This window comes from Xenopus laevis, chromosome 4S, assembly GCF_017654675.1.
Source record: "Xenopus laevis strain J_2021 chromosome 4S, Xenopus_laevis_v10.1, whole genome shotgun sequence".
Taxonomy (NCBI): Eukaryota; Metazoa; Chordata; class Amphibia; order Anura; family Pipidae; genus Xenopus; species Xenopus laevis.
In genome coordinates, this window is record NC_054378.1 from 111,110,067 (window position 1) to 111,254,245 (window position 144,179).

Sequence of the window (144,179 nt, forward strand, 5' to 3'; positions counted from 1 at the left end):
AAGGAGCTTACACTCTATTAGGGCTCTTACACATGGCCGTTTTTGCCTCAGACGCATGTAAGCGCCAAACGCAGGTTGGGACTCAGCATGTTGCATTTTACCAGCGTTTGGCGCTTACATGCATCTGTGTGAGAACAGCCCACTTCAAAATAATTGACTGCGTCTACTCCTGCGCTCCCCTGTGGCTGAACGGAAAAAAAGCGAAACGCAGGGGAGCACAGGCCGCGTGTAAGAGCCCTAATAGAGTAGAACTCCTTGGGGCAGGGGACCTCATCCAAACTGTGTATTGAAAGCTCTTAAGCATTGATTGATCTATTGTTACTGTATAACTACAAACGAGCCGATCTTTCCCCGATATGCCACTAACGGGCATGGCTATAATCGGGGGTGATCTGAACGTTCGGCCCTATGGCCGAATGATCAGATTACAATGAGAGCGCAATGGGCTCCGGCGGGATGGTCGGGACAAAATCAAACCTGTCCGATCGACCAAATGACCGATTTCCGCCGGACGAAAAATTTCGAGACTCTCCACACACGGTCCAAAAATCGCATGAATCCTCGATTCGTATGACAGGATCTTTGCGTCTATGGCCACCTTTAGGCCTTATTATTTATGACTGCCCAGGCTGCATTCCTTAACTATGGTTCCCATCTTTCCTCCACAATAACACCAAAGAATTGGACGGCACTCCGACCAAAAGGAATACAGGTTTATTGCAGCCTGCAGGGATCCTACGCCAAAGATTTGCTTCTTTCACCTGACAGCAAGATGCTTCATATTTGTATCGTATATAGTTTCCTATATGACAAAAGTATTCTATAGGGGAAGGCATTATAGGACAAGTAATATCAAAAATAAAAGCAATATGACCTGACATTTTATTCTATACTGTAATTTCCTGGTGTTACTGGATCTTTAAGACCAACATGTGGTTCTACTTAACTTACGTTCCAATAAATATCTGATACCTGCTCTGTCACATCTGCAACTCATTAGCTTCTGCAGAACTATAACTCCGAGCCTGATAACTGCAGTTCACTTACAGAGCAGCACATAAGACTTAAAGGGATTCTGTTATTATTTTTATGATGTCGTTTTTATTTCTAAATGACACTGTTTACACTGCAATTAATTCACTCTACAATATAAAATTTCATTCCTGAACCAGCAAGTGTATTTTTTTTAGTTGTAATATTAGTGTGTAGGTGCCATCTCAGGTCATTTTGCCTGGTCATGTGCTTTCAGAAAGAGCCAGCACTTTAGGATGGAACTGCTTTCTAGCAGGCTGTTGTTTCTTCTACTCAATGTAACTGAATGTGTCTCAGTGGGACATGGCTTTTTACTATTGAGTGCTGTTCTTATATCTACCATGCTGCTGTTATCTTGTGTTAGGGTGCCCATAGACGCAAAGATCCTATCGTACGAATCGAGGATTCGTACGATTTTCGGGCCGTGTGTGGAGAGTCCCGACATTTTTAGTCCGGCGGGGATAGGTCATTTGGTCGATCGGAAAGGTTTGATTTTGTCCCGCCGGAGCCCATTACGCTCTCATCGTAATCTGATCGTTCGGCCATAAGGCCGAATGTTCAGATTACCCCCGATATAGCCATGCCCGTAAGTGGCATATCGGGGAAAGATCGGCTTCGTTTGACGATGTCACCACATGAGCGGATCTTTGCGTCTATGGCCACCTTTAGGCAGCTGCTATCTGGTTACCTTCCCACTATTCTGTTGTTAAACTGCTGGGGTGGGGAGGGAGGGGGTAATATCACTCCAACTTGCAGTATAGCAGTAAAGAGTGACTGAAGTTTATTAGAGCACAAGTCACATGACTGGGGGCAGCTAAGAAACTGACATTTTGTCTAGTCCCATGTCAGATTTCAAAATTAAATATAAAAAAATTCTGTTTGCTCTTTTGAGAAACGGATTTCAGCGCAGAATATTTTCCCCCATGACAGCATCCCTTTAAAGATGGCATCCAAATTAACACTCCCTATGCAAGAGAAAAAAAAACACACATGAAAACATAAGATTTCTCTAAAAACATGATTCTTTTTTATTCAACGAGCCCTCTCCTTTCACTCCAAATAATATTAATGAAAATATTAAACAAGGTATAACAAACCTCCAAGCAGCGCCGGCTGGAGAAAACACTTACAGTAAGGACTGTACCAAACGAGTGCTGCTTCCTAAATATCCACTCCGCATGTGCAGCGCCTCCCATGTGGATCTCAGCAGCACAAGCAGACTTTTCAAAGTGCGCCCAATCAATGCCCTTTCCTGCCAGAGATGCCTGGACGTGTGACGTGGGCCCCCTAGGCAGGTAAGGAGTAAATTGCTACTTATTTAAAAAAAAAAAAAAAAAAAGGAACCCCCCCACCTTTTCCTTAAGTGATGAGAAATACTGCACTTGCTAATTAATCATTTAATTACTCTAGGTGGGGGAGGAACGGTGATGCCGTTAAGGCTTTAAGCTGCAGAGAGATCACTGGTGGAGCAACTCCATTAAAGGAACAGACGACAGGGCGACGATCCATTGTGCGGCACTCGATGACTCCTCCCTGGCTATCTCCTATAAGGAAGGCAGGGAGGAGAAATCGAGCGCCGCACGATGGATCACCTTTTCTGAAGAGGAGAATTTTTAAATAAAAATGTTTTGATGTTACTGGTCCTTAAAGACCCAATGAAAAAATTGCAGTGATCTCCCCACCTCTTTGTTTCTCTGAGTGGCTTTCCTGATAGAGAGAACCTCATTGGCAACATAATGGATCCCTCACGCAGCAAAGGAGTGAATTTAAAGGACCATAGTAAGGAATGTGCGGCTGTAACAAATGCAGGGATCTGTTATAGGCCCCCATACAGCAGATAAATAGGTACAAATGTAGAGAGTCCAGAGTTCCAGTGTAAAGGCAGTTAGATTGCCCTTTAACCCATTCATCTCAACCCAACCTAAAAAACAAACAAAACAACCCCTATCTAAAAGGTCTGAGATGATCCCTCCCCAAAGAACGGAAGCAATAAGGCACTTGGAAGAGTAGATCTTCTCTGGGTTACAGGATGGCAGGAGAAGGTTGGAAAGTGCCTTATTGCCACAAACATGTCCGATTTGATGTTTAGGCTCTGAAGGAATCCCAGCATGCCACACTGCACTTACAGTGGACTCTGAGAACAAATCCTGAAGGCACAATTCTGGGGCTGGGGAGGTGGAATTCCTAGAAGGGAGAGAGGATTTCAAGGCTTAAGAGTAGATGAAATCCTTAACACATTTTGGGGAGAAACCTGTATTGCAGCAGCAGTCCTTCAGTAGGGGGAGAAGCCCAATAACAACATATTTTAAGTCTCCGAAATCCTTCCATACAATGTAAACAATGCACTCTGGCATCCCCTCCCCCTCCTTGCATACCTCTATGCATTCTCTTCCCAGGGGAGGGCTCAATATTACAGCTATAGGGGTGGAGTGCCATAAGGTGCTTGCCGTGTCCCTCCGTGCTTAAGATTGTAAGGCATGAGGAGGGGTTGAATAGGCAGTACCCAAACTAATAGAAAGCTCATTAAATCAGAGGAACTGCTGTCCCATGTGATGCCTATCTCTGTGGGAGACCTAAAGGCCCTTCAGTCTGGACTCCCATGTGGTTTCATATTTCACTGCAGTGCAGTCCAGTTATCTTGGAGGGGACAGTAGTTGTTCCAGGTGCCCAGAGAAAGAATCCCAGTGTTTCCAGAGTATAGCAGCCACCAGAACCAGGATCAGAGTTCCAAACGTCCGGCCACGTGTCTTCAGTAAGGGGACCACGCAGTTGGCCACAGTAGACACAAAGACAAGCACAACTGCCATAAGAGCTAATAGGATGTTGATTAGTTTGCCCAGCAAGTTTCTGGCAGTGGCATTTTCTAGACCCTCCAGCTGAACCACCTGCTGTTGCTGCTGCTGGAGTTCCATCTTGGAGATTCGCGTCTGACAGGCCTCTAGAGCTTCCTGTAGAGCAGAAGAAACACAGTGCTGTCAGGTGAAGGCCAAGGGTCAAAAATCCACTGTCTAATCTACTAGTACATTCATTATTGCTTAGAACAGTGGTTGTCAGACATTCTATAGTTCTAGCCCCTATTGAAGATCCAGTATTTGATCAGGCTCCATATTGAAGACCTAACCCTTGGGCAGGCCATCACTTGAAAATCCAACTTTTATTCAGGCCCCACAAGAAGGTCCAACCTTTAGTCAGGCCCCACAAGAAGGTCCAACCTTTAGTCAGGCCCCACAAGAAGGTCCAACCTTTAGTCAGGCACCACAAGAAGGTCCAACCTTTAGTCAGGCACCACTTTTAGTTTTGGAACCATTGTCTCACCTGAATATCTCTTGCTCTCTCGTACGACTGATAGGCAATCTTTTCTTCCATGCTAGCAAGCTCCTGCTTCAGATTAAGTATCTCGTTCTGGTGCAGCTCGGTCAGATCATTGAGCTGTTCTTCTAGTCTCTCACACCTGGATTACAGAGAGGAACAGTTTAGTATAAATAAGCAAGGAAGAGGGGCCACTTTAGAAAGATATGCACTTTGACATGGACAACTCTGTACTCATTATTTATTCTTGTAACATATCATGCCCCACATACTTAAGAGACAATGTGTAGACCACATCTTGCATCTTTTCCCAGAAGCCCTGTAATAATTATTTATCAAATGTAATTCTATCTTTTCATTTCCCTGAGCATCACAGGTTTCAATTCCCACTCAAACATACTGGGGGCCGGTTTGGACACTGGCCGACTTGCACCCACTAGCTATTGAAGGACAGCAAAACGACTGCCTTCTCAATCAGTGACTCACACCTACCACATCCAGATCTTCCAAGACCACCCCCAACACCGAATAAATGTGTTGTGCTTTGTATTGTGTACTGAGCATTGTCGTCACAAGCATCCGGACCATATTTTAGTAATATTGTATTTTTTTTATATTAAAAGCAGTTACTTGTGTATAGAGGGGATGCCGTTAGATGCCATAGACAGTCACTATTTAGTTGGCTGGTTGGGGGCTGTTTAGGCCTCAGTATATGTGAAATCCCAGAGCCTATTTTGAATCCAAGTCCGGATGTGTATCCATCCCTCTGTGTATGTGCGGTTATTTAAAAGTATAATTTCAGTGCCCAGCGCTGCTATAGTGCCAACCTATAGAAGTGCATGGCACCCTGAATACTTATCTGGCTTAATTATATTATGGGACATCCCTGTGACAAGGTGTTTTCCAAATCTGTAATTAATTATGTAGTTCCCCACTGAATCAGTAGAGGGAGTGCCTGCATCATGGAACGTGGACAATCACGTCCTCCTAAAACATTCTCTGAGCATGAGCTGTAGCAGTTTAGATAATTAAAATGCAGGACTTAATTACAAGACGTATCACGTGTCCACAAGAACTTCCAGACCAACTTCAGGCAGCACCAATACAATGTTATGAAGCACACAAGGGCACAGTTTGCCCTATTTGAGCTCTTCGGATGACCCTGGGTCAGACAGACAGTGAGGATACTGGGAGTTGTAGTTTGGTAATATATATGCTATGTCAGCTACCTCATAAGCAACAAGAAGGAGCAAGAAGCCTGACAGACCTGTTTGTGCATTTAGTCATCGCAAGCCATTCAATTTAAATGTCATATTATTAGAATCCATAAACACAATGCATTCCAGTAGGAACAGCCAACTGCTCTCAGGCTGATGTTCAGCTACAGCTGACAACACCCCCATGTTGTTACACAACAGCTGTGAGGCTGCATGTTTTGCAATCATTTCCCACACACTAACACATATATACATACCTGTACATTCTCATGCCCTGTGCCAATTCCCAATATAATGTTTACATGGCTGTAGAACGTGTAAGGGATGGCCACAAGGCTACATGTGATTCATGAACTCCATGGAAATATTACTATTCTTTTTCGGGAGCTCGTATGTTGTAAGTCAGGTACCCCCCTCCATAGACATCTACTGTACCTGCAGTGACTTACCTAAACCTCTCTTCCTGTAGGGACTGTAAGACGTAGGAATAATCACTCTGGTACTGGCTCTTGAGCCCATCCAAAGACTCTTCTAGATGGCCCTGGGCCTCCCGAATTTCCTGGATTTCTTGTAATACAACATGAAAGCCTGTCAGTGCCTGTGTATCCAAAGTGTTTGTCCGTGAGCTGCCTGCCCCGCCTCCGCCCCCACCTTGCCCCCCACTGGTGCTGTTTGCTCCAAAAGATCCTGAGGTTGCACTGGAACAGTCCTCCTCACTGCCGTATTTTGGACTAGCCTGGAGCATGTTTAAGGTCCCCAAACCCTTTCCAGGAACTAAATCATCCCCTTGTAGAGTGGTAAGAACTGAAGGATCATCCAGGGATGCAATGTTGTCACTGCTTCCGAATCGGTTGCGCAACAAAGAGGCAATTTCTCTTGGCTTGGACACCACGGCACCAGCAGCTGAATGAGTGGCCTGTGAAAAGCTGGAGAGCCCTCCCTTGACGCTGTCCACCACCCCCTCACTGAATCCTGTTACTCGCGCCCCCACATCTTTTAGCCCCTGTTGCATGTCCCGGAGCACATCCTTGGGCTGCCGTGCAATTCCATTCTGCTCCACCTCACGCAGTTTGCGCCGATAATGCTCAAGCTTCTTCTGGAGATGCAGAATGTTCTGTGAGGACTTCTGGTTCTTCTTCTCAAACACCTGAACAAGGAAAAAAGCCAGAGTGGGTCAGTAGACTAATGAAATTATCCAGGTGGGGGGAAACCTGGGTGCCATGAGCGGGGTAAAAGGCAATAGGCATGAGAGCAAGTGGGTATAAAAGGTAAAAGGGGTGAGCACATAAGTCTGCCAGGTGGAAAAAGGCCACTCTGTTCATGCCAATATGGGGCAGTATGTTGACCTGCACAGACCAAACCCCACCCAGCTCAATGCTCCACAATTCCTGATTAACCCACTTCCAATCCGACCACCTCTGATGTCATAAAAAAGGGGACCTGGAAGGGTTGACGCGAGAATATAATTGAAATGCAGCAGTCGCATTTGCATATAAAATCCATTCATATAAAGAGAGAGGATATGCACACATGTAAATGATGGACTACAACTACCAGAATTCTTTAGCATGTAATGGAAGGTTAAAGTGTACAGGAAGTTGTAGTCCAGCAACATTTACACGACCCAAGGTTAAGAAACATGTCATTAAAGGGATTCTGTCATGGTAACACTAAAAATAATTCACTCTACAACATAAAATTTCATTCCTTAACCAGCAAGTGTATTGTTTGAGTTGTAATATTGTTGTGAAGCCGCTATCTTAAGTCATTTTGCCTGGTCATGTGCTTTCAGAAAAGAGCCAGCACTTTAGGATGGAACTGCTTTCTGGCAGGCTGTTGTTTCTCTTACTCAATGCAACTGAATGTGTCGGAGTGGGACCTGGATTTTATTATTGTGTGCTGTTCTTAAGGTGGCTATACACGGGCAGATAAAGCTGCCGATATCGGTCGTTTGGACCGATTTGACAGCTTATCTGCCCGTGTATGGGGGCTTCTGACGGGTCTTCCCGATCAGTATCTGGCCACAATATCGATCGGGAAGGTTGGATTTTTACCCGACCGACCCATCGGAGCCGCTTGGCGCATCGTAATTCGATCGTTCGGCCATACGGCCGAACGTTCGAATTACCCCCGATATAGCCATGCAGTTTAGTGGCATATCGGGGAAAGATCCGCTCGTTTGGCGATGTCGCCAAACGAGCGGATCTTGGAGTCTATGGCCACCTTTAGGACTACCAGGCAGCTGTTATCTTGTGTTAGAGAGCTGCTACCTGTTATCTTCCCATTGTTCTATTGTTAGGCTACTGGGGGGAATATGATATCACTCCAACTTGTGGTACAGCAGTAAAGAGTGACTGAAATTTATCAGAGCACTAGTCACATGACTGGGGGCAGCTAGGAAAAACAATATGTCTAGCCCCAGATTTCAAAATTAAATATAAAAAAATCTGCTCTTTTAAGAAATGGATTTCAGCGCAGAAGTCTGCCAGAACAGCACTATTGACTGATGCGTTTTGGAAAAAAAAAACATTTTCCCATGACAGTATCCCTTTAAAGAAATGAAGAGCTCTTCGTCCTGCCCCTTCCAACAACTCCCCGCCAACTGCCCATTGTTGCCTTGCTTCTCACCTTCCCACAGAACAATTCCACCTCTGCCTTCTCCTTCACTCCACCAAAATGTGAATGCCACTGTTCATATCATACTATATATTATATAGTTGAACTTCCCCTTTAAAGGGGGATACCAAGAGGTAAATTGTGCAGGAAAATATAGTTCAGCAACATCAGGGATGGGTGATTAAAGCAACACTACTGGAAATTACTTTTCCCCAGTTCTCCAGCAGCAGCCGCAGACCATAAGAAGACCCCCGCCACCCCCCAGAGAGAATGGGGCTTTGTACTGTGAAGTAACCGTCTCGCATTCCAGGTGCCCAAAGAGAAAACACTTTATTCATAGAGGTGAACAAGCCTGGTGTGTTCCTTTGCTGCTCTACACTTACTCACAGTTGCTTACAGTTGTGCTTTGTTCATGTTATGGTTACACCAATCAAATTTGTATTTCTAGCGCTGAAAACTCAAACAGAACTATAACTTCCCCTGGTGTTATACTGGCAAACACAGACTGCCCACTCATCTCATCACACCACTGGGGAGGATTTTCATTGGATCATTTTGTGCCTTTAGGTTTATAGTACATGTAATGTAGCCCGACTTCCCAAACATACTGCTAATAACACACAGAACATTGTGGCCACTGCTGCCCCCTGGCAGAATCAGCTTGGGGTACATTATGGTTAATAAAGGGAACACAAAACTTTAATTCTCAGCCTTGCATTCCTAGATTTTTAAAGTAGGCATATTGAACTTTAATTGATGGCACAATGGCAGTTATATCTATTGCTGGCCTCCACCACTTTAAATTCCCCGTGTACCATTAGCCTTAAAGAGGTTGTTCACCTTTAAATTAGTATGATGTAGAGAGTGATATTCTGAGACAATTTGCAATTGGTTTTCATTTTTTATTATTTTAGTTTTTGAGTTATTCAGCTTTTTATTCAGTAGCTCTTCATTCTGCAATTTCAGCAGTCTGGTTGCTAATTACCCAAACAACCATGCATTGGTTTGAATGAGAGACTGGAATACGAATACGAGAGGATCGGAATAGAAAGATAAGTTATAAAAAGTAGCAACAAAAATAAAATTGAAGCCTTAAAGGGGAAGGAAACCTAGTCGGCGCAAACCACCCACTCCCACCCGTTGGGCAAATGCCCCTAACTTGTTACCTACCCTTCTGCGCAGGTCCAGTCCAGGGAGTTCACAGACGACATCTTCTTCCACGCGATCTTCTTCCTGCTGTGAACGCCGTTTTGGCGCATGCGCAGTAGGATCATTTCGCCGGTACGGATCTACTGCGCATGCGCGAAAAGTCAAGCGCATGCGCAGTAGATCGTACCGGCGAAATGATCCTACTGCGCATGCGCCGTTCACAGCAGGAAGAATATCGCGTGGAAGAAGATGTCATCTGTGAACTCCCTGGTCTGGACCTGCGCAGAAGGGTAAGTAACAAGTTAGGGCATTTGCCCAGCAGGACGGGTAGGCCAGGGGGGAGGAGGGAGGGTGGGCAACACACGGGTGGGGGGAGGGGGGTTTGCGCCGACTAGGTTTCCTTCCCCTTTAAGGTGGCCATACACAAAGAGATCCGCTCGTTTGGCCTGTCAGCAGCTTGTATGGGGGCCTGGCCATATCCAGGGAGATCCACTCATTTGGCGCCAAACGAGCAGATCTCTCCCCGATATACCCACATTGAAGTGGGTGATATCGGCTGATCTGATCGTGGGCCCAACGATCAGATCAGAATGGAGGTCAAACGGGCGGTCGGATCACGGGACCGCATAAACGAAAAGATGCGGCCGCAATCCGTCTGGATTTTTTAACCTGCCCGTTCGGCATCTGGCTGACTTTCGGACAGATATCGAGCAGGGAACGCCCGTCGGGTGGCCCCACACACGGGCCAATAAGCTGTCGACTTGGTCTGTCGGCAGCTTTTATCCGCCAGTGTATGGGGGCCTTACAGATAGTTTGTTTTTAGGTTTCAAACCTGAAAAAGTCAGATGAAAAAGGCAAATAATTAAAAAACTGTAAAAAATAAACAATGAAGACCAATTGAGATGTTGCTAAGAAGTGGCCATTCTACAAATTACTAAAAGTTAACTTAAAGGGATCCTGTCATCGGTTTTTTCAAAACACATCAGTTAATAGTGCTACTCCAGCAGAATTCTGCACTGAAATCCATTTCTCAAAAGAGCAAACAGATTTTTTTATATTCAATTTTGAAATCGGACATGGGGCTAGACATATTGTGAATTTCCCAGCTGCCCCTGGTCATGTGACTTGTGCCTGCACTTTAGGAGAGAAATGCTTTCTGGCAGGCTGCTGTTTTTCCTTCTCAATGTAACTGAAGGAGTTTCAGTGGGACATGGGTTTTTACTATTGAGTGTTGTTCTTAGATCTACCAGGGAGCTGTTATCTTGTGTTAGGGAGCTGTTATCTGGTTACCTTCCCATTGTTCTTTTGTTTGGCTGCTGGGGGGGGGGGGGAAGGGAGGGGTGATATCACTCCAACTTGCAGTACAGCAGTAAAGAGTGATTGAAGTTTATCAGAGCACAAGTCACATGACTTGGGGCAGCTGGGAAATTGACAATATGTCTAGCCCCATGTCAGATTTCAAAATTGAATATAAAATCTGTTTGCTCTTTTGAGAAATGGATTTCAGTGCAGAATTCTGCGGGAGCAGCACCATTAACTGATTCATTTTGAAAAAAATTTTTTTTCCCATGACAGTATCCCTTTAAGTTTTAGGAAAGGTTTATATCACCTTTATGAACCAAAAACAACTTTAACTGCCTGTAGTCCTCACCTGCTTGATGCGGGCCCCCTGCTGCCTGTCAGCATTGTTTGCCAGCTTGAGGTATTCCGCTACGTTGTCGTCTCTCGCCGTCTGCTCAATTTTGATTTGCTCTGTCAGTTTGAGGATCTTCTGCTGCAGCTGCAGGATGGCGGCTTTGGTTCGCTGTGGATCCGGAGTTCCATCAACCCCGTCTGTGCCGAGCATTCCGTCTGCACCCGAGGACACCATGCTGGACGCCTGTGAGAGGTTGCCCCCTTCCAGCCGGTCGAGCTGTGGGAGAATAACAGTAATGATTATTTATATACACTGACAAATGATTCATTAATAACATTTCACATTTACCCCCAACTAAACTTGATACAGACACAGGAATCTCTGTCTTTATAATGTAAAACTCAGTACAATTGGGTAGCGAACAGGCAGTGCTTATAGGACAGACCAAGGCAAGGATGTATTTGAGAATTAAACACCCAGCAGCCTTAAAGGAACAGTTCAGTGTAAAAATAAAAACTGGGTATATAGATAGGCTATGCAAAATAAAAAATGTTTCTAATAGAGTTAGTTAGGCAAAAATGTAATGTATAAAGACTGGAGTGACTGGATGTCTAACATAATAGCCAGAACACTACTTCCTGCTTTTCAACTCTCTTAACTCTGAGTTAGTCAGTGACTTGAAGGGGGGCCACATGGGACATAACTGTTCAGTGAGTTTGCAATTGATCCTCAGCATTCAGCTCAGATTCAAAAGCAACAGATATGACCCATGTGCCCCCCTCAAGTCTCTGATTACTGTCTGGTAACCAATCAGTGGAAACCAAGAGAGCTGAAAAGCAGGAAGTAGTGTTCTGGCTATTATGTTACACATCCAGTCACTCCAGCCTTTATACATTACATTTTTGGCTAACTAACTATATTAGAGACATTTTTTATTTTGCACAGCCTAAACTATTTACCTAGTTTTTATTTACACTGAACAATTCCTTTAAATAGATATTTGGCGGTATTCAAGTTCACAGCAGCCTTGCTGCTTAGACGTCTAAGCCACTACAGCAGAGACGGGGTTAATCCCCTGTGTTTAACAGACAGCACAATTATTGCTTTAGGGGGGGGGGGGTAAGATTTTCTTGTCACAGTTCCCCATCCGATGTAATCCGTAAATCCCCATGGTGGTCAGTGGTCAGGAGTTTTGCATGAGGGATTAGAGGTACCAGGGCCTTCCTTCCCTAGAAACAATGACCCATTCTTAGTGGCCAGAGGAGGCCCTGTGTGAAGCTCCTGTTCCATTAACAAGGGGAGGGCACAGATCTGGGCCTCTGACGGGTCATGTGCTTTTGCTTAATCCCCCCCTCCCAGTGCTGGTCACACTCCCTTCTTGATTCCAATGGCAGTTTATATGGGGTGGGTAGCTCACAGAACATCATTTATACATGGGTACAGAGCAAATGCCAGAGGGGCTGCCATAAGCTGCCATAGAAAGTCACTATTTCGTGGGCTGGTGGGGGGGCTGATTGGCCCTCTCTGTACTTGGAATGCCAGGCCCTATTTTCTTAGGGATGCATCGAATCCACAATTTTGGATTCGGTCAAACCCCCGAATCCTTCATGAAAGATTCAGCCGAATAGCGAACCGAATCCGAACCCTAATTTGCATATGCAAATTAAAGTGGGAAGGGGAAACATTTTTTACTTCCTTGTTTTGTGACATAAAGTCACGCGGTTTCCCTCCCCACCCCTAATTTCCATATGCAAATTAGGATTCGAATTCGGTTCGGCCGGTGGAAGGATTCGCCCGAATCTGAATCCTGCTTAAAAAGGCTGAATCCCAAACCGAATCCTGGATTCGGTGCATCCCTAATTCTCATCCCTCCCAACTGTCCCATTTTCAGCAGGACAGTCCCTCTTTTGACAGCTCAACCTGCAGTCCCTCATTTGTACTGGAAAGTCCTGTTTTTCTCTGCATTGAATGGCCAGGAAAAGAAACAGCCACATCTGCAGATAAGATACGTTTCTAACAATTTCTAGATGAGCAAATAAGTCATTTTAACAATATAAGATAACATGTCTCTTGGGAAAAGTTAGACTAACAGCTAAGGGTAAAGGCACACGGGCAGATTCGGGGAGATTAGTCGCCCCGGCAACAAATCACCTCTTCTTCGGGGCGTCAATTTCCCCGAACTGCCTTCCCCTACCTTCCTGCCGGCTATAATGAAAAATTGCCAGCGGGACAGCACTCCCGGCGCTTTCCGAAGTCGCCTGAAGTTTCCTCTACGAAAATGAAGCACCGCCATTTTTCAATATTTCTGTACCATCAAATTTTTTTGGACACTCACAACGTATATGAGGAGGCCGAGGTTCCCTGCCCTGAGCCTTCAGCTTAAAGGAACAGCAACATCAAAAAATGAAATGGTATAGATATATTGCAGTGTTGCCCTGCACTGGTAAAACTGCTGTTTGCTTCAGAAACACTACTATTGTTTATATAAATAAACTGCTGTGTAGCCATGGGGGAAGCCATTCAAAAAAGAAAAGGCTCAGGTTACACAGCAGATAGCAGAAAAGTTCTGTAGAACATGTTATCTGTTATCCATATAGCCATATAGCCTTTTTCCAATTTCCACCATTGCTACACAGTAGCCTGTTTATATGAACTAAAGTAGTGTTTCTGAAGCAAATAGATCAGTTTTACCAGTGCAGGGCAACACTACATGATATTTTCATTAATTTAAAAAACTTAAAAATGTTGGTGCTGTTCCTGTTCCTTTAAAGGAGAGCAGATATCACCATGTTGTTTGTAGAGTAGGCACTCTAGAGCACTAGAGCAGTCCTCCAGGCAGTTGCTGTTTAAAAAAAAAAGGTGTTTATTAAAGTTCAAGCATAGATTACAGCCTTACGCGTTTCGTGTTCTCACAACACTTAGTCATAGGCCTATGAACTGGAGGACGGCTCTCTGAGTGCCTGCTCTTCAAACAAGACTGTGATATCCAATAATTCTGCGTTCAGAAGGAGGCACAGGACTGACCACGGGGCAGAATCTCCTGTACGCAAGTGGGTTATTTACAGAGAGGCATCCACGGATTATTATGCCCATGCCATACACGAGTGTAAAAACAGGGTGAAAGTTTGCAGGGAGTCTAGCACTGGCCAATACTTGGCAATGAGAATGAAGCGCTGCATGTAATAGGGTGCCAAAAGCAGCAGTATCAGTCTATCTACTGTATCTACAGGATCTGTTCCTGCCTGATATCCATCTCACACTCACGTTAACTGTCAGTTTCAGGCTTTGCTTGTCCTGCTATGCTGTGCCCTCCTTCGGCAATACCCAGACTGGCCCACATGCACCTGGGCTCGCTCAATGACTACTATAATGTACTATGTTCAGCACAATAAATCTATAAGAAGCAAACCATGGAGCCCCCTATCTATCAGACACTCAGTGCAGTCTAACTCATACTCCTGGCACTAGGGAGCTGCAGGGGTTCATTCGAAAGCTTGATACCGACCCCAGGTGCAGCCCAGTATCCCCACGTCCTGGTCGCATTTCAAGACTAATTCTATTTCAGGGCACACATGCAGCCCGGATTCCTCGACACATGAAATGCACAGCTGCAACAGACACATGACTCTATCCCTATAGATTGCTATCAGCAGATCCCATGTGCCCCGATCTCTCACCTCCTGCTTGCGTAGCCTCAGTATTTGCTCCCAGTGCATGTCTATTTTCTCTCACCTCCTGCATGCCTCTCACTTCTCAGCTGCTCCTCAGCCACTGCCGAGGTATCTCACCACCTGAAACTGTCAGTCAGGGGATGAGTCCCTGGCCCCGCCTCTGTGGGCGGAGCAGAGACTGGAAACGGCTGACCTAACCCCTTCACTGCCAAAGGGAGAGTGCTTGTCTGACGAGTGGTTCTAAATCACATCCTTGGTGTATGTTAATTGCACAGCAACACCTACAAATAGGAACCCGACAGCAACGTAATCAGTTTATAGCTTTCGTCACAGACTTAACAGTAGTTTATAAAATAATTACCTGACTATTTTCATTTGGTATCGGACTAATTAAATAACCCAGATGAGACGATGAGAGAGAATCTTGAGAGCAAAATCATTACAAGTGACAGCCTGTCCCTAACATATACTAAAGGTTATACAACTACCCTTAGATAAAAGAAGTATAAAATCACATTAATATAAAGAGCTAGTTTACTATACATGCTGATACTATGTACCCTTTATTTATATGGAACTAATATATTTCGCAGCAGTCCCTAATAGAGATTGCAATCTAAAGGTGGCCATAGACGTAGAGATGCGCTCGTTTGGCAATGACACCAAACGAGCGTATCTCTCCCCAAAATGCCCACATTAAAGTGGGCGATATCGGGCTGATCCAATTGTGGGCCCTGCGATTCCTGGATCTGCACCGAGGCTGGGGGGAGGAGGGAGGGGGTCTTCGTAGGGTAGGGGGGTACAGGTTTCTTAGTTGACGGCTGAATTCTCCTTTAAGGGATATATGTACTGTTAATATGAAAGAATTTTGTTATAACCGCAATACCTACCACCAAGTAGTCAAGGAAGTTGTCAGGAGAAAGAAAGAGGAATACAATTAGAAACCTTTCTCACATCTTTCCTAAGCAGAAGAACATCACAGCAGCCTCTTTCTTTCTCCTGACAACTTCCTTGACTACTTGGTGGTAGGTATTGCGGTTATAACAAAATTCTTTCATATTAACAGTACATATAACCAATAATATCTCGGAATTAAAAGAAAATAAATAATGAATGTACATTGCAAGATTTCTGCACAATCATCAATTGTTACATTCACTTATTATAAAGGTTTACTTATCCTTTAAGCTGGGACATAAGTGCTCAGATCTTGAGAATATCTTGGAATAAAAAAACAAATAACTAATGAATATAAATTACAAAAGTGCTTAGAATAGCGCTCTCATCAATTTTCCATTCACATATTTTAAAGGTTTACTTATCCTTTAAAGGGAGTCCAATGGCCTCCCTTAAAGCTGGAACAACGAAACTATACCCCCAAAATGAATACTTAAGCAACAGATAGTTTATATCAAATTGAATCAGTGTCGGACTGGCCCGGCGGGATACCGGGAAAATACCCGGTGGGCCCCGACCCTAGTGGGCCCCCGCCGGGCCAGACCCCCTCTCCCAAACAGTTTTTAAAAAAAAAATTCGGCACATCGCAGCGCCGTTTGCGCATGCGCAACGTTTACGCATGCGCGCCTAGCGCCGTTTGCGCACGCGCGATGCGCCGCCTTGGCAATTATGCCGAGCGGCGATTCACCTTACAAGTAGGTGGGGGGGGGGGCCCTGGACACCAGTCCTGGTGGGCCCCGGGCCCCCCAGTCCGACCCTGAATTGAATGACATATTAAAGAATCTTACCAAACTGGAATATATATTTACATAAATCTTGCCCTTTTACATCTCTTGCCTTGAACCACCATTTCGTGATTCTATCTGTGCTGCCTCAGAGATCACCTGACCAGAAATACTACAACACTAACTTAACAGGAAGAAGTGAGGAAGCAAAAGGCAGAACTCTGTCTGTTAATTGGCTCATGTGACCTTACATGTGGTTTGTATGTGTACACAGTGAATCGTACGATCTTAGGGGGCGGCCCTTATTTTTTAAAATGGCAATTTTCTATTTATGATTACCCAATGGCACATACTACTAAAAAAGTATATTATTATGATAATGGTTCATTTACATGAAGCAGGGTTTTACACATGAGCTGTTTTACTCAGTATCTTTTAATATAGACCTACATTGTTTGGGGGGTATAGTTTTCCTTTAAACCATTTGGAAGCGGACACACACAGGCTGAATGAATCCCTGAATTGCAAGGGCTACTCTGCATTATTCAGTACTGGGCCTAACCAACCCTCCATGCACAGGTCTGCCCAAGGGAAGGTTGATCAAATGACAATTGTGCATGAAATAAACGTTGAGCCAATTATTATTATTATTTGATTTGTGTTTACAGTAAACATTCAGTAAATGGTTGTTGATGGGAAAGCAATTGTTTCTTTGTTGGGGGCATACACTTTCCTTTGCTTTCTTAAAGGACAACAGTATGGGAATTCTCTCCCACAGTCTGTCCAATTTTCTCCAAGCCTTTCTACATTCAAAAGATCTCTTTAAACACACTTATTTAGAGAAGCCTACACTCACTCTGCTTAACTGCCAAATGCAATACAGGTATAGGATCCCTTATCCGGAAACCCGATATCCAGAAAGCTCCGAATTACGGAATGGCTGTCTCCCATAGACTCCATTTTATCCAAATAGTCCAAATTTTTAAAAATGATTTTCTTTTTCTCCGTAATAATAAAACACTACCTTGTACTTGATCCCAACTAAGATACAATTAATCCTTATTGGAAGCACAACCAGCCTATTGGGTTTATTTAATGTTTAAATTAATTTCTAGTAGACTTAAGGCATGAAGACCCGAATTACGGAAAGATCCGTTATCCGGAAAACCCCAGGTCCCGAGCATTCTGGATAACAGGTCCCATACCTGTACCACATAATACATCTATCACCCACTTCTGATCTTGTCCACTCCTACACCTTGTGGAACATTCACTAAGATTCGTAGTTTCGCCAGCGCTCCGCAAATTCACTAAAATCCGAAGTTGCGTTCAGGGGTCACGTAAGGTTGCGAAGTTGCGCTAGCGTTGATTCGCTAAGCGAAGCGAAGTTACGCTAGCGATGGTTAATTTGCATATGGCGCCAAATTCAAATTTCAACGGAGGAATATGTAGCAGCACTACAAAAGCCTGGGAAACCTTTAAAACGTCAAATACATTTTTTATTTTGCCCTACACATGTGCCCACTGTATAGTTAAGGTGCCATGAGTTAGGAAATGTAGGGGGGAAGGAGGGGAGCCCCAAAAATTTTTCAATCTTTTTCAGCCTATCACCCATAATATAGTAAAAAACGCCAGCGTTTTTTGGGACTTGGAAAAATTTTTAACTTTTTTTGAAGAAATCCCTATCTACTCTATTGCACTTCGCCTGGTCTGAGGTGGCGAAGGAAGTCTAGCGTAAAAGGTAGCGTTCAGAAAAATGCGCGCGTTAGTGAATTTGCGTAGTTACGTCCGTTGCGAAAATTCACAAGGCGTAAGGGTGCGAAGTTACGCCAGCGTTCGTTAGTGAATTTGCGAAGTAACGAAAATGCCCAACGCTAGCGAATTGACGCTGGCGTTAGGCGCTTCGGCGCATAGTGAATTTGCCCCCTTGTGTCTTATTCCCTTCCTTTTAGATTGTAAGCTCTTTTGCACAGGGCCTTCCTCACCTTTTGTACCAGTATTGGTTGTGATGTATGTAACTCCATATTTTCTCTGTATGTAATTCATGTGATTTAGTTGTATAAACACATTTACTATAAAGCGATGCGCAATATGTTGGCGCTGTATAAATACATGTTAATAATAATAATAAATGGATGCAACAAGTCGCAACAGCTCGCTGCTGAGTCTGGCGCAGTCATGTGTGTCATATAACTGGGCTTGCAAGAACCAATTCGGAAATCAAAATAGGATTATGGAGGCTGTTTACCGTATTAGTGCCCTAGACCACCAATAAGATTTCCATACAGCGTTCCTCCCCACTTGAGGTGTTTATGGTAAATCCCAGCAATGCTTCTAGTACTTATAGGGCTGAGCAGAGGGACCTGAGACTTTCCATTCTCGCCTCTTTCTATGGGGTCTTTGTGTTCCTGGAGGTACAGGAATCAACATATTTTCTGCCGGGCTCGAATCCTATTATCCATTGTGGAGGGAGTACAATTCTTGAGATTTGGGGTTTAATCCCGTTACACAATGTGTCAGGTGACCATGTCCCTAGCAATGCGTCCATTCATGGGGTATAATGCCGTTAGACAAAGGGCAAGTCCTGGGGCTACTGGAGTGAACCAAATGGTACTGGTGGGGGTTCTAATCCCTTTGCTATACAGTGTGTAGGGGAGGATAAGGCACATTGCTGGGGGTTTATATTACAAGGCTCTTGTTGCAGAAGTGGGTGAAAGTTTAACCAACACTGACCCCTCTGCTTGGGATTTCTTGAAGAGTTGATTTTAGTCTAGCCTGTGGATCTCTGTGTGCCTGCCAGTCTGCCCTTCCTTTTGTGCAAACCTGCTTCTTTCAGCATTTTTCTCCCTGATAAGCGTTTGGAGTGTACTCCAGCGATGCCTTGACAATATACTCCAGAGCTTGCCAATAAAGACTGGCATCCAGCTGATGTTCTAGTACAGCTCAGCCATTGCCCCAGTGTTTCTGTGAGGATTCTGAGAGCTGTAGTTCAGCTACAACCTGCAGCATTGTGTATGTGTGTGTGTGCAGAATGCTATGAGCACTCAGTGAAAGAAAGCATGTTTTGTTAACACGCAGAAGGCAAATAAAAACTTTTACATAGGGCTTGTCTTCCTTTGAAAAGCAAAGTGTATGTCTATGTCATGCGGAATGAAAAGAACTTCTCTCCCCTGTGCCCCACTCCAAAAAAAACTTTAAGACATCTCTTAATGGTCCCACCTATTTATATAAATCTCTGTATAAAAGAGAGATATTTTCCTAGTTATCCACATTCATTGGTATTAAAGGGGTTGTTCACCTTCCAACATGTTTTTCAGTTCAGTTGTTTTCACATATTTCACCAGAAATTAAATACTTTTTTCAGTTACTTTCTATAAGTGACCATTTAGGGCAGAGGCACAATGGCAAATTCGACAAAACTCCTCTTCTTCGGGGCGACTAATCTCCCCAAATTGCCTTCCCGCTGGATAGAATGAAAATCGCCTGTGGTATGGCACTCAGAGCGCTTCGTTTTCCAAAGTCGCCCGAAGTTTCCGCGTGAGGCAATTCAATTAGTTGCCCTGAAGAAGAGGAGATTTCTTGTCGGGCAACTAATCTCCCCAAATCTGCCCGTGTCTCTCTGCCCTTAGTTTAATTTTTTTTATCATTCTCAAATTTTTCGGCTCTGGGGGGGGGTCGCCGACTCTTAAACTGTTCTAAATTGATACATTTAGTTGATACATTTGTTATCTTTGTCCTGGCTGAGCAGAATCCCAGAGTTTCATTAAAGGCAGCTGTTAGGGTCAGGGCACACAGTCAGATTCAGGGAGATTAGTCGCCCAACGACAAATATCCTCTTCTTTGGGGAGACTAATTTCCCTGAACTGCCTCCCCCGCCTTCCCGTCGGCTAAAATGTAAATTGCCGGCTGGATGGCACTCGTAGCTATTCGTTTTCTGAAAGTCGCCCGAAGTTGCATCATGAGGAAACTAAAGGCGGCTTTGGAAAACGAATGGCGTCGAGTGCTTTCCCACTGCCGATTTACATTTTAGCCAGTGGGAATTGCAGGGGAGGCAGTTCGGGGAGATTAGTTGCCCCGAAGAAGAGGAGATTTGTCGTTGGGCGACTAATCTCCCTGAATCTGGTGGAATCACTGTTCTACACTGAAGAGGCTGCTCAGCACTTGCCCAGGAGCCCTATAAACACCGTATCATCTTTTAGGCATTGAAATGGTTACAGTTATTAGCAGCCAGACCCACATACTCACCGCAGGATGTCAGTGAAGCACCGAATAAATCTAAAACACTTTCACTTCTATTCCAACAACAACTAGAAAGACTGAAAAGTAATTTTCCCTTTCCAGATCCACACAGACTTCTTATGTGTGCTGTCCATTGCCCAGGGCAGGAAAGGGACACAAAGGAGACCGAAACTGGCCTGGCAGGCAGAGGGTTAAAAGAAACCGGCATTCTCATGACATCATCCAAGAGTGAAAGTGTGATAGTGAGACGGCTCATGTTCACGGCATCACAACAATGACAGGGAGGAGGGACAAGGGTTCCTAGCAAGAAAGACTCACGGAAGCGTTTGAGACCTCGCCCTTCCAGCTCACGCTTCAGAGCCGCCGGCAAACAAGTGATCCTGTAAAAACATCCTGGGAGTCAGGACACACGGCTTCCAGCCTGATACAACGTCACATCGTATTCCATTCTCACCTTTGCACTTCCCAATGGGACATATATGGGATCCCAGGGATCGTATGATATAGAAAGTGACATTTTGGTTTTCATTTTTTATTATTGACGGTTTTTGAGTTATTTAGCTTTTTATTCAGCAGTTCTTCAATTTGCATTTTAAGCAATCTAACTACTGAGTGCAAATTGAGACTCTTTTTTTTTTCATATACAATATAGTTAATCCTTTTTGGATTTATTTAATGTTTACATGATTTTCTAGCAGATTTAAGGGACGAAGATCCAAATTACGGAAAGATCCATTATCCGGAAACCCTGAGGTCCCGAGTATTCTGAATAACAGGTCCCACACCTGTAGTTACAAGTTATGTGGTGGTTAAGGATGGTGAGATTTGAATTTCAGAAGAGCATCATTGGCATTGTCATTAGGTGCCACAGTGTGTGGGGGATGGTAAGTTTCTATTGGGTGAGCTCATACCTACTTCCTCTGGATAAGATTGCAGCAGTCTGGACTTGTTTTATGGCAGCACTCTCTATAAACAGGCTTCAGGTGGCAATACAGGTGTTTTATTGTTTACATTAGGACGCGGAGATAAGGAGAGAGCATTGCCTGGCAGAATGGGACAGATAAGAACTAACCAAAGCAAATCATACATTGGCAGCAGCAATGCAAACATATGCATTCTGTTGGATGAATCTAAGGATTTCATTTGCAGTGGAAAAAAAAAACCCTTAAAGGGGAACTCCACATAACTTAAGCTTTTTGAAAAGTAAACATAAATTCAAGCAACTTTGCAATATACATCAATTAAAAAATATGCAGACTTTTCATGATTTTTAATGGTTTCTGACAGTTCCCTAAGCCTAGCCCCTGCTCTCCTGCGAATCTGTATCCCCCAAACCCCACAATTCTCTGCACACATGATTTCAATAAGGAAAGGAACATCACAGTGCAATGCATAGTGGGTTGTGTAATTCCTGCATGCTGTCTGTAAGGGTCAGGGCACACGAGCAGATTCGGGGAGATTAGTCACCCCAGCGACAAATCGCCTCTTCTTCAAGGCGACAATCTCCACGAACTGCCTTCCCCCTGCCCTCCGCCAGTTAAAATGAAAATCGCATGCGGCAAATCACACGCGCCACTTCGTTTTACGAAGTCGCCCAAAGTTTCCTCATGAGGCAACTTCGGCAGGTTTTAGGTGGCAAATATTCCAATAAGGATTGCTTCCATGGTCGAGGTGTGTTAAATCTCACTTTCTAATTTACAATCGAATAGGGGAATAAAATTTGAATGTGTGAATTCTTAAAGGGATACCGTAATGGGAAAAAAAAATTTTTTCCAAAATGAATCAGTTAATAGTGCTGCTCCAGCAGAATTCTGCACTGAAATCCATTTCTCAAAAGAGCAAACAGATTTTTTTATATTCAATTTTGAAATCTGACATGGGGCTAGACATATTGTCAATTTCCCAGCTGCCCCAAGTCATTAACTGATTCATTTTGAAATTTTTTTTTTCCCATGACAGTATCCCTTTAAAGGCTTCCCTGCTTGCTTTACTACAGCTCCTCAATAAAGGGTAAGTTAGCATGGTATTACGGCTTTATGAATTTAGATGACAGGGCTAGACAGATAGCCCATTTCTTTCTTTTGTTTTCATTATAGTCAAAGGGGTTGTTCACCTTCAAACACTTTTTTTCAGTTCAGTTGGTTTCAGCTTGTTCACCAGAAATAAAGACTTTTTCCAATTACTTTCTGTTTTCTATTTGTGACCGTTTTTCTAATATTGAAGTGTAAAGTTTCATTTTTCACCTTCTGAACTAGCTCTGGGAAGGGGGGGGGGTCGTCGACTGTTTTAAATGATCTAAATTGATACATTTAGTTGATACATTTCTTATCTTTGTCCCTGCTGAGCAGAATCCCTGAGTTTCATTACAGGCAGCTGTTAGAATTGATACAACAGTTGCTAATATTCCACAGATGCTGCTGAGAAATGTATCAACTAATTGTATCAACTAAATGCAGCAAATTGTAACCGTTCAGAATCTGCTCCTGGATCGCTGAGCTGCCAGATTGAACCACCAGAGACACGAACATTCAACTTTAAACTTTGATTTTGGGAAACCGGTAAAAAATTGATGAAAAGCAACTGAAAAAAGTATTTGGTGAACAATCTGAAAACAACTGAATTGAAAAAAAGTGTTTGGAAGGCGAATAGCCCCTTTAATGAAAGGTGGAACATTCGGTTTCAGGTAACAATTGCGCCATTTACTATACAAATTGTGCTGTAAATGACAGCTGGGAATCGTGAGTCGCTATCCCTATCCACACACTAGAGGAAGCTGGGAGTTGCAGACATGTCTGGACAGATATTCAAAAAGGCCCTGGCACACGTAGACCACAATAGCTCTCCCCACAGGTCTAACAAAATAGTGATAGTCCATTGAACCTTATGGCAGCCCCTTGACATTGGCCAGTCCGGCCCTATTTGTAGATCATGGCAGCTGGATGACTGAATTTTATATCCCAGGTTCAGGCAGTCACCAGAGCTATAAACACATTAGACTAGGATGTTTCCATGGTTACCAATAATATGCCAGATTCCCAGAAGCTATAAAGTAACAATTTTCTGCACAAGAATGTGAATAAATAGCGAGAGAACATAAAAAGTCCTGATAACAAAGTAAAGAATATATATGTCTTTCCCATTCATGCAGGGCCATTATCCCACAGATACAACATGTAAACATGTTAATAATAACTATAATAATAATATACTTGCAGCCTATGACTGACACATTAGAAATATATACCGACCCCTGTAGGTGTTACCATCCCTTGCGACATTGCTTTTTGTAGATCAAGGTTTCCAACATCATAGCTGTAAAATGAACCCCCCCCCAAAAAAAACCCCCCAGAGATGCAAGGAGTTACCATTCACAAAAGAGTGGGACATGGGCCTAGAGCAGTGATCCCCAACCAGTAGCTCATGAGCAACATGTTGCTCTCCAACCCCTTGGATGTTGCTCCCAGTGGCCTCAAAGCAGGTGCTTATTTTTGAATTCCAGGCTTGGAAGAAAGTTTTGGTTGCATAAAACCCAAGGGTCCTGCAAAACAGAGCCTCAATGTAGGTTGACAATCCACATAGGGGCTACCAAATGGCCAATCACAGCACTTATTTGGCACCCCAAGAACATTTTTCATGCTAGTGTTGCTCCCCAACTCCTTTTACTTCTGAATGTTGCTCACGGGTTCAAAAGGTTGGGGATCCCTGGCTTAGAGGTACAACATCATCTGGGTGCATAAGAATAGTACAATCCAGAGCATGGCCTAATTTTCTTCCTTACAGTCACCCCACTCTTTATCCTTCTGCAACATGATGAAACAAATTTATATTGTAGTTCAGAAGTGCCCATACTTTACTAATGCAAGGTCTACTTTTAGTGATGTTGTCCCATTATGATCTACATCCATAAAAGCATTGTCAGCATTCTGTCCCATGGAAAATATGACTTAAATACTGATTTATGGAAAAATGTATATTTCTATATTTAACAGACAACTATTTCTTATGTAACCTTAACACGATCGATCATTTGGGCTCCCCTGTTGTAAGCACTATGGAGCTCTGGAGGGTTCAGAAGAACCTTGCTGCATGGCACCTATATATCTGCTGTATGTTATATCACAACACAGAATAAAACAAGTGAACTTACCAAAGACTGACGTGGGCAGGGAAAGTAATCACACAAGGTCCCAACTGGAGTCAGGAATATTGAACCAGTTGCCACAGCACTATTGGGCTATATAATAAGTCAGACCGTACAACCCCTGAATATAAGCCTCCGTACTGAATAAGGAAACGGATTCATCTTGTGGATTGTGCCTGTGAACATTCCCCTAATGAGGATGTGGAATCAATGCAATAATGCATCTGTAGCGGATTCTACTGCACCTGATCTCATTTCCTGCTGTGTATTGTCATTAAATGTTTATGGGACTCAGACACAGCCTTAAAGTGGCAACTTGGCTACTGAGTCACAAGCAGTATCACACAAGCCCTCCCAGTGATTGTTTGCTAATGAGACGTGGGGATTGGTTCCTATTGTATAAACAATGAGCTCAACAAAGCAAACAGGAATGACATCTGTGTTTATCTGTTTGCATTTCTGGGGGCAAGTGCTTCTGTTTGTCTGCTATGCAAATCAGTGAGGCTACTCGGCTGCTGATGGCCGGTAGAGATGCCATTTATAATATGAGTATTGCATGTGTGTTGTTGCTTCAGATTGCTATGGTTGAGTCATGTAGTGAAACAGTATATACACAATAAAAATAGAAATACACAGGTCACTTGAGTTTCGTTGGCCATAGACGCAAAGATCCGATTGTACGAATCATCGTACGATCGGACTTCCCCATCTCCCGACCTGCCACTAACCATTCAGATCAAAGTCTGTCAAAGCTGGTGACAGCCTCCCACTGAAAATTGTATGATCGTCAATACACGCAGAGATATTATCGGCAGCCGACAGAAATTTTCTAACCTGTCCGATCGACCAAACGATCGATCTCCGCCGGGCGAAAAATGTCGGAACTCTCCACACACGGTCCGACAATCGTACGAATCCTCGATGCGTACGATCAGATCTTTGCATCTATGGCCTGCTTTACACTCACCGGGTAAAGGAAGAGGTGCCCCACCCCGTTTTATCCCCATGATCCACACTTGAGGGTAAGGTCACACTGGGAGATTCGGGGAGATTTAGTTGCACGGTGACTAATCGCTTCTTCTTTGGGGCCGGCTAACCTCCCAAACTGCTTCCCCCTGTCTTCCGCCAGCTACAATGAAAAATCACCTGCGGCATGGCACTTCTTCGTGTGGCGACTTCGGAAAATGAAGCACTGCGAGTGCCATGCCGCAGGCGGAAGACAGGGGGAAGCAGTTCAGGGAGATTAGTCGCCCCAAAGAAGAGGCGATTAGTCGCCGGCGACAATCTCCCCGAATCTCCCTGTGTGACCTGGAAACAAGTGTGGTTATCACACAAGGCTTCACTTTTAGGGCAAAGACACACATGGAGATTCAGGAGAAATCGCTTCTTCATCGGGCGACTAATCTCCCCGAACTGCCTTCCCGCTGGTTAGAATCAAAATTGACGGTGGAATGGCACTCCGAGCACTTCGTTTTCCGAAGTTGCCTCACAAAGAAACTTCAGAAAACGAAGTGCCACTTTCCCCCCGAATATCCCCGAATCTCCACGTGTGTCTCTGTCCTTGAGATTAAACAGTACATCAAATTGCAACACACGGAATTCAATTTATTTAGTCTCATGTCAGCATTATAGTGAGCAATATGTGGGCCAGACAGGTCTTACTCTAAAAGAAAGAGCTTGTGAACATATTAACAATATAAGACATAATATGGGCACCAAAGTGGTCAAACATTTCCATACATGCTGTTCAAATAATCTTGAATATTTTTGAATATGTGGTATAGAGAGAGTGTCCCTGCATCTGAGAGGGGGAGATCTAACTAAAAGGCTACTTCATCTAGAACCAAATGGATCTCTAGTTTGGCTACTAGATATCCTTTAGGTATAAATAATGAATACGCTGTAAGTTCTATTTTTAATTGTATATTTAATTTTCTTGAATTGTTATGTATTTCTATTCTGGTTGTTTAACACAGTGGTTTGGGGTTTGTTGATTTGTTTATAAAGTTTCTGTTGTTCTGATTTGTCCTCTTTAAAGTACTCAATATGGCTACCAAGCCTCCATTTGGGGGAATGTTCACCCTTCTGATGCCTTGCCCACAACTACCACTAATGGTTCCCAGTAATTGCTACTGAGACAGGCAGTCTTTATGCCTATTGGCTCTCCTCTCTTGAAATATGTTGTGTGGTAGGTAATACTTCAGCCTATGATTAAGTATCTGTTAGATAGGAAATGCGTAAAGCTGCGTTCTTATGTACCAATAAATTCCGTAATTTTACATCTGTACGGTTTAGTATACACACAATGCCCAGTGCCAGCCTAATTCCCTCAGTCCTGGGACAAAAAGCCTAATGTCTAGAGGCCCAAACAAACTTCATGCTCCCAACAAATGTCGGAGACTGGTAGTACTTTATTATAAAGTGCCAGTCTCCTCTAGTTTTGCATTTTTAAAATGGTTGTTCACCTCTGAGTTCACTTTTAGTGTGATGTTGAGAACGACATTTTGAGACAATTTGCAATTGATTTTCAATATTTATTATTTGTGGTTTTTGAATTTTTTAGCTTGCAATTTCAGCAATCTGGTTGCCAGGGTCCAAATATCTCTAGCAACCATGCATTGATTTGAATAAGACACTGGAATATGAATAAGAGAGGGTCAAATAGAAAGACGAGTAATAAAAAGTAGTAATTACATTACATTTGTAGCCTTACAAAGCATTTGTTTTTTAGATGGGGGTCACTGACCCCCATTTGAAAGCTGGTCAAGAGTCAGAAGAAGAAGAATGCATATGATTAGAAAACTATAAAAATTAATGAAGATCAATTGAAACGTTGCTCAGAATTGGTCAATTGGTCATTCTATAACGCAGTAAAGTTAACTTAAAGGGGTTGTTCAACTTTCAGTTAACTTTAAGTATGTTATAGAATGGCCCATTCTAAGCAATTTCTCAATTGGTCTTCATTATTTATTTTCTTATAGTTTGTTAGTTTTTTGTAATTTTTTTTGGACTCTTTCCAGCTTTCAAATGGGGTCACTGACCCCATCTAAAAAACAAATGCTCTGAGAGACTACAAATTTAAAGTTATTGCTACTTTTTATTAATACTCATCTTTCTAGTCAGACCTTTTCCTGTTCATATTCCAGTCTCTTATTCAAATCAGTGCTTGATTGCCAGGGTATTTTAGACCCTAGCAACCCGATTGCTGAAATTAATCAATACATAGTTGCTAGGTTAATTTGGATCCTAGCAACCAGATTGCCAAAATATCAAACTGGAGAGCTACTGAATAAAAAGCGAAATAACTATAAAAAACTACAAATAATAAAAAATGAAAACAAACTGCAAATTGTCTCATATCTTTCTCTACGTCATACCAAAAGTTAACTTAAAGTGATACTGACACTTAAAAAGTAAATTTTAATATATGAATGTACATTAAAAGTTACCTATAGGTCATGATCGTTTTTATACTGCTTGCCTCTGCGCTAACCGCAATAGGAAAGTGCTATCTAGTTATGATTAGAAAAAGAAAAAATGGCAAGTCGGGTAAAATCTGAGATTTCCAACAAGCAAAATCTGTGGAATCTAGATAGTAATCGATCTCTGCATCTTCTTGCAGCGTGCAATTACTACATAATGCCAGAAGATGGCAGGCCAGAGCTACGGGTGAGAACGCTAACGTTGAAAAGCAGAACCATGGGGTGGGTTCAAAATGAATTGAAATGGACCCCCTTAAAATCATCGTTACCACCTTTTGAAGAAAGAAGTGCCACAATGGCATTGCAGTTGCAGTTCTGCAGCAGAAAATACCTTTATTATTCAACAATAATAGCAGCCTCTGCCCTTCCTGTCACCCACTGATAAGACTACTGACTAAACCAGTTCAGGCATCAGCTGATGAGAAAGAGGCTTGTGGCAGGAAACCACAGACATATAAATATGTCTATGCAAGCATCCCCAGTGTGCCGAAGGGTACCAGCAATGTGCCGGAAGCAGAATTAAAAGGCTAAACCTGCATCCCTGTTCTGTCTTGCATAAAAAAGTGCATTAACTCAAAGGATAAAATCATAATTATGCCTCTTTATAGGTCCCTGGTAAGGCCTCATCTGGAGTATGCAGTTCAGTTTTGGACTCCAGTTTAATAAGGATATAAATGAGCTGGAGAGAGTGCAGAGACTAAGTGCAACTAAACTGGTTAGAGGGATGGAAGACTTAAATTAGGGTAGACTGTCAAGGTCGGGGATTGCAAGAGGAAATGATTAGTCTTTACAAGTTGATTTTGTTAATTAGCTGTGTATTTCTAGGCAGTGTCATTCTGTGGCTACTAAAGCAAATAAAGTTCTGTCTTGCATAAAAAAGGGCATTAACTCAAGGAATGAAAACATAATTATGCCTCTTTATAGGTCCCTGGTGAAGCCTCATCTGGAGTATGCAGTGCAGTTTTGGACTCCAGTCCTTAAGAAGGATATAATTGAGCTGGAGAGAGTGCAACTAAACTGGTTAGATCAGGGGTCCCCAACCTTTTTTTACTCGTGAGCCACATTCAAATGTAAAGTGAGTTGGGGAGCGACATAAGCATGAGACAAATCCCTGGGGTGCCAAATAAGGGGTGTAATTGACTATTTGGTAGTCCTATCTGAATTGACAGCCTACGGAATGTTCTGTTTGGTCATAAACCTGGTTTTATGAAACCAAAACTTGCCACCAATCCAGGAATTAAAAAATAATCACCTGCTTTGTGGCCACTGGGAGCAACATCGAAGGGGTTGGTGAGCAACATGTTGTTCACGAGCCACTGGTTGGGGATCACTGGGTTAGAGGGATAGAAGACTTAAATTATGAAAAGCACTGCGTATCTTGACAGCCAGGGGCGATTCTTGCTATAATGCCACCTGAGGCGGCCTTCTTTCGCCGCCCCCTTCCCTCCTCCCGGCACTAACCTTTATAGCGCCGGAGAGGGCAGGGGCGGTCCGCGACGATTAGTGCAGAGAGCGCAATAGCGCTCTCTGCGCTAGAAGAGCTGAATTTCCGGTTTGAAAACCGGAAATTTGGCTCTTAGTTACCAGGAGCGGCATCAACTCGCCTCATTGGTGGAGCGCCCCTGTTGACAGCGCTATATAAATAAATGATGATGATGATGAGGGGAGACTGTCAAGGTTGGGGTTGTTTTCTCTGGAAAAAAAGGCGCTTGCGAGGGGACATGATTACACTTTATACATTAGAGGACATTATAGACAAACAGCAGGGGACCTTTTTACCCATAAAGTGGATCACCGTACCAGAGGCCTCCCCTTTAGACTATAAGAAAAGAACTTTCATTTGAAGCAACGTAGGTGGTTCTTCACAGTCAGGACAGTGAGGTTGTGGAATGCACTGCCGGGTGATGTTGTGATGCTGATTCAGTTAATGACTATAAGAATGGCTTGGATGATTTCTTGGACAGACATAATATCAAAGGCTATTGTGATACTAAACTCTATAGTTAGTATAGATATGGGTATATAGAATTTATGTGAAAGTAGGGAGGGGTGTGTGTATGGATGCTGAGTTTTTATTTGGAGGGGTTCAACTTGATAGACTAGGTTTCAACCAGATTTACCTATGTAACTATGAAAGTATAAAATTCTTTGGAGGTCACTCAATAAAGGCAATCTTCCACCAGGCAATTAAATCAAAGTGAAAAAAAGTTTATTGTGTCTTACACATTTCATGTTACAAACACTTAATCAGAGGCAAGTGTTTGTAACGCGAAACACATAAGGTTGTGGACACAATAAACAGTTTTTTTCACTTTGAATTAATTGCCTGGTGGAAGATTGCCTTTATTGAGTGCCTGCTCCAAAGAATATTCAGTTCGCTCCCCGTTCTGAGGGCTCAGGAGGGTGCACCTGGGCCTCTTCTTCTATGTGGCAAGTAATCACTTACAATTTGGAGACCCTATCCTCAGATTTATTATAATATGTAACTATGTAACTAATTCAAGCACAAATATAGAGCATAAGGGACAGGGCTGGCATTAACCATACACACCTGGACTTTTCATAAAAGTTCACACTTTAAAAGAGATGGCTCCCAAAAACTGGTTTTGCCCAATTAAAAGCAAATGTAATTTTAAGCAACTTTCCAAAATAATTTTATTAGAACATGGGCAGTCGTTTTTAAGTATCCCTTTCTGTTCCCTGGTTCTGACTCCTGTAACAATGTAGCACTCAGCAGTGTGAATCAGCTAGCTTCTGCAACTTTTGTTTCAGGAGTCACAAGCAGGAGGTCTGAGATAAGAGTCTGCTTTGCAGCTCTCTTGGTGTCCACTGATTGGTTACCAGACAGTGGCTTGAGGGGGGCCACAGTGCTTTTGAATCTGAGCTGAATGCTAAGGATCAATTGCAAACTCACTGAACAGTTATGTCCCATGTGGCCCCCCTTCAAGTCGCTGACTAACTCAGAGTTAGAGAGCTGAAAAGCAGGAAGTAGTGTTTTGTTCTGTTCTGTTAGACATCCAGTCACTCCCGTCTTTATAGATGACATTTTTTGCTAACTATATTAGAGAAATTTTGTTTTGTATCTATTTACCCAGTTTTATTTTTAAACTGAACTGTTCCTTTAAAACTGCTTGCTGAACTGTTTAAGCCCAATCGAGCCTGATATCTGCCAGTGAGTGGCACTAGGTGAACCCAAAGTTCTGATCAGAGTCTACTTTGGAGGAAACAGGTTGAAACAATCAGATATGCTGTAAAATCGTTGCCATTGAGAGTAATTAAACTATATTCAAGGATTAGCGTGTAGATAATGTGAGATAATATTCAGATGAAATAGAACTTTCCCTTTAACACAGCCCTTTGTACTAGTGACCTGATAAGTGCCAGTTGGTGTGCCATGCTGAGAGTGGGCGGCACAGATATGGAACCCTGCCATGCTATGGAGGGAGCAGGAGGGACCACACCACACTGTATGAGTTAAGGTGGCCATACGGGGGCCGATAAAAGCTGCCGACAGACCGAGTCGGCAGCTTATTGGCCCGTGTATGGGGGCACCCGACTGCTTCCACGATCGAGATCTGGGCGAAAGTCGGCCAGATCTCAATCTGATGGGATTAAAAATCCCGTCGGATCGTGGCCGTATCTGTTCGTTGATGCGGTCCCACGATCCGACCGCCCGCTTGCGAACGCTAGGATCCGATCGTTGGGCCCTAGGGCCCACGATCGGATCAGCCCGATATTGCCCACCTCAAGGTGGGCATATCGGAGGGAGATCCGCTCGTTTGGCGACATCGCCAAACGAGCGGATCTATCCATGTATGGCCACCTTTAGGGTGCCAGTGCCACCCCAGTGTAGCAGAGTGACCAGTACGGGTATGGGATCCATTATCTGGAAACTTGGTATCCAGAAAACTCTGAATAACAGAAAGGCTGTCTGCCATAGACTCCATTATAATTAAATACATTTAAAAACAATTTTCCTTTTCTCTGTAATAACGAATCAGTAGCTTGTACTTGAGCCCAACTAAGATATAATTCATCTTTATTGAAGGCTAAACCAGCCTATTGTGTTTAATTGTTGTTTAAATGATTTTCTAGTAGACTTAAGGTATGAAGATCCGTTATCTGGAAAACCCAGGCCCGAGCGTTCTGGATAACAGGTGCCACTCCTGTAGTAGCAAGGACATGCCCTAATCTTTTGCCCTGACAGCTGGTCGTCCTGTTGAGAAGATGCAGCCCCCCCTTATACACATGAGCTTTAAACTGGAGGAGATTACAAACTACATGTATGATAATTTGTCATCTAAAGGCACATTACATAGAATTGAACTGATTTCGTATTACAGGATTACAGCAGCCCCCAGACATAGTTGTACTACAACTCCCAGAATCCCCTGACAACCTCAGTCTGAGAGTTGCAGTGTACACAGCATGACATATGACCGGGCCAATACAGAGGGAATACACTGGAGGACAAAGATAATGCTCTTATTCTCCTTCCTGTAACATTGTGGGAAGCAGCTGTCCTCTCCCAAAATAGACATGGGTTTCCCTAAACTAAATCGTGTTAATCATTAGCAAAAACGCTGTTCTCCCAAATGAACCACTGTAAGGAACTAGCAGTACTAGGAAAGGAGGGTGGGGTGCCGGAATCCCGTAACTCTTGCCTCCAGTTTTTGTATTGAACCTTAAGCTGTTGCAGAACTACAAATACCAAAGTTCCAAAGACTGTGCAAAGCTTTCAAATGAGCTCTTACCATAACTAGCAGTTAGGCAGGTTATATACAGACTTAAAGGGGTTATTCACCTTTAAGTTAACTTTTAGTATGATGTAGAAATTGATATTCTGAGACAATTGGTTTTCTTTTTTTTATTATTTGTGTTTGAGTAATTTAGCTTTTGTTTCCAGCAGCTCTCTGGTTTACAAGCTCAGCAATCTAGTCGCTAGGGTCCTAATTACCCTAGCAACCATGCATTGATTTAAATAAGAGACTGGGATATAATTCAGAGAGAGCAATAACAATACATTTGTAGTCTTACAGAGCATTTACTTTTAGGTGGGGTCAGTGACCTCCATTTGAATGCTGGAAAGAATCTGAAGAAGGCAAATCATTGAAAAAACTATCAAAAAATAAATAATAAAGACCAAATGAAAAGTTGCTTAGCATTGGCCATTTTATAACACACTAAAATTTAATTTAAAGGTGAAGCCCCCCTTTAAGGTTGAACTTGAGGGACGTGTGTCTTTTTTCAACCTTACTTACTATGTAACTACAATAGAACCCCCATTTTACATCCCCTGATTGTTGTTTTGTGGTCCCACCTATATATTATGCATAATACATTTCCCTGATTTTACATTTTCCTGGATTTCACATAATTTTTTTCTGCTCCCATGAAAAACGTAAAATAGGGGTTCTACTGTATGGATATGTGTGCTATGTCAAAACTGATAGGGGTTCTGGGAGTTGTAGTTTAACTGGAGGGGTACCCATGGCTCGTTTCGAATTTAACCTCTGGGCTACAACTAGACAGCCTTTTAGCATAAATACAAGACTAAAAGGCTGCCGGGAGTTGCAATCTAACAACAGTATGGGAGGCAAGGATAGGAGATGCAGCTAACCTTGCACCTTCTTCATGCGCTGCTCCCAGTGTGACATCCTTCATTGCATACATAAGGACACGCACATATGGTCAGCACACAACAGTACATATAAATAAATATATATATACAGTAGAACCCCCATTTTACGTTTTCCAGGGAATGTAAAATCAGGGAAATGTGTCAAAGCAGCATGTAATGAAAGGATATAAGCACAGGAGTCTGTTTTACTTTGAGATACAATATTTACTGTGTTACTAACAAGGGTTAAACATTGCAGGGTTAATGTTACACTATGGGGGGAATGTGCAAGGCTCTCTGTCAGTCACATACACAACCTAAAGCAATAAGTGATTGGTGCAGGACTGTATAAGGGGCAAACTCATTGGAATTGACCATTTACAGGCAGAACCATGGCAACATATACATCTGGTTACTATTTTAATCTTCTTTATTTCACAAATAACATTCATAGAGGATAAAAAAAAGCCGTTTTTGGGAACATCAGGACACAATTTTGATGTGGGAAAGCATTACTTAAAATAAAGGAAATGCATTAAAAATTGGTGGGACCACAAATAAAAAATGTACAAAGTGGGAAAATGTAAAATCAGGGGACTTAAAATCGAGGTTTCGCTGTATATACAGATATGCTATATGCTTGTGCCTAGATCAAGCAAGATACTCGCATAATCAGACTGTACCAAGCACAGACGGCACCACACATGAATACAACTAATGGTACATACGGTTTCTGTGGATGAAGAAGCCTCCATATCGCCTGGGTGTGAAGCGACCCGTCCCAAAATGAGCATTGTGCCCGACAGTGGTGCTCCGTCAGTTCTAGAACAGGCTGAGACAATGTCCCAGTGAGGGATCATCTGATCACAAGGAGAGGCCCCACTATAAATACCTCTGTCACACTGACAGTTGCCTTCTCTGTCAGCACAGAGACACTACTCATAAGCCACTCAATCCGTGCTTCCACTGCCCGTCCACTGTGTGAGATCTCTTTTACAGATTATAATATATAATAAACAGACGCCGAGTACATCGCCTACCAAAGCACCACATGGTGTCATGAAAAAACAGTCCTTGCCTCCCTCCCACGGCCCAGCTTTATCTAAAGTACTCCTGGAAGATTCCGAATAATGCAGAAAAGGCATATGGCTTCATCATTAACCCTTTGTGCAACTCTGCCTGTGACACTACAACTGCATCAGACACTGTTTGGGCACTGGGCACAAGGGGTGGTGGCTAGTAGTAAAAGTTGTAAAAGCACAGACAAGAGGGGGTGACAGGAGGACTGTGGCAGAGAGAAGCAGAGTGGATCAAGAAATTGGATAGTATGCAACCAAACGGTCTAAATGACCAGTGGATTGTTAGGTGCTTCCTATAATTTCCAATCTAACACATACTTTGTTCTACTCCACAGATACAAGTGACTCCTGCCCTAACCGTCTATTGGTAAGGAATTAATTATCTATTAGGGCTCTTACACACAGGCGGTTTTAACTGTGCTTCCCTGCGTTGCGCTTTCTTCCGTTCAGCCGCAGGGGAGCGCAGGAGTAGACGCACTCAATTATTGTCAAGGGGGCTGTACTCACACAGACGCATGTAGGCACAGAATGCAGGTGAAATGTAACATGCTGCTTCCCACCTGCGTTTGGTGCTTTCATGCGTCTGTGCGAGTACAGCCCCCTTGACAATAACTGAATGCATCTACTCCTGCGCTCCCCTGCGGCTGAACGGAAGAAAGTGAAACGCAAGAGAGTGCAGGTAAATCCGCCCGGGTGTAAGAGCCCTTAGTTTTACTGTTAGTTTAAGGGTAGAGTTATATATTATGCAAACAAAACTGCCTAATTTATGTATTAACCTATTATGTAAGCATATCTGGCTAATTTATGAATATACATATTATGCAAACGTAACTGGTTACCTATGCGTCAATGCGTTGCCCCAGTAGACAAGCAATTGCAGTTCTGGTTAAATGTTTGTATTAAACCAGGTTGAAAATAACCCCCCAACAGTGGTTAAAGAACTTTTTCCAATATGGATACAAATGGACTAAGTTTGGACTTTTAGGGCTCTTACAGACGAGCGTTTTTAGCTGCGCTCCCCTGTCTTCTGGTTTCATGTGTTCAGCCACAGGGGAGCGCAGGAGTAGATGTGCTGAATTCTTTTCAATGGGGCTGAACTGACACAGACGCATGTAAGCGCCGAACGCAAGTTGGGGCGCAGCATGTTGCATTTTTCCTGTGTTCGGTGCTTACATGCGTCTGTGTGAGTACAGCCCCATTGAAAAAAATTTACTCCTGCGCTCCCCTGTGGCTGAACGCATGAAACTGGAACACAGGGGAGCGCAGCTAAAAACGCTCATCTGTAAGATCTCCGGGTGGGGTTCTCCGGGTGGTAATTAAAAATGGACTAATGTCCATTACATTTGTAGTTAATTATTTGTGATTGCACAGAACGGTAATGAACCCGTACCCAACCTCTAGGGACGGACTATCTACTCTCCACCCACTGTATTAATGGGGTAAAGTACACTTGTAACATGTAGGTGCAGATTTATCAAGGGTCGAATTTCGAGGGTTAAAAAACCCTAAGCAATCGATTGAATGATTTTTATTCAATCAAAAAAAACTTAGAAAAGTGCTCTGGAAGTTCCCCATAGGCTAACATTGCACTTCTGTAGGTATAAAGTGGCGAAGTATGAAGTCAAAGTTTTTTTTTAAAAAAGACAGTACTTCGATTATCGAATAGTCAAACGATTTTTACTTTGAATCATTCGATCAGATCAAATTCGACCAATTCGATGGTCGAAGTACCCAAAGAAATACTTCAAAATTCAAATATTTTTGCATTCTAATTATTCACTCGAGCTTAGTAAATCTGCCCCGTAGTGTCTAATAAAAGGATAATTTGCAGCACAGCACTGCGTCTTCCTAGGCTGTTTCCATTAAATTTCTACATAAGGGTTGGGTAATGATGACAGTGATTAGCTATATAACAAAAGTATGTATGATCTCATGATTCAGCACCATTGTATTGGCTGAATTTTATAGTCTCAATGGTATTACACTCAGGAGGGCTGGCCAGGCACCCTAGGCAACCTGGCCGGTCACAGCAATGGCAGAGCGCGTGCATGCGTGAAATTGTCGCTTGAGCGCATACGCTGAAACATAGCAGCAGCAGTCAGGGAGGGAAGGGACCGGACATGGAGTAGGCAACATAGAAGGATGTGCCTGACGCCCCCAAGCTTTGCGCCATACCATATAAAATGTTCATTTAAAGGTGAAACACCCTTGTAAATAAAACAGGGCATGTTGCCCACAGCTGCCCTCAGACAGAGAGCAATGGCAATTACCTCTTTCCAAAAGTTGCTCCTGATTTTCCCCTCTGCTGTTCTCCACAGGTCAGGGGCCTATGGCACTTTTGACAGATTCCCATCAGATGTTAATGAATAGTTCTTGTCAGACCACTGAACCCATATTTGTGTTAGACTTCACTGGTTTCTACTATTATGTATTCCCATGTCACAAGCCCCCCCCCCACAACCAATAGAAGCAGCGCTTGTCTCAAAAGAAACATTACTCCTGATTGACAGACAGGACCAGAGGGGACAGGGGCCCACACTGCAGGCACAAGTTTCCTCATGAGTAGCGATGGGCGTATCTGTCCCTCTTTGCTTCACCGAAAAATTAGCAAAACTACTTAAAATTCACATTAATGTCAATGGGTGTCAAAATTATTTTGCTGCAACAAATTTGACAAGTGTGACAATTTTTACATGCGGGACTCTTTTGTCCAAATGCATTAAAGTCAATTAAAGTCCAAACAATTTTAACTAGTGACAATTTTTTTGGTCTCAGCCAATTTTTCCACAGCAAATTTTCGCGAAAACATTTGCAGTCGGTGAAATCCAGAAATTCCATGCAAATCCATGCCTAGTGAATAAATTCGCCCATCACTACTCATGAGGCGACTTCGGGCGACTTCTGAAGTGATTTGTATGCCATTCCGCCGGCGATTCGTATTCTTGCTGGCAGGAAGGTATTTGGGGAGATTAGTCGTTCGAAGTAGAGAAGATTTGTCGCTGGCCGACAAATATCCCCATCGCCCTCCGCCCTAAAACCATACCAGAATTCACTCTGAATTTCAGAGCCATGGGATATAACATGCCTGTAAACTACAAGTGCCAAAAGAGAGCAGTAAATTCTGGAGAGTCAGCCCTGACGGACAGAAAAGTGTTGGCGCTAGGAAACAGGAAAGGCAGGCTCTGGGCAAGTGCGTAAGACACATTTTGGCACAACGAGTGCACGGTTACGGCATTGTGAAGGAAAAATAAATAACAGATCAGAGGACTACAAGTGCTTGTTGCCTGGAAATGTGCCCCCTCCTCTTTCCAAGAGGCACTTTCATGTACATTCAGGCTACTCCAAAGGCAATATGGTGCTGTGTGTTTGGCTAGCAATCTTAACTCCCTGTGTGCCATAGCATATTGATAGCTGCCTCCGCAAACATCCAATTTAACCCTATAAGTGCCGAGTGCCAGCAGTAATCCCCTCATCTCTCCTTCCTGTCATTTGCAGGGTTGAGTCCACAGGTTGCTATGTAAATAGAACACATGCATAAAATAAGGAACACGGATGTGAAATTAAGAATTAGGTCTATTGCAAACATATACATAACACTGATGTGGTAAACGCTATTTACACACAATTAGGGCAAAATAGATCCCTTCTAACTCTATATACCAAGTATGGGCCCATTAAAGGAGAACTAAAGTTTAATGTTGTACTATATGTTTTCATACCTCCCAACATTTGAAAAATGAAAAGAAGGACAAAAACCATTTTATAGCCACACCCTCTAATTACCATGTGCATTTTACAAAATTTGGCAGGTTAAGAAAGTTTGAACACATTTCAGGGAGTTTTAGTGCAATGTTTTATGTGTTATAATAGTTTTGCTAATGAAGGTGAATTGCCCTTTAAACTGCTAGTCTCAGTTCTCCCTAGAGACCTGATTATCTTAAATAGTTACAATTGTATCTTTGCTTATCTTAAATTGTTACAAAAGTATCTAAGCGCACCTGCCACATATTCTGAGCTCTCTGCCAAAATCCTCTTATTTTAATGGAAACGTTGCATCTTTTTCTCGAGTCAGTGCAGGAGATCAAAGGGAAAGTCGAGACGACTCAGTAAGAAACTCGGGACTGCCAGCTGAGCTGTCAAAATCGGGACTGTCCCGCAGAGGTATGTGTTTTGGGCTTCTGTACCAGCCCAAGGCAACTACAGTAAAGATCTGTGTCTCCAAAGATGCCCCAGTAGCTCCCTATCTTCTTTTCTGCTGATTCACTGCACATGCTCTGTGCTGCTGTCACTTACTGAGCTTAGGGACCGGCTCACAACATACACAGGGGCAATCCTACCCAATTTGCCGCCCGAGACGGCCTTCGTTTTTGCCACCCCATCTATCCACGGCACTCACCTTCAGCGCCAGAAGGGGGTCGGGGTCCACGTCGGTAGTGCAGAGAGCGCAATCGCGCTCTCTGCACTAGAAGAGCCGAATTTCTGGGTTGAAAACCGGAAATTCGGCTCTTAGTTACCAGGAGCGACATTTTTGCCGCCCATGGCAACCAGGGGGGCGCTGTCGCCTGAGGCGAGTGCCTCAACTCGCCTCATTGGCGGCGCACCCCTGAATATACAGTACACATAGAATAGAAATGTCACAATACAAGGCTAATTGGTAATTAATACGGATTCTAATTACATGGCAGCTCTGACACCACAACAGTTAGCTTCAGAACATAAAAATCAGCCCTGTAGCATTATATGACAGGCAAACATAATTATGCAACAAACTCTAAGCTTTAACAGCTGCCCGGAGCTCACTGAGCATGTGCAGTGCCACTGACACTCCTAACAAAATCCAAAATGGCGAGGTCCTGTGACAGGAGAAGAGATAAAGATCCTGAACCTTTAGGTTGGTGTACTAAGCTCAGTATATAAAATATGGCATCTCTAGCCAAATTCATTTTTAGGGTTTAATTTTCCTTTAAAGGACCAGTAACAGCAAAAAAAAAAAAATGTAAAAAAAATTTGTTAGTATGCTGCAAAAAAAGTCACTAAGTCTTTATTAATAAATAACTTACCGAAACTCTGCTTGTGCTTCTCTTCAGAAAAGGCGATCTATTGCGCGGCGCTCCATTTCTCCTCCCTGCCTTCCTTATAGGAGATAGCCAGGGAGGAGAAATCGAGCGCCACACAATGGATCGCCACCCTGTCGCTGTTTCTGAAGAGGAGCGCAAGCGGAGTATCGGTAAGTTATTTCTTAATAAAGAGAGCGATTTTAAAGTTTATTATGTGTTGGTGTCTTTTTTTTGTAGCATTTATTGCCAATTATAATCCAACATCAGGAGGACCAGAAATGACTTGTGCACCTGTTTGTGTGCCCCTCTCCCAAGCTCATTATGCCCAGTCATTTTGATGAAGGCATTTCATGGGATAGAAGAAATAACCCACCCAAAGAGAAATGAAAGAATATGTAAATATAAAAAGAATTCTATTTGGATAAAGTATTATTCATAAGGAGCCCTGCCAAAATAAAAACACTTTCTGGAACTCTTCAAGTGGCATCTTGTTCTTCATTAAGCTCTGGAATCTAGAATTTCTGAGCATTATTTATGGGTTTTTTTAAGAAATTGTTCACATGCAGTTTTTATTTTAGGTTGAGTATAAATATTTTTGCACTGCAAGCATTTAGCTGCTGATCTAGGACAGACTGCAGATATATGTTTGGGGCTTACTAAACAGATGCACTAAAGTGCTTGGCAGCATCATTTCTAGTGAAGGGCAGACATGAGTATGCCAGTGCAGTGTCGGACTGGGCCGGCGTGGACACCGGGAAAAAAAACCGGTGGGCCCCGGGCTCTTGTGGGCCCCGTCGGCCCAGATCCGCTACTTAGTTGGGCAGCGTGACCCCACTTTGTCGGGGTCGCGTTAGAATAGGAGATCTGTGCATGCGCACAAAGGTAGCCCTGCGCACATGCGCACAAGCGCGTTGCCGGACGCATGCACACTAGCCCAATAAAGCACGCCGTAGCGGGGGCCAGAGCGGGGCCCTGGGGAAGTAGCCCCGGTGGGCCCCAAGCCCCCCAGTCCGACCCTGTGCCAGTGGGACAGTGCAGATATGCTGAGCTTGATCTTGGGTACTGGGATGCTTTGGCTGAAAAATTTACTGCTCTTCCGATTATCTTTCTGCATTTCAAACACTTAGAGGCGCATTTATCAAGGGTCGAATTTTGAATTCATGAGAGTTTTTTAAAACTCAAAATGTATTAATAAAATCGGATTTTCTCAGCTACAACGAATTGAATCGACCTGAAAATTCTAAGAACTCGAATCAAATTCTAATTAAAAAAACTTGATTCCTCCGAAAAAAATCTCTAACGTTAGAAAGGCTGCATACATCACCAAATTGATCCCTTGACCTCTCCCATTGACTTATACAGCAATTCGACAAGTTTGAAGGGGAAGTAAAGTCTAAAACAGAATAAGGCTAGAAATGCTGTATTTTATATACTAAACATAAGCATTAACTTACTGCACCACAAGCCTAATCAAACTAATGATTTATGCTTTCAAAGTTGGCCACAGGGGGTCACCATCTTGTAACTTTGTTAAACATCTTTGCAAGACCAAGACTGTGCACATGCTCAGTGTGGTCTGAGCTGCTTAGGGATCATCATAAATCATCAAAACAGCACAAGTCAATATCTGCCAGAAGCGGATACTGCAAAACTGATTAATAATCAGAATATACAGACTTCACTGGGTCCTGTGTTGTCATGTAATCTAATGTGGATTTTATAGTTTTTGTATTGTTTAATACAAACTTTCTCCAACTCTGCAGAACCAGTGGCTGGAGCAAAATAATCCCACAAATAGAATCCCAGTTTATCTGTTTAAATCTGGCTCCATGATCTTTGTCCCTGCAGCTGAAGTTGGAAACAGTAAAGGGGATGTAAAGCCAAAATAAAATCCAATACAAGTCCCTACACAGTCGCTGACTAATCTACAAGGAAAAAAACATAGCTGCTTGAGTTCCGCATGGCTGGGAAGTATTGGGGGGCTCCCCCTGCTGTTCATTAGTATGATTGTTTCCCTGCAGAGCAGTTAGGGACCGTCTGACAATTCCGATCCACAACAGTAAATGAAGGGAGAATTTCACATCATCCAGTCAGGTTTCTTATAAAAACGATACACATTTTTTAATTATAGTATATTGGAGATAGCTTTCTTTTTCATTAAACAAAGTAAAATTTGGATTCTATTGTTTTGCCTTTACATGCCCTTTAAGGTGGCGAATGGTCAAATTCGAGTTCTTAAAGGGCCAAAGAATGATAAATCTCGAAATGTGAATTCGAATTAAAACTCTAGTTTGGATAATTCACAATTCAAATTTGAGTTTTGACCAAAAAAAATAGAAAATTCTTAATGGTATCATTCCTTTATTTGCTGCTGCAGAACTCTACCAATATATCTTGACTGCAGGGGACCAATATATCCTACAGGCCCATGCAGGGCTTGGTGTATTTCAGCCAACTGCCCATGACCGCCTCTTGTGGGTCCTACTGGCCTGAATGGGAAAGACAGAAGATGCACTTGAGGGTCAAATTGTAATGATGATATCAAACATATTCAGTGGAGCCTGAGAGCCCAGAAGAGATGTATCCAGTTAACCAGTCCAAATTGAAATCATAAGAGTAACTTTACATAACCTTTGGCAAAGCTATAAAATGCAACTTAAAACTTACTCTAGTACAGTTGTACAAAGTACTTCCCATAATAGGAAAAAAATACCATGCAGCACTTCTGCTTCCATGTCCCAGTGGCCTCTAGTTTCTCTTGCTGTTGGATCCCACAACATGCTTCACCCCATCTACTTACTTAACCATGACAATTAATGGAACAGTAACAGCAAAAAATGAAAGTATTTTAAAGTAATAACAATATTATTTCCGCCATTGCTACACAGCAGCTTGTTTGTATGAACTATAGTAGTGTTTCTGAAGCAAACAGATCAGTTTTAGCAGTGCAAGGTAAAAGTACATTATATTTTCATTACTTTAAAACACTTTCATTTTTTGGTGTTACTGTTCCTTTAAGTCTTAAAGTGATACTGACACTAAAAATTTTAGTCTACATTAAAAGTTACATATAGGTCACGTTGATCATTTTTTGCTGATAGTTCTGCTTTTGTAAGTAATTGTCACTAGAAGTTCCTAAACCTGACAATTTTGCCAACCTGACTGTCCCATCTCAGTCTGTCAGCTAGAGTTTCTAATGCGAACCGACTACTGCTGCACAAATATGGCAGCCCCCTCATAGAGGAACATGGGGGTAAGAAAGGCAATGTAAAAGTATCAGGCAAATACTTTTATGGCAAAATTATAAATATCAATCAAAGGCAATGTTATTATAGATATAACAAGGTTATTTTCTCTTTAATGACTATTTTGTTCCTGCTCCTTTTCACACAGATGGCAAACCCCACGCAGATGGCAAACCCCTCTAAAATTGACTTTGTTCCACTACATTTAATGTGTGATCTTCTTCTCGGTGGTTGGAGTTTCAGTGCGCTCCCTTGGTTACAGTTCCCATAGAGAGAAATGGGTTAAAACAATGAAAAACACATGTCTATGAGCCCAAATTATTCCATTCCTATATGTGCCGCAAGCAGGAGGTTACAGAATAAGGAGGGGCAAGATTTGAACAGCAGATCTCTATGCAAGCACTCTCACCTATGGAATTTTTTCATTTGCACTTCCATACGAATGTTTGGCTTTAAACGGTACTACGGGACACTTTCTGCTTTAGTTGTTTGCCTGGAAAACATTCTTGATCATAAAACACACAGAAGAAAAAGGCCTTTTGTTGGCTTAGGGTACAACTCTGCATGCCCTATTTCATCACCCAAGGCACAAACATCCGAGCCTTTTACTGGTTACATTTTTACCTGTCCCTCTTTTCACCTTCCAGCTGACTAAATAAGACCCAAAAAGAAAATTAAAGTTCTGTTTGAACACATAAGCACCTAACACATAGGTGGGCAAATTGGGCAAAGGTCTGCTCATTTGCTGAACATTCCCAATTACATATATGGCCAGCTTGCCAGGAACATATAAAATTATTATTGTTATTATTCGGAATATTATTATTCGGAAAAGCAAATTGATTTGTAAGGGCAGAGACCAATGCGAAGATTTGGTGAGATTTAATCGCCTCTTCTTCGGACGACAAATCTCCTCGAAAAAAAGCCTTACCACCGGCTAGAATCTAAATTGCTGGCAGGATGGAACTTGGAGCTCTTCATTTTCCGAAGTCGCCTCAAGAGGAAACTACGGGCGACTTTGGAAAACTAAGTGATCTGAATGCCCCCCGTCAGCGATTTAGACTCTAGCCTGCGGCAAGGCTTTTCAGGGAGATTAGTCACCCCGAAGAAGAGGCAATTAGTCACCAGGCAACTAAATCTCCCCGAATCTTCGCGTCTGTCTCTGTCCGATAAGTTGCAGCTACAAATGCATGTTTGTCTTCCATTAGAACACACAACAGCATAGCAAAATAGCTTCCACTTGTATGGCCACATATATGGTACCGGTATGGGATCAGTTATCCGGCAACCCATTATCCAGAAAGCTCTGATTTATGGAATGGCTGTTTCCCATAGACTCCATTATAATGAAATAATCCAAATTTTTTTAAATGATTTCCTTTTTCTTTGTGATAATAAAACAATACCTTGTACTTGATCCAAACTTAGATATGATTAATCCATATTGGAAGCAAACCCAGCTTTTTAATTGAATGTTTACATAATTTTCAAGTATACTTAAGGTATGAAGATCCAAATTATGTAAAGATCCATTATCCGGAAAACCCAAGGTCCCAAACATTCTGGATAACAGGTCCTATACCTGTATTTGTCAGACAACCCTGTCCTATAGGATCAAAGGAGTTGCAGTTCCTAAGCGGAAATGTAGCAGGTTCTGCCCTGAAGACTTTAAGTTTCAACAGTTGGACCCTCCAATTCAATGGCTCCTCCCCCTGCTCATTCTTCATTTGTATAAAAATGGCAAAATCTGCAAATTGACAGTGAAGCGTAACCACAATGACAGTGGAAGGATTTCATCTGAATTTAGAGGGCTCATTTGGCAGCAGATATTCTCCCCTCCATGAGTTTTAATTTGACCTGTGGTGTCAGATTAAGTGGCGTCAGGGAGGAGAACACGGAGTGAAACACAAGAGAGAAGTCACTAAGCTGCTGAAGTAAAGAAACAATGAAAAGTAGAAAAGGATCCTGGACCTGTACTATTTAAGCATAGATTATCCACACGGGCATCTTCCCTTACAATCAGTCCCCGCACACTAAACACCCAGTATAAACAGTAGTAATAGATCTGTGGAAAAAGCAAAAGGCGCAAACCCTTAGGAACTATGAGCCATGTCAGGATAAAGCCAGGTTTAATCTTCTTACGCTGCAAATGCATTATGCACATAAGAAAAAATGTTTTTGGATGGACTTCCCCTTTAAAACTTAAAAAAAAGGTTGAGTTCTTGTGTAATACTGGGAGGCATGAGAGGCCTCCTATAGACTGTACAGGTATAGGATCCCTTATCCGGAAACCATATCCAGAAAGCTCCTAATTACGGAATGGCTGTCTCCCATAGACTCCATTTTATCCAAATAATCCAAATTCTTAAAAATGATTTCCTTTTTCTCTATAATAATAAAACAGTAGCTTGTTCTTGATCCCAACAAAGATATAATTAATCCTTATTGTAAGCGAAACCAGCCTATTGGGTTTATTTGATGTTTAAACGAATTTCTAGGAGACTTAAGGCATGAAGACCCAAATTACGGAAAGATCCGTTATCTGGAAAACCCCAGGTCCCGAGCATTCTGGATAACAGGTCCCATACCTGTACAAGAAAATAACGGTAATCGCTTGTGATTCAGAAATTTATATGTTTTGTAAAGCAAATAGTTAAGTGCACCGCAACAATATAGTCACATATAACTAATGTGAATGTAACCAACATCAGTGTATCAGTTTTACATGACATGACTAGGGTCAGTATTAACAAGGACCAATTAACCTGCCTGTATGTTTTTGGGGTGTGGGAGGTAACCAGTAACTGGAGGAAACCCAAAAGAGACACAAACTGCTTCCAGATTGTGATATCATAGCAACTGGATCACATCACATGTCCCAATTCGACTGGGAGGTTATTTAAGAAACGATTTGAATGTCTAATATTCGATCGAATGGTCCTGATGCAAAAATTCGAATCAAATTTGATTTGTACGAATCGAGTTTTTCTCCGAAAAAAAAAACCTGAATGTCAGGAAGGCAATTACTTCTACCATTGACTTCTACATGAACTCGGGCAGGTTTTACTGTAGGTGGCAAATATGGTCGAGGTGTGATAGATTTTCAGAAAGGGGGATTTAATTTGAATGTGTGAATTTTGAAACACGAAAATTCTAATTTACTTTACGACCCTTGATATGTTGGTGACCCACAGGCACACCACTGATGGATGGATTCAGGTTGAAATTTGGCTAACCATTGCAGATTAGGTTTGGTTGTGGGTCAAACTGGAGAAGTACAGGCCTACACTCCTTCGTGAGAGTCCATGTCTTGGAACCTGAACATACAGCACAAGGTGGCACTGGTATGGGTTGGGGGCGTGTTCTACAATAGCAACATTTTGCAGGTTAGCATAGGATGATGGTCAAGGTTTTGTGGGTTGTCCTGTCCTACACATCACTAGTATAAGCAATATATTTGTGAGCTTAATAAAGGAAAACTATACCCCCAGAAGAATGTAGGTCTCAATAAAAATATATTGAATAAAACAGCTCATATGTAAAACCCTGCTTCATGTAAATAAACCATTTTCATAATAATATACATTTTTTAGTAGTATGTGTCATTGAGTAATCATAAATAGAAAACTGCCATTTTCAAAGATGAAAAGGATCCAAGGATTCACAGTGCACACAAACAAACCAAGCATGTTAGGTCAAACGAGCCAATTAACAGAAAGAGTTCTGTCTTCTTCCTGTTACAGTTAGAGCTGCAGTATTTCTGGTCAGGTGATCTCTGAGGCAGCACACAGAACATCACAAAATGGGGGTTCAAGGCAAGAGATGTAAAAGGAAAATATTTACAGAAATATATATATATTACCAGTTGGTAAGATTCATTAATATGTCACTTCATTTGATATAAACTGTTGCTTAAGTATTAAGTAATGTAAATCGCTGGCAGGATGGCAATTGGTGCAATTAATTTCCGAAGTTGCTTCGGGCGACTTCAGAAAAGGAAGCACTACCAGTGCCATCCCGCTGGTGAATTAGATTCTAGCCGACGGGAGGCAGTTCGGGGAGATTAGTCGCCCCAAAGAAGAGTCGATTTATCGTCGGGTGACTAAATCTCCCCGAATCTGAGCCACATTTTTGCCCCTAAAGGGCAAAAACAGCTTGAGTTGCTGGAGACCCCCAGTTACTACTTATCCTAGTTAATGCACACGGAGTAGTTTTCCTGCCAGCCACAATGCTCCCCCCATGCTCTTCAGATTAAGCACATGGGCATTAAAAAATTTCTTTGAAAAGTCTGCACCACACATGCACCAGGAATAAAAAATCTGGCACAGGAATGTCTGAAAAAAAGGTGGAAGATGGAGGTGTCCCCCACTCTTTTGAAAACGTTTATTAAGAAGAGGGATGCATAGTAAGAGGGGTAAGAGATAGTAGAGGAGAAGCTTGTAGTTCAAGGTCCATAAATACACCAACACTGGTTAGACAATAGAGATTTATGTGGCTCCGTGTTCAAGAAATGTTCTGTCTGGGCATCTTGTTAACACTTTTTCCAAACAGAATGTTTCATTCTCAGTATATTTACCATATTTTTGCATTTCTCTTCAGGAGGGTCATTTCTTTTCTATCCGCAGCTGTGCCTTCATCAAAGTAAGTGGAGATACTGAGCCCACTAATTAAGTGAGGATACCTAGGGGCATTAAAACAGGTGCATGGGGCTGCAGGGTACCATTATGTGTGAATTCTGGTTCTCCTAAGGTTAAAATATAATTAATTCCAAACTTCCCAGTGCTTGTCCAGTGATGCTCAGAGTTGTTTTATTAACTTGTCAATCCTTGGTAATACAAAAGAGGAGATCTTTCTTGCAAAAGACCTTTCCAAGAAAGATTGTTAATTTCAATACACACGTGTAGAGCTGAATCGTCAGATATACAGATAGAAACAATAGAATTCTACCTGTATCTGACGATTCAGCACTAACAATGGCCGATGTTCGGCGCCTTCAAAGGCACCAGATCAAAGTTTTCCACCTGGCCCGATAGACGAGCCATCAGAGCCGGAACTAACGGTAGGCAGAGTAGACACGTGCCTAGGGTGCAAAGCTGGAGGGGTGCCAGGCACGCACCTTCTCTGCCTCTCCTACCCCTAGTCCGGTCCCCTCTCTGGCCGGCGTGTGTCAGTTTGCACATGCGCAATGTCCCTCATGTTTTCGCGCATGCACGCACAACAGATTCTTTTGCGCATGCACGCGTTTATCCGCAAATACCAGGTTTTCTGCACGTGCGCTGCTAGGGCACTCCAACCAGCTGGGCTGCCTAGGGTGTCTGCCGAAGGCTGGCCCAGCACTGCGAGCCATACACGCACCGAATATCGTACAAAAATTTGTTATAATATCGATGAGTGTATGGCCACCGTTATTTCTCAATATTACATCTGTGTGAATCTAATGCACTGATCTATTATTGTTTAGCATTTGTAAAAAGTTGGGTCAGCTAGTATTTCCATAAGCGACTTTTCCCAACTAGACAGGTAGATGCTTCTATCCCTAGAAGCAAGACTGAGCTTGATGGCTCTGACGTTGCTAGGATCATAAGATCAAGGTTGCTAGGATCATAAGATCAAGTTGTTTCAGCTGCTGGAAGCACTCATGAGCCTTGTCTTGTAAGGGGGCTGCTTCTCATACTGGTATGCTGTGCTGGGTCCATTAAACTCACCTTTGTGGAACTTGTTCTCATAATTAGGTCAGTATATTTGGGGTTCCAATGCTAACGCACATGTTCAGAACATACCTGACTTACTATAGCCCTGAAGGGTGGAAAATCTTAGTCACTTATTAAGCACCAGGACCAAAGTTTTTTCTAGTTACACCACATTCTACACATATATTCGGGGGAAAGCTAGGCTAGCATTACATTTCATGGATCCAGCAGGGAATTCCTTCTTGATGGATATTGGCTGGGTGTGTAGGTTATGTAAATTGATAGGACCCGCTTGTCTGCTGCCCTTTAACATCAGTTCGCTTTTTTTTTTCTCGGGTTGGGGGGGCCTTTGGTTTATACTGAGGAAAACCACATTGTCACATGGAACAAAGGTGAATGTTTTAACTGTCTTGTTGCTGAACTACACTGCTATTAATACAGGCAGGACATTTGTTCACCTGTGTTTTCTGATGGAAGTGGCGAATATATATATCTATATATATATATATACACACACACACACAAGTGTAACCCATTTCCCTCCCCCCACCCATTCCCCTGGGTTACTTTGTGTCAAACTGCTACTATTGCATTATGGATGTGCATGGTAAGTAATCGGCATCCAGCAAATAAAAGTTAATAAAAGTCATGGGAGAAAATATTCATTGCATCAGGTGGCATGCAAAATGCATCAGGCGGCATGGAAGATGCGTCAGGCAAAATGCGTCAGGCGGCGTGCAAAATGCGTCAGGCAGTGTGCAAAATGCATCAAGCGGCATGCAAGGTTTGTCAGTCAGCATAAAGTATACCAGTGAGTATGTAAGTTTTAAGTGTAATGGCTTTATGTCTAATCAGACTCTGCTGCATCTGTATCCAATTTAATCACCAAATCAGGAAGGTTACTGACTGCTGACCCACTTTGGCGAATTTGTGGGACCACTGGTTGGTCTGGAACTTTAGAGACCCTGCATTCTCCTCACTTCCCGGACGTGATTCAACAAAAAACAGGTTTGGCTGCCCATGCTGAATTTCAAGCCCACATGTCAGGCCAAATTGCACTAACATTTGTACAGTGTGTTGTATTGTGTACGTGCATGTGTATTCAAGGTGCAGTGTGATACAGCACAGCCACAACCAGAGGCCTATTCTGCACATGGGAGGTAGTGGTTGGATTGTTGCAAGTGAGATACACATATTGCACCTGCACAGGATTCTTGGAGGCATCGTAAAATGTCCAAGGGTAAAATGTCCAAGTCATTTCTACTCCACTTACAATGTGCCCATTTCCCATGAAAGGGCTACAGACTGGTTCTTCAGAAAGGCATTTAAGGGCACACAGAGCAAAATAATCCATAACAATAAGCAGCTCAAACCCCAGTAAATGTGATATAAAATACACATCAACCAGGTGAAATGACTAGAAAGCATTAGGGCTCTTAAAGGGGCTGTTCACCTTCCAACACTTTTTTTCAGTTCAGTTGGTTCATCAGAAATAAAGACTTTTTCCATTAATTTCTATTTTCTATGTTTTTTCTAATATTGAAGTGTAAAGTTTCATTTTTCACCTTCTAAAGCAGTTCTGGGAGGGGGGGTCGCCGACCCTGTAAACTGATCTAAATTGATACATTTAGTTGATACATTTGTTATCTTTGTACCTGCTGAGCAGAATCTGAGTTTCATTACAGGCAGCTGTTAGAATTGAACTAAATGTTGCAAAATTGTAACAGTTCAGATTCTGCACCTGGATCACTGAGCTGCCAGACTGAAACACTAGTGACAGGAACTAACTTTAAACTTAGATTTTTAAAAAAAAAAAAAAAAAAAAAACTGTAAAAATTAAAAAATGGAAAGTAATTGAAAAAAGTCTTTATTTTTGGTGAATAATCTGAAAATCTACATCCATAATATCACTGTTAGCATTCTGTTCCATGGAAAACATTACTTAAATATAATATTGATATATAAGAGCATTTATATTGCTGTATTTAAAAAAGCAACAATTAATATATAATAAACAAATAAATATCTGAATCAAAAGAATAAAACAGAAGGCTAATTTAGACAAGCTGTTTGTTGACAGTGTCTTGAGATCTACTGATCACCAGCTAAAGGTGGCAACATCGCCAAACGAGCGGATCTTTCCCCGATATGCCATTAACAGGCATGGCTATATCGGGGGTAATCAGATTGTTTGGCCGTATGGCCGTACAATCTGATTACGATGTGCCATGGGCTCCGGCGGGATCGGTCGGGTCAAAATCAAACCTGACCGATCGACCGATCTCCGCCGGACGAAAGATGTCGGCACACGCCACACACGATCCGAAAATCGTACGAATCCTTGATTCGTACAATAGGATCTGTGTGTCTATGGCCACCATAAAGGTCTACAGGTAGATCCCGATCTATATTTTGGGCACCCCTGCTCTAAACCCTCGGGCCCCCCTGTGACCGCAGGGTCTGCTTTCTCTGTAGTTACACCCCTGACGATTGCTAGCCAGGATCTGGTAATTCCAGGATTTTCTGAGTGGGTTGCTCCTATTGACTCAGCTGACCCCTAATGCCATTAACAATGCTACACTCACCTTTGTAGTTGCACATCAACACACACTCGTTATTGTGTCCACTCTAGCACTTATTTTATATATATATATATATATATATAAAGGTTCTTGTATTTGAACCGAAACGTCGAATACATTTTTTACCACTTTTGTATCAATAAGTCCTGTGTTGTGCGGTTCATTCGGATTGGTATATATGTATATATATATATATATATATATATATATATATATATATATATATATATATATATATATATATATATACATATATACACTAATATAAATGAACCTCAATGGCTATTCAACTGGTTAACTGAGAGCTGTAACAGCTGGATGATCATGACTCTTTTTTCCCAGTTGCAGTGGTCACTCAAGGATGGCTAATGTCTACTCTGCAGCTGGCAAACGTATTTGTGCATGGCACACTCCAACAGGACAAAATCAGTTAAATGTGGCTTTGTTTTACCCAGTATCTACCAAAAGCTTATTCCCTACTACTCAGATACATTCTATGTTGGCAACGGTTCAGGAAAGGAGGTAACGTTCCTTCCTATAACACCCTAGGACTTGGCACCTTCTAGTCACCAGCCTGCGCTACCTTTTTCTCCTGGGCATATGTAATTAGCACTCCTTTCTTAAGTTACTTCGATGCCTATTATCCACCGGCATAGAAATCTACACAATAAACTAATGAAAATTCCTTTATCCTTCCTGGGTAGCTAAGATGTAATTAAAACACAAAAAAGGAAGTTTTTGCAGGAAGCCAAAGGGGAGGGAATACTTTCCAATGGCTGGAAAACAGAAAAGTCTTCAAAATGCATTGTGTTAAGTGAAACCCAATCTGTTAGATATCCTGCTCATTCCTTGCCCACAGGGAACCTATGAGAGGCACGGTACTTGCTGAAAGGAAAAAAAAACAGGCTCTGCAAGATCAAATAGAACTTATAATCGTGAATGCACTGTACAACTCTATCTAGAAGAAAAAAAATCACTTTTTCCCTGTGCCTATGCTCAGCAGGTGCATTAACAGCTTCCTTGCCAACACCAAGGAAAGAAGGGGTTAATTGCGCATGTACCCACCTTGGACAGCTGTCGCCGCAGACTAAAGCGCTGGACCATGATTCCGCTTCTGTTCACCAGTCAAACAAAGAAGTGTCCCAGGCTGGGTGTGAAGCGTGCCCAGGTAAGAGCATCTGACACCCCAGAAAGCATATAAAGGGCCTCCTTTCAATGCAGGGAGGGTACGATTTTAAAGAAGAAGAGATTGGCAAGAACTTAGCAGCAGCTCATTGTTCCTTTAGTAAGCTGCTAGTGAGCTTTGAGATAGAAGAGCAGGGAGGGGCGAGCTCCTTAGTCTGTTCTCTGTGCGCTTCCTGTGAGTCAGCTGTGAGAGGGTCCAGACAGACGGACCCACGAGACTACCCCCCTATACACTATCCCTCCCTCCTGCTTCCACCTGACCCACTGCCCCGAAGCTTTTTTAAACAAACATCTGTCCCCAGCAACTGCTAGATAGGCGCGAGCTTGTAAGCGAACCCTGCCAGGGCAGGAGGATGTGAAACTCATATTGACTACCCGCTTACTGGATGCATATCTCATTAATGCAGGGAGCAGCAGGGAGTTCAACTCTAGTTTAAGTGTACGTTTTTCAGGGGACCAGAAAAAACTGGTGTAAAAATCAGGAAAATTAATTATATATTTAAAAAAAAAAAAATCAATGTAATACAGCGGGGAAACTAAAATCAGGGGATTTAAAATTGAGGTTTTGCTGTACTTTCCTGTTTGCACAAGTATAAATAAAAGACACAGGACTCCATAATCTAAGGGCCAGGGGGTACATTTTCCTTGAGCTGTATTGCTACAAAGATCATAACCATTTGCACCATCCCGGGGGAACACAGAAATGCGGCTTAACCCCCTAGATCGAAGTCCAATATCTGAATGCAAAGATTATGCCGTTTTAAACTATTTCCAGCTCATCCCTTTCCTTTATCTGGCAAAACAGGCACTTGCAGTCTATTCTCCGGCACACCCATGGGTCTCTTATCTGTAATCGGTGGGATGCAGGCGCAGGGTCTCTCTGCCTGAGGCGCTTGCTAAGGGATCAGAATTCAAGCCACTGCTCTGCACTAGATTCAATTAATGGAAAAAAATTAATTGACATTAGTGTCTGTTCTTCACCCCCCCCCTCCCCTTTGTGCTTTTAAAGACAGAAATTAAGGATATGGAGCTGTTTCAGGCAGCAGTGCTTTCCCCTTTCAGCCAGAGAGGACATTACACAGTGCAGGGCATATGTGCAAACACTAGTTCTTATTATGAGGTTACTAATACAGGGACACAGAGCTTTGTGAAGCTCTGATTTTTTTTTTATGCACTATGAATCCTTCCCATTAGAAGCAGAGCAGAATGGAAGAATAAGCTGCATAAATAAACAATGCCCAACCGTCTACCCTCTGGCTGCTCTTGAACTACAGCTCTCAGCACCTCCTCCCCAACATCAATCAATGGATGTAGTTTAGGAACAATTGAAGGGCCAATGTCTGGCAGAGCAATAAGCTTCTATACAGAAGCACACTGTAAATGAATAGGGAAACTGCTGCTCTGTAGATGTTGATCTGGTTCACCTTCAAGTTAACTTTTAGTATATTTTAGGATGAACAATTATTCTTTAATTATTTTTAATAGTTTTTTAGTGATTTGCCTTCTTCTTCTGACTCCAGCTTTCAAACGGGGGTCACTGACCCCATCTAAAAACAAATGCTCTGTAAGGCTACAAATTTATTGTTATTGCTACTTTTTATTACACATATTTCTATTCGGCCCCTCTCCTATTCATAGTCCATTCTCTTATTAAAATCTTGTTAAAATTAAAAGCAGTTTTGCTAGGTTTAATTGGACCCTGGCAACCAGATTGATGAAATTGCAAACTGGAGAGCTGTTATATAAAAAGCTAAATAACTCAAAAACTACAAATTATAAAAAATTAAAACCAACTGCAAATTGTCTCAGAATATCACTCAACATCCTACTAAACGTTAACTCAAAGGTGAACAACCCCTTTAACTCGCAAAAGGCCAACGCTAGGAAGAGGAGATTATGGGAGTCGTATGGATCTTCATATTTTGGATGTATTTAATTTAAGATATCCCCCAAAACTGGGGGATGCTGAGAGTTATAGTTCACAGATAGAGGGCCACAGATATAAAGCAACTGTTAGGATCCAAGGTAACAATTTCAAATTTTTCTGAGACACAGTGGACAAGGAGCTGACGCAGGAATTGATCCCAATCTCCTGTGAATCACAGCACATTGAAGTAGTCACTTATCAGGGCTTTCACTAGTTGGAAATACATTAGGGAAGTGAAAAATACTAAGAAGGGGGCACAGGCAGGAAACAATGAGAAAAACCCCATTTGCAAGGGAACATCCAATAAGTGCTCCCATTAGGCATGGCTCAGACATTATCAGGAGAAAGGAATATAACATCTGCCCATGACTTTACAGTGACCACTTCTTGTACACATGCAATATGTATTTAGCAACAGCCAGAGACATTTGCAGTCTTGCACACCAGCTGGAGGTGCACGGCTCATCAAACTGTGCCAAAATAGTGGCATTCATATGGCTCCATGCAGCAGACCAATCAGGAGAAGCCACTTGAGCAACACTGACCAATAAGCTCCCCTGATTCCAACTGTCCATTAGCCTGTGTATGGGTCAAAATCTATAGACATGTTCAGAAACCAATTGGGCAGGATCAAAGACCCCCTAGGCATATAGTCCAACGAATGATCTAATGTTTGGTCTTAGAATGAGACCAAATTATAAGATCAAGGGAAAGAAAATCATCACCAGCAATAACCCTTGTAAATATAAAAAAATAAGAGGTGTTAATGTTTCTTTGGTGAACGACCGATTTTAGTGCAATCCAACCAATCTGTCAAATTATCGTGAAGTTAGTAGGAATCGAACGATCGCAAATCTTACGATTTTTCGTCCAACATCGGTCAGAAAATTGATCGGCCGGGTTAAAAAAATTTCATCGGTCACAGTGAAATCTATCTATAGTCCAATTGTTGGCAGGGCCAAGCAGGCAGCTACCCTCAGTTTTCCTGGCTTCAACTAGACAATATCGCTCGAAATTATTTTTTTAGTTGATGGACAAATCATGATAACGGAAAAGATCTTTTAAAAATCTTTACATCTATGGCCAGCTTAAGTATCACAACAGTGCAAAATATGCAAGCTCACGTGCCATGTCAAGAGCCCCACAGTGAATGGGAATCCCACCCTATGGGTATGCCAAATCTATGGGGTATGTCATACCTCCTAACTGTCCCTTTTTTTGTGGGACAGTCCCGATTTTGACAGCTCAGCCCGCAGTCCCGGCTTGTTACTGAAATGTCCTGACTTTCTCTGATCTCCTGCACTGAATAGCCAGAAAAAGATACAAAGTTTCTAAAACTTAATCGGCTTTTGGCAGAGAGCCCAGAATACATGGCAGGTGCACATAGATACATTTGTTAAAATGTAAGATAAGCAAAGAAACAATTGTAACAATTTAAGATAAGCAGGTCTCTTGGGGAAACTGTGACTTGCAGCTTAAAGGGCCACAGGAATGTGTTCAAGCTTTCATAACTTGCCAAATTTTGTAAAATGGACACGGTGATTAGGGCATGACCACAAAATGGGCGTGGTCAAAACATTTCTGTCTCACTTTCTATTTTTAAAATGTTGGGAGATATGGTTTTTAAGGCAAGTGCAACACAAAGGCAGTACCTTCTCCTCTTTGCATCCAGAAACATTATGTCGGCTCTGGTACAAATATACTCAACAGATTTCGTTGAAGAAACACAAAACTTTGCATTTTACTCCCCAAAATATGCATTTTAACCAAATCATTAAATTGGCTATAGTGGTATCGGGTCAGCGAGAGCTGTGCAACAACATGATACAGTATTACAGCTTTACAATACACAAAGCATGCTTCTACATGGAACAACAAAGCAGATAGAAAAACCTAAAGATTAAATGACCTAATGGCTGAAAATGCTGTGTTTGATATATAGTGAATAAAGTACCCACTATTGTAAAATATAAGGATATTAGAAGTCAACGAGGAGTTCCATGACCATATAAAAGTACGAGGCTGAATGCTTTTATACAGGTCATGGAACTCCGAGGTTACTTCTAATATCCTCATATTTTCCAACAAGGGGTACTTTATTTATTATAATACACAAGTTTTAGTGAGTCATGTGACAAAAATTACTAGTCACTGTTTATAACTGATGACATCACTACTCACCGTTTATAAGGATATAATTTACAAGATATTCATTGCTTTTGTGTATTATACTGAAGTATTGCAAGACTGGTGGCAGCCCCATTACTGGAATGATCCAGACCTTAGATATTGTCAGGTCATCTGTTGAGTGTCAGTCACACTGCAGATGCTTAGTGAGCACTGGCCCTTCTGCTAACAAATTGAGCTTTGGGATTGTCAGAAATTGTCAGAAAATTAGCAGAAAATGAGATTACATCTGGTATAGAAGATGGAACGACAAGGCTAATTATGTATCCGTTCTGTTGCAGAATGCACTGATTTCTATGCCGCTATGAGCCTTGTATCTGGAATTTTATTTTTAATTTCATATTTAATCTCAACTGCATATTGTGAGTTGGCCCCTAAACTCAGGTAAGTGACAGCAGGCCAGAGCATGTGCCAGCAGAAGATGGGGAGATATAGTGGGCATTTTCAGAGGCACAGGGTGGTCGAGGGCTGGTACAGAAGTCGAAAACATAATGTGTAGCATTTCTAACCTGTTTATTGAGGGTTATTTCTCCTATAAGCTACTGACTAATGATATAATTGCTATAAACAGTTAAAATATGGTAACGAAAGGTTAGTGATAACGAACATACAGATGATCAGTTTAGAGCAATTATATATATTTATGAGTAGGGAAGGGCGAATTTGACCCGTTTCGTCAAAAATTCGCCGCCAGAGAAATGTCGTAGACGCCCATTAAAGTCTATGGGCGTCAAAAAAATTGTTGTGCGGCAAAATCTTTTTGACGTGCGGCTTTTTTTTTTATTGACGCACGCCACCATACAATGTCTATGGGCGTCATTTTTTTCAGCGAAACAAGCCGAAAATTTATGAGGATCACTTGAGATTGCCAGTGGGGACTAGATTTGTATTGTATTCTAACCTTGGGTTCCCAGAGGATGGATGACCACTGCCAGCATGCTTTAACCTTTAGTTCTATAAGCTGTAAAATGCTGGGAGTTGTAGTCTAAAAACATCTAACGACCCAAAGCTCAAAAGCAAGGGCAGTTTTTGGAAGGGCTGCCCAGGTGAAAAGTTCCAGATTTCATAATTTGAAGGCATGGTGCCGCCCATGATGTCACTCGCCCCTCCCCGTTTTCACCCAAAAAAAAATGGCAACCCTAGTAGCCATTGGGGAAGCCTTTTAAAGCTCAAAAGGGAAAAAAGGCACAGGTTACAGAGCTTATAAAAGATAAGCTCGGTAGTATTGAATTAGGATTCTACAGAGTGAATCGGTTATCAACTGTTTATCCTGTGCTTGAATGGCTTCCCCCATGGCTACACAGCAGCTTGTTTATATAAACTATAGTAGTGTTTCTAAAGCAAACACACCAGTTTTACCAGTGCAGGGCAACAGTACATTCTATTTTCATTCCTGTCATTTTTAGATGTTGCATTCCTCTCTAATCAGTTCCAGGCAGGTGATGTACTTGGCTGCTTTAGTGAACCAGGGCAGAGAGGGTTAAGTGTGATGTAGAACCGGTTAGAGAAGCTGGCACTGGGAGAGGTTGCAGATTAATTAAATAAAGCTCATTGTTCTGGCAGCGCCCTGGGACTGAACAGCATAGATTCCTGCACAGATACAGTGCTCTTAACCTAGACAGTCCTGCAAACAGAGCACACAGCTGTTTACATTGCACTTCCCATTAGACGGTGAGAAGCCGCAGAGCCTCATTCTTCTTCCTGATAACTTTAGTTTACCTTTCATTCTCTTGGCATGTGTATAGACGTGCACACCAGGAAACTACAGACCAGTGATCCCCAACCAGTAGTTTGTGAGCAACAAGTTGCTCACCAACCTCTTGGATGTTGCTCTCCGTTGCTCTCTCTCAAAGCAGGTGTTTTTTTTTTAATTCCAGTCTTGGAGACAAGTTTTGGTTGTATAAAAATCAGTTGTACTGCCAAACAGGCCTCCTGTAGGCTGCTAGTCCACATAGAGGCTACCAATAGCAAATCATAACCCTTATTTAGCACCACCCAGGAACATTTTTCAAGATAGAAAATCATGTAAACATTAAATAAGCCCAATAGTCTGGTTTTGTGTCTAGTACGGATTATGTCTGAGCCTGGATGGGACCTGTTATCCATAATGCTCGGGACCTGGGATTTCCAGATAATGGATCTTTCTGTAATTTGGATCTTCATATGTTAAGTCTACTAGAAAATCATGTAAACATTAAATAAACCCAATAGGCTGGTTCTGCTTACAATAAGGATTAATTATATCTTAGTTTGGATAAAGTACAAGGTGCTGTTTTGTTATTACAGAGAAAAAGGAAATCATTTTAATAATTTAATTAAAAGTAAAGAGGGGTGTGTGTATGTTTGCTGGGTTTTCATTTGGAGGGGTTGAACTTGATGGACTTAATCTTTTTTCAACCCAATTTAACTATGTAACTATGTAAAAAATTTGGATTATTTGGATAAAATTGAGTCTACAGGACACAGCTTTTCGTAAATTGGAGCTTTCTTGATAATGGGTTTCCGGATAATGGATCCCATATGTGTATATGTATCACTGAAAAGATGGCACTCACCAACCATGTCATTTAACCTGGGTGCCGTGTTGAATTTTGACGCAAATTGCAGAAGTCATCAAGCACTCTCAGAATTTTTCGATACAGGTATGGGATCTGTTATCCAGAATGCTCCAGACCTATGGGAGATGGTCTTTCTGTAATTTGGAACTTTCTGGATTACGGGTTTCAGGATAACGGATCCCATACCTGTAGAACAGGAATTCTTTATTTGAAGTGGTTGATCACTACAAGAAAGAATTTCTACTACAGGTATGGAATCCGTTATCTGTAAACCGTTATCCAGAAAGCTCCGAATTACAGAAAGGCCATCTCCCATAGACTCTATTATAATCAAATAATACAAATTTTCAAAAATGTTTTTTTTTCTCTGTAATAATAAAACAGTAGCTTGTACTTGATCCCAACTAAGATGTGATTAATCCTTATTGGAAGCTAAACCAGCCTGTTAGGTTTATTTAATGTTTACATGATTTTCTAGTAGACTTAAGGGATGAAGATCCAAATCACAGAAAGATCTGTTATCCGGAATACCCCAGGTCCTGAGCATTCTGGATAACAGGTCCCATACCTGTATATTGGGAAAATAAAAACTGAACTGAAAAAAGTCTTTGGAAGGTGAACAACTGCTTTCAGCATCTTCAAGAGGTGATTTTCTGGGAGCACTAAAGTGTGCCTTCACCCTTGTGTTTTTGGGTAACAGGCATCTTGGGTATACATAATTCATTATACATGTAGGACTGAGTGACATCAATATATTGTAATACTTTTCTTAGCCTCATGACTCAGTCTATGACATCACTGATGATGCCTTAGTATATAATGTCAGTACTTGCTTCTACTCCAAGAACATTGTATCATCTTGGCATTATCTTAGGTTTAATCAATTCTTTTGTACGTTTCAAGATTTCTTATGGCAGTAAAATACAGCTGATTGGGTCTGACCCATCCTGGGCCAAATCAATCCACAGGGTGGGAGTTTAGAAAATGCATAAAATGAGTCATCCCCCTGTGCTTCAAGATAACGGATAGTAGTAAATTCACAGATCCACACACACTATTATCTGCAGTCGTGGCCCATGTTTTTATTGTACCACCAGTAAGATCTTACTGATGGTATAATAAAAAGAGGGGCCACGTCCCCGACTGCAGATAATAGTGTGTTTGCAGATCCGTGAATTAACTACTGTTGCTATGGGACCCTGTCAGGTCAACGGAGTACCAGCACCACCATTGCAGTGAAAGAGGAGTTGCGGTAGATATAACACATTATCCGGATAACGGATCCCATATGTATGTATCACTGAAAAGAAGGCACTCACCAACCATGTAATTCATCTGGGCACCGAGTTGAAATTTGACACAAATGTCAGAAGTCGTCAGGCGCTCCCAGGATTTTTCAATACAGGTATGGGATCTGTTATACAGAATGCTCAATACAGGTATGTATTTTTAAAAAATGATTTCTTTTTTCTCTGTAATAATAAAACAGTACCTTGCACTTGATCTCAACTAAAATATAAATAATTCTTATTGGAAGCAGAACCAGTATATTGGTTTTTAATATTTAAATTATTTTCTAGTAGGCTTAAGGTATGAAGATCCAAATCAAGGAAAGATCCCTTATCTGGAAAACCCCAGGTCCCAAGCATTCTGGATAACAGGTCCCATACCTGTGCTAAAAGTTTAATATTAAACCCCCGAAATAGTTACTATTAGTGTCTGTGGGATGTAATATTAGTGCTGCATGAGAAGCATCATATGCCTAGATAAATCAAAGAGGTTGGGAATCATACACTTAGGCAGAAATTTTCTGCTATTGTGCTTTTTATTTTTGTCCACACAACATGTTTCGGGCAGCATGTTGTGTGGACAAAAATAAAAAGCACAATAGCAGACAATTTCTGCCTAAGTGTATGATTCCCAACCTCCTTGATTTATCTATACAATACTTGGATGCCTATGACGGAGTATCCGGGGAACCACTACACGGACAACATTTATCTTAAACTGCAGCTGACTGTGAGTAATTACACAAGCATCATATGCCTGTTTATAGTAAATATGCTCCACTAGGGCAAATGTTACTCAAACACAGAAGGAGCAAGGAAATTGGACATATTCCATACCCAGGGCACACTGTAAGGCAAAGCTTTCCCAAGCAAACATCAGCTCTCACCACACAAGGAACAGGGCACTCAGACATAAACACACTAAGCAGCACGGCAGCCTAATCTCAGACAAATAGCCAGGATTCTTGGCATGTCTTGGGTATTAAAAGACGCCCCATTTAATCAGCCTGGATAACTGGCAATTGAATGATTTGGCCTCATGTTTTCCTGCTGACTGACATCTGGAGCAGATTAGAGCTTTGGCTGTAAGGTAAGGACAAGACATCAAGTGCAAATAGCCAGCTCATCTCTTTTGATCTGTGTGTGTGTAGAACTGACAGTTTAGGAGTCAATACCAACATGCAGTGTGCATATACAGTTGTGTTGAGAATAACAGCTGTACAACATCACTAAAATGATCAATCTCTGTTTTTGGTAGAAATTATATTTCTACATGGCAAATAATTTACTAGTAGGTGTAGTAGAGAAATAGAAACTCAACAGACCTGACATGCATGCTGCTGATTCTGTGTCACTGAATCATTAATTGAGGCTTGTTCTAAATAATAGCAGTGTCCAAAATAATAACAACAGTGTTCAACATAATAATAGCAGTGTGGAGTTCAATTAGTGAGCTTGTTCATTCTGTGAAAAATTACAGCCAGGTGTCAATTATAGCCCTTAGGGAGAAGGAAGGAGCAAATGTTGTGCAAGCTGGTTATAGTGCAGTTCTCTCAAAAAATCTGAGTAAAATGGGTCATTCCATGCATTGTTCAGAAGTTTGAATTGATTGGAGAGGGGGAAACATATAAAGAAGTGCAGAAAATGATAGGCTGCTCAGTTAAAATGACCTCAAATGCTTTAAAATGACATCCACAACCTGAAAGATGTGGAAGATAACAGAAAATGACCATTCGGATGGATAGAAAAATATCCAAAATGGCAAAGGCTCAGCCAATGATCAGCTCCAGGAAGATCAAAGAAGGTGTAAAGTTACCTGTGATACTGTTACAATTAGAAGACGCCTATGTTAAGCCAAGCTATCGGCAAGAAGCCCCCACAAAGTCCCATTGTTGAAAAAAAGACGTGCTGAAGAGCTTACAATTTGCCAAATAAAACATTGATTAACCTAAAGAGAAATGGTGCAACATTTTGTGGACTAATGAAAGCAAGATTGTTCTATTTGGGTCTAGCGGCCACAGACAGTTTGTCAGATGGCCCCCAAACACTGAATTCAAGCCACAGTACAGTGTGAAGCCAGTGACACAAGTATCATGATATGGGAAAGTTTCTCATACTATGGTGTTGGGCCTATTTATCTCATAAATCTCATACCAGGGATCATGGATCAGTTACAATAGATCAAAATACTTGAAGAGATCATGTTGCCTTATGCCCAAGAGGAAATTCCCTTGAAATGGGGGTTTCAACAAGACAACGACCCCAAACACACCTGTAAATGAGCAACATCTTGGTTCCCGACCAACAAGATTGACGTTATTAAGTGGCAGCCCAATCCCCGGACTTGAATCCAATAGGAATGTTCAGTGAATGTTTGAGTTTGTAAAGAAGAATGTCGACTACTATTTTTTTAAACAGCCTAATAATCTTCACTTTCTGTAAAGGAATAACATAAATTTCTTCATGTTTTGATTTGGAATAGAATGCGCAGTGTTCCCAATGCATTTTATAAGGATTTTGAGCTTTATTAACTTTTTTTAAACACACTGCTATTATTCTGAACACAACTGTATAAAGAAGAGCCATTGGTTTAGGATTAATGTCCAGCCCAAATAACTGCAAGGTGACCCTTGCTATATCTGTAGATTTACAAGTGATTTTATATACAACACTCCTACCAAATTTGAATGAATACCTGTCATTGAAGATTGTTACCCAAACGGCCTGTTCCATACTAATTGCTGGAGAGAGCAGCATTTTTATTTCTTGTCTATTTGATATTACTTTAGGTATATGAATAAAGCTAGCTATACAAAGCAGACACTGGTAACTCCTAAATCAACAGGCCGATGTATGTGCTCAAAAGAGTATCCTATCTGACAGATATTTTGGAAGGTCTGAAAGTCACATTGAATGGGGAGCACCTTAGGATGTTGGCGTGGTTCTCGCTGCACCGGCTCTACAAAAGTCCCTACTGTTATATGATCTTGGGCCATAGATTGTATTAGCCTGATTAAGGCCACCAAATGAGTATTGGTAGTGATCCACTAGTAATAGGCAGTGATCCTAGAGTTTAGCATATGTTCCCATTATGACTTAATTGATGCTGGATTAGCAGATCTTAAAGTGTATGGCTACATTTAGTGCACATACATATCTAGCTGAGACAGCCAAGGCCGCATCCATTAGCATGCAAGCCAAGTGGGGGACCAACTCAAGAATATTTCTAGATGACCAGTTAATATCTCTTAACGTGTTAGGACAAGAAACCTTTATTTTCTGTGAGCCAATCATATTCTAGTCAAATATTTACTCATGCTGACTGACTCCTCAGTTTCCAAGCAATCTCTCCTGGCTTCCCAGTAGGATCAATAGAAATGGATGAGAGTGCCTAGCGCAGGACAAAAGAAGCTTTGAACACTTTAGTCAATGAATCTGTTCTACCCTAACAAATGGTCCTTTAAAATGGTTAATAATTAAAGGAGAAGGAAAGGCTAAAATGAAGTAAGCTTTATCAGAACAGTCTATATAAATACACAGTAAGAGTCCTCTGTCAAAAGAAACACCACATTTATTTTCTTCTATTGTGTACACATGGGCTTCTGTATCAGACTTCCTGTTTTCAGCATAAACTTCCAGGGCTAGGGCTTGAGCATGCTCAGTTTGCTCCTCTCTCCCTTTCCTCCCTCCCTGCTGTAATCTGAGCCCAGAGCTATGAGGGAGCAGGGAGAGACTCAGGCAGGAAGTGATGTCACAACAAGCTAATATGGCAGCTGCTATCCTAAACAAAAACAGTAGAGCTTCTAGAGCCATTTACTCAGGTATGGTGAAGCATTTTGCAGAATAAAGATTGTCTTAAAGCTTGCACTATTGTGCCTAATCTATTAGCAATAAACTGCTTCAGTAGTTTTCCTTCTCCTTTAAAGGGGAAATGTTCCTATACTTTAATGTGCAAGAAACTTTGTAACTGATCTTTGTTTTTTGCCTCTCTCTAAACTTAAACTGCAGTCTGGTGACCAGGGTCAGTAAACCTAGGTTGCAGATTATTTGTAAAACTAGATTATTATGGTGTGCCTATATTATAATCTACAGCCAAGTGGTTGAGTGTCAATAGAAACACTATGCATTATAAGTGGATGTTTTACAAATATGCCCACCTTAAGGTGGGAGAGACCCTTGTGCCAACAATCAGATCATAGTTGCTCCTATCCCAGTGGTTGGATTGAGGACCGCATCAATGAAAAGTTGCGGACCTTGATCTGCCAGCAAAAGCAAACTTGCCAAAACAACATCTGGACAGATAAAGCCAGATATCTGATATACAGGTATAGGATCAACAATCCAGAAACCAGTTATCCAGAAAGCTCCAAATTAAGGAAAGGCTTCTGCCTAGACTCCATTTTATCCAAATAATCCAAATCTTTATCATCTGTAATGATAAAACAGTACCTTGTATATGATCCAAACTAACATATAACTAATCCTTATTGGAAGCAAAATAAGCCGATTGAGTATATTTATTGTTTACATGATTTTCGAGTACACTTTGGGGCAGATTTACATATGGTTGAATATCGAGGGTTAATTAACCCTCGATATTCGACTGCTGAATGTAAATCCTTCGACTTCGAATATCGAAGGATTTACCACAAATAGTTCAATCGAACAAAAAAACGTTCGATCGAAAAATTTCGATTCGAAGGATTTTAATCTATTGATCGAACGATTTTTCTTCGACCACAAAATTGCCAGGAAGCCTATGGCGACCTTCCCCATAGGCTAACATTGTACCTCGGTAGGTTTTAGGTGGCGAAGTAGGGGGCCGAAGTTCTTTTTAAAGAGACAGAACTTCGATTATCGAATGGTCGAATATTCAAACGATTTTTAGTTCGAAACGATCGTTTCGAAGGTCGAAGTAGCCAATTCGATGGTCAAAGTAGCCAAAAAAACATTCTAAATTCAAAGTTTTTTTTATTCTATTCCTTCACTCGAGCTAAGTAAATGGGCCCCGTAAGGTATGAAGATCCAAACTATGGAAAGATCCATTATCCGGAAAGCCCCGGTCCAGATAACAGGTCCCATACCTATATCACAATTTGATCTCTACAAGGAAACATACATGACTTGATGGCTGGGTTGAGCAGTATGGTCATAATCATCCAAACTTGCCGACTTACCTTTGCAATAAAATGGATGTATTGGTGGTGTCCCTTGAAGGGACTTTAGCGTTGGCTGCTACATTATGTTTATATTGTGCAGTGTGGACGTTACCAGCACTACCTACTTAAGAACTATGTGCAAAATCGAAATATTCGGATTAGGCTGGGATTTCAGGGCGCTAGAATGGATTCATCATGACTAGTAATTGTGTGTAGTTTGTGCCAATGCATAAACAGTGTGTCATCCTTTGTAATTGCAAATCCGGCAGATGAAAGATTTAATAAACAAATTACAGAGTTGGTTCTGAGCCATCTGTGAAGCTAATGACAATCCAGTTTCTTAACTAGAATCCAGTCAAATCCACAATGCAAAGCCCTGCACTGACAGAGCTATGGGGGTGATTCCACTGGAGTTTCCACAGAATAGCCTACAAATATTAACCTTGCATGCAGCAGAGGTTTGCCCCAGGTTTGCTGTTCCATGGCCAGTCTCACGCATGTAATGGCTGGAATGCGAACATACAATTCAAGGATCTGCATACACAATCAATGGGAAGGAAATAATTAAGAGCTATACATTTCCATTCTATGTGCCCTAGCCACAAAATGTGCATTCCAAAAATGTTGGCAATGTCTTCCCAGGGATCCAATATATTCTCTTCTTATTTGTTGCTGTACAACCACTTAAATATCAAGGCAGCTACACCCTTTAAGAGACATGGAATCCAACTGCTGCCTGTGTGTACTAGGGAAGCAACCAGAAGCCCAAATGCCACAGCTGCTTAAGGGTGCAGGCAACGGGCAGATGCTTTAGATGCCCTACATTGGCACAGTTTATGAAGATATGTCAATATACCTTGTTGGTATCCCTTATTGGGTTCTACACTACAAATGAATAGACACTACAATGTCCATAGAGCAATATGGTCAGGCACATGGGCCATGTAAGGCTGCCTGTAGATGCCAGTTTTGAGCATGTGATCCGATTGGATTGTTGTCATTGGACCTCATTTATCAACAGAAATTTGTGCCTTGGTAGCAACCTGTGACAACCAACCAAATAACTGTTTTTATTCTACCTTCCAGTTGCTAAAAAAAACTAGAACCATTGAGCGGTTGCTACAACTTAAGGTGGCCATAGATGCAAGGATCCGCTCGTTTGGCAACATCGCCAAACGAGCGGATCTTTCCCCGATATGCCATTAACAAACATGGCTATATTGGGTGTAATCTGATTGTTCGGCCGTATGGCCCAACGATCCGATTACGATGTGCCCTGGGTTCCGGCGGGATCGGTCGGGTCAAAATCAAACCTGACCGATCTCCGCCGGACGAAAGATGTCGGCACACGCCACACACGATCCGAAAATCGGATCGTGTGTCTATGGCCACCTTTAGAGCCCTGGTGCATATTTGCCCAGGGTTGATAAATGAGCATCGTATTCCCATTTCACTTGGAAGATGCCCACAACAGCTCAAGTGAATTAGCCTTCATCTGTGGCTTTCTATTTGGCTAAGTTCCTACTTGTAACTGTTTTATGAAATGTGCTGTGATGGGGACGAGTTCTGATCCAACTCTGCTGATGTAATAAAGGTGAAAACATGAATAAATCTCTGGCATATTAGCGTAAATGAGTTCTCAGTTTCTAACACAGCTGATTCCAGTACAGGTGGCAAATACCATCATCTTGCGTCTGTCTACACCTTCCCTGTGATGGATACGCAAATCACACCTTTCTGTATCTGCGCTGTAGGCTGCATAACATCTGTCCCAACTCTAATTTCAATGATGTAACAACAGAGGCTGCTGTCTCCATAGGGAATATAAAACAGCTAGTAAGGCCCGACAGATGAATAATTACATTTATGTGTGCAAAACAGATCGAATTCCCAATGTTGGAGTGGTGTGAGAGCCCTTAAAAGAGAAGGAAAGGCTAAAATTAAGTAAGCTTTATCAGAAAGGTCTTTTATCAAAGTAATGCTGCTCAGAGTCCTCTATCAAAAGAAACACATGGGCTTCTGTATCAGACTTCATGTTTTCAGCATAAACCTCCAGGGCTAGACCTTGAGCATGCTCAGTTTGTTAATCTCTCTGCTATAATCTGAGCCCAGAGCTATGAGTGAGCAGGGAGAGACTCAGGCAGGAAGTGATGTCACACCAAGCTAATACGGCAGCTGCTATCCTACACAAATAGAGTTTCTAGAGCTGTTCACTCAGGTATGGTAAAGTATTCTGCAGAATAAATATAGTGTAATATCTTGCACTACTGTGGTTATTCTTATGGCAATAAACTGCTTTGGTAACTTTCCTTCTACTAAAAAAATATTTTGCTATAGGGACAGGTAAGTTTTAGTTATGCGCTAAGGGTCAAGTGGACAAGGGACAAGAACCCACACATATGCTCTGCTGATGGCAATATGCTAATTAAATAGAGTTTAAAACCACCCTGATGATGAAGTAAAGTGCTATACAGCTTCAGCTGTTCACTGCATACATACATTGAAACTCTGCTAGTCACAAAGGTATAAACCGGTCTATGACTTGTGGTGAAGAGGCTGCTCATGAATGGCTTATTAATGTCTATCTTTATACTGTGCACAAATACGTCCACACAAAGGAGCTTTCAGACAGGACAAACAAATAAAGGGGGAACAAAGCCGTCAGGCAAACATTGCATTGCATGGGGGTTTTAAGGTGCATTGTGCGACAGAACAACAACATCGGGAGTGGAGTCCCTATGTCAACCAGTTCATAATTAATGAGGCCATTAATATTGCCTATAGACTGTGGAGAGCTTCTATAGTTGTGCTGAAGATACGAGGATTCTAAAAGCTGAACAGGAACTTGACTGCTTCTCCCACCCTGTTATTTCAAGGTGATCATGTTATGAGCCAAGGTTTATATGTAGCCATGATACTTGCTTCATGCTGTAGCATTGGTTAATAAATGCTAGTGGGAAAGAGCATTTCTGCCTGGCAGATTTATAACATTCTCAGCAACTCACTTTGCAAGGCAAATATTTGGCAGCATTCCACAGGGGGCTTAGCTGTGGAACTTGGATGGCAGCGACTGCATGTTTGTTACAGTCACATGCTTTAGGATGAGGCCTGAGCAGCCGAAACCTGAGGGGTCCTAACCAAAGCTGAATGGATGGAAAAGCACTGCGGCTGGCTTTGTGTTGATGGAATCTGAGTGTCCTGGCATGCAAGACAATTTTATGTATTTAGCATACAATATGTATGGATGTGTATACACTGAATTTATTTCTGTGTACACAAATGCAAAGCACCCAGCTACTATTGAGCTTATATATATATATATATATATATATATATATATATATATATATATATATATATATATAACTGTTTTCTGTGCATTGGGATAGCTCATACAATCTTGATGTGAAAATGCAATTTACCTGTCACAATGGAGGTGACAGGTTCACTACTAATGCAGGTGGAAACATTTAAATCGCAATTACTCCTGATAATCCAGAAAACTTTAAATATTCTCATTGGCACAGACTGGTCATGACTACAGATGGAGCAAAGTCTTTAGGACAACAAGAAAAGGACATGAAGGGGGTGGATGGAGTAGAAGGGCTAAAGAGGGTGTGAGCTAGGATGGAGGCAGAGATAAAAAATAGATAGATGGAAGAAGAATAAGAAGGGGAGGATTAGCACTGGACCAGAGGGAAGGAGGGGGGAGAGATCAGAGGAAAGGCAGTAAGACAAAAGAAAGGAGGTGAGGCTAGGTCAAGAGTCAAAAAGATGGCGTGAGCAGAGGGCAGTGGAGCAGAAAGAATTAGAGTAGGAAAGGCAGTGGAGCAGAAGAAATCTGAGGTGGAAAGGCAGTGAAGCAGGAGGAATCTGAAAAGAGAAGGCAGTGGAGAAAAGAGGAAGGAAGTGGAGAAATGAGGAAGGAAGTGGAAGGTAAAGGAGAAGGAAAGGTAGCCATAGAGAACAAGCAAAAAGCGAACAAATGGAATAAAGGCAGAGGAAGACATTCTTAAATACAGGACTAATTAAAAGCATGCAGCTGAACTGTGCATGAAAGAGGGAGAGCAATACAACATTTAGGTACAAGCACAGAAATTATTTCACCAGAGATGAAGATGAGGAAGGCTACAAAGCACTACACGTTTATCAGCAGCACTTTTTTCTATTTAATCAACATTTACAGTATCATCTTCTTCTAAGTGCAGCCTTTGTTTAATAAGCCCCCTGATGAACTAAAGTTTCTCTTGGCCATGGTCAAGACTGGCACTGTCAGCGCTTTGTTAGCAGATTACTTCTGCAACTATAAGCCCTCGTTAAACAGCATGCCAAGTGATTGGTGTGTGGCTGACCCCTTGTGTTCAAATAGCACAATGACAGTTGCTGCCTGATGTCGGCCTCGCAGAGGGTTACTGGCATGCTGTCCTTGAATAACACTGGTTTCCTTATGCATTTTTTTAACAAGACACCTAAATATGAGCCAAGGGCCAGTGATTTCTGATGATGCATTCCTCATCATTCTTTAATACTGTATATACACACACACTCTACTGAACTTGCAAAAAATATTTATTTAACTGGAATAAAACATGTTCTTTTTTTGTTGTTCCCCAGTTGTTGCCCAGGTGTGCAGAACTGCCTGGAGACCTTTATGATTCAATAGCAAGCTCTCGGGTTACAATGTTTTGCCATGATATAGGACTTGGCTTTTAAATCGATATTTGACATATGTCTTTAAATGAGAGTTGGATCTTTTAAGTGGATATTACCCAGACAGAAGCTGTATTTCGCAGACTGTAGCGCAGGGAGGGAGGTATAAATATGCTTGCACTGCAGTGGGGACACCGGTAGTACCAGGCACTGCTCAGCCCGACTCTGAACTTTGTACAGACAGTCTCAGAAACCCATTATCAGATGTCTTTATTAACCCCTTCTTGCCCTGCTATCAAATGTGGCTTCTGCATGGACCATGGGCTCAAAACACACAGGAGCTTGGCACATTTCCTGATCTTCAAAAAACCTTTCCAGCCCATGCTGCAAAACAATCACATTAACCTATCATTGCATTGTGTAATAAAAGCCTTGTGTAATACTTTGTAATTTAATAGGAAAACAGAACCTGTCCTTTTGTAATTTAGCATAGTTTTTTTTTAAAGGGAAAGTACTTTTTAATTAAATATATATTTCATCACAGTAGGGTTGTCATTGTTGCTTTGTTTTCTCTTCATAATTAAATTTAAATTAAAGGCATATTTTTCTAACAAAGAAGAAAATGTTAGAATTGAAAATGTTAATTCGAAGTTGGCATGTAAACTGCAAAAAAGAAGTACTTTTGTTCCCCCTGGTAACTACCCCTCACTCGATGCCTTTGAATTTCTTGTAAGAATGGAGGTTGAGAAATATCTGTTTAACAGTAAGGGTAGTAAGGTTAAATCTAACATTACCATGGCTGAGAAAAAAGCATTAAGTAGTCTTCAGGAAAATGAGTCTATTGTAATCTGTAGAGCTGATAAGGGAGGAGGAGTTGTAATCTTGAATGAATGTGATTATACTAGCGAAGCACTCCGCCAGTTAAATAATGAATCTCATTATAAAAAGATTGATTTCGATCCTTCAATCCGTCTAAGGGATGAAATAAAGATCTTCCTATATTCTGCAGTTATGGAGGGAATTATCACTGATGAAACATATGAGTTGCTATTTCGCAATGAAGCTAAGATTCCACAAATCTATTTTTTACCAAAAATTCATAAGTCCCTTAATAAACCACCTGGGCGCCCAATAGTCAGCAATGTGGGTTCTGTGTTACAACCCCTAGCAATTTACATTGATATTGCATTGCAGGAAATTATTCCAACCTTGAAATACTGCGTACAAGATACAGGGGAATTCTTGCTGCGGTTGGGTGAAATAACTATACCTACAGAGGATTTTCTTTTGTGTTCCCTGGATGTGTGTGATCTTTTTACGTCTATCCCACACAATGAGGGTGTTGAATGTGTGCGTTCATATCTGAGTTTTACCAAAACACCTACACACCAAATCACTTTTATATGTTCTTTATTGGAGATGGTATTAACCAAAAATCACTTCTCTTTCCAGAAGAAGTTTTTTCTGCAAACACAAGGTTGCGCTATGGGTGCTAATATGTCACCAGCATACGCCAACATTTTTATGGATTTTTTTGAAAACACATATATTTTTTCCAATCCAGAATTTTCTCCACATATTGTATCTTATTGGCGTTATGTGGACGATACCTTTTTTCTTTGGAAAGGTGGAGACGAGAAACTGTTGGAGTTTCTTGTTTATTTGAACAGTGTACATAGCTCTTTGAAATTTACTTTGGAATATCACCCTAGCAATATACACTTTTTGGATGTCGATATCCACCGATCAGACAATGGTTTTTTAACATCAGTTTTTACCAAACCAACAGACCGTAATAATCTTTTAAGTCCAACCAGTTTTCACGCCCCGGGTCTTTTTAATGGTCTCCCAAAGAGCCAGTTAATGAGGGTAAGGAGAATTACATCTGATGATGAACTGTACATACATGAGTCTGACAAAATGATTGGGAAATTCACAACAAAAGGTTATGATAAGGATAACTTATTAAAAATACGTGAGGAGGTGGGTAAGATACCACGAGCTAGCTTATTGGTAAAACAGAAAAGAACACAGGATAGGGACAAACGTGTACCATTCATTTCTACCTACGATACTAACTAAGTATATAAGAAAAACCATCTTAAAACATTGGAAGTGTCTTAAAAACGATGTTAAATTTGGCAAATTATTCAGCCTACCGCCAGTTTTTTCATATAAACGTGGTAGGAATGTGAGTGACATTATCAAGAAGAAAGATACATCTACCCCTGTACAAAATACATCTAAGGTGGGTACCTATCCCTGCCTCAATTGCGGGCATTGTACCGGCATCATCAAGGGTGATTACGTGGCACACCCCTTGAGCGGCACAAAACATAATATTAAGGGTTTCCATACCTGCAATTCTCAGGGGGTAATATATTGTCTAAAGTGCCCATGCGGCTTGGCATCCATTGGCCAAACAAGCAGACAAATTAAAATACGGTTGAATGAGCACAAGGCGGCTATCAGGAATTATGAACCACAGAAGGAACCTATCAAAGAGATAGGTGAAAAAAAGAGAAAATCTGAAACGTTCCTCTATAAACATTTTTTTGAAAAAGGTCACCGAGTGTCCCAACTAAGGTGGCAGATCTTAGAAAGAGTTAAGGCACCTGATCACTTCCTTAAACAAAAATTGACACAACGTGAAACATTCTGGATCTGGTTATTGCAGACACAGGTTCCTAGAGGGTTAAACGAGGAGTTCAGTCTGGCCTGCTTTTTATAACTTTTTATAACTATTTATAATGTTGCTAAATACGTTTGTTGCTAATTTACTTCCTGTTTTCTTACAGATTCTCCTAAGTTGATTATTGTTTCGATACAAAATATCTAAGGAAAGGTAATATCTAATCCTTCCTTATCTAGCCGTATTTATAGAGTTTTTTGTACACGTTATGTTGTTACTGAATTTTGCTTTCCTGGACATTTTTCATTTTTCATTATGTATACAGATATGGATATTTTTCCAATGATTAATATGGACATTTTTTGACTGTTTTTTTGACCAAATACATTTTCTGATCATAAATGTGGATTGATATTTCTGCTAATTTAATCTGTACATTGATATGTGCTTTTTTGATATTGATACTATGTGGTTAATTATGGGTTAATTTTTGATTTGGGATTGAAGGACATACCTATATTGGTTTGCCGTCTATTTAAGGTGGAGGTGGGGTTTGCACAACTCACCTGACGAAGGGGTACGCCCCCGAAACGTTGTTTCCTGTTTGGCATTGACAATAAACACGGGTTATGAACCCTTAAGCATTCGTGTGCTGGAGTTTTCATCTATTGATCATTGGTTGGAGGTGCCGTCCTCCTTTAACCCCAAGCACCGGTGAGGATTCTGAGAGACCAGGTGTGCTACTGCTCCTATTTGCTTGAACTCTTCATAATTTGCTCATACCTCCCAACTGTCCCGTTTTGAAGGGGGCAGTTCCGCTTTTGACAGCTCAACCCGCAGTCCCGGATTTGTACTGACATTTCCTGAGTATCTCTTTGATCTGCTGCACTGAACGGCCAGAAAAATACAATGTTTCTAACTTAATTGGCTCTTGGTAGAGAGCCCAGAATACATACTTAAGATACTTTTTAGATAAGATAACAACGAAGACTCAAAGCTTAAAGGGCAATTCACTTTCATTAGCAAAACTGTAATAACATAAAAAAAACTACAGAAATGTGTTCAAACTTTCATAACCCATAACATTTTGTAAAATGAACATGGTAATTAGGAGGTGTGGCCTCAACAATGGGCGTGGTAAAAAAAATTGCCACACGCCAAATCTTTTTGTCCCTCTTTCTGTTTCCAAAATGTTGGGAGGAATGATTTGCTGCATTGAGCCAGTGGTTAAGTTTTACTCATTCCTGTGAATCTGGACCCTATTTGGACACCCATGTGCTGAAAGGACAGAGTCAGCATCTTTTATCGACCTTAATTCATAATTCCTGAGATTAAGTTACCAGATAATGTAAAAATTAGGGACACGTCTAGAAAATCTAAGTGGGATTGAATACAATCAGTGCAGCCCTGCAACTAACATTTATTAGACATTTCTCAAAATTTTCAAGTTATCATTTAACCTTGCCCCATGTACAGCTTTCATCATTCTTTTAAGATGGCCATAGACGTAGAGATCCGATATGCCCACATTGAAGTGGGCGATATCAGGCTAATCCGACCGTGGGCCCTAGGGCCCAACTGTCAGATCGCGGGACTGCATAGACGCACAGATGCAGCCCCGATCAAACGGGATTTTTAACCTGCCCGATCGAGATCTGCCCGACTTTCAGCCAGATATCGATCGGGGGAAGCCCGTCAGATGGCCCCACACACCAGCCAATAAGCTGCCGACTCGGTCTGCCGCCAGCTTTTATCGGCCCTTGTATGGGGGCCTTTAGACACTATTTGGCTGGTCTTGTGCTGCAGGAGCAACCTTAAATTTGTAGCTACCAATTCCGACGAATAAGGTGCCAGTCAGAACCAACTCGAATACCAAACTAGATGTCTTGAGACTAGGGATACACCGAATCCACTATTTTGAAACTCCCGAATCCTTTGTGAAAGATTCGGCCGAATATCGAACCGAATCCTAATTTGCATATACAGAAGGGCAAAAGGGTCCGGTCAAATTCTGCTGAAAAAGGCCGAATCCTGGCCGAATCCCGAACCGAATCCGGGATTCGGTGCATCCCTACTTGAGACAGATTCACAACAACATCTGGATGAGCCAAAAGGCATCCTCATGGAAAATAACTGGCCAAGTTTATAAGCATGTAAAAACCCCTGGCAGTTCATGTACCCAACAGTGTGCAATATCCATAAGGAAGTGACTGTCATTAGTACCAGTTTAAATTGCCTGGCAACTAATACAAAGACTGCAAGTGGTAGGGTAATCATGCTGAAAAGAATGACAGCGATTTTTGCAAGGAGAAAGGCATAGCCCTAGCTAATGGATGCAGGGTGACAGGGAGGGTCACTAAGATGCAAGGAGCCTCATTCCAGAGGGCAGTGAAACGGAGCAGCTTCCATTCCATTGTGACCTCAATAAACTCATTTCTCCACCTTGCAATAGCTTTATACTGGCCTCTAAAAGTGTGTGGGAGGAAGGGAGGGTGAACAGGAGATTAACTTGAAAAAAAGGGAAAAAAAGGAACAGCTACTGCAAATGAAAACCCATAAATCACCTAAAATGTGATTAAAGTAAGCGAAATAGCAGCACGCCATTTATTTATTTGATTGAAGATCATACTGTGCTCAGGTGCATAAACGTATATTTTTTTATCGTTGTGCCCTACACGGTTTTCTGGATGTTCTCCCCCCCCCAGCAGCCCTCTAGCTAACTGGTAGCTAGAGTCCAACTTACCTAGCAACCAGGTATTGGTGTGAATTAGAGACTAAAAGATGAGCATGGCTACACAGCAGGTTATCTGTATGAATACTAATAGTTTTGCTGAAGAAAACACTTAATAATACTGCAGGGTGACCGTAAATAAACATGCATATAAGAAGCCCTTTCATTTTTGGTCTTACTGGTCCGTTAACATTACTTCAGTCTCCCTCTTGAAAGATTTAGAGCACTACCTCTAATATTTCCTCTACAATATATGCTGCTCAGGCCTATTAAACAGCAAGCTCTATCCCTGTAATACAATCTATTCAATGTGCATTTACTTTCTTGTTTGGAGTTTTAAATACTTATTAACAGCCTTAGCGAAAGTATAGAATGTTTTATATTTCAAGGACCCAAAAGAATTACCTAAACAAAAGAACCGATCATGCCTCTATAGTCATTAAAGTAAAACAAAAAAATGGTAGTCAGGGCTTCCCCCCTATAAAAGATGTCCGGGCCTGCCCACCATCTATAGAGTGATCATTTTACTAGCAGTGGAATTGGTCTGCATTGGAGTACTATGTTCAGTTTTAAGCAGGAGTGCATACATAAGGCATATGATAGATCCAAGTCCCTAGAACAGTGATCCCTAAAACAGTAGCTCGTGAGCAACATGTTGCTCCCCAACCACCAGTGGCCTCAAAGCAGGTGCTTATTTTTGAATTCCAGGCTTAGAGACAAGTTTTGGTTGTATAAAAACCATGTGCACTGCCAAACAGAGTCTCAATGTAGGTTGACAATCCACATAGTGGTTACCAAATGGCCAATCACAGTACTTATTTGGCATCTCAAGAACATTTTTCAAGCGAGTGGTGCTCCCCAACTCCTTTTACTCCTAATGTTGCTCACGGGTTCAAAAGGTTGGTGATCCCTGCCCTAGAAAATCAATGACAAATTTTTGGGCAAAGTTCACAATGACAGGAGGGGCACCAATAAAAGTTACAGTCTGAAATCTATTTAATGTGACCCCCTCCCCAGACTACAAAAAAGCAATCTCTATAAAATAAACAAAATAACATCCGATAATTTACCTTCATAATTTTTCCCATGTAATTTAAGGTAATCATGGTTCCATAATATTATATATGGATCTCTGCTTTTTGTATCTCAAGCACTCTACTTAATCCTCAGCGACCTCTATAAAGACCAAGTAATTGCGAAAGAAAGGTTACGATTGTGAGTTGTGACAATTCCCTAGAACGTCACATTATTTTTGGTCCATACAGGCACAGGTATCAACCCCTGCATTTCCCAGCAGTAACACCAAAAAAGTCAAGAGATGTTCCATTGTATTCTGAAAGACATCCTGCAGGACTCCAGACCAAAGTCCAGTTTAGGATTTATCAGGTTGCCAGTTTATCAGTTTTTAGTGTTGTCAGAGATTTTCACTCTTTCTGATGTCAACGAATACCTTTGTACTGAATGTTTGAGATTATCACAAAATAAACGTCAACTGTTGCCAGGGTTACTTGCATCCATACATCCATGATATAACAAAAGCCTTTAGAATTATAAATCATAGTACAGGTATGGGATCCGTTATCCGGACACCCATTACCCAGAAAGTTCAGAATTACGTAAAGGCCGTCTCCCATAGACTCCATTTTATCCAAATAATCATTTGGATAATCATTTAAAAATGATTTTCTTTTTCTAATAATAAAACAGTAACTTGTATTTGATCCAAACTAAGATATAATTAATCCTTGTTGGAAGCAAAACCAACCTATTGGGTTTATTTAATGTTTACATGATTTTCTAGTAGACTTAGGTATGAAGATCCAAATTGCGGAAAGATCCTCTATCCGGAAAACCCCAGGGTCTGAGCATTCTGGATAACAGATCCCATATCAGAACTGGAAAGATCCTGCTCGATATTACTCTGTGTCAGGCACAAGCTATAGGGGCTAGTATTACCTTACCATTATGTGAGGTACGGCTCATTTATGATTTTGGTTGACCAAATAAATCCAAATGTCATTATAATAAGGATGCAAGAAAAACAGCAATTTCCCTGAGGTCACAGAGAGTGTATTTCCTGTAGTAGATTCTGTTATCCGGAAAGCTCCGAATTCTGGAATAGCTGTCTCCCATAGACTCCATTATAATGAAATAATCCAAATTTTTAAAAATGATTTCCTTTTTCTCTGTAATAATAAAACAGTACCTTGCACTTGATCCAAACTAAGATATAATTAAACCTTGTTGGATGCAAAACCAGCCTATTGGGTTTATTTAATGTTTACATGATTTTCTAGTAGATTTAGGTATGAAGAGTCAAAGTACGGAAAGATCCATTATCCGGAAAACCCCAGGATCCGAGAATTCTGGATAACAGGTTCCATACCTGTACCTTGTACTTGATCCAAAATAAGATATAATTAATCCTTATTGGAAGCAAAACCAGGTTTTTGGGTTTATTTAATGTTTACATGATTTTCTAGTAGACTTGAGGTATGAAGAGCCAAATTACGGAAAGATCTATTATCCGGAAAACCCCAGGTCCTGAGCATTCTGCATAACAGGTCCCATACCTGTAGTAGGTCCTCAGAAGACAATTGCTTCCAAATCATCAACTATTAAATAGGAAACCAGAATCAATTGGCCCATTCTTAATTTATATTTCTTGCACAAATGTATTTTTAGTCATGAAGAAAACAGTTAGGGCGCAGCCTTGCTAACCAGCTGTATCACACCACTAAACCCACGCACCATTCAGTGTATGGATGCATATTGTACATGCATAGAAAAGGGCAGTGATTAAAGTGCTCACCTTTAAAGGAACAGTAACGTTAAAAATGAAAGTCTTTTAAAGTAATGAAAATATATCGTACTGTTGTGCTGCACTATTAAAACTGACATGTTAGCTGCAGGAACGCTACAATAGTTTATATAATTAAGCTGCTGTAAAGCCATGGGGAGAAAAGGCACAGGTTACAGAGCAGATAACAGATAAGATATGTAGCATATAATAGGATTCTTCAGAGATCATCTGCTATCCATTGCGTATCCTTTGCCTGATTGGATGCCCCCATGGCTACACAGCAGCTTGTTTATAAAAACGACAGTTTTGTTTCTGAAGCAAACACACCAGTTTTACCAATGCTGGACAATACTACATTATATTGTCATTCCTTTAAGTCACTTTCTGTTTTTGGTGTTACTGTTCCTTTAAGTTAACTTTTAGTATGTTATAGAATGGCCAATTGGTCTTCAATAATTATTTTTTTCTCGTTTTTTTTCTACTTTTTTTAGACTATTTTCCAGCTTTCAAATGGGGGTCACTGACAACAAATGTTCTGTAAGGCTACAAATGTATTGTTATTGCTACTTTATTACTCATATTTCAATTTAGGTCCAGTCCTATTTATATTTCGGTCTCTCTCAATGCAGGGTTCCTAGAGAAATTAGTACGGAAGCAACTAGATTGCTGAAATTACAAACTGGAGAGCTGCGTAATAAAAAGCTAAATAACTAAAACACCACAAATAATAAGGAAAAAAAAACCCAACTGCACATTGTCTAGGAATATCACTTTATACATCATACTAAACGTTAATTGAAAAGTGAAAAACCCCTTTAAATGCCAAGATGAGTTGACAGATATGTAATCAATAGCTCTTTCTGGAGCAAGTCACATGGATGAACTTTGACTTTCGACTACTTGTTGCGATGATAAAGCAAGAGGAGCTGCAGCTCCCAACCCTCCAAAAAATGCACTGCACCTTTAAAGGGGCTGTTAACTTTTGAGATAACTTTTTAGTATAATGGGAAGAGTGATATTGTGAGACAATTTACAATTGGTTTGCATTTTTTATTATTTGTCTTTTTGAGTTATTTAGCTTTTAATTTAGCAGCTCTCCTGTTTACAATTTCAGCAATCTGGTTGCTAGGGCCCAAATAACCCTAGCAACCATGCATTGCTTTGAATAAGAGACTGGAATATGAATAGGAGAATCCTGAATATGAAGATAAGTAATAAGAAGTAGCAAAAACAATTTGTAGCCTTACAGAGCATTTGTTTTTAAATGGGGTGACCCCCATTTGAAAGCTGGAAAGAGTCAGAAGAAATAATTAAAAAAGAATAAAATATAAAACATTAAGGCCAATTGAAAGTTGCTTGGAATTAGCCATTCTATAGCATACTAAAAGTTAACTTAAAGGTGAACAACCCCTTTATGGCTAGCCAAGTTGTAAAATAAATCACAAAAAACTAATTGCCTGCAAGTGTTATAATGTCTTTTTATGTGCCATTATTCTTAGGGCCATGGCACACAAGGGCTTTAAACGCCCGGAGGAGAAGCCCCCAAACCTATTGGTGTCACTTATTTGCTGGTGACTGCCACATTCCATTAAAGGGGTTGTTCACCTTTGAGATAACTTTTAGTATGACATAGAGAGTGATATTCTGAGACCATTTGCAATTAGTTTTCATTTTTTATTATTGAAGGTTTTTGAATTATTTAATCTGGTAACTAGGGTCCAAATTACTCTAGCAACCATGCATTTATTTGAATAAGAGACTGGAATATGAATAGGAGAGGCCTGAATAGATGGATCAGTAATAAAAAGTAGCAACAATAATACATGTATAGCCTTACAGGGGATTTTGTTTTTTAGAAGGGATTTTGCGACTATAGAAAAACTATAAAAAAATAAATAATGAAAACCAATTGAAAAGTTGCTTAGAATTGGCCGTTCTATAACATAATAAAAGTTACTTTAAAGGTCAACCACCCCTTTAATTGCAATTAGAGGCTGCATGGTTGTGTTCTAGTATTTGAAAAATGCCGGAGGAAAATACATCTCGCGTGTCCATGAGCCTTTTTTGTTTTCTCCAAAGCGGATGTTTGGCCACATCTGGTCTGACCGGAAAAACTCTGCCCCCAAGGGAAATGTAATAATGAAAGTCAGTTTCCAATCAATCAATAGATCCCTATAGGGACACCTGCCAGGCTTATTGCCCTTATTAGTGCTAACAGACAAAACAATTAGTTGAGTAATTTAGCAAAGTGGAAGATAGAACAGAACCCAAATAAAAAAATCAAAGTGTGAAGGACAGAACATCAATGCAGTTTTGCTGAAAAGCAGAAATTCAGTCACCCCCCTCCCAATGCATACACACAACATGAACAATGGAGACCTTTTGTATTGGAGGCAAACAGTAGAGAATAGGTTTAACATCCTTTCACTAATTGTCCACTTAAAGGAGAAGGAAAGGCTAAAATGAAGATTTATTAGACAGGTCTATATAAATACACCAGTAAACGCTCAAAGTAATGCTGCTCTGAGTCCCCTGTCAAAAGAAACACAGCATTTCTTTCCTTCTATTGTGTACACATGGGCTTCTGTATCAGACTTCCTATTTTCAGCTTAAACTACAGGGCAAGGCCTTGAGCATGCTCAGTTTGCTCCTCTCCCTCTCCCTTCTCCCCTCCCTGCTATAACCTGAGCCCAGAGCTATGAGTGAGCAGGGAGAGACTTAGGCAGGAAGTGATGTCACACCAAGCTAATATGGCATTTGCTATCCTAAACAAACAGAGAACACTTCAAGAGCGGTTTACTCAGGTATGGTAAAGCATTCTGCAGAATAAATATAGTGTTTTAGCTTGCACTATTGTGGCTAATCTATTGCCAATAAACTGCTTCAGTAGCTTTCCTTCTCCTTTAAGGCCAATGGTGCATTAGGATCTTTAATTGGAGGTCTCTTTCAAAAATATGGGGCAAAATAGTTTTAGTCACTGGACAGCTGCTTTCCATTAGGGCAGTTTTGTAAGCTGCTGTTTCTTATAGTAAAGTAATCAAATCTTTGCCACTCGCCCTTGATTGTAAAATTGGAAATTAATGGGGGGCATATAGTACATTAAAAGGGTTGTGAACCTTTGAGATAACTTTTAGTATGATGTAGAGCAGGGACCCCCAACGCTTTGAACCCATGAGCAACATTCAGATGTTAAAAGAGTTGGGGAGCAACGCTAGCATGAAAAATGTTCTTGGGGTGCTAAAGAAGTTATGCGATTGGCCATTTGGTAGCCCCTAGGTGGAATGTCAAACTAATTGAGGCTCTGTTTGGCAGAATATGTGGTTTTTATGCAATTAAAAACTTGCCTCCAAGTCAGTAACTAAAAAAAAAAGTGCTTGGTTTGAGGCCACTGGGAGCAACATCCAAGGTGTTTGAGAGCAACATGTTACTCACAAGCTACTGAATGAGGATCACTGATGTAGAGAGTGATATTCTAAGATAATTTCGTATTGTTTTTTATTTTTTATTGTATGTAGTTTTTTATTTGTTTTTTAGCCATCAGCTCTCCAGTTTGCAATTTCAGCTATCTAGATGCTAAGGTCCACATTACCCATGTGTACACAATAGAAGGAAAGAAATGCTGTGTTTCTTTTGATAGAGGACTCAGAGCAGCATTACTTTGAGAGTTTACTGGTGTATTTCTATAGACCTTTCTGATAAAGCTTACTTAGTTTTAACCTTTCCTTCTGCTTTAAGAGCATTTTGGCCTTGTCACTAAAGAAACCTTGATTGTAGGTACATTAGAAATTAAAATCCGCTTTAAGATACACAAGTGTCACGCAAGCCACTTTAATCTGTGTTTTCTACCTTTATCAGAACACTTGAGTTATGTATTAACAGCTGCAAACTTTGCTCCGGTTCTTCTAATTCAAAGCACCCAATTAGTAGGCACAATTAACTGATGTGCTTCTTGACAGCAAAAAAGTCTGATTGGTTGTTTTGAGTTACTAGACCTGCAGCAATATTCATTATAGATATTTTATTAACCTTATGGCTGCACACATACTTCTCACACAAGTATAGAATAAATGCAGGGCTCATAAATTCTTGCAGAACCCACATTTAAAAAGCTTTCTGGTTGAATTTTTCCTCTGACAGTTATTTTGCTTTTAAGGACTTTGGTACTGTGCTATGAAAAAGAGCTTGATGTCTCTAGCACATATAAGTAATGGAGTATTTAATTGCCCTTTTTTCCAACTCAATAATTCTCTTTTTCCCTTTTCCCTTTAATGATTTTTCCTTTATATAAAAGAAAAAAAGGTCCCAGGGATACATTTTTCTTTAATACACTCTCTTGTTGAAAGAGAACATAATGAGTTTGTGTAATGAGGTAGAACTGTGAATATACTATTCGGCTCAAAAAGCTTTTAAATATCCTTTCTGGAGTATTTGTAAATGGTTCACATCATATGACGGAAGCAGTTCCCAACAGTTATAAATGGCATCATTAACCTGCGTGGAATTAGTTGTGTTTGTGTTGCAACTTGCAAGGTTCTTTAAAGCAACAGTAACACCAAAAAATGTAAGTGTTTTAAAGTAATGAAAATATCATGTAGTGTTGCCCTGCACTGGTAAAACTGATCTGTTTGCTTCAGAAACACTACTATAGTTCATATAAACAAGCTGCTGGGGAGCAAAGGCGGAAATTGAAAAACGGCTATATGGCACAGGATAACTAATGGATAAAAGATAACACCATTAGACAGACAGAGCTTATCTGCTATCTGATGTGTGCCTTTTCTCCTTTGAATGGCTGCCCCCATTGCTACACAGCAGCTTATTTATATAAACAATAGTAGTGTTTCTGAAGCAAACACAGCAGTTTTACCAGTGCAGGGCAACACTGCACTATATTTTCATTACTTTAAAACACTTTTATTTTTTTATGTTACTGTTCCTTTAATAACCATTCACAGAAAAAAAGCAAAAATTGTTCTCCTACATTCAGGGCTCTGACAGTAATGTAGGTTATCCCTGCTAATAAAGGAAATCATTATTATACTTTATTAAAGGAGAAGGAAAGGGATAATCACTGGGGGGTGATTATAATCTGAGAGATTATAATCTGGTACCTGATACCGTGGGATACTATTGCAGAAGAATCTTTTTATTCTGGATTTCCCAATTAAGGATAGTGCCATACGGGGCTGAAATCTGCCTGCCGACATATGTAGGCTAAAAAAATCAGCCTCTACATGAGCATAATCCTCCTCTCCTGCCTGCTCCCTGAATAGTTTTGCTGGCTTTGGTGCAGGTAGATGAAGCTGATTTTAAAGCAAGGATGCAAACTCTCGCATTTTTTTTTCCAAAAATCTGCCACTTCTGAATGCACCCGAGCTTATAATAACGGAGTTGCCACATCCTAGGCCTTCATTGGAATTGAACTCAGGATCCGAACACTGCAAGGCAACAGTGCTAACAAGTTAGCAACTACACTGCCCAAATTATGCTACTCAAACCATTTTATCATATGATCACCAAGCAAGAATGTATATTACAACACTTAAAAAACAACCAATGTAAAAGTATCCCTTCGACTAGGATTCCTTTCTACAGACATTTCCACCTGTTGTCAAACTGCAGTGCTTCTAAGATTTGGTTCCATGCCTTTACTTACCCTTTCAATGGAGTCATCCCCTGACAGGTATGATGAGTTAGGCACCTCCAAGGCAGCAGTAGGGTTTGCATCAGTGGTAGAAGAGGAACGGGGTCGTCCTGGCTGAGAGAGCACAGCCATGATATCCTGGGCTGAGCGCCGGCCTATCTGGGGACTTCCTCGTGTGTTTGGCTTTGCTTTGCGGTTCTGCTGCAAGTTGCTTCCTCTTTTCACTTTGGGTGGGGCACGGATCTGCTGCAAAACTCGATTCAGTGCTGTGGGCTGGGTACTGCCCTCAGCATCTATTGGTTGGGCAAGCTCTGGTTCAGAGTCTGGCTCTGGCTGGACTTGCTGAACATCATGGGGGGAGACAGAAGAACGCCGCCTTTGATGTTGAAACAGATGCTTTAGCCCCTGGCCAATCACATTGATATTATCAAAATGCGAGCCTTTGGCAGCCTTCTGTTCCCCATCTAGTAGTCTTCTCCCTTCAGTACCTCCAGGATCTACATCATCGCAGAAACTGTCATTGCCAGTGGCCTCCATTAGAGGACATCAATCTTGCCCTGCCCCCAGAGTAAGAAGATGTCCAGGTCTCTGCCGGAACCACTGATCCTGTTTTAATTTATTTGATTTTGAAATGAATGGAATAATCCCATAAAACAAGAGGAGAGAGAGCGGTGATGTCATAGGAGCAGAGAGGTCATGTCCACAAACGAATCAGTCATTATCTTAATGAGAGCTGGTGTCTGGCTGCTGAGCTCCTCAGAGAGATCTAGAGGAAAGAACACAGTAACCATTGCTAACATCTTATAATGTTGGAAACTGATGGGAAATGGATTGGAACCTAGGGCTTGCTTTTTTCACAGCTGAGACTAACCAACACAATCATGAATTCACTGGCAACTTGTGTTTAAGGGGACATAGATTTAATAACAATCTCCTATATTTCTAAATATCTCCTGTAGCCTACTATGGCATGTTTATTTAAAGGAGCCCAGCATATAAAATGCTGAAATGCGGTGCATTATTGTTTATGTATGCACCAGCCCAAATTCCACCATAGTCCTTTAAGACTGAAGATCTTTACCACTGAAGATGCCTCCAGAAGCTCCCACCACTTTTTGTGCCGATTTCCAGCAAATGCTCAGGCTGTGGTTACTTTCCTAAGCGGACCCACTCACTATATACTGTATAAATAGAATAGAATAAAAAAAAAAGAATGATACTAGGCTGATTAGCTATGAATTCTTATTTAAATTAGATGATACCATAAAAGTCAATACATTCTGCATCAGACTTTATAAACAAACAGACCTGTAGAATCAGCCTCTATGATAGATGAAACCTTATTTTCTGATAATGTTTTGATACATTTAGAAGACACCTAAGCGTTGCTTCTCAACAGCAGCCCAAAAAAACACTGAGCATGTGCAGTGCCACGGACACTCAAAAGATGGTCTAACAAGATCCAAGGTGGCAAGGCCTGTTATAGACTCCTGAACTTCTCGGTTGGCATAAGAAGTTCAATATATTAAACATGTATTTCAAGGCATGATCCTTTTATTAAGGTTTTAAATATACTTTAAATGGGAACGTTACCCAAAAACTGTGATTTTGCAAAAATAAGTGATTGAGCAACTCAGCAATATACATTACAATTGTTTAATGGCATTTAAGTTATTTGTGAATATAATTGCTGCCTCTAACTCCAGAAACAATGTATCAGAAGTAGGCAGATTAACAGACCTGGTAGAGAGTGGACTTCTGCTACACTGTTTTAAGTGACAGAAGGAAGGACAGAAAGGCATAAACAAATACTGCTTTCAGTAACAATTACAAATAACAACCACTGAAAATATTTAGTTTGTTTATATTGGAACATTGTCTTCAATTTCGGGTGGTCACCTTTAAGAGTGGGAAAACATGCTAAAATTCGGGGAGATTAAGTCGCCCGGCGACAAATCGCTTCTTCTTCGGTTGACTAATCTCCCCTAAAAGCCTTGCCGCCGGCTAGTATCTAAATTGCCGGTGGGATGGCACTCGGATCGATTCGTTTTCTGAAGTCGCCCAAAGTTGCCTCACAAGGAAACCTTGCGCGACTTCGGAAAACGTATCGCTCCGAGTGCCATACCGCCAGTGATTTAGATTCTAGCCAACGGGAAGGCATTTCGGGGAGATTAGTCACCCAAAGAAGAGGCGATTTGTTGCCGGGCAACTAAATCTCCCCGGGATCGTAACATCACGTAATGGGTCATTTTTAGAAATATGTTTAACTTTTACAAACATACCCTCTCCTGCTCTGTATTTTAGCTTCTAAGACTTTGTCATTCATTTTTGTACTGTGACCAACAAGGCAAGTGAAAAGGGTCTAGATTACAGCACTGTGACATGGAGAGGCTTTACTGACTAAAGAACAGTGTTTCACCAATAGCTGCACAATTTCAGTATCAACCACTGAATATTAAAAAGAGGGAATGGTAATCCCATCCATTCATAAAGCATTTACATGTATACAACACTTTATTGTTCACTGATCATCACTTCTCCTTTGTTAGTATCAAGCAAGTGACAGAAGAAGCAGCAGCTATGCAGATCCCTGGGAAAGCTCCCATCTAAATATATGTTACTGCTCACCTAGGCTGCAAGATTCCTTGGCAAGGATATTCCTTTGTACTGGGGCAGTAAAGTAAATACTCTTCTTGGAATTTCCAGGGCTGCTCAAGACCCTAAAGGGAGGCAAAAATGACATTATTTATACATTGACAACTATTAAAAAGAATATGACCCCCATATGAAAACTGTAAAGAGACAGAACAACTACAAAATGAAACGAAATGTGGGGTAAGTTTTTGTTTCATGAAGAATTCTATTGCTATGCCAAGGGCCGCCATCAGGGGGGCACTGGGGGTACAACTGTACTGGGCCCAGGCCTGAAGGGGGCGCCTGGCTGTGATGCACTTTTCGAAAGCCGTGCCGCCCTTCAGAAGTACCGATCCGCCAAAAAGCCAAAGTCCTGAAGCGGTGAAATGACACAACATCATAAAAGGAGGCAAAATTGAAGTACTGAAGCCACGAGTTCAATTCTACTGAACACCAATGTGTGTTTTTTGTTTTTTTGGGGGTTTTTTTTAATCCCCTGACCACCAATGTATTATTTTAATACTCTATAGGCCCCTGCCACCAATGTTTTTTTTTTTAAAATATTCTCTGGGGCCACAATTTTTTTTCAACTTGTAAGGGGGGTCGAGGCACCAATGTTTTTTTTTTTTAAAAACTTTTATGGGGGGCCCTAGCGCCAATGTTTGGTTGTACTCCAAAAATGTTGTTGTACGGGGCCCCGTGATTTCTAATGGTGGCCCTGGCTATGCCAACAGCTTTTCAGAACATGACTTGCTACGTGATTAGACTTCACTGTCAACACGGCTTCTATCAGACTTTCTTGCAGAGACTCTACAGATGGATTGGAGCTCAATCATGCATGTTAATGATTATGCTTTGGTTCAAAAGACAAATAGAATCATAAAGGGCCGTTAACCACATCGTTAAAATGGTGAGAATGCTGCTTTTCAATACTGGCCGCCTTACAGTGTGATGGCCCATAAATAAATGCTCTGCTGTATGTGATAAGCCCTACTCCCTTTGCCTATAAAATGGATAGAAATCCGGGGAGGTCTGTTTAATCAAGAGATTGAACATTTATGCACGAATGCACTGGTGAATGGCATGGAACCCACAGAAATTTCAGGTATGGTGACTTGTTATCCAGAATGCTTGGGCCCATGGGTTTTCTGGATAAGGGATCTGTCCGCAATTTGGATCTCCATGGCTTAAAGTCTACTAAAAATCAATTAAACATTAAGTAAATCCGGTAGGATTGTTTTGCTTCCAATTACATCTTAGTTGGGATCAAGTACAAGGTACTGTTTTATTATTGCAGAGAAAAAGGAAACAATATTTTAAAATTTGAATTATGTATCTCTATTTAAACATTAAACCCAATAGGATTGTTTTTCCTCCGGTATAGATTAATTATATCTCGGTAGTGATCAAGTAGAAGGCACTGTTTTATTATTACAGAGAAAAGGGAAATCCTTATCGAAAATGTAAATTATTTTATTAAAATGTAGTCTATACGAGATGGCCTTCCCGTGATTTGAAGATCTCTGGATAAGCGTCTCCAGATAACAGATCCCATACTGATAATGATCAGTATCATGAAATAAAGGAACAAAGTCTTGTGTCAATTCTGTGGACCTGGGGCAAATTGCCCAGCCTCCATGATGATTAAGATCTATCTGATAGCGTGGCGATGCGAGTCGGTCATAAGTGGCTTGAGCAGACCCCTCCCTTGGGTGTGGACTATGTCAGCAAGCCAGAACAAGCCACTCCTGATGGAATTTGAAAATCTGCTGTATAGATATCTGGCGGCTTCTGGGCATATACGTGAGAGTGCCAAATTTTTTTATGGTCAAAACTGTCAGATTCAAATTGTGAATTATCCAAACTCAATTTGGGTTTTAATTCGAATTTCGAGATTTATCATACTTTGGCCCTTTAAGAACTCAAATTCGACTATTTGGCACCTAAATCCTGCCGAGATCGTGTATAAGTCAATGGGAGATGTGGAGGGACCAGTATGGACATTAGCAGTCTCCCTGACATTCAAGTTTTTCTGAGAAAAAACTCTAACTGAGTTCAGTCGAATTCGATTTAAGTTTTCGAGTCGGTAAAATTAATCTGAGTTTTAGATATTCGATTTTTTTTTATACAAATAACCCCCCAGTCGAATTTCAAGTATATTCGAATTTCAAGGAGTTTAAAAAAGACTCACATTAATTCAGCCCTTGATAAATGCGCCTCTTAGTGATGTTGTCCAATTAGAATTTATAATAGCACTGTTAGAATTCTGTTCTATGGAAAGTATTTCTTAAATAATGATTTATGAGAAAATGTATATTGTTATATTTAACAAACAACTATTTCTTATGTAGCCATAACATAATAAATATCTGAATGAAAAGCATGAAACAAGAGGGTGATTTAGACAAGCTGTTTGTTGACAGTGTCTTGAGATCTTCTGATCACCAGCTAAAGGTCTACTGGTAGATTCCCAACTACCTTTTGGGCTCCCCTGCACTAATGTATTATTATATAGTTGTCATCTACAACACATTGTTCTTTATGGCTTCTCCTTTCAAGTAAGTCATTACATAAAAATAGAACTACCTTTGGAAAGTACATACGGTATATGGGGAAAGGTGTGGACTTTTTGTGTTTTATCTAGTGGCTTTCCTGATGTCAACTTGCACACAATAGTATATATACTTACTTCCATGCCTTGTTAGTGATGTTGTCGAGATCAACTCTCCTCCCCAGCTAGAAGTTACAGAAAAAAAAAGTTTAATAAAAGATGCAACAGAAATAGATGATTTTGATAAAGGAAAGAAGAGCATGCTGGGAAACTGGAAGGTGTTCTATGTATGCCCCATTTTTACTTGAAATCAAAGCAACCCTCCAACAAAAGAAAATAAAAATCTGATCTCTAACAGGTATGTAAATGATAAATGGAAAGAAAAAGGTTACTACAAGGGCCCACTTTCTATAATAAGATTAAAAAACAGCTAAAACAAATTGAATGTGCTCATTGCAGGTTTCGATTATGAGGTTAGAGAAAGGCTCTGAATAAAAGGAATGTATATATATCCATCCAATGCCCTTGCACCTGCCGTGATTTATAGCTCCTCGATGGATTTCACATCTTCCAGATTGCAGCACAGCTATTTATATATTCACACGCACACTAATATATATTTATACACTCTACATGAAGCCTGCAGCCAAAGTGATTGCTACAGCACAAAAGGAAATTTGGAGTTTATAAATGTTCTAAGAATCCTAATAATCCAAGGGTATGGTGTTCCTCTGGGGAACAATGACATAGCCCAAACTGCACAATATATTTACCTTTTGTTGGTAAACTACAGCTGCCTGGGAACAGTTATTTAACAACAGCTAAATGACCAGAGTTTGGCCATATCTTCTATATCCATATACAAGAAAGGATCCAGATTGGGTGATTTAATGCTACAATTATTATTATTTAGTTTCTGTTTGTGCTTGGAAAATAGAAATATTACACAGTTAATGTTTTATGTTGCTTCTTTGAAAAGATTATTGATTGTGCATGCATATTCTGTCTCACGAGAAACTTCCAATGTTTCGCCAGAAGAAGAGATTTCCCATGGTTGACTGAGTTGTATTTGCCCTAAGAGTAGCCAGCATGGATGTGGCCAACCACCGGGATGGAATGGCCTACCAGCATGAAGAGTTTGGCAAAATCAGGAAAAAAAATCAGTAAAACAGCATGCAACAATGTGGCAGCTTTTTCTGTGACCCAGAAAAATGAGATACCATAAAAAACTAGCAACGGTTCTCCACTAGCAGACATGCCAGCTGACATGGAATTTTTCAGGATCCCAATTGCTCAATTTAATTGTATCACTATAATTTGCACTCAATCTTCTAACCCAGGGATCCCCAACCAGTGGATTAAATGTTGCTCCCAGTAGCCTTAAAGCAGGTGCTTACTTTGTAGTTCTTTGTTTGGGAGCAAGTTTTGGTGGCAGAAAAACAAGGAGTACTCCTCCTGTAGGCTGCCAGTCCATATAGGGACTACCAAATGGCCAATCACAGCCCTTATTTTGCAACAACCAGGAATGTTTTTTATGCTTCTGTTGCCCCCCAACTCCATTTACATCACAATTTGGCTCGTGGGTAAAAAAAGGTTTGGGACCCCAGCTAATATATCACAAATTCTCCCCTCCCCATAGGTACAGACTAAAAAAGCCCACACCCCAAGTGGAGTAAACAATGGTATTTTTGCTACAATAGCACCCTACTGAGTACTGTGCCCCTTGCACGGGGGGTGAGCTCCTGGTGTGAGTGGCCACATAATAAGCAAGTGCCAAATTTATATCTCATAAACAGGCAGCATTGGGCAGAGCTGTAAGTGCAACTGGGTAGTGTTGGGTAGTCAACGTGCAGAATGCAAAACATTCAACTTCAACTCAAAAAGAAAACATTAATCCAGACTCTGGTCAATATATAAAGGCTAAATCACTTTGACAGTAGTTGCTAAACTGTTGGGCTGCCTCCCCCCAACCAGCAGTGTCTTGGCCCCAGCACTAAAGACAGTTAGTGTGAAATTTGGGAATAATGTCTATTTACACAGATAATGATGGAAGCCCATCTTGAGGATCAGTTAAGGTCAATTTTGAGGTTAGCACTGCAGCTAAATAGCAGTGTTTTCATTTATCTCCAACCTTATTTTGCGTAAAGAGGGGTCCAAATGTCTGATGCACTTCGATCACTAGGATCAATAGCTCAAAGGAAAGCTTTACCTACGGACCATGTTGCGGCCATGTGTAGAACAATCCTTCAAAGGAAATATAGAATGCAACATCAATAAATATAAAGAAGAGGGTGAAGCAGGGAGTAAAATAAAAATAGCTTTTTTATTCGATTATCAACCATAAAGCCACACAAAGAATAAAATAATTATTTGGCCCGAATGCTCCTATTAAGCTTAGGAGACAACTGTGCAAGAGAATAAAAGGTCAGTGTTTAACAAGGAAGAAAGAGGCAATTAGTCAAATAAAGGAAGGTTTCAGAGAGGTCCAAGCGAGACAGCAGCAACAGCATTCCCTCACTCTCAGGAGCAGTGAGTAGGAAAGAATCATTAGAAGAATGTGGAGGCTGAAAACAGAACAGACTGGCTGCCTGGGCTTCAGTACGGAGGCAGTGGGGATCCAGGGCTGCTCTAATGGGAACAGCAGTGCTGGGGCGGAGGCGAGGGAGAATAAAGAGGAGTGACAGAGAAATAGAGATATACACAACATAAATGTGTTATTGCAGACTTGAGAAGCCACAATGCACAAGAGGCACAGTGCTGGGCCACACCACATCTATTGCTCAAACTCAAAAACAATAATGATTAGAGTTAAAGGGATACAGAGATATTTCAGGACATTGTGCTTGTTTTCTCTCCAAGATCCACCATGATTAAAGGACATGTAAAGCCTACATTTTCCTACCATGTATAACCAAGCCACATCATTTGTACTGCATATACCCCTCCATTTGCCAGCGCCATTACATTTTCCTAAAACAAATAGCAGCTTTCACCTCTGTGCCTGTGAAGTTGAAGTCAGAGTGGTGGAGTCCGAAGCAATTCTGGGAATCTGGAATCAGAGTCGCCAAAATAACTTTAAATACAAGCACTGAATCAAATCAGATTTAAGCGCTTCTATGAAGGAGGATCTGGCAGAAGCAATGGTTTCTAATAACAATAATTTAGTTAATTTTGGATTGTATTTAACACCTATTTTACAGTTACAGTGGTGTGAAAAATTATTTGCCCCCTTCCTGATTTCTTATTTTTTTGCATGTTTGTCACACAAAATGTTTCTGCTCATCAAAAACCGTTAACTATTAGTCAAAGATAACATAATTGAACACAAAATGCAGTTTTTAAATGAAGGTTTACGTTATTAAGGGAGAAAAAAAACTCCAAATCTACATGGGCCTGTATGAAAAAGTGATTGCCCCCCTTGTTAAAAAATAACTTAACTGTGGTTTATCACACCTGAGTTTAATTTCAAAGGTTATAAAGCCATTTCTAAAGCTCTGGGACTCCAGCGAACCACAGTGAGAGCCATTATCCACAAATGGCAAAAACATGGAACAGTGGTGAACCTTCCCAGGAGAGGCCGGCCGACCAAAATTACCCCAAGAGCGCAGAGACAACTCATCCGAGAGGCCACAAAAGACCCCAGGACAACATCTAAAGAACTGCAGGCCTCACTTGCCTCAATTAAGGTCAGTGTTCACGACTCCACCATAAGAAAGAGACTGGGCAAAAACGGCCTGCATGGCACATTTCCAAGGCGCAAAGCACTTTTAAGCAAAAAGAACATTAAGGCTCGTCTCAATTTTGCTAAAAAACATCTCAATGATTGCCAAGACTTTTGGGAAAATACCTTGTGGACCGACGAGACAAAAGTTGAACTTTTTGTGCGTGTCCCGTTACATCTGGCGTAAAAGTAACACAGCATTTCAGAAAAAGAACATCATACCAACAGTAAAATATGGTGGTGGTAGTGTGATGGTCTGGGGTTGTTTTGCTGCTTCAGGACCTGGAAGACTTGCTGTGATAGATGGAACCATGAATTCTACTGTCTACCAAAAAATCCTGGCCAAAATTCCTCCAGAGCGCTGTAAAAGACTCGTTGCGAGTTATCGCAAACGCTTGATTGCAGTTATTGCTGCTAAGGGTGGCCCAACCAGTTATTAGGTTCAGGGGGCAATTACTTTTTCACACAGGTTTGGATTTCTTTTCTCCCTAAATAATAAAAACCCTTATTTAAAAACTGCATTTTGTGTTTACTTGTGTTATCTTAATTATAATTAATTATAATAGTTAAATGTGTTTGATGATCAGAAACATTTTGTGTGACAAACATGCAAAAGAATAAGAAATCAGGAAGGGGGCAAAAATTTTTTCACACCACTGTATATGTCAGGTTCAATTAATATACAAGTTGTTTTAAGATTTCCAATTGTTTTTGGTTCATGTAGTTTAACTTTGATTTTGGTTTAGCGTTACCAAAGGATGTGGCTTATATTTTTGAGCTTTGGCAGTGATAAAATGCCTTGTATGTTGTGTATTTAACTTATTTCAATCAACATGGAAAATACATTAGCGGTTTTTGAGTCAGAGGTACCATAAACTGAGGTCAAAGAATTTACGTACAGGCTTCACAGCACTGCTTTCAATCGAATTTCCCTCATTGATACTGAAATCCCACTGACTTATACAGGTATGGGATCCGATATCTGGAAATATGTTATCCACAAAGCTCTGAATTACAGAAAGGCCATCTCCCATAGACCCCATTATACTCAAATAATCCAAATTTTTAAAAATGATTTTCTTTTTCTCTGTGATAATAAAACAGTACCTTGTACTTGATCCAAACTAAGATATAATGAATCCTTATTGGAAGTGAAACCAGCCTATTGGGGTTATTTAATGTTTACATGATCTTCTAATGGACCTAAGTTATAAAGATCCAAATTATGCAAAGATCCGTTATCCAGAAAAAAAACAGGTCCCAAGCATTCTGCATAACAGGTCCCATACCTGTACTGTAAATCTCTTAACAGCACTTCAGCAACCAGCCTGAAAACATGGCACAAAACACCCCAAAAGTGAGCCATGTGCCATTACCCTTATAGACGATAACTTCCTAGACTTGGAGTAGTTCAGTGATTCCAAGAGATTCCATATGGATCACTTTAGCAGTAAAATTTCCAATTCCCAAGACACAAGTTTGAAAAAAGCACCAAGGGGTCCGATATTCCATTTTGCAGAGTAATTCTTTATTAGGTATTAGTGATTTGTGGGTCGAGAAAAACCTTGACCCTTACCCGACCTTTACCTGCTGCACCCCAACCTTAACCTGTGCACCCCCTCTTTATATACCCGCGTGATATTGTGAAAGGGGCGGGGTTTGCGTCAGTATATAAAAAGGCACATGCTGAGGCAGAAGTGGGGCAGAAGGCTGCGAGCTGGGAGATGTACTGCGGAAGTCGGCCAAACCTGCCCTGTCCCACGGGCTTCAGGCCTGCCAAAACAAAATCTTTATTGGACTCGACCTTTCAATCCCCCACAGGGATCTTCATCAGGAGAAATACAGCAAACAACCAGAAAGCCCACCAACCCCCCACTGAGCCATCAGGAAGCAGATCATTTAATATGCAGTAATACTGAAAGCAGTATATATTCAGGCAAGTGTATAGTCTAGAAAAGAAGATATTTTGTTGAAAACAGATGTTAAATGTAAGAAGAAGCCTTTCTAATACATTAATTTATCATAAGAAATCTCTGTGTTGCTGGTCTTCTTTGTTATTTTTGGAATTTTTGCCATGCACCTGAGGCCAATACAGAAGCAAAATGCAGCCTTGATCAAATATAATATATATATATATATATATATATATATATTCACATCCTGATGATGGTCCCTTGAGGTACCGAAACGTGTAGATGTTTATATGATTCAGTAAAGGACTTCTAACAACCTGTATGCCGTGAACACTTCCTTTTATTTTTGGACTTATATTGAATTGGGGTAGCACCCGGCAAAATTATCGAATGGCGGAGGTGAGTGCCGGCAACCAAGTGTTTTACATACATACATACACACACACACACACACACACACACACACACACACACACACACACACACACACACACACACACACACGCTAATAGTTTAAAGCACATATTATACATATATTTGTATACATGCACACACACAATCATAAAACCAGACACAATGCAATGAAATCTGCTTTTCAGACACCAGCAATGAAAGCCCTTTTATTCTTATCTCTTCTCCTGTATGTTCAGTTACAGTATTAGGGCCATTACATTTTCTAAAGAACTTTTTAAACTGCCCATTTAACCCCCGAAAGGTCAACCAAACAAAAAGATAAAGCTGCCTTCAATAAACCAGTGCCCACGTCCAGTATGAGAACTGGCAAAACCGGTTATTCCAGTGTGGGACGGATGTTAAGCTGAATAAATATCCAGTTTAAATGATACGGTCTACATTACGGTAAGAATAAGGAAACCAGAAACTTACTACAGTATGTATGAATAAGAAAAACATTTGGGTGATTTTTTTCCCCCTGAGTTCAGCGTACTTACAATACAGAACACTGCGCAGAGTGACAATGGGATGGGGCACACAGACTGGTATATTGTGCTGCCTGACACACACAGTCCCGGAGAGAGAAGTCGTTCACAGACGTCCACATTAATGCAGCAGAAGACTTGTACCAAAAATAAGTGGACCGCACGGCCAAGTCCAATGAGATATAACAATAAAGGATATGCTATAGATTTGCTAGGCAGAGAGGCTCACAATGCCTTTGATTCATCATCATATAGTGTGGATGGGTGGTGCCTGTTACTACTTGCACCACAATTTTCATTTCCTTGGCCACGTCTCATTTACTCTGACTATTATATACACGTAGTGTAGAGACAAAAGCCTGGCACACGGAGCAAATTAAACCGGGGTCCTACCCCTGGTATGTTTATTGCATCAAACAACGTTTCGGAGGGCGTTCCCCCTTTGTCAGGTGAGGAGTGTTTTCTTTATACAATTATATACACATACACACACACACACACACACACACATTACAACCACCTTCTAAATGTTACTCAACTCCTTCGCTGCCAGTGGCCACAGAGTTTTCTGTCTTATCTGCCATGGACATAAGAGTAACGGTGGCCATAGACGTTACAATTATGATCTTTCCTTGAAAAGATCATTCCAAGAAAGATAGTTAGTTTCAACACACGTGTAGACTTGAATCGTCAGATATACAGATAGAAACAATAGAATTCAATGTGTATCTGACGATTCAGCACTAACAATGGCTGATGTTTGGGTACATTCAAAGGCGCCCAATTAAAATTTTCCAGCCAGCCTGATCGAGTAGCCGACCGATATCCAAGTCTTCTGCCAATATCGGTCAGCTCCTCTCCCACCATACATGCACCATTATCTAGAAAGCTCTGAATTACGGAATCTCCCATAGACACCATTATAATCAAAAAATCAGAATTTGTAAAAATTATTTCATTCTTTCCTTGTAGTAATAAAACAGTAGTTTGTATTTCTTCCCAACTATGATATAATACATCCTTATTGGATGCAAAACCAGCCTTTAATTGATGTTTTAGTATACTTAAGTTATGGAGATCCAAATTACAGAAAGATCCCTTATCCGGAAAACCCCAGGTCGTGCGCATTTTGGACAACAGGACCCATACCTGTATGATAAAGATGTGCCAGCCAGCAAATAAGTTGTAGGTTAAAGCCATTTAAAAGATTGAAGCTCATTGTCCTTCATAGGAGACCAGCAACTGTTATCTTTGGCACAGAACATGTTACGAAACTGTTCCAACCATTGCAGAAACTGTGAGCCCAACATCTGTCCTACCATGTGGCCCATTACACAAATTGCAAAGTGTCTTAAAGGGGTTGTTCACCTTTAAATTTACTTTTAGTATGATGTAGAGAAAGATATTCTGAGACAATTTGCAGTTGGTTTTCCTTTTTTATTATTATTTTTCATTTATTTAACTTTTTATTCAGCAGCTCCCCAGTTTGCAATTTCAGCAATCTGGTTGCTAGGGTCCAGTTTACCCTAGCATCTTGCATTGATCTGAATAAGAGACTGGTATACAAATTAGGGATGCACCGAATCCAGGATTCTGCCTTTTTCAGCAGGATTCGGATTCGGCCGAGTGCTTTGCCCAGCCAAACTGAATCTGAATTTGCATATGCAAATTAGGGGCGGGGAGGGAAATCGCATGACTTTCTGTCACTAAACAAGGGGAATTTTTTTTCCCCTTCTCACCCCTAATTTGCATTTGCAAATTAGGATTCAGATTTGGTTTGGTATTCTGCCGGAACTTTCACGAAAGATTCGGGGGTTCGGGCGAATCCAAAAAAGTGGATTCGGTGCATCCCTAATACAAATCGAGAAGAGCCTGAATAGACAGATTAGTAATAAGAAGTAGCAATAACAAAAAATTTTGTTTGAGGATTTGTTTTTAGATGGGGTCACTGACCCATTTGAAAGCAGGAAATAGTCAGCAGAAAATGGTAAATACTTAAAAAACGATAAAAGAAAAGAAAAAATGAAGGCCATCTGAAAAATTGCTTAAGGCCCCCCCATACACGGGCCGATAAAACCTGCCGACGGACCGAGTCGGCAGCTTATTGGCCAGTTTGTGGGGCCATCCAACATGCTTCTCTGATCGATATCTGGCAGAAAGTTGGCCAGATGCTGATCGGGCAGGGTAAAAAAATCCTGTCGGATCCCGGCCGCATATGTTCGTTGATGCGGTCCCGCCGATCCCACCTCCCAAATTGCCACCATTCTGATCCGATTGTAGGTCCCTAGGGCCCACAATCAGATCAGCCTAATATCGCCCATCTAAATGTGGGCAAATTGGGGAGAGATCCGCTTGTTTGGCGACATCACCAAACGAGCGGATCTCCCTGTGTATGGCTACCTTAAAAATTAGCCATTCTATAACATACTGTAAAGGTGAACCACCCCTTTAAGAAGATTATATTCTAGGCCCTCTGTTAGTATTAGGGTTCTGGGTTACTAGAGATGCCAGATAACAAGGAATAATATGCTCACGAGCAGACGTACAGTATGTGTAAAGATTGCATGCTGTCACTTATTCCCCACGCATTTCCCAGCAGCCGTATGCTCCTGGCATGACTTACAAGTACATAACAGGCTTGTTCTGATGAAGCTGGCACTAAGAAGACAATATCACCCAGCAACACGCGGTAATTCTGCAACATACACCGAGGGCAAATTCATATGCAACACCAGCTAAACTCAATTACAGCAAACACACATCTGTTCTCAGTATGGCACAGCTGCTTATGGGAGACTGGCTGCAGTCTCTTTTCTTTAATGCACCCTATTTTAGATCACTTTGTACTTTTCTCGAGCCATTAAAGGAAATGTAAGCTCAATAAATATAACTGGTTAACCTTGCGATGTTGCTCTGCTCAGAAAATGAAGTTAGTGAGCAGAGAAAAGTCAACTGATGTCTCTTTGGTCAGTTCTGAGCAGACTTTCGTTTTCTCACTACATTAATTTTAAGCCCACTGAAATATAAAGCAGATTGTGCTGTCATTTAAAAGTCATTATATTAGCAGTAAACAAACTGCTTATCTAAGTGTAAAGCTGGTCACAGACACAAAGATCCGATCGTAAATTGATTCGCACGATTGGAACTTTCCCTTCTCCTGACCTGCCACTAACCATTCAGATCAAAGTCTTACCATTCCGACCAAATTAAGTAGAAAAGAACAGATCAGCCGATGTTCTGCCCCTGACAGCAATCGTTCGATATCTATGTCCGACAAAGCTAGTGACTGAAAATCTCCCACTGAAAATCGTATGATCGGCAATACACGCAGAGATATTATCGGCAGGCGACAGAAATTTTCTAACCTGTCCGATCGACCAAACGACCAATCTCCGCCGGACAAAAATGTCGGGACTCTCCACACACGGTCCGAAAATTGTACGAATAATCGATTTCTGCGATCAGATCTTTGCGTCTATGGCCAGCTTAACACTATAGCTTAAATGAACACTTACAGGTGGTTGGGGAAACAATAGTATTTTTCTACACATAATAAGCAAGTTCTCCAGCCCGCCTGTTATGTGCTTGCGCATCATTTAGATCTTTTGGCGTGTCCCCTTATCCTATGTCACATAACATGTAAACATTAAATAAACCAATAGGCTGGTTCTGCTTCCAATAAGGATTAATTATATTATAGTTTGAATCAAGTAAAAGCTTCTGTTTTATTATTACAGAGAAACAGGAAACCAATTTTAAAAATCTGGATTATCCTATATAATAAAGTTGAAGTGTCTCTGCGTCCAGTCCCTGTGTCCGTGGGATTGCGCTACTGCGCATGTGCCCCACGGACCGCACACAAAAATGGCCTAAGCTGTGACCGGCAACCCCACAGGAGTTGGTTTGAGCTGTAATTAAGACAGTGCGGGGAGGCGGCGCTGAGAACTGCAGTCAAACCATAATATGGTATTAGGCACTGGCAATGTGCTATCCATCCACCTGCCGTTCCTCCGGCCCTGGCTCCTCCCTCCTTTCCCGACTCCTCCCTTCCTCCCAGCAGCGGCTCTGTGCTTACAGGTCCGGACAAGATGAGCGGGCGCGTTGGATTCTACAAGCAAGAGCTGAACAAGACGGTGTGGGAAGTGCCGGAGCGGTACCAGCATCTCACCCCTGTCGGTTCCGGTGCCTTCGGCTCTGTTAGGTAGGTGGGGCGATTAGTGAAGCGGGTGGGGATTGGGCCCTGGCACCGTCATGCAGTGCATCAAACTGTGCGGCAAATAGTCTCTGCCACAGGCTGAAGGGGCACCGGCGGCACGTTACTGTGTTCTGAGGCAGGGCGTGCTCATGTTTTCTATCACAACTTAGTGCTGTACTGTGAGAGTTGTAGTTCCGACGCTCCCTGGGCCAGATGATAGGGAAGCAGCGCTGTATGTGTGTGTCGCACCTCTACACTATATATATATATATATATATATATATATATATATATATAAAATATATATTATATATATATATATATATATATATATATCCCACAAAGAAGGTCCGCACTCTCAGGACTTAAATTGAAAAAATGTTTTTATTAACTAAACGACTAACGTTTCGGCCTCTCCGAGGCCTTTCTCAAAGTGATAACTTCAACTTTATTATATAGGATAGGATATTATATAGGATATATATATATATATATATATATATATATAAATATATATATATATATATATAAAATATATATAAAATATATATATATATATATATATATAAATATATATATATATATATATATAAAATATATATATATATATATATATATATAAATATATATATATATATATATATAAATATATATATATATATATAAAATATATATATATATATATATATATATATATATATATATATATATATATATATATATATATATATATATATATATATATATATATATCCTATATAATATCCTATCCTATATAATAAAGTTGAAGTGTCTCTGCGTCCAGTCCCTGTGCCCGTGGGATTGTGCATGTCCCCCACGGACCGTCTCTGGCGAATTTAAACTCTAAAATGGGTTTTTATAAATGTTTGACTACATATGTTCTAGCGCCCGTTAACTTAACGGGCTTAATTTCTAGTTTGATTATAATGCAGTCTATGGAAGACAGCTTTTCCATAATTTAGAGATTTCAGGATAACAGGTTTCCAGATAAGGGATACCAAACCTATGTCATTACGGATCTCACACAGATATGCAGCCTCCAGTATGAGCAGCTCAGTATAGAACTGTCCCCTGGCCTGTATTTTATAGGCTTGCCCCATATATATAACAGCAATGTTATTACAGCTGCTTGGGAATATCTGAATACCTGCTTATTCGGTAAGTTCCAGGTACAGGTATGAGATCTATTATCCATCAGAGAGCTCCAAATTACATAAAGACTCTGCTTTACAAAAATGGACTTCATAACTACTTTGGCTACTGTGTATAAGGCATATCAGCCTATGCGTTACCAGCTACAGCCAGTCCTACTGAAAATACAGTAAACATTGTAGACAGATATTTTATGGCACACTCAGGGGCACATTTACTTAGGGTCGAATATCGAGGGTTAATTAACCCTCAATATTCGACCGTCAAAGTTAAATCCTTCGACTTTGAATATCGATTTAGCGAACGATTCGAAGGATTTTAATGCCTTCCCCATAGGCTAACATTGATGCTCGGTAGGTTTTAGGTGGCGAAGTAGGTGGTCAAAGTTTTTTTTAAAGAGACAGTACTTCGACTATCGAATGGTCGAACGATTTTTAGTTTGAATCGTTCGATTCGAAGTCGTAGTCGAAGGTCAAAGTAGCAGTGACGGAACTAGGTGGGGGCGGGCCCTGGTGCGGGCCGTGCAGCCGTGCCCCGCCCCCCACCCTCGTCCGTGCAGCGCTGCAGCCGACTCCAGCCAGCGTGACTGCCGGTGGGCCCTGCGGGGGTGCGGGCACTGGCCCAATTTCACCCCCTGCTACCCCGCTAGTTACACCACTGCGAAGTAGCCAATTCGATGGTCAAAGTAGCCAAAAAAAAGTTCGAAATTCGAAGTATTTTTTATTCTATTCCTTCACTCGAGCTAAGTAAATGTGCCCCTCAGTGGCATGGGCTTATATTGGCATGGGCTGTGGGGCTTATATCTTACAAATCGGCGTGGGCTGTGGGGCTTATATCTTACAAATCAGCGTGGGCTGTGGGGCTTATATCTTACAAATCAGCATGGGCTGTGGGACTTATATCTTACAAATCGGCGTGGGCTGTGGGGCTTATATCTTACAAATCAGTGTGGGCTGTGGGGCTTATATCTTACAAATCGGCGTGGGCTGTGGGGCTTATATCTTACAAATCGGCGTGGGCTGTGGGGCTTATATCTTACAAATCAGCGTGGGCTGTGGGGCTTATATCTTACAAATCAGCGTGGGCTGTGGGGCTTATAGTAACAAATCGGCATGGGGCTTATATCTTACAAATCAGCGTGGGCTGTGGGGCTTAGATCTCACAAATCAGCGTGGGCTGTGGGGCACAGTCACTTTAATAAACAACCAGCAGTTCATGCTGCAGTCACCAGCAGAAGAGCACATTTTAAATATATCTACACAGGTGGCAATGTCATTAGCAAACTCACCATGCCAGGAGCAATTAACCGTTATCCAGAGAGCTGCAAATTAAGGAAAAGTCATGGACCCCATTGTAATCAAATAATTTAATTATATAAAAAATAATTTCCTTTTTTTCTGTTATGATAAAACAGTACCTCGTATTTGATCCTAACAAAGATATAATGAATCTGTATTGGAAGCAAAACAAGCCTTTTGCATTTATTTAATATTTAAACTATTTTTAAGAGGATTTAAAGTGGACCTGTCATCCAAACACAAAAAGCTGTATAATGTTTTCAAATTAATCAAATCCAATTTCTATTTTTTATTAAATCATTCATATCTGTTGTAAGCTCATTTAAAAATCTTAGCTGTCAATCAAATATTGGCTGCCCCTCCTCTATGCCTTAGGCAGACAATAACTTTCACTTTCCATTCAGCACTTCCTAGATGTCTCTCCGCACATTCCCCCAGTTATTTTAACCATTTAATTGTGTAACCAGGGCATGGGGATGGACATCAGGTCCCCCATTCTGGTGCACAAACAAGATTCTGAGATGATACAAGGCTTGGCTTAATAACAGTGTCCACAAAATGGCTCCTGCCTGCTTGCTGTAATTATTAATTCCCAGACTGAAGGAAACAAGATTCAAATAATTTATATAGCGTAATTTAAGTTCATTTTGCTTGACCAATGTGATAAAATAGGATTTTGAACAATTTTATTTGGTTGATGGGTCCCCTTTAAGATATGAAGAAAGACCCCTTATCCTGAAAGCCCCAGGATCTGTGCATTCTGGATAACGGGTACCATACCTGTATTGTGCTAATCTGTTCTCTGGGTAAAGCTTCAGCAGTGAGAGACAAAATATGATCCAAACTATTATAGCCTTTCAGTAATTTCTGGCTTTTCACTTGCCCCGTTTGTTTTTTATGGAAGCCCAAACACATGAGGCCATTATTTCACGTATGACCCTCCTTTGGCTTCTATGATAATTGCCTGAGAATGCTGCTTGGAGCACTTGCCTATAAAATGAGCACTTTGGTTATGCAACAAGCAAAGAAAAATGTGTTTACATACAGACTGTTCTCATAACGACATAAAGGAGCATGATATTTGGTACGTAGCAAACCCTGTATGTCACTGCATTAAATAGGACACTGGGAGTAGTAAAAGGCTTGTGGCCCTGGGTCTATTTATACATATTGTTGGCAAAGATCCTAATGATGCTTCACAATGCACATTTGGTGGGAACCTAGAATGAACACAGCATCTCTTTCAGAACGAATTCCTGCCCTTCCTGCTACACTAATTGGTCCATTTAGAATGCTGGTTTTTGTAAAAATGGGCTTTAAAAAAAAGCAGCTACTGGTGTATAAGGCATGTCAGCCTATGCATTCCTAGCTACAGCCAGTCCTACTGAATATACAGTAGACATTATAGACAGATATTTTATGGCACACTCAGTGCCTGTCTGGGATTATATCTGTCACCTATGGTAACAAACCCCCAAGGTCCCAGTCTCAGTTCAGGCTTCTATGTCTAATAACTGCCTTTCGCTTCGGGAGGAGCCCTCTGTTACTCGGATGCCGCCAGGTCTTAAAGTAAGGGGACCAAGGGGGAAGTTATGGGCAGACAAGGTATATGCAGATGTGGAACAGGCCGGATCAGTACCAGTCAGACAGTGCAGTACAGGATCAGGAGCATAATCAGGATTACCAGGCCAGATCAGTACCAGTCAGGATCAGGAGCCAGGACGTAAACAGGATAAACTGGCCAAATCAGTACCAGTCAGACAGTGCAATACAGAGTCAGGAGCGTAAACGGGATAAACAGGCCAAATCAGTACCAGTCAGACAGTACAGTACAGATTCAGGAGTCAAGTCAAGGCAGGTTGTTACAATAACTTACAAATCAGCATGGGCTGTGGGGCTTATAGTTCACAAATTGGCATGGGCTGTGGGCCTTTTACCTTACACATTGACATTAGCAGTGGGGCACAGTCACTTTAATGAACAACCAGCAGAAGAGCAATTTTAAATATATCTACACAGGTGGCAATGTCATTAGCAAATTACGCATTCCAGGAGCAATTACTCCTTTCTCTGATACCACCTTCTGTCTCAGGCATCAGCAGGTTTGGTCCACCAGTATTAAAGGGGAAGAAATGTTTTGGCTTTTCTCGAATCAGGGAGCCAAGAAAGAGAAAGAGCTGGTTTTCATGTTGCTGGGAAGATTTATCTTTGTGTAACTCAGTGTGGTTTGGCAGATAAGGGGAATTGCCTAAAACTTATAATGTCATGGCAACAGCAGGTCACACATGTCCAGTAACCTCCTTTTACAGTAGTGGGAAGCAAAGAAAATTGGGGAGTGAGGTCTTCAAAATACCCCGTGTGCTATTGTCCTACAGCTCTGCCCTTCGGCAATTTACATGGAAACAATGAAATGCTGCCGTTTACTCAATGGCAGAATGATCTGGGGGAAGATGACCACAAAATAGTGACAATAAATCTGCTTTTATATGCACCCGGCCTGCCAAAGAACTTGCAATAAATGGCTCTTGTGGCAAGACAAGAGATGTATAAAAATAGCTCAGAGCGAGCGTCCTTCACTTGGCAAGCTTAGCAATCCTGGAGGGAGATGAGAAATAGGAAGAGAAGGACACTGCAGAATAAGGGCTCACGGGCAAATTGCAATGGTGACCTTTACCGTAACTGACTACTGGCCATAGACACACCGGTAATGTTGTACAAAACTCATTTTCATACGGTAGTCGGTGTGTGTATGGTGGGAGACGAGCCGGCCGATATCGGCAGAAGACTGGGATATCGGTCGGCTAATCAATCAGACTGGCCGGAAAATTTTGATTGGGTCGCCTTTGAAGACACATCAGCCATTGCTAGTGCTGAATCATCAGATATTCTATTGTTTCTTCCTGTAATTCTGACCATTCAGCTCTACACATGTGTTGAAACAAACAATCTTTCTTGGAAAGATCTTTTCCAGGAAAGATCATAGTTGTAACATCTATGGCCACCTGCATTTCATCCCCAAGGAACCATAACACCACAGATGCCCCACATTTTGCTTTTAATGGGAGCAAGGGACCATTAAAAGTAAAAATATTTCCCCTCTGACTCCTAGACACAGATCCCATATTTGCTCATTTATCCTAGGGCAGGCATAGGCAACCGAAAACTCTCGAGATGCTACTGAGTACAACTTCCAAAATAAACCCCAAGAGCCTTCAGCTAACAGGGAGACCTGTAGCTGTTATCACAACTCCTAGTAACCATAATGCTGTTCGGCTGTGGCAGGATTCTAGGCGTTGTAGTTGTCCAAAAGATCCACTACTAAAGAGTGGCAAAACAGAACTAGAAACAACAGAAACTCTTAAAGGAAAACTATACCCCTCAAACCATACACTAGAAGATCTGCTTGTCTGGCAAGGAGCCAGTTCTTTTCCTCTATATGCTCACCAAAGGTGGGCAATATTGGGCTAACTCTCCGTTTGGCCCTAAAAAAAATGAAATAAATTAGCTGACGTGGTCCACGATCAAGTGGAGGCCCATAGGAAGGCCCCATACACTGGCAGATAAGCAGCCAACTCGGTCTAGAGGACCTGAATTTGCTGCTTAAATCTGCCCGTGTATAGTCACCTGTACTCAAAGAGTAAAAGTACAGTAGTTTCAGTAGCTTTGTCGTGTGTGGGAGCACCTATAACTGTTATAATCGGATACCATAGTTCAACAACAGCTGCTTCAGCCCCTACTGAACAGGCGCCCACACTGTTACCAATGATCCATTATTAGCTAGTAACAATGATATAAATTATACATTATTAGCTATCATGCTCTGATACTGCTTAGAACAGGCATGTCCAAAGTGCGGCTCGGGGGCCAATTGCGGCCGTTTTCAAATTTACACCGGCCCTCAGCCTCTGTCATGAAATTAATAATAATGTGGCCCCTCCAGCAGAGTGTGATCAGGAATCACGTAGCCGTAATATTTGGGCACATTAGTGAAATGATCTACCACTTCTTCGGTCTATACTGCTGCCGGTGTGCTGAAGGTGTTAGAAATAGACACATACTGGCACACAGAGACACGCTGTAGCCGGCCCCAACACATTTTCGCATCACCAAATCTGGCCCTCGTTGCAAAAAGTTTGGGCACCCCTGGCTTAGAAATACATCAATTAATGTATCACAATACTTTAGTAGACAGTGGCCTGGCTTACAGGCAATCCGGGATTTGTTTTTAAAACAGGCTGGTGGTAAATGAACACATCTACTAGGCTTTATCAGTACGATAGATACTACTGTATATGTTTCCTGGTTTCACTTTTTTTCCTGGTTTCACTAACTTATGCCATGCTCTATGTTGACTGCTAAAACACTGCAGGTAAAGATCAAACCACAGTAGCACAGAAAGGGCTAAAAGTACTTAAATTTGACCAAAACATAAGTCCTTTAAAACTTTAAGTGGCATCATGTATAGCATAAATCACTTTACAGAAAGGGTTACATTGGATAAAAGATGAGTAGAGTGATTCATGTCACACCGCTGCATTAAATTCAGACAGGGCACTTCTATGGCACTGCTGTTTAAAGGATAACTAAAACTGAACTAAAGAAGTAGGCTAGAAATGTTGTACATTATGTTTTGGGCTTCTGTACCAGTCCAAGGCAACCACAGCCCTTTAGCAGTAAAGATCAGTGTCTCCAAAGATGCCCCAGTAGCTCCCCATCTTCTTTTCTGCTGATTCACTGCACATGCTCTGTGCTGCTGTCACTTACTGAGCTTAGGGACCCACTCACAATATACAGTACACATAGAATAGAAATGTCACAATATAAGGCTGATTAGTAATTCATACAGATAATTACTACATGGCAGCACAGAAACCAGTGCAACTAGCATCAGAATTAAATAATCACCCTTGTAGCATCACCTCATTTTCTGCTCAATAATTTGTGACGACCCCTACACTTCGTTTCTCAACAGCTGCTCAGAGACACTTTTCAAGATGGTGACCCTGTGACAAGTTTGGAGTCCTGGATCACTGCTGTTATTGATAAGCTGAAACTTTAGGCTGATGCATTAGTTCAGTATATACAATTTGGCATTTTTAGCCACTCATTTTTAGGGTTTAGTTTTTTTTTTAACAAAAAAAGCATTTCCCCTTATGAACAAAAAAGTTCTGTATCAGAGGCAGGAGGATATACTAGGACATACAGGAGTTAAATAAAGCAATGAGGCCCAAAAAAAACACAGCACAGGTAACTTTTCACAGAAACGAGGGGAATGCACTTCCCAACGGCACAGCCCATGCCACAGCGTGCCAGTACCAAGCCACCAGCCTCCTGAGAAAGAAGCGAAGTGTTCCTTAGATACAGAGCCTGGCAGGATCCCAAAGCTCTAGTTGTCATCTGTGCTGGGTTTTAAAAGTGGAGCAAAGAACCGTCAAACGGTTCCCAGGAAAAGGCAAATAAGGAAGTTGAGCACAGGAACGGGTGCAACGTTAAACCTGGAAGGTCAGAACAAATATAGATTTATTTAAAGTAAAATACTAGGTAATGGGTTCTTCTTTGTGCTTAAACATTCAGCAAAGAATTAAAGTATGTTAATACCATAGACCTGTGTTACTACAACGTGCTTTGCTGCATTCAGACATATTGTAGCACTTTGAAAAAAAAAAAAAGGCACAGTTATTCCGATAAAGCAATACACATGAGATATGCCTTCAGGCCCGATGACAGGTTTTGCTCAATTGCATCTGCTGGATTCTTCTCTCAGTCACATACTGTTCCTATTTGTGTACAACAGCATAGGGACAAATGGAAAAAGGGCCACAGACCTATAAGCATCTGGGTTTCCATGGGAAAACAGCCCCTTTATTTAAAGGCTTTTTTTTGGTTTGAAAATGTTCTAACTGTTGCTGTGCCACAAAGAAAAATGTATCCTTTTTTTCTAGCACTGCTATGATTCTGAAACACATGAAGCACAACACAATCCGACATAAGCACATCAAATGCAAACATTTCACAGCAAAGCAACAGGATCACACTTAGTAACTTTTATTTTCCGGTAAACTAAACGCATCCATGAACTACTAGAGTATCACGCAGGCACCCCTGACTGTTCCTTCATTTATCTGTTCATCAGAATTGTACAAGATTTATTTTTCTCTTTCACAGCACTGTCCCAGTTTCACTCCAAAAATAACAATTCCAAGTCCTGACATCAGAAGAATGGCACAGCAGGAAAATCTATGGATGAAGTTAAGGGAGAGTGACCCTCGCCAGCACCAGTACAGTGGCTCGCAGCAATGATTCAGATGCTTTCAGTCATTACACTAAATAAACTCATTTATGATGTTGTTATGGGTTACCACACTAGGATAAATAATGCATAAGCAATTATTAGAAGGGGAATTTTGATAAGGAAAAGGTAAAAAGACAGATCAGGAAGTCATATTCAGATGCCCACCTTGAACCCAAGAGTTGAACTGATGTAAGAAAGCCAGATGATGTGAAACAGAGCACAATAACTCATTTGGGATGCGTTAGAAAAACAAGGCAAAAGATCTGCTCCAGATGGAAAGGCAGCAGGGCAGGAATGAGGAGAGGGAGGAAAACAGCTGAAATGTAAAGCAACGTATTAGAGCAGGTACAATAGAGTTGGCAGAAGCATCATAAAGCAAGAAAGCAGGTCCAAATTTATAGTGGAGAAGCAACAAAACAGCACAGGCTGGAGGTGAAGTACAGCCAAGGAACAGAGTTAGACAAAAAACACAAAAAAAAAAACACACGAGAGACCCACTAAAATTCACAACCTGACAATACAGGATCAGCAGGTTTGGACACACAAAAGAAAGTGCGCAGGCATAAAACAGCAGCATAGAAACAGGCAGATGCATAGAATAACAACACCGCCTAAATAACAAATGCTGAAGGTGGCCACATAATGGGGATTGGAAAGTTATAGGAGATTGCGTCCAGCTAGCCATACACTTGGGCTTGTCTGAACTGGGAGTCAAAACAGGCTCTGGCATTCCAAGTACAACAAGGCCCAAATAGCTCACACCAGCCCAATAAATAGTGACTGTCTGTGGTATCTTAAAGCAGCCAATCTGGCATTTGCCATAACCCACAGATTGCCAGCGCAGGCCTGCACTTGGGTGACCATAATAAACATTATAATACACAAAAGCCATGAATATCTTGTAAATTATATCCTTATAAACGGTGAGTTCTGATGTCATCAGTTATAAACGGTGAGTTCTGATGTCATTTCTGTCACATGACTCACTGAAATTTGTGTATTATAATAAATAAAGTACCCCCGGTTGTAAAATATGAGGATATTAGAAGTTACCTCGGAGTTCCATGACCTGTATAAAAACACTCGGCCTTCGGCCTCGTGTTTTTATATGGTCATGAAACTCCTCGGTAACTTATAATATCCTTATATTTTACAAGAGGGGGTACTTTATTCACTATATTATCTACTGTTCCATTTGTTCAAGCCAACAACCCAAACAATCTGGACAAGAGATGCTCAGCATGATTTCAGCAAAGATTATGACATTTTTAGTTTGTTCATATCAAATTTGATCCCACAGGATAAAAAGGTGAGTGTGCACTGACACCATTAACAAAGGTACTTGCATCCACACATGCTCCTCAGCAATGTAGGACAGGTGCCAATGTGCATGGATGCAAGGGAACCCTGGAATTAGCAGCAGCCTGAATCTGACAGTAATTCTCGGGGTGCATATCCACAATAGACCTGTGCAAAGTGAATTGGATGCAAATGCCATTATTTATGCTTTAGTCATGGCATTCACAGACACATGCAGTATGAGAAAAGAGTGTCTTAACTTTCATACTGGTGTCTGTTTTGGTAAATTGCAAGCATCATGGAGCATTATTGAGGATCATGAACAAGCTGTGCATTCTAAGTGGGAACCAGATATTATGTGGGTATTTTTGAATCCACATAATGAATGAATGAATGAAAATGCATTTACAAGAGTTTTCTCCTCATGTCTGTGTGGGGTCCCCATGGCTAGTCTCTACTTTCAAACCCAAAAACAAATAAAGGTGTTTAACTGGCTCCCCATAAACTGATCCTATGTGCGTGGACCATAGAGAACTTAGCCTGTAAGCTCCACTGGAGCAGGGACTGATGTGGATGAAGAATGATCACTGTAGAGTGCTGTGTAAGCATTGGGCTATCTAGACAATCCCACAGGTGTCCGATAGGGGGGGATAGGAATGGTCTGGATATTTCTGCTGCAGATGGTTAGAAGTACAGGGATGAATGAATGCCATAGATATGAAAAGGGGAAACAGTTGGGAAAAGCACGTTGGAAGGCTGTCAGGAAAACAGAAGAGCCACGGGAGGGAGAAGAAGAACAATGTATAACAAGGCCGGGTAGAGCAGTACATGGAAGAGACAGCAGAGCAACCCATATGGAAGAAGAAAACAGAAAGCCATGGCCCAGAAACAGAGGCAATACATTCCTGTATAGTGTAACACACAGAGGCAAGTAGCACTGCTCCCATGTTAATGCTAGAGCCTGCCAGTAACACAACCAGTTATCACCCAAATAACATTTGCATGCTCCATGTGCCCTTGCTGTGCCTCATTATTATTTCACATTTAGTTTACTCACACATTTAACACCATGTGCAGTTTTAATAATAAAGCAGCAATTCCAACCTGTGAGTGAGCATATCTCCAGCACTTGTTCAATCACAGCTCTCAGCATTCCCCGACAGCCTTTGCTTGGCACAAGCAGACTACATTGTTCAACTACAGCTCCCAGAATCCACTTACAGCCCTTGGCTGTCACCAGTAGCTATGAGGCAGCTTATATGCAAGAATACACCCAAATCTCCCAGCATCCCCTGGCAAACTTCATACTGCACAGTAACTACATCTCCAGCTTGGCTGAAACTATGGTTCCTAGCACCTCTGGCAGACCTTTCCCTTTCCTGGTCACCTGGGAGGGCAGGATGGAGAACTCGGTCACTACTTCTAATCAATGCAGGCATAATAAATACACAGAGGCTGCCACAGAAAAGATGGCACTGGCTGGTACAGATGCATGCATAGATGAAGATAGCTAGATAGACATATACAGATAGATAGATAGATAGATAGATAGATAGATAGATAGATAGATAGATAGATAGATAGATAGAAAAGACTAATGGCAAGCAGTCTGAGCATATACACTTCAAACACAACTAAACATACCAATTTCCTGAAGACTGTGCCCCGCCCCCCACCTTACATCAATACAAGGGAAAATGCATGAACACTGGGCAAATTTGCACCAGGGCAGTAACCCATAGCAACCAGCAAACATATTTTTCAGCCAGCTGCGGAAGAACTATGAAAGTAAACATCTGTCTTTCCGCCCTGGTTAAATGTCCAGAGGTAAATGTGCCCAGTGTTGGCAAATGAACCCCCTATGGAAATGCAGGGCAAGCCTGTAAGCGCATTCTTTCATTGATCACCCCTATCAGTAGCGCAAGAAGGACCTGTCGCTGCTCTAAGGCATAAATGTGTTCCCAGTGTGGCCATGCCAGTAGAACAGACATAGAACAGACATGTATTCTCTACTCACTCACTGATTTCTCCAGCAGCTCCAGTCCAGACTGAACACACCCGCTTTGCCTTCACTCGGCGTCAATCGTCATGACGCAGAGGGGGCGTGTCATCGTCCGGGCGGGGCTACGACGTTTAGTGATCGGCAAGGGACAGATAACTCCGCCCCAAGTCATCTGATGGAGCCGCGCCCACTGAGCATCTTTTCGCTCCCCGCAGCGCTGTAAAAATCGCAAATTCGTAGTCGCTGTGCTTGTAATCCGCTCAGTGACTCTGGCCAAGCGATATTGGCTTGGCGTTTTTGTTACATAGGGAGCGCCTCTGTACATGTTTGTAATGTAGATACAAATAACCCAAAACTCTCTGTCCCAATCTGCACTGCTGGTTCTGACGTTTGCAATAGTGCAGCAGCTCCTCCAGCCTACATTCACTTCCCACAATGCCTTGCATGCTTCACAGCAGGGACTGATAATCAGCTGCCCCTTTGCTACATTGTTGTCATAGTGAGAACCGCCAGTGCAGAGAATAACAGGAAACTAGAATGATATTTTTTTGCGTTAGAACAAATTTTATTTTTTATCTAGAATTCCCTTTAAAGAGGTTGTTCACCTTTAAATTAACTTTTAGTACAACGTAGAGAGTGATATTCTGAGACACTTTGCAATTGGTTTTCATTTTTTATTATTTGTGGGTGTTGAGTTATTGATCTTTTAATTCAGCAGCTCTCCAGTTTGCAATTTCCGCAATCTGGTTGCTGGGGTCAAAACTACCCTAGCAACCATGCACTGATTTGACTAAGAGACTGGAATAGGGGAGGCCTGAATAGAAAGATGAGTAATAAAAAAGTAGCAATAACAATAAATATGTAGTCTTACAGAACATTTGTTGTAGGATAGGGTCAGTGACCCCCCATTTGAAAGCTGGAAAGGATCAGAAGAAAGAGGCAAATAACTCAAAAAGTATAGCATATGAAGACCAATTGCAAAGTAGCTAGGCATTCTATTACATACTAAACGTTACCTCAAAGGTGAACCACCCCTTTTGCATCAGGGCTGTTTTAATAAACAGGTAAAGGGGGCATTTGTCTAAACGGGACCAAATGTCTTTATAAAGATCTTTATAATTAGTAGCTGGTATTGGGTTGTGAACCTGCGCCTGACCCTGTCTTGCCCACTCCAACCAGAGTCTGACTGACGATTCAGGGTCCAATGGCATAACTCCCAACTGTCCCGTCTTTAGAGGGACAGTCCCTCTTTTGACAGCTCAACCTGCAGTCCCTCATTTGTACTGGAATGTCCTGTTTTTCTCTGCACTCAACAGGCAGAAAAAGAAACAGAGTTTCTTACTTAATTGGCTTTTGGCAGAGAGCACAGAACAGCCACAAACAACAGAAGATAATATACATTTGTAACAATTCAAATGTATCTAGATAAGCAAATAAGTCATTGTAACAATATAAGTTAACAGATCCCTTGGGAAAATTTAAGGTCCCCATAGACGTGACGATTCTTGTTTGGTGAACGACCAATTTCAGTGCAGTCCGACCAATCCGTCAAATTATCGTGCGGTTAGTTGGATTCGAACGATCGTACCCAGTGCAATCTATCTATGTCTGCAGGGCCAAGCAGGCAGCTACCCTCAGTTTTCCTAGCAATATCGCCTTTTTAGTTGATGGACACATCGTACATTTATACGATTGTTTCGAGATAATCTTCGTCTCACAATAACGATGCGATCTTTTAAAAATCTTTACATCTATGGCCAGCTTTAGACGCACAGCTTAAAGGGCAATTCACCTTCATTAGCATAACTGTGATAACTGGAAAAAAAAACACAGAAATATGTTCAAACTTTTATAATCTTCAAATTATTTTAAAATGAACATGGTAATTAGAGGGTGTGGCCACAAAAATGGGCGTGGTCATAAAAATTCCATGCTACGCGCTGCAACTTTTTTGTCCCTCTTTATTTTTCCAAAATGTTGGGAGGTGTGCAATGGGACTGCGACTCAATGGCCCTTCTCCCAGTACCTAACCTCACACTGCTCCTAACATGCCCCCTGCGCTCGTGCCCGCATGCGCACTAATGCTGTATACTTTTTTTGGGGGGGGGGAGAGAGGCAACTGGAGTCATGTGCCGGACTGCTTGAATGACCTATACACAGTGCCATTTTTGCTAAGGTGAGAACCATGATTCAGGTTGTACTCTGGGGGGGGTGCGGAAAAAAAAACACAGGCGTCAACAAACGGAACACTCCTGGAACACCCCTGCCTGTATAAAATGAAGCAACAGCCGCTTTTATTGAGTGACCCACTGCCAAACTGGGATTCATAATATGCCCTGGCATTTCTGAAGGAGAAATAAATCCTAAAAATGAATGTGGCTAAAAATGCCATATTTTATATAATGACCTTATTGCCCCAGCCTAAAGTTTCAGCTTGTCAATAGCAGCAATGATCCAGGACTTCAAACTTGTCACAGGGGGTCACCATCTTGGAAAGTGTCCACTCACATGCTCAGTGGGCTCTGATGTTGAGAAACTACATTTAGGGGTCATCACAAATTATTAAGCAGAAAATGAAGTTGGTCTGTAATATAAGCTGATGCTACAGGGCTGATTGTTAAATTCTGATGCGAATTGCACTGGTTTCTGTGCTGCCATGTACTAATTATCTGTATTAATTACTAATCAGCCTTATATTGTGACATTTCTATTCTATGTGTACTGTATATTGTGAGTGGGTCCCTAAGCTCAGTAAGTGACAGCAGCACAGAGCATGTGCAGTGAATCAGCAGAAAAGAAGATGGGGAGCTACTGGGGCATCTTTGGAGACACAGATCTTTACTACTAGGCTGTGGTTGCCATGGGCTGGTACAGAAGCCCAAAACATAATGTACAACATTTCTAGCTACTTCTTTAGTTAAGCTTTAATTCTCCTTTAAGTACACAAACAAGGCCCAAACAGCCCCACAACAGCCCACTAAATAGTGACTGTCTATGGCATCTTATAGCAGCCCCTCTGGCATTTGCCAGAACCCGCAGATTGCCCGTCTGGACTTGGAGTTCTCATCCTATACAAAAATATAATAATATGGAGAAGACATTGTTAGGTTTATGACAGATGATACCATGGCCACTGTACCTTGGATGCCTGGGATATGAGAAATATAAAGCAGCCGTTTCACCCTCACTTTGCAAATACAATTGTCCAGCATTTGGGGGGATTTGTTCCTTATGAATGGAGATGTGTGCAGCTGGCACCACCCTGGTCCATCGCAGCAAGAGTTCTGGGCATCTGACCCTCTCCCCCACCTCACATAACTCTCCCCGGGGACACATTCCTGTACACAAAGGCTGGCATTGTCTGCAGAAACATGCACATTCAGCCCTCAAGGCCAACAATGCCAGGGGCACCGTCAGGGTCAGTTCTCCCACAGAATTGAATGTATATGTGAGCTTTGTTTATAGCTGTGTGTGCTCTAGTGTTAGATAAAGGCCCCAGGTCTGAATATGCAATAGAGATAGACAGATACGTGTAGAGATTAGATACAAGAGATAGATGATAGATATGTATATTTAGATATACATCGATGACCTTTAAATAGATAGTTGAAATGTAGTGCCAGACATACTAGGGATCATTTGCTTTTTCTTGGATCACGTTAAGGGGGGCAAGAGCATTTCTGCTTATCTAACAATCACTTGTGGGCCGAGAAATGCTGCATTTTTAGCCTCTGCCTCACACTTTGTTTTTCTAAGGATGTGGGTGTAAATGTTACATTTGGGGCTCATATTGCAGTATAAACAGGTCTTACACCTTGCAAAAATAAAGCAATTTGCACAGAGATTTCACAGTGTCATGGGGTTAGGTTAAATGTCACCTCTAATAACACTAGATTTACAAATAAACCCAACCTGAGGGTCTGGCCACACTGACAGATTTAGGGAGATTAGTCGCCAGACGACAAATCTCCTATTTTTTGCAGTGACTAATCTCCCCGATCTGCCTTCCCTTGCCTTCCCGCCGGCAATGAAAATCACCTGGGGCAGGCACTTGGATCGCTTTGTTTTCCGAAGTTGGCCGAAATTTGCTCATGAGGCAATTACAGGCGACTTCGGAAAACAAATCACTCCGAGTGCCTGCCCCCAGGCGATTTTCATTTAAGCCGGTGGAAGGCAGGGGAAGGCATATCGGGGAGATTAGTCTCCGCAAAGAAGAGGAGATTTGTTGCCTACTACTTGTTGCAACTAATCTCCCCGAATCGGTTCGTGTGGCCAGACCCTTAGGGCCCATTGTGAATGTAAAGGAGTATTCCCTGTGTTGGCCTGTTCCCAGTTCAGATTAATGGCTTTGCTGTAGACAGAGGACTAAGACTGGCAATCTGTGGGTTCTGGCAAATGCCAGAGGGGCTGCTGTATTATGCCATAGAAAATAACTAATTAGTGGGCTGGTGGGGCCTCAATGTACTTGGAATGCCAGGGCCTATTTTGACTCCCAGTCCAGACGGTAACTAGGAATAGGTCCAACATGTAGGTGGAGGGAGTGGTATAACAGGTAGGAGGGACACAGTTATTTCCATTGGACTCCCCTCATAAGAGAGGGGGATGGTTCAGGGAACATGAAGTAAAGAAGCCCTTAATGAATAGAGGGTAGCTTGTTAAGGAAGGACCTCAGAGGAAGGTGTACGTATGGACTACCTTGTGCAAGGCTGGGTCCTTACATAGTTTCCATATGAGGGGCTTGTACACCCAAATAATTTACAAACACAAGGTAGTATCTCAAAAAAAGAATTTCTTTATATAAAGGCAATACACAGTATATCAGACAAAATAATAGTTTGTCATAAACATATACACATATATACATAGACAGATTAGCCCTATTAGATAACAATACATACCACACTAATGTGTATTCAAGGAAAAAGAGCAAACAAGAAGCAGATACACTTGCCAAAAATGAGACTAGCCCCAACGTTTCAGCATAATAGCCTTTGTCAAGGGGAATTCTGAAAGGCTATTGTGCCGAAACGTCGGGACTATTCTCTAATAGGGCTGATCCGTCTATGTATATATGTATATATGTTATGAGAAACTATTATTTTGTCTGTTATACTGTGTATTGCCTTTATGTAAAGAAATTAATTTTGGAGACTCCGCTTTGTGTTTGTTAATTATTTGAGTGTGTCCACCATATGGAAATAGTGTTAATTAAGTCACCACATATGGGGTAATTTTGGGCTGTTTTCACCTTATATAGCATTACATAAATGAATGATTTCTAATGGACAGAAATTTGTGTCCTGTGTGCCTTGTGCTGCATCTGGAATGTGCTGGAATCGACAGAAAGTCGCTGAAGCAGCAGTTTGTAGTTCCCTATTCAGTGACTCTGCTGCCATCTTTGTGGTTGTGGGTAGTACTGCCACTATTAATAATAATAATAATAATAATACCATTACTCTTGTTGCACACTGCACTAGACCTGTGCTGTTGTCTCTGCTTGTTGTGGTCCAACTTCCACCATCTGGAGCAACATTGATGGCAGAGTATAAGAGGGAAGGGCCAAATGTCAGCATATGCATATGCAAATTAGGATTCGGTTTGGATTCCGAATCCAAATCCTGCTAAAAAAGCCAGAATCCTGGCCAAATCCCGGTGAACTGCCTTTTTAAGGGAAACAGCAAAAATGGACAAAAATCACCTTGAACAAACTGAAAAAAAAATTGGCATGTAACTGAATGATGGGCAAAAATCAAATGGCACTGAAAAGATTAAACCAAAAGATCTGCTGGAGAAGAATCTGATCTGTCCCTTGTAAATCTTTACTGTGGTGTTGAAAAACATGCCAAGTGGTGCTGCGACCTACAGAGCTGGTCTTATTATATGTTGTACAGCGCTCCCTGCTGGTAATTTCTTAGAACTACTGGACTACTTGGAGATCGAATCTAGGAAATAAAATAATGAAATTAGGGATGCACGGAATCGACTATTTTGGATTTGGCCGAACCCCCAGAATCCTTTGCAAAAGATCTGGCAGATTACCGAACCAAATCCGAATTTGCATATGCAAATTAGGATTTGGTTTGGCCTGGCAGAAGGATTCAGCCGAATCCTGCTGAAAAAAACCCGAATCCTGAACCGAATCAGTGCATCTTTAAATTATATTGAATAGAATTGTATAAGTAGAGTGAGATCTGTGGAGCTTTAGAGAAATAATTTATTGAGCACTAAGTGCATCTGATAAAGTAGTGGGTATCCTACATAACATAATGTGTTTGTGCTGCATATCATAAGTAAGACTAATAAAGAAGAAAACAAACATCCTCTGTTTCTTCTTTATCTGTTACAATTTGGCTATTTTGAACACTGCCTTTTGAATGAGCCCTCATGAATTTTGTAACAATTGCTCATCAGTTCCTGCACCTGTATGGTCAGAGAGATCGATACATCAGGAAAACAGAAATGTTCTGCTGTTGCTCTGCTCAGAAAAGAGATAGGAAAGGTTTTCTAAAGTTTCTAAGCTCTTTCATGAGCAAAGCAACACCAGAACACTTCTCTGTTTTCCTTCGTCAGGTATAACAATAATTTTGTAGCCTTACAAAGCATTTGTTCTTTAGATGGGGGTCAGTGACAGAAGAAGCTCAGAAGAAAAAGGCAAATAGTTTAAAAAAACTATAAGAAAGAAAAAATGAAAGCCAATTCAAAAGTCGCTTATAATTGACCATATAGTAACGTAACTAGAGGGGGGCGGGCCCTGGTGCGGGACATGCAGCCGGGCCCCCCGCACCCCTCCTTACGTGATTTTCAGGCCCGCATTTCAGTGGCGTGTGAGCTGCCGGGGTAGTTCCGCCACTGGCCATATATACTAAAAGTTAACTTAAAGGTAAATCACCCTTTCAATAGCTCTGAAATGGGAAAAATAATTAATGTCAATTACAAAAGTGCTTAGAACTGCATCCTATTCATTTTGACATTATTTTTTTTTAAACAAATCCTTTAATGGCCACAGAAATATAAACACTGCAAATATAATTCATTTGAAATAACAGCACCGCCCGCTGTTCATTTTGGCATATTTGTGAAAAGAGGAAAGCCGTGTGAAATACTTTTCTCTTCTCCCAATCTTAATTTTCTGCTAACTGTAATAAGATATAGATATAGCTATTGCATTGCAAATATAACTTGAAACAGCAGCACCCACTATTCATATATTAGCATTCAGAACAATATAGTAACACTAGCCAAAAAGCCAGCCATACGCCTAAAGTGTGCAACTCTTTAGACTGTAAGCTCTTGTGAGCAGGGACCTCTGATCCCATTTTTATTATAAGATCCATGTACACTCTGCTTAACTTGCAGGCTCTCTATGCACTGTATTCTCTGATATCCATGTTACTCTAAAAGGACATGAATTATGAGCTTAGCATTTGAATTTCTTATATTATGCAGGCTTATTTAGCAATGCTATGGGCATTGTCAGAGATGCAGACAGCTCACATAGGGGAAATGAGCCCTGTATTTAGTAACTGTCATAGGTGGGCTTGATATACAAGGCTTGCTTAGTCTTTTGCTCCCAAGTTTTCTTGTTCTGAATGACATGCAAGTTAAAAGCATTCCAGGGGTCTCCCCTGCGCCACCTGAAGTATGCAGTGCCTTTAAACAGAAGCAATGCTGCACACAGTGAGTAGCAAGAAGTCAGCTAAGGAACAAAGCATGGTATTTTGTATTGACACCTTGCCCACCATGGTAAATTAATCTTATGTTCACTTTTCTTATTCCATATTACCTTATACGCAGGAGTAGGATTGCCACCTTTTCCTCCTGGGGGGTTGGGGTTGGGCAGGGGTAATGCAGTGTCGGACTGGCCCACGAGATACCAGGAAAACTCCCAGTGGGCCCAGGTGTCAGTGGCCCTCATGCTGCTAAACATTTGGCCTATTTCATGGCCATTCCCTATTTATATGAGAATAAAGAGGCCAAATAGGTGGAATAATAGAGTATAGCCTGTAAAGAAAAGAGACTAGGAGAATAGAGGTTGAGTGAGGAGAGAAAGAAAAATAGTACTGAGAGTGGGCCCCTGGCCTAAGATTAACCGGCGGTGAAAATTCACCACAACAAAATAAAAAATTGGCACGTGTCAATTTTCAGACGCCCATTGACTTTAATGCATTTGGACAAAAGAGCTGCGCGTAAAAAAAATTGTTGCTCATGTCAAAATAATTTTGTCGCCTATTGATGCGTTTCGCAAATTTTTTGCCATTTCGTCAACTTTTCCAGAGTTTCTTAAATTTTTCGCCAAAGCGAAACAGGACAGATTCGCCAATCACTAGTGGCAACCCTACACATGAGCCAACCTAATTTCTTCCACTCATGGTATTGTAAGGCTAGAGCTAAACCTGGGCGAAATATTTCAGTCCCTACAAGGGCAGTACCTTCCTCTCCTTTTCATATCCAGAACTGTTGCGTGGTTTTTGGCGATATCACACTTGGCTGATTTTGGTGAAGAAATGCGAGACTTTGTATTTGACACCAAAATCTGCCAAAATTAAGGATCTGAATTTGAAAAGAGCGGAGGTTACTGCTGTTGTAGTCCAGTGGTTCCCCAGTGTCAGTAGGTGCAGTGTGTCCCCAAGAGGAACGATTCATACCATGCAGAAGTGCAAGAGCATATTTGAACTCAAGTACCTAATTGAATGGTGTCAATCTCTTCTCTTCATTGCAGCCATATACCTAACCACTGCTAATACAATGGATGTATAACAGAAGTGCCTTCCACTTTTCTGCCCTAGAAACAGACAGACAGAATGGCAAAAGCTTGATTGCAATACTGCTTGATACGGTTTCAATCAAATTTTACTCATCTAGATACCTCTATACCTCACTCGTTGGCTTTCAGGATGCCATCTGTAGTAAACTTGGCAAGGAGTGGGATTCTGCATGGACATCCAGAGATAGGGGCAAAGGGAGGGAATTGCCCCTCCCTGGACTTGTACATAATAAAGGATATTCTCTCATGCCTCTCAACATTTTAGAAAAAGAAAGAGGGAGAAAAAAGATTTGCTGCGCATATTTTTTGACCATGCCCTTTTTTTATGTGGTTACACCCCCTAATTACCATGTCCATTTAACAACATATGGCAGGTTATGAAAGTTTGAACACATTTCTGGGGGTTTTGTGTTATTAAAGTTTTGCTAATTAAGGTGAATTGCCATTTAAGCTGTAAATCACAGGAGATTTGATTCTCTTAAATTGTTACAATTGCTTCTTTGCTTATCTTAAATTGTCACAAATGTATCTAAGTATCTATTCTGGGCTCTATGCCAAAAGCCAATTACGTTTTAGAAACTTTGTATCATGTAAGTAACAAACCCCAATTACATGGGGTTACAGTGGGGATAATAGTCTCTGGGAAGGGATTGTGGCTGTTGCATAACATGTATAGAAGGGAGAGATGGTGCCTATAGTAGCAGTGGGGATAATAGTCTCTGGGAAGGGACTGTGGGATAGCAGGTATAGTAGGGAGAGATGGTGCCTATAGCAACAGTGGGATAATAGTCTCTGGGCAGGGAGTGTGACTGTGGGATAGCAGGTATAGTAGGGAGAGAGGGTGCCTATAGTAACAGTGGGATAATAGTCTCTGGGAAGGGAGTGTGACTGTGGGATAGCAGGTATAGTAGGGAGAGATGGTGCCTATAGCAACAGTGGGATAATAGTCTCTGGGAAGGGAGTGTGACTGTGGGATAGCAGGTATAGTAGGGAGAGATGGTGTCTATAGTAACAGTGGGATAATAGTCTCTGGGAAGGGAGTGTGACTGTGGGATAGCAGGTATAGTAGGGAGAGATGGTGCCTATAGTAACAGTGGAATAATAGTCTCTGGGAAGGGAGTGTGACTGTGGGATAGCAGGTATAGTAGGGAGAGATGGTGCCTATAGTAGTAGTGGGATAATAGTCTCTGGGAAGGGAGTGTGACTGTGGGATAGCAGGTATAGTAGGGAGAGATGGTGTCTATAGTAACAGTGGGATAATAGTCTCTGGGAAGGGAGTGTGACTGTGGGATAGCAGGTATAGTAGGGAGAGATGGTGCCTATAGTAACAGTGGAATAATAGTCTCTGGGAAGGGAGTGTGACTGTGGGATAGCAGGTATAGTAGGGAGAGATGGTGCCTATAGTAGTAGTGGGATAATAGTCTCTGGGAAGGGAGTGTGACTGTGGGATAGCAGGTATAGTAGGGAGAGATGGTGCCTATAGAAACAGTGGATAATAATCTCTGGGAAGGGAGTGTGACTGTGGGATAGCAGGTATAGTAGGGAGAGATGGTGCCTATAGTAACAGTGGATAATAGTCTCTGGGAAGGGAGTGTGACTGTGGGATAGCAGGTATAGTAGGGAGAGATGGTGCCTATAGTAACAGTGGAATAATAGTCTCTGGGAAGGGAGTGTGACTGTGGGATAGCAGGTATAGTAGGGAGAGATGGTGCCTATATAACAGTGGGATAATAGTCTCTGGGAAGGGAGTGTGACTGTGGGATAGCAGGTATAGTAGGGAGAGATGGTGCCTATAGTAACAGTGGGATAATAGTCTCTGGGAAGGGAGTGTGACTGTGGGATAGCAGCAGGTATAGTAGGGAGAGATGGTGCCTATAGTAACAGTGGATAATAGTCTCTGGGAAGGGAGTGTGACTGTGGGATAGCAGGTATAGTAGGGAGAGATGGTGCCTATAGTAACAGTGGATAATAGTCTCTGGGAAGGGAGTGTGACTGTGGGATAGCAGGTATAGTAGGGAGAGATGGTGCCTATAGTATACATTTTAAAATTAATGTTAATTGATATGATGATGGTTTTGTTTAGCTTTACCTTGGCCTTGCCAATTGTACTGATAAAGAAAATAGTGGGCAACTGCTTATATGAAAACATTGCTAATTTTGGTTTCCCCAGCAGATGGCAGCAGAATATTATACTTTGCATTGCGAAGATTGTATATAAATTGCTTTGTGGGCTCATTATCAATGAAGTAATAGGAGTGCATGGCAGTATAAACTTGTGGCTAAATTGAAGTGGATGCAGCTTGGCATGCACTGACAATTGTGCTGGACTATAACAAAATGAACTGTACTTTTGTAAAACATAAAACAAAACATGGTGATTTGTTTATGGATTTTTCACATTGCACATGAATGGCAAACTGGGAGAGAGCAGGATTGTGACTGAGCTGAGTTAGGGTGGAAGAGAGTATGAGAAAGCAGGTTGAGCTGGGCAAGGGGACAGAGAGAATACAGGATGTAGGCTGAACTGGGTACAGAGGGATATTTCTGAGCTGAGTTAGGGTGAAAATAGCAGGATGAGCTATGTTTGGGGTAAGGGGTAGGGCAAGATTAGTTGAGCTGTGTTTGGGTGGGAAAGAGCAGGGTGATTGAGCTGTGTTTTGGTGGGAGAGAACGTGATGGTTGAGTTGTGTTTGGGTTGGAGAGAACAGGATGGTTGAGCTATGTTTGAGTTGGAGAGAGCCGGCTGGTTAAGCTGTGTTTGGGCGGGAGAGCAAGAAGATGTTCGGGTGGGAGAGAGCAGGATGGTTGAGCTGCATTTGGGTGGGAGAGAGCATGGTAGTGACTGAATTGTGCAGTCATCATGGGTAAGCTGGGCAAGGAAACAAAGAGCAGGATGGCGGTTGAACTCAAGTATAGTGAAACAGGGCATGTTTCTGTTGCAGTGAATATGTTTTACAGTATACAGTATCTTTTAAGGCTGTTTGACACACAAGGGGCCTGTTCTGTCTTTAGAATTATTTCAATCAATTGCCATTTTGTCCATAATTATATGATAAAACAATACCATGGTCTCACTGATGTTAGATCGTCCAACGAAACTTTCACAAAAACAAAAAATAAGTCTTCTACCAACAATTCAGTGTTTTTTTCCCCATGATTCAAGTGTTATTGTTGTCACCAGGCGGAGATACGCATGGCACAGTTGCAGTAAATGCATAAAAAATTATGCATTGACTGTAATTGCGCTGAAAAGTCCAGTTGGTGTCATTTTAGGAATAAGAGGTGTGAGCCCTATTCTTTTGGTGCACCTGTGCTGCAGTATTTGATGGAGGCCACTGTGTTAACCATGGAGATGCCAACTGATTTGGAATGTAGCGATAGCTACAGGGCTCCCATGCTCCTTGTTCAGAAAAAAACAAAGAAGAGAGTGTATTATGCCGAAAAAGATACAATATCACAAGCCTATGTGGCTGGAATTATTTCTACCATTTATATTGTCAGTAACTGGATTAACTGAAATGAACTGAGAGGTCTCCCATAATGTGTTCATGAACATGCATCTACACGCCTATTACTCCTGCACACACATACATATTCATGTCCCATACACTGTAATTAGGGGCAATAAAGTAAGAAGGCAATTTGGATCGCTAAGCTTGCATGGAGAACTACCAACAGCAATAAAAGGTGGGAGCCTGCAGTAATTAGTCAGCGCAAACAATTAGTCAGCGCAAAGGCTGTTCTTCTCCAATTAAGAATTGGAAACAGCCCAATATTAGCAGTGATATCCCATCATTTGTTATGCTGTTAATATTTAGTTATAGTATTATTAAATTATTGTCATATCTGTAGGGGGTCATTCATAAAGACCTGAGGAGAAGTGCAAGAGCACCAGGCCCGGAACTAGGGGTAGGGAGAAGACACACGTGCCTAGGGTGCAAAGTTGAAGGGGCACCAGGTTACGTCCCTTTTTCATCTACTTAGCCCTAGTCCGGACCCTCTTCTCCATACTGACTATATATCGTATGTGCACTGTATAACTTCCCATGTGGCCTCAACGTGCGAATGAGCGGATCGCGAACCCAGGAGTGGGTGAGGTGGACAGCTGGGTAGGCTAGGGTGCCTGGCCCGGCTCTGAAGAGCATGCTGCTCAGTTCTCATGCAGAGAGCTTTTCTGCCCAGGACCTGGCTGGCCACATCTGTCATTTTCACCTGCCCCCTGTCTTCCCATTTGTGACCCCCATAGCCTGTCCCATGATGCCATCAGACCCAATATATGTTACAGACAATTCTCCCATGACTGTGACCCTATACAATATACTACCAACAGTTGCAGTGCAACATACTGACACCTTTGAAACAAGTGCAAGAGCACTAAGGGAGCAAAACATGTCCATAAGAAATTATTTTAGGTTTGCTTTATTTTCAGTTCTTCCTGACTGAAAATGCCCATGATGCATTAGAAAAAGCTAAATGGGGGTCATTCATTTTAAAAAATACAAAATCAATGTCATTATTTTACACAACCTCAGACCTGGCACAATCCATAGGATGCAACGGCAGTGTCAATTGGCACTTGGAGCACTTCGTTTTCCGAAGTTGCCTATTGAGGAAAATTCAAGCGACTTCGGAAAACGAATATCTCCGAGTGCCATCCCCCCCTATATGATTTACATTCTAGCCGGCGGGAAGGCAGGAGAAGGCAGTTTGGGGAGATTAGTATCCCGGAAGAAGAGGAGATTTGTCGTCTGTCGATTTATCCCCCCAAATCTGGGCGTGTGTCTCTACCCTAAGGGAGAACTACACGAGTGCTTTTACCTGCGATAGCATCCATTCCGACACGCTGAGATGAATTGCTGCCGTCAAGGTGGATGCACCAAATCTAAGGTAAGTAATAGACACGAGTCGGGGATGGGCGAATTTTTTCACCTCGTTTCGGGGAACAAATGATGCCCATAAACTTGTATGGTGGCGTGCGTCAAAAAAAAAGACGCTGCGTGACAACATTTTTTTGTCGCCCATAGACTTTAATGGGCGTCTGCGACAATTCGCCGGCGGCAAATTTTTGGCGAGACGAAACGGGTCAAATTTGCCCATCCCTAGACACGACGCGACTGTTGGATGCAAATGCTGCATGTTGCGTCTTCATCCGACAGCCGTGTCAAAAAATGTTCAGAGCAGGAATTTCAATTACACAGCGGAGTAGGGTTGCCACCTTTTCCAGAAAAAAATGCCGGCCTTCCTATATATTTATCTTTTTCCCTATTAATAACATTGGGATCAACCATCATTTTTACCGGCCAGGCCGGTAAAATATCGGCCAGGTGGCAACAAAGCAGCTGAGACTTATTGACTGCAACTGAAGCAGTCCTTACTTCAGGCCTGTTTGGCAGCACAGTCATTTCTCAACATTTTTATGATTCTAGGATCTGCATTTTAGGAGCACAATAAGATCTATTCACCTGTCCTATTATACAAAGTGTCTCCCCAGGGAGCAATTCTAGAGCCCGTTAACCTTTACACAAGATTGAACACCCGAAGCTCTCTGTGGATGGATGTTGTCGGTAATATACATTGACCTGGATGAGGAATGTGTGACATAAAGGTCTTGTCCTTATAGCAGAACAGATCATGGATTATAATAAATAAATACAATACTGTATGTGGGTGAATGCTTCTTTAAGTGTAACTGGAAAAATACAAATGCTTTCAGTTATTAAATCTTTGTGCGGTCATGGATGTATTTATTATCTCACATATTCCCTTCCCAGAGACTATTATCCCACTGCTACTATAGGCACCACCTATCCCTACTATACCTGCTATCTCACAGTCACAGTCTCTTCCCAGAGACTATTGTCCCACTGCTACTATAGACACCATCTCTCCCTACTATACCTGCTATCCCACAGTCACACGCCCTTCCCAGAGACTATTATCCCACTGTTACTATAGACACCATCTCTCCCTACTATACCTGCTATCCCACAGTCACACTCCCTTCCCAGAGACTATTATCCCACTGCTACTATAGGCACCATCTCTCCCTACTATACCTGCTATCCCACAGTCACTCTCCCTTCCCAGAGACTATTATCCCACTGTTACTATAGGCACCATCTCTCCCTACTATACCTGCTATCCCACAGTCACTCTCCCTTCCCAGAGACTATTATCCCACTGTTACTATAGACACCATCTCTCCCTACTATACCCGCTATCCCACAGTTACACTCCCTTCCCAGAGACTATTATCCCACTGCTACTATAGGCACCATCTCTCCCTACTATACCTGCTATCTCACAGTCACACTCCCTTTCCAGAGACTACTATCCACTGTTAATATAGGCACCATCTCTCCCTACTATACCTGCCATCCCACAGTCACTCTCCCTTCCCAGAGACTATTATCCACTGTTACTATAGGCACCATCTCTCCCTACTATACCTGTTATCCCACCGCCTCATCCAAGAGACTATTATTCGCACTGCTACTATAGGCACCATCAGGCCTGTACTGGGAGTCAACATAGGCCCTGCCTTTCCAAGTACACTGAGGCCCAAACAGCCCCTGACCAGTCCACTATATGATAACTTTCTATGGAACCATACAACAGCCCCTCTGGCATTTGCCAGAACCCACAGATTGCCATTCCGGGCCTGGGCACCATCTCTCCCTACTATACCTGCTATCCCACATCCACAGTCCCTTCCCAGAGACTATTATTCCACTGCTACTATAGGCTCCATCTTTTCCTATTATACCTTGTATCGCAAATCCCATCAGAACTCCTTCCCCATTTCACCATTATATACTACTGATGCTGCTAAACTAACTAACTATATGTGGAGTCAAGATGTTAAGGATGTTACTGACCCTCCCCACATTTTTTCTTCCTACATCTGTGACTGTGTTGTTGTACAGTTACCCCCACCCATTCACCCCCCAAAAAAACAGCTCTGCTCTGCTATTCTACAAACCTGCTTATGCCGCTGTAGTATTGCACATTTTGAAACCCAAAGACGTTTGGCCAGGCTTCTTGGTGAGTGATTATTGTGATGGTTATACATCTTATTTCCTGCCCTTTATCAAAAGTTTCTAGGGAATGTGAGATGTTTATGGAGCAGCTGAATCACCAATGATTAAACCTCCGTCAAAACCTGCCAATAATTTTGTCATGCTGGAGGCTTCCTAATTAGCCCTGTTTTACTATCTTAATATCCTTGAGGCAGCTGGACATAGGGAGTTAAATGCTAATGTATCCATTACACAGCATAAATTGGACCATGCAAAGGAGGAAATCTGGGCTGAAAAGACTCATTATTATCAGTTGGTCTCTACTTGGAACTTGTTTGCACTCCAGAGAGGGCTGTGGTGAGTCATCTCATCCATTCTCCCATTATTCATTGACTCTGAACTAGATGGGAAGCCATGAGGAATGGATTATCACTTTCATTACCGGATATAGGGAAGTCATCTCCCACAACCCTTTGTGATTTTTGCAAATTGTTGAATGAGAACGAGCAAAGAGATCTCATCTCCACAGATGGAGAAAATCAATGCACTTCTTTGAAAGAGGAGAGGCTTCAAAATTAAGAGAATAAGACTGAATTTCAGGGAAAATGGATCGTTAGGTCTGAGGGCAATAAGGGATAGTGATTATATCAACATAATATATCTGTATTTATCAGTGGGAACTTCAAGTTATCATACTGTTTCCCTCAGTTGGGGGTTCCTTATAGAAAGTAGAATAGCAACATATTCTTCTCTCATAAGATAAGGCAAACAGTAAAACAGTAGCTCTTACTTCGACAAATCAATACATACAAGCAGAGAAAATAAGAATTGTCCCTACCTCACTTGGAGAAAAGCAGATGTGGTACCCACCTATATGTTTGGCATCAATATTAGGGAAGGTATTGGATGATTTGGATCACACAAATGAACTTGCTTTTTACGATGATGTAGGTAGGGCTGTCCAATTGGAGTTGCCCTTGAAAGGGATTTTTTTAACCTTTGCAATTGATATGACCTCCAAACATACACTTTAGTAAGTTGCCCTCTCCATTTCCCACCACTCTCAGTCTGCATGCCACCCATACCCTTACTCCACGTTCCAGCCCTGACACCAGAATTAACTCTGGCCCTGTGCTTGCCATCTATACTATGAGTCAATTTCTTTCATTCAAAAGAGGCATAGTGTATGAAAAACAAGAATATGCCAGTGCATTATACTCCTCTAAATATAGAAAGTACATGTTTTAAAAAGTAGTGTTTTGGGATCAGTAATGTGGCATCGGGCCCGGGAGTGGGCCATGTAGCCGGGAACCTCCACGCCCCTCCAGGGGGAAATGGAGAGCAGAGACAAGTCTTTGGCACAAATAAATTCAGATTTTCACCATTTCGGAGTGCTGCCGCATTCATTTTTCTATGAAGTATTCATAGAACATTCATACACATTTGAAAAATGAATTCTAGGCATCTTTCTCTTTAACTGTGTTAAAAAGTTAAAGGAGAACTAACCTTAAAGAGATACTGACACCTGAAATTAAACTTTTTTTTACATCTATTATAATATTGGCTTTGCAAGCTACTTCTAACTTTGCCATAAAGTATTTGCATGATGCTTTTACATTACCTGTCTGATCCCCCATGTTCCTGTATGAAGGGGCTGCCATATTTGTGCAGCAGTAGTCCGTTAGCATTAGAAACTGTAACTAACAGGCTGAGATGGGACAGTCAGGTTGGCTAAGTCAGAGTGTCAGAGAGTCAGGCTTAGGAACTTCAACTAACAATTATATACAAAAACAAACCTCTCAGCAAAAAATGATCAATATGACCTATAGGTAACATTTAATGTACATTCATATGCTAAAATTCATTTTTTAGTGTCAGTATCACTTTAAAGGTGTGTTCACCTTTTGTTTTTTAATTCAGGCAATTTTATTAACATAACAGCATAAGAGGCATTGCAACGTTACAATATACTGTGCATTGATCATATGCATCAGATACATATATAACAATGAGTCAGTTACAACTATTAATTGTTGTGTTAATACCCAAGGCAACAGTATCAGACACTTTAATTTAAACCATACGTTACCCAGTCCGTCCATTTACCCCAAATTTTCTCGTCCTTATGGGAACTACCTCTAGCCTTATAAATAAGGGCTTGAAGGGCACAGAGATTTTTAATTTGGAGGACCCATTGTGCGTGTGTTCACCTTTAAGTTAACTCTTAGTATGCTATAGAATGACTAATTATAAGCAACTTTTCAACTGGCCTTCATGTTTTCCTTTTTATAGTTTTTGAATTATTTGCTTTCTTTTTCTGACTCTTTCCAGCTTTCAAATAGGGGTCACCCATCTAAGGCTACAAAATGTATTATTATTGCTACTTTTTATTACTTGTCTTTCTAGTCAGGGACTATCCTATTCCTATCAGTGCATGGTTGCTAGGGTAATCTGGTTCCTAGCAACCAGATTGCTGAAATAGCCTATTGAAGAGCTGCTGACAAAAACGTCAAATAATAAAAAATTGCAGCTTTCTCAAAATACCGCTCTCTACATCATAATGACAACAAATTTAAAGGTGAACAACCCCTTTAAACATTATTTTTGGTATCCATACATTTTTTCCTGCTTCATTCACTGCAACACTCTCCCTTTCTCAGACATGGTGTGTATGATGTGTTTGTGAAGACAGAGCAGCTGAATAGTCTGGAAGCCGATTCCATGAAGTTTCCTGCGTGCCCAGCCTGGGCTCTGTCTTATGTTCTGCAGGGAGGAGGGTATTGGTGCTAATAAGCAAAGATTAGTGCAACACACGTACACACTCTGCTGCTCTGTTGGCAATCAGCAAATCTAAGTGACTGTGCCGGTGTCCGACTGAGAACAAGGAGAGCCGAAAAGCCGAGGCAGGAACGTGACATCCTTGTGCAGATCTAACCTCAGCAAAACAGGCTCACAGTAAGAATGAAACGGGTGCAGGGCCATCCAATAAAAAAGTGTCTTTATTATAGTCTGGATCTGATTAGTCTTTAATGGAAGGGTTATTGCCACTGACATCACTTCAATAAACAAGAAGCTATTTAAATAAATAAGGGTCAATGAATCCCACTGAATAAAAAAATAAATGCAAAGATCTGACAGGTTGCTATAGGCAACTGTAAAGGTGAAATTTTCCACCTACGTTTGTAAATAAACCCATAATTGGGGTGTGCAATTGTATCACGTTCTAATATTATATATTGACGATTTTTATTAGGACTAAAAGTGGCACAGAATATCAACTAAAGGGGCTTATTTTCAACGAGTTGTTTAAACTAAAGGGGCTTATTTAAATGAGTTGTTTGAATTAATTAATATTTAGTACGATGTAAAGAGTGATATTCTGAGACAGTTTGAAACTGGGCTTTTTTTCTTGTTACAGGTGTGGGATCCGGAAACCCGTTATCCACAAAGTTCAGAATTACTGAATGGCTGCCTCCCATAGGTGCAAATTCACTAAAGTGAGAAGTGGCTAACGCGTGACGTCATTTTGCCACTTCACCGATTTACTAAGGGCTCTTACAGACGAGCGTTTTTACCTGCGCTCCCCTGCGTTCCGTTTTTCTGCGTTCAGCCGCAGGGGAGCGCAGGGATAGACGCATTACATTTTTTCCAATGGGGCTGTACTCACACAGGTGCGTGTAGGTGCCGAACGCAGGAAAAATGCAGCATGTTGCGTCTCAACCTGCGTTCGCCCTAAGGGTCCCTGTCGTAAATTGTCTAGCGAAGAAGACTCTAGCGGTACTTCGCTCCCTAACGCCAGGCAAAGTTGCACTCTGGCGAAGGGACGTAACTACACTAATTCACTAAGATGTGGATTTTTCTGAACGTTACCTCTTGCGCCAGAGTTTACTTGGGGGTACCCTCCTTCCCCCCTACATTTGATAACATATGGCACCTAAACTATACAGTGGGCTCATGTGTAGGGCAATATAACAACTCTATTTTATTAAGGTTCCCTGGCGTTGTGTAGTGTAATGTAGTTGCTGCAACGTATACGTCCATTATACTATAACTTCACGCAGTATGCAAATTAGGCATCCCTAGCGTAACTTCGAACTGCTTATCGTATTATCGCTAGCGCAACTTCGCAAGCGTTCGGTACCCTGGACACAACTTCGGATTTTCGTGAATTAGCGTTGTCCTGGCGAAGTGTTGCGATGTCAGCTAAGCCGTCGCTGGTGCAATTTCGGAGGTAAGTAAATTTGCCCCATATACTCCATTTAATGTAAATAATCCAAATTTTGAAAAATGATTTCCTTTTTCTCTGTAATAACGAAACAGTACCTTGTACTTGATCCCAACAAAGATATAATTAATGCTGAAATATATTAATATTGAAAGCACAACCAGCCCATGGCATTTATTTAATATATACATGATCTAGCTGATTTAGGTATGAAGATCCAAATTAGGGGAAGATCCATTATCCGGAAAGCCCCAGGTCCCAAGCATTCTGGATAACAGGTCCCATACCTGTATTTACCTTTTTATTCAGCGGTTCTCCCAATTGCAATTTCAGCAATCAGGTTGCTAGGGTCCAAATGACCCTATAAACCATGCTTTGATATGAATAAGAGACTGGAATATGAATAGGAGAGGCCTGAATAGAAAGACGAGTAATAAAAAGTAGAAATAACAATTAATTTGTCATCTTACAGAGCATTTGTTTTTAAGATGAGGTCAGCGACCCCCATTTGAAAGCTGGAAAGAGTGAGAAGAAGGCAAATAATTCTAAACCTACAGTAAAAAAAAAAAGAAACAATGAAAGTCAATTGAAAAGTTGCTTAGAATTAGCTATTCCATAACATACTAAAAGTTAACTTTTAGGGCAGAGACACACGTGGAGATTCTGGGAGATTAGTCGCCCAGTGACAATTGCCTCTTCTTCAGGCGACTAATCTCCCGAACTGCCTTCCCTAGGCTAGAATATAAATTGCCGGCGGGATGGCACTCAGAGCGCTTCATTTTCCGAAGTTGCCCCGGCAGTTCGGGGAGATTAGTCGCCCAAATATGAGGTGATTTGTCGGCGGGTGACTAAATCTCCCCAAATCTCAATGTGTGTCTCTGCCCTAAAGGTGAACCATCCCTTTTATACTATACTGTGGGTGCTAAACTGCACAAGAGTAGTTTTCAATAGCAACCAAACAATACCTGAGTTTGACCAATCTGCTTCAAGAAGCAACAACCTGCTGTGTTTTATGCCTAATTAGGAGAGTGTCTCACCCCTCTATGGTTAAGATACATATCTGGAGAAACCGATACACAGCAAATAAATGTATTAATAGAAAGAGTCATCAAAGTTGCGCTAAAGTGCCCTGAAGCCAAGATGAAATTCTCTCTGCAGAACCAGCTGGATTGGCTGGTTCTACGCCCACTGAAGAAGGTGTTTGTTGACACGGAGAACATTTGAAAGTCATGTGCCAAGGAGCACCAATCCTGCTGTTCACGCCAAAGCAATATGCAAATATTTGGGAGCTGTATGGCACTGAATGCCTTTGGTAAAGTTCTTAAAGAGTCATTACAGAGCAAGCAAAGAACTTTCTGATCTCTACTTCTCTACTCGAGAGGTGTAAAAGACTTAAAAGAGCTATTGGCATTACAGATGAGAATCAAAAGTATTTGCTGTGTGGAAAAGCTTGTGCATCTCAGTAGCAGGCAAACAAAAGTAATTACTAAAGTGCCAGCAGAGCGGCAGATAGGGCACAGGCATGTAATTCAGTATCCAATGTCCCAAAGCTAATTAAAGAGCTTCTAGGATCATTAAAACAATGCCAGCACTAATATAATTCTCTCTGATCCAAAGATCTGCAATGTCTACAACAATTGACATATGTTCTTGTAGATAACACTTGTAAGCTTTGTAAACTGAATAGCTATAAAGAGATCATTACAGAATATCTATTAACATATCCTTTGCATTATATTGAGCTTTAAAATAGCATTAGCATCTCCCTTAATAGTCTAGGGACAGATAGACACATTTCCCAGAATCTGTAGAGAAACACAAACGTTTTACATAGGTAAAATTACTTGCAAGTCTTAGCATAATCTGCCCATTACTCAAGCAATTCCTTGAAGATTATCTAGGTATCCAACCCTTTCCCAAAATGATCTATTGTGCTTGCCAGTACAACCTCTTTGGTGAAAAAACTTAGCAACTCTTGCTTTATACGTGTCCTCTCTCTCTTATGATGAAGGACAGGGTCATTTATGAACTGGAAGGCAGGGTATAAAGCACAAGCAGTAAGGTCAAGGCTTGCCTGCACCCACTGAAGTTGCCTTTCCGAATCTCATGCTGACAATTTATCTACCAAGATGTACAGAGCTCAGCCCGACCACAAGCAGAAGTGCAATCTACATGAGCATTAAGGGCATGCTTTTCTGCCCAGCATCTCAATAAATTAACCTCAGAATGTCCGTTTTATTCACTAGAGAATATTTGTGTGGTCCTTTATATATAATTGGGCCTGTATTAGGTTGTATAATCCTAATGTAAGCTAAAGCTGGACAGGTGAACTGAAATCTTTTATCCCCTTATTAACTGAATATAGGCTCCGTCTTGGTCCATAATATTCTGTTTAGATAACAGACAATAATACACAACAGAGGCAGGATTTGGCTTTTCTGTTAGAAGAAATGGCATAGCTTGCTGTGGTCCAAAGTAACTACCAAACAAATGAAGAAAGAGCTCAGAGGATGAGGAAGTTCGACACTTCTTTGTTACAAAAACACAGTTTTGAGGATACAATAGATGACATATATGAGAATAAATGAAAAAAACATATTTACACTTTTTTTTCCTTCAGATATAGTGTAAATATCCTATATTTTGTTCTCACCAGTGTGGGGCTCTCCGATAGGTACCCAGCGATCACGTGTCCGTTATCCAGCTTCCTGGAAGCTGAACCTTCTTCAATAACACAATCACGGGCTTCTTGATTAATAAAAATTTCTTTATTTATTTGTTTACAATAAAGACTTGTCAGTGCATCTTACTACTGACGCGTTTCATGCCCCATGGCACTTCCTCAGAGTATCCTATATTTTGTGTAGGGTGGTTGAGTCATCTCTAATTTTTTCTGCTCCGTTTTGGTGCAATTCAATGCCAGTCCAAAAAGTGGAGGGTTAAAGCCATCAGGTCTAGTGGGAAACCATGTAATTAGCTTGATGGACCATTATCGGTATGACCCAGTATGACTTTATTAGGCTCCACTGATTCCTCTCTCCTCTACTCAACTCCCAAGATGTTTACCTCAAGGGAAATAGTGTGAAGAGGAATACATAAGAGGCAAAAAGCACAGTAATAAAGAACAAGATGGTTCAAGACAGAGAGGAATGAAGTGGAATGTGAAGTGGAGAGTCCATTTCTTACGCATTTTATGTTTTCCATTAGACACCTTTCTCAGAAAATCAAGGCACTTGCTGCCAATAGAAATAGGGTGCAGACATGCACGTAAGACACTCTTCCTCCAAGGCATAAAGACTCCTCTCCCACTCAGCACAGCAAATCAATGATGGGAGTTAAGAACAATGGGCTGAGTGTCTGGGTTGAGTAAACTGACCATTAGTAAAGGAAAGGAAGAGGCTTTGGGTGACCTATTCTCTGACACACAAATGGGCTCTAATGTACTCAGTATTAATTGTACTGATAATGGCAAGGGAACTTCAAAAGACACCTCCACATACATTTAACATAAAATGAATAATGTGTGGTTTGCACTAAATGTCTGGCAGGGCTGGTGTCTGAGCCATGTAAAGGTGGCCATACACGGGCCGATAAAAGCTGCCGACAGACCGTGTCGGCAGCTTATTGGGCCGTGTATGGGGGCCCCCGACGGGCTTCCCCGATCGAGATCTGGCCGAAAGTCGGCCAGATCTCGATCGGATGGGATTAAAAATCCCGTCGGATCGCGGCCGCATCTGTTCGTTGATGCGGTCCCGCGATCCGACCGCCCGTTTGGCGAACGCTAGGATCTGATCGTTGGGCCCTAGGGCCCACGATCGGATCAGCCCGATATTGCCCACCTCAAGGTGGGCATATCGGAGGGAGATCCGCTCGTTTGGCGACATCGCCAAACGAGCGGATCTATCCGTGTATGGCCACCTTAACTCTTAAGCACCAGGAAATCTTATATAATTGCAAGAAGAAATGGAAGTGCATAATGGAATGCAACAATAAAGAACAGTATTTGGTATTATTAGGAAAAGGCAACTAGTTGTCTTGGTATAAGTTAAAGGGAAGGGGTAATCAAGTGATTGGTTAAAGGGAAGTGGGACAGGGCAATATGTCAGTGTGTTTCTCTTAAATATCTTCTGAAATTGCTGGCAATATTATATTGTTTTTATATATTATATTGTTTTTTTGGAATGCGGGGCAGGGGGATGACAGCGAGAAATAAAGGGAGAATATACAAACTTGAGGCACTACACACTGTTAGAAACCAAATTGGGGACGCATCCATAAACTCTAGCTTGAAGGGTTGCCCCCTATAGCACTGAATTGAGCACTGACCAATGGAAACGATTGCCTCCCTCAGTCGACATTATTTAACCTGGGAAAGATGAAGAGGGGTCCTAACTGCAGGTCCCTATCCTCTGAGGGGAGGCCTACATGAGAAATAATCATAATTTAAATAACACATGACATATCATTAAACTGCATAAGAATAACTGTGTCATATGTTTGTATTTATACCAAGGATGCACTCTTCCAGTGGTCTGCAAGCTAAATGATCCCTGATTTATTTCTTCTTTTTCTCAAGTTTCAAAAGTTTCAACCTTTGTGCAGTAGTTTGCTTGTTCCTGATCACTATTCTATTATTGCTAAGTGTGAGCCTGATATTGTGTCTTATTTTCAAATGTAGCTTCAGCCATATATTTTCATAGTAATGAAAATACAATGTACTGTTGCCCTGCACTGGAAAAAGCTGTGTGTTTGCTTCAGAAATTCTAGTATAGTTTATATAAACAAGCTGCTGTGTCAACATGGGGCAGGAATTCAAAGCTGAAAAAGGGGAAAAGGCACAGGATACACAGCAGATTAAAGATAAGCTTTGTAGTATATAATGTGATTCTTTATAACAAATCTGTTATCTACTATGTCTCCTGTGCTTGAATGGCTGCCCCCATAGCTACACAGCAGCTTGTTTACATAAACAATAGTAGAGCTTCTATAGCAAACACACCAGATTGACCAGTGTAGGGCAACAGTATTTTGTATTTTCATTACTTTAAAACATTTTCATTCTTTGGCGTTACTGTTCCTTTAAGAAACGTATGCTCTTCAGGCTCCAATTCACTGTTTTGTGCTTCTGTAATGCTTCGCAGTTTGGAAAACTATGGCTAGTTATATATTTTAGTGGGATATTGCAATACAGATATGGGATCCGTTATCTTGAAACCTGTTATCCAGAAAGCTATAAATTACAGGAAGGCCATCTCCCATAGACTTAATTTAAATAATTCATATATTTAGGAATGATTTCATTTTTCTCTGTAATATAATACAATACAAAATAATACAAAATAATACAATACCTTCTACTTGATCCTAACTAAAATATTACTAATTCTTATTGGAGGCAAAACAATTTTATTGGGTTTGTTTAATGTTTAAGTGATTTGTTAGTAGTTTTAAATTATTGTGATCCAAATTACAGTAATCCATAAAACCTCAGCATTCTGGATACTAGGTCCCATAAAAAAAGAAGTCTGTCTAGTTCTTTAAGGGCAGAGACATGCTCAGATTCGAGGAGATTAGTCCCCCAGCGACAAATCTCCTCTTCTTCTAATCTCCCCGAAATGCCTCCCTCCGGTTAGAATGTAAATTGCCCACGAGGAAACTTCGTTCGGCTTCGGAAAATGAAGCGCTCCGAGTGCCATCCCGCCGGCTATTTATATTGTAGCCGGTGGGAGGCAGTTGGAGGAGATTAGTCGCCCTGAAGAAGAGGAGATTTGTTGCCGGGTGACTAATATCCCCGAATCTGAGCATGTCTCTGCCCTAACAGGTGATGCCCCATACCACAGAAACAAGCTTGTTTACTTATTCATTAGAGATTGAAATGCAAACTAAATCTCCTGTGCTAAATTCCTGTTGCTGATTGACCCATTACCAGTTAGGATGCTTAATTTTTTCTGCGGATTCAGCCACTAATACTGGATTCTCAATATGCCAGAATTAATATCTCTATTATAGTCAAACATGCTGCTTTCTTTGTTCTTAGATCATTTCTCAAAAGTCTTCCATAACAGCAAGACATCTTACCTTGCCTCTAGGGTTGAAATCAGCAGTAATTGCACTGTCCATCTTGATATAGTCACGGAATGGGAACAATCCGAGCACTTCAGAACTATTCCTCTCCCTCATTATATGCCATAAATAATAACAATGGCAAGGGACTCTGGGAGCTAATATCTAGAATTTGCAAATTTAAGTAATTCTATTTGTTTTCTTTGATTCATGGATCAAAGCTCACTCCATTAACACTCTGAGTTGGAAGGGAGGGGAGTCTATTGCTTTACAAATGGAGAGCAGCATTCCTTTGGTGTGACTGTATGTTATAGAAAATCATTACATTCATTAGCCATATATGAGTCATACAGAATAACACTCTTTAGGCTAAGGCCACACTAGGCGATAGCGCCGCGATTTGACTCGTGGCGACTTTTCGCCGCGACTTTTAAGCCGCAATCGCTGGGGAAACTTTTGCGCTGGCGTCTATGGGGAATCGCGAGCGTAAAAACTCACGCGGCGATCTTTTTTCTATTGTCGCTCGAAATCGCCTAGCGAGGCAATTTCGAGCGACAGTAGAGAAAAGATCGCCGCGTGTGTTTTTACGCTGGCGATTTTTCGCGATTCCCCATAGACGCCAGCGCAAAAGTTTCCCCAGCGATTGCGGCTTAAAAGTCGCGGCGAAAAGTCGACGCGAGTCAAATCGCGGCGCTATCGCCTAGTGTGGCCTTAGCCTTAAAGTACTATCTAGGAATAAAATACTATTGGGCCCTATTCCTTTGAAGGAACTGTAGCTAGATAGTAATCCTTACACAATGGAAGCTTATGCAGCTCAACCCGATAAAGTCAAGCTATATACTGTAACAGGACACCTACAAACACAAGGGGGATTGATCAATGCAGATTCCCATGTTGTACTTGTCATTAATGTATTTTCATTATGAACTTGTTCAAATATCTTCAGTGGTGGACTTTTGCTTTGGAAAATTATATTGTCTTTGGAGATCTCTCCAAAGGAGAAAACAGCAGGCACTCACAGATCCCACCGACAGGCTTGTAAAAGAACTGAGAACTTTATTTAGGCCACAAAGTAGATAAACACATTTCATGTCTCTAGGCACTTAATCATAGGCTCTTTGGAGATCTCTCCAGTGGCGTAACTAGATGTTGCTGGGCCCCACAGCAAATTAATTTTAGGGCCCCCAACATATCCAGTGTTTGTCCTGTTTTACCAATATATGTTCAAATTGCTCATCAATGAGAGCCTCATGGGGCCCCCTGTACCTCCTGGGCCCCCCTGCAGCCGCAGGGTCTGCTTCCTCTGTAGTTACGCCCCTGGATCTCTCCCCTAGAAAAACACAAGCTGGGGCTGTAGGACCTATGCCTACTGGCAGAAATTCCCATGTTTGCTATGAATTACTAGATGTGGAACAAAATGCAGGTATCATTCTGGGCAGAATGGAATTGGGTTGACAGGAGAAAACATGGTGGGCCCTGTCCTTATGGGCCGCACCCACCCCAGACCTGCTGCTTGGCCTGCGGGGAGATCTGATTGCAGAGGTTGAAGGCAGCAGCAAGTAAGTTAGTGGTGCAACTTGGAGGTACGAGTTGGAGGAGGGTGCGGTGGAGGGATTCGCATCAGTGTTAAGGGTCTCTATGGCTGGGGTGGAGGGCCCTCTATGTGGCATTCCCAGTGGGCCCCTGACACACCAACCCAACACTGGATATGGGGCTCAATAATCATATGCCTTTTCTTGTACAACGTTCCCCCCACAAGAAGGCCTGACTCCTCACGTGGACAGTACAAGGGGATGTCATTGTGACCTTGTGAAATCCAAACCAGTAGACATATTATGGTTAATAGCAATTATTCACTTGAAATCATAATCTCTGTTCAATGAAATGTATTTACATGAAGATCTGTAATGAAATCTATTTGTTACACGGCTCATTGCATCCTTAGAGCTGTAATTAGCTCCTGTGGCTGGAAATGGTGTCAAGGGGGGACTGTGCTCAGCCTGGAATTAGTCTCGCTGGTTAATTCTGAGTTTATTATCATATGCCATCCATAATTCTCACAAGCTGGAGATGTGCCAGCTGCCGGTAGTACTGCAATGTACTGCGGAATGTACTGAATTCAAATTTGTAAGTTTCTTTATACAGTAACTTAAATACAGCAGCAACACCTGTAGCATTCAGTATATTTGACCTGTTCACAATTATTTTTTAAAATCAATATTTTAATGTCTTATTAGTAGCTTAAGACTTCAGATTCACTAACCAGTGAAAATTTGCCATCGTCTGCTTCACACCTAGCGCAACACTTCATCAGGTGTAAATGCGCTCAGACGACGCTAATTTACTAATATGCGGAGTTTCATCCTGGGCGCCGAACACTAGCTAGACTTTTTGCTAGCGGTACTTCGGTAATACAAGCATTTCAAAGCAAAGATACGCTAGCGTTCATTTCTGCCTAGCGAAAATTCGCTCAGGTCAATTTGCATAGGGTGGAAAATTTAAAGTTGTATGGACGTCTTTATTGTCAATGTTGGTTCAAATACTTAACATTTCCACTGTTAAACCACATGTCCAGGGAACCATATTAAAGAGAATAGTTATTTTAAAGCCCTAAACATGAGCCCACTGTAAAGTTAATGTTCCATCCGTTGGAAAATGTATGGAGGAGGCTGGTTACAAAATATTTTTAGTAATTTTGCAGGCAATCACTCTGTAAAAAGGAAAATTCTCCAGCGTTTTTTGAACTTTGATGCATTTTCGGCTCACAGAATATAATGTAAGTTTGAGGAAAATCTAGCTTCTTTTAAGCACTTCGCCTGGTCTGAGGTGGCGAAGGCAACTTTGACTAAAGAGGTAACGTTCAGTAAAATCCGAATTTTAGTGAATTTGCGGAGTAACATCCGTTCGCTGAGTCCTCTGTCAAAAGAAACACATAATTTCTTTCCTTCGATTGTGTATACTTGGGCTTATGTATCAGACTTCCTGCAGGGAGGAAGTGATGTCACACCAAGTTAATATGGTAGCTGCTATCCTAAACAAACAGAGAAAAAAAAATCTAATTGCCAATAAACTGCCTTGGTAGCTTTACTTCTCCTTTAAGAGGCCACCCCAGGTTTCAGGAGCCATTCTCTGAGTTCTTTAGCACTCCTCCTCTGTCTCAGCCCATACTACCTTCCTAGTCCCCTTGCCTTCTAGACACCTTCCTTTGGAGGTTTGCAACTGGACAATAAAATATGATGATAAATCTCTGTTCCACTTCACTAAGGTATACGATTCTACTGTATGTCTTTGTTCTGGCTGTAGGTGTGAAGGCACAGACGAGTCACAGAGAGAATGTTCTCAAATCACTAGGTGGGTCACCCACTCTGATGCCTTTAAGATAATGGTCAGTTAGAGTGAGATTGTGGGTGAATATGTATTCCGTCTTCTAGATATTCTTGGTACAAAGACTGATTGTTTGATACACCAATATCTTCATTTCATGAGCTAAGGGAAGTCTTGACCAAAAATTAGACTTTCAAAAGGTGTCCAGGCCAAAAGGGGACATTCAAGCTTAAACTGAAAGAGTTTGACAACCACTATTTTTAAGGGACTGGTGTCATTCTTCTGACTCATTCTAACCTTCTGTAAGGAATGATTTTGAAACGGCACCACATTTCTGATTAATTGCTGTGGGAAACATCACCAGTAATATTTGTTTCCAGTGTTACCAGAGCCCACAATTTAATTCTCATTTAAATACATTCTAAGAAGACATCACCCTGTGCTAAGCACGTATATTATTATTAACTTATTTTTAGAGCACCAACATATTTTGCAGAGCTGTACATGTGTGAATTAAGCATCTAAATTGTAATAATCTATCAGTTCATACATAAAGTTGTGTGTAACACAGGGCTCTGTGATTTAATATTTAATAGCCACTTCAAGCTGCTGTTTTTGGAGCTGGGAGAGGTGCCGTGATTGAGACATTACTGTGTATATGCCGAGTTGCTGGAGAGAGAGAGGGCTAAAATATTTATGATGCTTTCAAAATTTGCAGGATTAAAAAGTAAAAAAGGCAAAAGTGAGAAACAGCAGAACGAGACTTATAACACCAAAAGCTGTCTCCTCTGGGGACTGAGATATTCATTCCAGCTTTTTAGCTCTGGCAGGTGCCTTGAGAAGTGATGGATCTGTCTGGCCAGTGCCTTTCTCTTCTCACACACACTTTGTTGGCAATATTAATCTCTTCTCTTATCCTGGGACCAAAGCAAAGACCACTGTGGTGGGTCCTCACCTTTCCATAAAATTAGTGTCTAGATTTATCCTATTTAATAGACTTCAGTAATGTTAAATCTGCGGCCACAGGGTCTGCTTGTGGTAGCGGCTGGGGTAAATTGTTAGGAAAGAGGAGATGTCAAACAGAGGGAGAGTTGTGGGAGGTGGTGAAGTTGGGGGCTTGCCTTGGGTGCACTTCTGGGTTGGCCTGACTCTGGGTGAAGTTCCCCTTAACACCTCTAAGGCTAAAAGAAACAGAAGCAAATGTGTGAAAAGAGCTTTTTGATAATCTCTTTATTGCAGCCTAACATGATTTGCTTTACTTACGGCCTAAAAAAATCCCCAGTTCATTTGCAGGCACCTTAGTGGCCATTTTTATCTTCAGATACACTAGCTGATGTCCCAGTTTGCACAACTTTCAGCCACTTTGTACATGAAACTTCTGAATTGTCCTGATTACATGCAACACGTATTTCTTAAAGACAATTTCCTCCTCACCCACCCACTCTTCTTTCTTGAGTGGCATCTTTGTATTTCCAGCTTCTCCCCGTGGGATGGTGTAGAACAGGCAACTTGAGGATTCTCTCTGCTGAATACATACAAGATGATACTGTTTCCCGTCTCAGGCACAGCATCTGCCTCCCACTGACACTTTATATCAAGGTCCTTGTGTCATATCTACATTTGCCACATATCTCCCAGCAAGAAATCCCAGCACTTGTCACTGTGAGTCAGTGTCATATTAATTTGTCACTTTTACGTTACACCTCCCAAAGATGTGAAACCCTTTATCAGCAATCATGGCTTCCAAGAAAAACTGCTATCATGAAACAGGACAAACCTGCGGGGTTATTCTGAGTATTAAGGATATATTTGGGGCTTAACCCTGTGCATGTCGACTCGCAATAATAAATGTTTCTTTTTATGCTCCTCAAACAACAAATGGCTGTAGTCTTTCCTGTAAAGTAGCTACAAAGAAACTGCATCCCCAAAACCTTGGCATTCAGAGCATGGTACTGGATATGGCACAACATGGGGCTGTTCTTGTGGAAGGGAGGTTTCAGGACCCAAAACCTCTAAAGGTCTCACAGACTTCTACATCACTAAACCTGTGCTCACCTCAAGTCTTACTCTGAGTGACCTTCAAGCAGGGCTTCTTAGAACATCTAGGACGGGGGTCCCCAACCTTTGTATTTATGAGCCACATTCAAATCTAAAAAGAGAGCAACACAAGCATGCAAAATGTTCCTGGGGTGCCAAATGAAGTGCTTAGTGTTTGAGTGGTCTTAAGTGGAAAGAATCAGTACACATTTGGCAACACCCCTAATTTACTTAGATCACACCCCAATCTGCCATTTCACCCATGGACCCCTGCTGATCGCTCACCTTTTGGCTTGAGAAACTTGAACCTTCGTGTGAAAAACAGAACTTGAAATGCATATCAGAACAGAAATGCATATCTTCACCATCTCAATTACAATTGTAGTTCAGGTACAAGTCAAGGGCTACAGGGTAGACATCTCTGGCCTAAATACATGTAAAAAAATTAGTGATGCACCGAATCCAGGACACGGATTCATCTGAATCCTTCTGCCTGGCCGAACCAAATCTGAATCCTAA

General features: G+C 41.4%; 1 protein-coding gene across 8 annotated transcripts; it reads right to left on the reverse strand.

The window, feature by feature from the left end:
- Window positions 1-2,036: 2,036 nt before the first annotated feature.
- Window positions 2,037-112,352, reverse strand: tmcc1.S (transmembrane and coiled-coil domain family 1 S homeolog). Of its 8 annotated transcripts, none has more exons than XM_018261364.2 (8): window positions 112,244-112,352; window positions 89,536-89,582; window positions 86,841-86,932; window positions 84,225-84,978; window positions 10,975-11,235; window positions 6,008-6,705; window positions 4,348-4,483; window positions 2,037-3,980 (listed from the first exon to the last, which is right to left on the reverse strand). In XM_018261364.2, the coding sequence occupies exons 4-8, from the start codon at window positions 84,747-84,749 to the stop codon at window positions 3,666-3,668; spliced, it is 1,935 nt and encodes a 644-aa protein (XP_018116853.1). In that variant the 5' UTR covers window positions 84,750-84,978; window positions 86,841-86,932; window positions 89,536-89,582; window positions 112,244-112,352; the 3' UTR covers window positions 2,037-3,665. The 8 variants fall into 8 exon arrangements, with proteins under 8 accessions (XP_018116853.1, XP_018116855.1, XP_018116858.1 ...); XM_018261366.2 differs by having other exon boundaries at window positions 112,248-112,349; XM_018261369.2 differs by lacking the exons at window positions 84,225-84,978; window positions 86,841-86,932; window positions 89,536-89,582; window positions 112,244-112,352 and adding exons at window positions 14,692-14,911; window positions 24,699-24,963.
- Window positions 112,353-144,179: the final 31,827 nt, after the last annotated feature.

Coding starts and splice junctions, on each gene's coding strand:
- tmcc1.S (XM_018261364.2), bottom strand. CDS start 84,749: ATGGAGGCCACTGGCAATGACAGTTTCTGCGATGATGTAGATCCTGGA. Junction 11,236..84,224: donor GGGATGACTCCATTGAAAGG/GTAAGTAAAGGC, acceptor ATTCTCCCACAG/CTCGACCGGCTGGAAGGGGG. Junction 4,484..6,007: donor CTACAGGAAGAGAGGTTTAG/GTAAGTCACTGC, acceptor TCTGTAATCCAG/GTGTGAGAGACTAGAAGAAC.